Here is a 144,179-nt window from a genome sequence, read left to right on the forward strand (position 1 = left end):
CATCTGTTTCTCTTCTCCCATGATCTCCTAAACTGTCTGCATCATTTACTATCACATCCCACCATTAGGTTTCACTAATTTCCAGCTGCTTGTCCTATTGGGTTTGATAACACCCCAGGAGGGGCATAAATTGCTCCACAGTGTGATCCAATTAAATTCAGACTCTTTTGCTGGGGGTGGGGGATACTTTTGAGGCCAGTTTTGTTGGGTTTTGGTGTTTTTGGTTTTTTTTTTATTTTTTTCTGGCTTCAGGAGGACAGATCTTCCCTGATAATATCTGGTAAACTAAGTGAGGTATGGTTAGGCTACTGCTAACATTGAGTTATGAACCTTCTCTTAACTGCTTATCACCACAGTCTCTGTTGGTTTGGAGAGCACCCTTAGACTTGAAATTCCCCACATTGTTTCATATCAATTGAGCTCCTTTGGTTTGAGTTTTAGAGCTCTCTTTTCTTTTAGCCTGCCTCTCTCCCTAGCAAATCTCTGAGCCACTGCTCTGGAACTGGGGAATGGAATGACACCCTTGCTTTGTGAGCAGGGTACTGGTTAGAGGTGGTCATTTTTTGGTATTCTTGATTTGCCTCTCCCAGAATGGAACCTCTCCCCTTCCAGGAAGCTAAGCAAGGGTAATCTGTATCTCAGTACTCTCAGCTGCCATACCTGTGGTAGAGTGTCCATCCCATGTGTATGGGCTGGGTGAACGAAAGTGGTCTCTAACCTGTTAGCTACATTCACCAGGAATTTAGCTTCTGTAACTCAGACCTGGATGGGATGAGAAATGCTGGTGGCCTGCCCCTTTTAATGAGACACCACATCCCTTGACTGAGAGCTAACGGGAAAGTAAGCTCTATCTTGGCTCCATCTGCCCAACATGGAGCTTCCATCTGGCTGCATTGGATAGAATGTGGTGGGGAGGAGGAGGAGCAGGTCATGGTTCAAATGCCATAGACCCTTGCTGCTCTTATCAAGATTTAGTATATTTTCTTAAATATTCATTTGCTGCATATGGTTAGGAGAATTCCAGAGACTTTAAATGGTTGGGTTTCTTTTTATCATTTTTACCAGTTATGGTCATTTTGCTGGGGAATAGGTCTGTGAACTGCCTCACACTGTCATTTCAGAAATGGAACTCCAATAAACTTCTCTTTAAGCTTGGAGACTTAGAAGTTGCTTATTATCAAAGCAGAGGCTAGCTTAGCATGACCAAACTCATGCCTAATATTAAAGCAGATTTTTTTTTCCCTCAAAGGGGGAAAAAATACTAATGATTAGCCAAATGTACCCTTCTCTGATAAGTTCTTGTCCCTTAAAGCCAAGTAACTGTCACTGGTCACATTCCAAAATAATGCTTTTCCTGTTTTTCCTTTGTCCTTTCTGTTGCCTTAGCTGGCTGCTATAATGTGCCTATACATTCTTCATCCCTCTGACAAGAAGCCCAAATCCTTTCAATCTTTAAAACACAAAACCCAGGGGCGCCTGGGTGGCCCAGTAGGTTGAGCGACCGACTTCGGCTCAGGTCATGATCTCACAGTTTGTGAGTTCAAGCCCCGCGTTGGGATCTGTGCTGACAGCTCAGAGCCTGGAGCCTGCTTTGGATTCTGTGTCTCCCTCTCTCTCTGCCCCTCCCCAACTCATGTTCTGTCTCTCTCTGTCTCAGAAATAAACATTTAAAAAATTAAAATAAATAAAATAAAATAAAACACAAAACCCATTTAAAGATGACAATATGACCATCAATGAGGGCAGGAACGCGATCTATTTTATTCACCAGGCTCCCTGCAATCTTTAAAACACAAAACCCATTTAAAGTGGACAATAGGACCATCAATGAGAGCATGAACGCCATCTATTTTATTCACCAAGTATTCTCAGATCCTAAAACAGTACCTGGCTTGCCAGATACTTCATAGCTGGTCTTGAAACATTTTTTCAAATTTTTCAAATGAAAATATTTTTCAAATGAATGATAGTATCAGTAATCTGCTCCTTTTCCTTTGCCATACTGGCTGCCTGAGGGATGGAAGTGATGAGAGAATAGTTTGTCTTATGGTACATTTCTGAAAGTATCCTCCCAAAGAGTGGTTCAAACTGGGACCCTGACACCTATGTTAAAGGATTCTGTGTATTGATAAAATAACCCAAGAGTCTTCTCGCCAGGAGGTCTGTGCTCATTTTCTCAGGAAACCCAAGGGGTATATTCTGGCATGTGTAGCTGACACCATAGAACAGAGTGTGGTATATCAGTTATGTGAATGAAAAGCAGTGTGAGGAAGTTGACTCCAAAAGACGATGCTGTTGAAAAGAAAGCAAACGGTTCTGAAAAATCAGCCCACACCTGGTACACAGGAAGACCCAAACGCCTAGCAATACCCTGGCTGATCAGAGGATGCAGGCTTGTTCTCTTACTTTGATCTGAGAGAATCAGATCTCTTCCCAAAGCCATCAGAGCCCTGTCTTCAGATGACTGGGTCTAGAAGTCCTAGAAAATTCCTGAAATAATGGTAAAACGGTAGCATCGAACCACCACAAGAAGCCTCTTTGGAAACTCTGTTCTAAATTTCTAAGGTTTTGGCTCTGTGTCTCTCTTATGTATTAAAGTCCACCTACGTAGCGAGCCCCACACCAGCCCTGCCTACAGACCTGGCCAAGTCCCCTACTTACATACCTAACACCATCAGTTGAGCTTTGCCAGGAACTTCACCTCCTCTAGATCTCTGGCTTTCTGATCTTTCTAGCCACCTATAATTTGCCCAACATCCCCTCCCACCCCATCCTATCTTGATCTCACTCTGCTTTGCACAGAGTAATTAATCCATTGGTTAATTGGTAGGTTCAGTTAATTCATCAATCTCCTGCTTTAGTCTCTGTTGGGATTCTATGACTCTGTGTCTTTAACCTTATTGGAAAGCAGCCACATCTCAGATTTTACCCTCACTTCCTCCCAGGTCATAAAAAAAGGCAGCCCAGAAAGAAGTGGGTAAAAAACAGCTCTCAATCTTTGCCCTCTTGGTATCAGCTTTGAGACACCTGGCCAAGTACAGCCTGTGCTAAGTTTCAAAGAAAAGGCAGATAACTTTGAAGATTTTATTTCACAGGGACAAAAGATAAAAGTCTCTGTCAAGTTGTCATTAGATGCTTAATGCTGTTCGTAGTGGGGTGCTGGGGCTCCCCTCCTCCTCCGTAGACCTCTAGCAGATTAGGTTTGAGAGCCTTAATTTGGGGAAGGATTTACAGCTGTGAAAAGGCATAATATCATTTTGATTTGGATTGTACTAGGCTGGGGAGGCCAGATTACATTTGTATGAAACTGTATTAGAAGACATGACTGAAGCCACCAAAATCAAATAAAGGGAAAATTTTCCAGGGAGCCTAAAAATAGGGGCCTGCCTTTCCAACGCCCCTACACTGTTTCATTATTATCTTGATTTACACCAGGAGGATCCAAGCAGAAAAACAGAAGGTAGATGGCAAAAATGCTTACGCTTGCCCGACCTGTCCATCCATCAGCCTGTCATAAACCTAACCCAGAGATGGGTTCCCTGGATAAAGAAAAAAAAAAATTAATTAACCCTTGGAGAATGTGGAAGTTAGCAGGGGAGAACAACTTATGAATAATGTCCTGCTTTCATCTCCTGAGGTACTGTCTAATTCAGAGTCTCAGAGAAATCCATCAAATAGTCTCTGAAGTTTTACCGGGCCCCGGTCCACCCACCACCGCCATATGCCACCACGTGCATGTGTCACACAGCATCCCCCAGACAACGACTTATGCAGAGAGTGTGCCTTTCCTTCAGAACAATCTTAAAACTATGACTCTCCTCATTTGCACGGCAAACAATGAATTACATTCTGTACCGCAAAAACCCAGCTTCCTCTGTGAGGAAGCATGGAAAACTAGTAGCTGTTGCTTGGAATTGTTTGTATTACACAGTCACACAGACCTGGGCAAATCAGCAGCATCTTCTAGTAGGATTTAGAGACACATAAACTGAACACCATGGGTAGAACTTCTAAAATTGAAAGTATTGTGCCAAAGCCTCTAGATTCAACCAGAATGTGTTGATCACGGTTGGGGAGAACTGGGGGAAGCAGGGCTGTTTTTTATCATCAGAAAAGAACTGTGAACTTCCAGCAGTGGGGGGAAATCATGCTGACAGCTACAAGCATCTGCAAGGGGCTACCTAATTCTCAAACTGTTGGGTCCTCTAAGACTGGCTAGTAGCCACGGAAAATGATGCGTGACGATGACTTCTCTGATTTCTGGCAGGACTTCTGATCTCTCAAGTACCACGGAAGATTGAAAGACCATTTTTCCCCACAGGAACCACTTTCAGCGCACGTTTTATATACCTGCACATCTCCTCAGACAGGTAAAATATCACAACTGTCTTAACTCCAAAGTGAAAGTTGCACTGGGCCCATGACCAGAGGGCTCAAAGTCTTTGGTTTGGGCACACACAGATGTCTTGATTCACCTGAATAAACAGGTGTTGGTGTAGGAAGGCACCGCTTCTCCAAACGTGGGGCAAAAACACAGTTTCCTCAGGGTCAAAACGTAGTGACAATGGCACAAAATTCATGTCCTGACTTTCAGATGTGATTTACAGACAAGATTAATCAGATGAAAAATACATCCGAAGTCTCTCAGCTTGATCAAAAGAACTCCCTGGGGATAATTTCTATTTATTAATATATTAATTTATATAATTTATGTATAGCATATCTACAACAAGCTAATACATATACATGTAAAGATACCTGTTGGTATCTTTATCTTTTTCTCAACCCATGTACACACCTCAGTGTGAATAAGCCTTGTTTCTAACATTCTATGTCATCTAGGAAAAAGTTAAAAAGAAAGTTCTCTTTCTTTTAGGAGCCTGTTCATTTCCCTCACCATCTTCTCAGACAGTATAACAGAGTTTCCTTCGAGACCCCGAGAAAGCAAAGAACCACAGCTTCTATAGCCTTGGAACACTAAGCAAGTTATCAATAGCACAGAACCTTGAAATTTGACCTTGAACTCTCTCTCTTTCTGAGTAGTGGACGTCCTGTGAAATAGAAGAGAAGAAAGATGGAGTGGGTACAAAGACCTGGCCATTGTGCTGACATTCTAGTGCTCTGAGGTTTCGTTGCCTCCTCTGGAAAATGCCAAATGTAGATTAACACAAACCTAAAATGAAAATCAATCTCCAGGAATAAAATAAATAAATAAAATGGACTTTAACTCATAGGAAGAAAATGTGCTCAAAATATCCTCACAGACAACTTATTAACCTGCACTAAGATGGCAGGGTAGTAGGCATGGTGGTTAGGAACATGAGGTAGGAGTCATACCACCTGATTCCACATCCAGATCACATCATTAACTAGCTGTATACTCTGGGCAAATTACTTAACCTCCTTGAGTCTCAGTTTCTCTATCTGTATAAGAAAAATAATAAAAGATGCCATATCACAGAACTATTACATCTCATGATGAATGTAAAGCTGTTAGCATAATACCTAGCCCCACAGTTAGCACACAATCAACATTAGTTACCATTAGAAATACAATGAATAGGGGTGCCTGGGTGGCTCAGGTCATGATCTCGCAGTTCACAAGTTCGAGCCCCATGTCAGGTTGTGTGCTGACAGCTCAGAGCCTGGAGCCTGGTTCGGATCCTGTGTCTCCCTCTCTCTCTGCCCCTCCCCTGCTTGTACTCTGTCTCTCTCTCTCAAAAATAAATAAGACATTAAAAAAATACAATTAATAATCATTGTACTTAAGTATAAAGAAGTAATATTTACATACTTGCAACCCTCTTGACCTGAGAAACTATATAATCAAGGATCGAAACAGAATTATAAGAAAGACGGAATTGGGTCATGTCCTTCAGATTAATAAAAGTTGTCAGATAAAGCAATCCAAATTTAGAAAAATCTTTTGAGCTATTTTGCAGTAACTATGTCTGCCATCACTTGGGAAAGGGAGATGTACGCTCCTTGCGTTCTGGAGAGCTACTCAGAAATGCTAGCTGACCCCTGACAAACCTTCAGCTTCCCCAGGAACACAGTCATGCAGCTTTTGGGAATAAGTGAGGGGAAACCATGAGCCCACACCCGAACACGGTCCCGTCTCCATCTGCGCGATTTCACCACGAGCCACAGCACGCCTCTGAGGACACCAAGCCCAGCTGCCAGGGAAAGGTTTTTGGGCCCAGAGTGGTGCCCCAACAATTTCCGGTTCAGTGGGAAGCTGGGGAATGCTTGGTCTCCCAGCACATGATTTCCTCATATTTCATCACTTTCCAGGCTTTAAACAATTTTAACCTTCCCTCCGGGTGGACACAGAGACAGCTGTGCTCTAAGTGGAAATACCAGACTCCAAGTAGTATGAGCCGATTTCATCCCGTCCACTGGGCATCCAATTAGTATTGTGACATTGGCCGAGTCCTGACTTCTCTGAGCTTCACTTTCCTTACCTGTAAAATGGGCAAAAGCTGATGTTGGGGGTTGTGAGGAGATGTGCACGTTCCACACAAATGGGTTGGTACAGTTACTAATTTTCAAGGCTTCACTCATTTTCTGAACTGAAAAAGGTTGTCAATCTACTCTCACAGCTCTCTCTACAAACAAAACCCAAAACAGAGAAACATTTCCAAAAGCTAACAAATTTGAGAAGGAGGAGGAGGAGGAGCAGGAGGAGGAGGAGGAGGAGGAGAAAATTTGCTGCCACATAAATCCACCAGGGCAAAAGCGACAAGTGGCTTGGGCAAAGCAGTCTGTGTCCACAATTTATTCTTTAATAACTTCTACTGTAATATTTCTGGGGCACATCAAAGGACAATAACAGCCCGAAGTTGGTAATCCCTCTCACATATAAAAACTTTCATTACACAGTGTTAAAGGCATCACTCTGTCTGAGAAATGGGAATCAATAGGAGTTGGCTGCTTTTTTCCCCATCCTATCCCAGGGAAACGACACTGGCTTTTCCTTCCCAGTGAGGCCGCGCTGTGTGGCCAGAGTTTCCTCTGATGGCTGCAGATGAGCAACAAGATGAAAACATCTCTGTGATGAATGGAAAAGGGGAAAAGAATTTCAGTAGCACATGTCTCTGTGCCAGAAACCCAGAGTGGGCCATCCTAATTAGCCCTAAATGCTGCTTGTAAACATTGGCTTTGATGTATGTTTAAAAGTCATCGGGATTTGTTCTGACTTGGTCATTTTTGTGCTCTCAGTCATAACAAGATTTTAATTTAAAAAAATGGTTTTAATGGCACCCCAAGAGAAAGACAATTTGGGTAAGCTGTGGCAGAGTTTAGTAATACAACCTAAAAAAGTAGTTAGTAGGCAGCCATTAGTTTCCCCCTATTATCTGTAATGCGATTTATTGTTGGAAATTCAAAATTCTTTACAAATGTTCTTACATTCAGCCTGACTATAGGATCCATTTCCTTTAAAGCATCACTTTAGATTCTTTAAAAAGCCAGAATCACCATGTATGTTCCCTTTATTATGAATATATAAAGACTCAAGGCTACTCATAGCATGTCCCTAGTACAAGTCATCAACAAACCACCTCTTGCCAAAGCCAGGGGCCAATTTCAGGTCTCCCTTCATTTAACCACTTAGCAGCATTTGACAGTTGGCCACCCCCTCCTTCTTGAACTTTTTTTTTTTTTACACACAACCACCTCCACAGCTAATCACTCCCTCCACAGCTACCCTGCTCTATCTATCTTTATGATTTTAACAAGATTTGAAACCATCTCATTTATTTTTGTGTATGTTTGTTACCTGACTTCATCCCTTGTACCTAAGGAGGAAGTTCCTGGAACATCACAGACACTTCATAAATGTATGGTATCTGACTGACACTTAGCATTTTCTTGCGACAGATAAAAGACTAAAGTTCAGAGGAGTAAAGCAACTTGTCTAGGATTGCAGAGTAATCTGCAAAGGCAGAATTTGAGCTCAAGACCTCCTAACACAAAACCTATACTTAGGACCATAATACCATGGAAGGGCATGCCTTAGGGTAAAATACCCAAGGGGAGCCGGTTTGTAAACTTTAAGGGGACAGATTGCAAATACTTCGGGGTTTTTGTTTTGGTCATGGAATCCTGTGCAGAATCAGTTAAGATTTGTGGAATAAACAAATTTTACCTCTGCTCTGAACAACAAGATCTTTGAGGGTAAAGACCAGATGTAGGGCACCTCTTACAGCTAAAACAGTCTGCTGGCCACAATAGGTAGTTGGATTAATTCCTATGTATTGGTCTACTTACCAAGAGGAGGCAGAAGTCTGGGCAATTGTAATTCAGTCAGAAAAGAAGCAAAGGACCAGGAATGGCGAGAAGCTGAAAAATCTATGTTATTCCTTTTCCACTGAAGAGACTCTCTCCAGGTGGAGAAAGTAAGCATCTCCCTAAGTATGAGAGGAGAATAAGGGATCTCACCTTGCTGGCTTCCCGCACTCCTATCCCACTGAGACAGTCTTTTGGCCACTGCACAAAGAGCCAAAAAGTGACTCCTTCACAGTATGAGAACACTTTTAGCTGTAGGCCACGAGGAGGTTTTCCCTTGGTCTTTTATTCAGTTGTTCACGGAAGGGGACATCCTGTGACCTCATTTTCACTCTGAAGTGAAAGAGAGAGCCAAGAGGCTTCCCACTTCGGGGTTCTGTACAAACTCCCCCTTTGATGGCACTTTCGACTCCTCTGAGGCAAGGCCCAGGGGAAGAGCACTTTTCCATTTCTAGGAGGGGAGGAGTTGCTTGGGAATGAATCAGTTGCTCCCTGGGAATCCGGGCAGCACCAGGGAAAGGAAAGCAGACGGAAGGCCCAGTTTCGATCCTCTGAACCATGGCCAGCGACTCCCTTCATTAAAAGTCATTCTCATCAGGGGAAAGGCACTTAGGTAAAAAATGCAGTGGCTCAGCAATATGAATGGGACACTTGGACAGAAGACATTTCAATATGGCTGTTTTGATAGCACCACTGTGAGGCAGTCATTGTGATGGTGGCATGAAACTATTTGGAAGTTTAGTCCTCAACCTGGAGAAATGTCTAAGGGAATAATTTGGATCAATAATAATAATTTTTATTTGCCAGTTTACTTGTTTTTTGTCCTTCTCCTGGAAGACAATGACTATACCTGTCTTAACTCTCATTGCATCCCTAGTGCCCAGCGTGGTACCTTGCACATAATTACTTACTGAAACAAATAAAAGACTACTACTGGTATGAGGCCTCCTCCTCCTCCTCCCATTATTCCTACTGCCTATGCCCAATGCTTATACATGGTAGGCACATAATAATTGGTCGATAAAAAGGAACTGCCACCATCACTACTACCATTATGGCTATATCACTACTACTACTACTTCAACCCCCACTGAGTGATCCTGTTGGCCCTCCATTAAAAAACCAATTGCAAGAATTATGCCGGGGTTGTTTCAATTATCATCCCCACTCTACAGATGAGATCATAGGCACAGGGAAGTAAAGTACCCTAAGACACACATGCAATATGTGATAGAACGGGAATAATAAGAATGTTGTTATTATGAATCTTGGCCAAATAAACTGGGAGAAATGAGGAAAAGGCTGAGGGTTAAGGAGAAGGTTGTACTTAGTTCCTCTATTTTGGTCTCTTCAGTACTTTCTTTCACTGAAAGAAACCAGGGATTCTTGAAGAAATGGCAGATTGCAGATCTGACACAGGAAATGGACACGATGAATGAGGAAAGTTTGTCATAGGAAGCTATCAAAGCCTACTAGAGTCATGTCAAAAGGACTTGGAGCCAACTTTAAAGGGGTTCCTACTGACCAAGATCAATCAATTTCAACATTAAAAGAACTTTGAAGGTGGTAGAATGAAACAGATCTAATGCATAAAAATCCATGAGTTCATAATGGTATGAAAAATAATCATTGGTCACCTTTAGAAGTTGTTAGGGTACCAACTCACAATTCAGAAAATATATAAATAAAGGAAAATGGTTAAGCATCTACCCTAACTTTCCTGTATGGACCACATTTAGGAATCAAAAGTTCCATATAAAGGAACCACACTAATATGAGCATGAGGAATGACAATTAGAAAATCACCATCTGCAACTCTTAATGAAATAATGGTTCTAGGCAACCACCATAGATGGCTCCTAAAACATTAGCTTAAAGCTTGATAGGGAACTTGATATTGAAGGGATCAGACTAACAACACCTGAATCTATAAGTCAATCATAAACTAACTAAAAGTGGAATGACCAGACATTACATCAGTGTTTCCCAAACTTTGAAGCACATTAACATCACTTGGCCAGGGAAGGAGGCAGGGGCAGCTCTTAAAAATCCCAATGTTCAGGTCACATTCCATATCAATTAAACCATAATGTCTGGGATAGTAATCAAGCATCAGGTTTTTTTTCTCCCCTTTATTTAAACATTTGTTGGATGATTCCAATGTGAAGCCAAGTTTGGGAACCACTGTATTTTATGGCTCATGGTGTGATGCAGTAGGAGATACACAGTGTCCCCTATGATATGTTACTACCTAACAACCTCTAAATCTAACTAAATATCTATTACAAATATGAGGGATAAAGAAACATTCAAACAATGGCATCAGAAGGAAATAATTAGCAATCCAAAGTGTAGGAGAAAAAATGGAGAAAAAAAGGCCTATTTTTTTTTTTTTCAACAAATGGCATCTTTAAAAATGGTGGTGGAAGGTGCCTTTCTTAAATCATAGCTGGAAGGAAGAGTTATGTTTCTGGCTCTGAAGGGGCAACTTATATCAGACTAATCCTCCAGCAGAAAACAATCATAATGATGCATGGAATAAAAAATAAGACTGTTTGAAAGCATTGGAGAACCACCAAGGCAACCAGGATTTAAGCAGGAAATGAAAGCTCATTAAAGTCAGCCCTATATTTACAGCAGCTTTTTTATCCTAAGGGCATCTGTTAATTTGCATTGTGGAGATATTCACCAAGTAGAAAGCAGCAACCTATAGCTTGCAGCAGCTTCTCTGTGTTGAAGAGATAAAACTTGAAGTTAAGGGCTATAGAAGCAGCAGCTAGGACTTGAGGGGCTAAGATTTCTGAGAAAGGGGGACCACAGAGAAGTGACCTCAAAATTCCCAATTCAAATATCCCCTCCAGATATGTGTACATCCCTAAGCTACAAATGTGTGGAGTGGGAGTCGGGGTGGGGGGGTGGTGGGGCGGGGGAAAGCTGAGCAAAAATCAGTTGCTAAGAGATAAATAGCTTAGGAATAATTTTGTCAATCCAGAAATGATTGGAAGACAAACACTGGAATTTAGAACCTGCTAAGGACAAAGGACCACGGTAAACATCCCAGACACTCAGCTAAGAAACTCTGAGGACTTGAGTTGTTAGAACAAATGGGAAATAAACCAGACACAACTTCGAAAAAAAAAAAAAAATCTCATTTCTTGATTAGATCAACATGACCCGTTCATACCGCATCCACCTGACAGAAAATTAACATCTCTCTGAAAGAAGATAATAAAATCTACATGAAAGGAAATACTAACAGGAACTAGAGGGAATTATTCAGGCAGAAGAAAACATTCCCAGATGAAAGCACAGAATGTGGAATGCAGTGAAGAGTACCAGATTGGGGTAAATATGTGGGGAAGTGCTAAATAAATAAGATCGTTTAAAGTAAAAATGTCTTGGGGTGGGATTGCATTACACAGCAACAATAACACAGAAGAGGAGACAGTATAGGTGGCAAATGAATGTATTATAGGTTTCCTAAAACCAAAATAAGAACTTAAGAGACAGACTGTCAGACTGGATTAATAAAATAAAACACAAAAGACAAACTTTAAGTAAACATCAGAAAGAATGTTAAACTGTCTTTCTTTATGGATGACATGATCATGTGTGTAGAAAAGCTTAAACAACTGCAAAAAGACTAAGAGAACTAATAAATGAATTTAACAAGTCAAAGGTAATGAAGGCAACATACAAAAACCAATACTATTTCTAACATAAGCAATGAATAATTAGAAAATAAAACTAAAAGTATAATTCCATTACTATGCCACTCCAAAACATGAAATCAATGTAAGACCTTTGCACTAAAATCTACAAAACATTGTAAAAAGAAATTATAGAACTAAATAAATAGATTTAGTATATTCGAGATTGAAAGATTCAATATTGTCAAAATGGCATTTCTCTCACAATTCAATCTAAAGATTCAATGCAATTCCAATCAAAACCACATGACTTTTTGTAGAAACTGACAAACTGATTATAATTTATATGAAATGCAAATGAACTAAAACAGACAAAGGCAATTTTAATACATAAGTACAGAATTGGAGAACTCAAACTACTTGATTTTAAGACTGACTACAAAGCCACACTAAACAAAACTGTGTGTTATTAATGAAAGAAGAGATAAATTAATCAAGTAAACAGATGGATAGTCTAGAAATAGACCCACACATAAATGGTTAATCGATTTTTGACAAAGATGTCAGGGCAATTCAATGATGGAATAGAATATTTTTGATAAATACTGCTAGAACTCAATATTCAGACTGGGGGGAAGGCCAGAGGAAGGAATACTGACTCTTACCTTATACCATATACAAATATTACCTCAAAATAGATCATAGACCACACATTTAGAAGAAATCATGGGAAAAAATATTTGTATACTTGGAGTAGACTCAGATTCCTTAGAAAGGATCAAAAAACATAATAGACCAACATTTAAAACTTCTGCATTTTACAAGTCACTGCCCTGCAACAGAAGAAAATATCTGCAATATACATATGTGAGAAAGGACTTGTATCCAGAATACATAAAGAACTCCTACAACTCAATAAAAAAGGAGAAAACAAAGCCAGATATTTGAAAACACCGGACAAAAGAAATTATATCAATGGCAAATAACTACATGAAGAGGTGTTCAATATTATCAAGAATCACAAACCAAAACCACAAAGAGATAACTATACACACCCATTAGAACAATTAAAATTTAAAAGAGTGACCTTGCCAAAGGTTTGCAAGAATGTAGAGCAATTGGAATGCTCATAAAGGGATAGTGTGAATTTAAAAAAAAAAGGTACAACCACTTTAGAAAACTGTTAGTTTCTTTAAAATTTTACAAAAATCCATAATATATGACTCAGGCATTTCACTGTAAAGTTTTTATTTATCCAGAGAAATGAAAGAATGTCCACACAAATATTTGTGCACAAATATTCATTCAATAAATGAATATTGAATGAAAGCTGTTTCATGCAAATGAAAGCAGTTTCATGCAAAATAATCCAAATCTGTAAAAAACATTTAAGTAAACAGTAACAAATGAATACACAGAATGAATGAATGAATAACACAAAATATAAAATGCCCATATAATGGAATACCATTGAGTGATAAAAGGAAACAAACTACTAATACTTGCAACCACCTACATGACTTTCCAAATCATTATGGTCAATGAAACCAGACATAAAAGAGTATATATTGTATGATTCAATTATTAAACATTCTAGAAAATGAAAAATAATCTCTGATGATAGTAAACAAATCAATTGTTGCCTGAAAGCTGGGTCCAGTGGGAGGGAATAACTGCAATCTGACATGAGTAAACTTTTCATGGCAAAAGAAATGTTCCATATCTTGATGGCATGCGTACTTTCATGGGTGCATACTTCTTTTAAAATCCATTGGACTATACACACTATAAATGGGTACAGTTAATTATATACAAATTATATCTCAGTAAATTGATTTTTTAAAAAGTGGTTGAATTTCCCCAAAAGTAGCCAGACCAAAAATATGACATGTTGTATGATTGCATTTATATAATGTGAAAAAATGGGCAAGATCAATCTATGATAATAGAACAATGGCTATGTTGGAACTCAGGTGTACATGTAATGACTGGAAAATGTCTAGGTGTTAGTAACGTTCTGTATCTTTAAGTAGTAGTCACATGGGCTGTTCATTTTTAAACATTCATTGATCACTTAATGTGTGCACTTCTGGTGTTTTTTTGGTGTAATTCAAAAAAATTAAAAGTATGTGACTTCTAGGAATTAAAAAAACTTAAGAGACATAGCTACCATATTCAATGTGAAGATGTTTTATGGCTTGTGATTTGAAAATTTCAACTGAAAAAAATTTTGAGGGAATGGAGGAAAACTGAACATGGATTATTAGATATTAAAGAATCATTGTTCACTGCATGTGTGCTATAGTTTCTTTTGAATTCTTTATCTGTTAAAGAAACACAAAAATGTATTTATAGGTGAAATGATATGGTGAACAGGATTCACTATAAAATATTACAGAAAAAAATATGCATGCGTACTCGATGATGGGATGTTGATCATCATGGAAGCTGGACGACAGGCTCATGGGAGTCCATTATACTATTCTCTTGACTCTTATTTATATATATATGTAAATATATACATATGTATAATATGTGTATAATATAATACATATATGTATATTTATATATTATATTATAATATTCACATAATATATATTATATTATTCACATATATTTTATGGAATATTCATGTATATTTTGAAAAGTAAGAATCAATTATGAAAATGTTCATGTATATTTTAAAAAGTAAAGATAAATTAAAAGCAAGGGCGAGGTTCAGGGATGTCATACAGGATCAAAGAGCGTGTGAAGATGTCTACTGTGCCTGTGACCAAAATCTTCTTCTTTGTGCTCTAAAGATCAAAATATCTACAGCATCAAAATGCTCTGTTCCTGAACACACATGGCAAGAAATTTCTCAGGGGTCCAGAAACATGATAAGTAGGAATAGAATGAAATTTAAGAGAGCCCAATTAGGTCCTGAATGACAGCCAGGCAGATATATGATGACAAACAGTGCCCTTCCTCCAGGGACTGATCTATTTTGAGTCCAAAGTGAGGAAAGTGAGTGCATATTATCCAGGGGATTTTTATCCAATGTTCTTCTGGTCCTTAGTTACCTAAGCCTAAAGCCTACCCTGGTATTGGAAAGGGAAGAATATGATAGGTACCCAAAAGACAGATTATGATGGTATGAGTTGGAATCCTGACAGGAAGAGGTCACAATCATCTTTGAAGAGAATTAAATGAAAGAACTACTCTCAGAGGTGCAGGTAGTTAAGGATAAGTTAAGGATACCCAGACCCCCGGAACTAGCTGCAGCAGGATGCTTCTGCCATCCTGGGCCGAAAAAGGAAAAGGGAAAGACTATGTTACCAGAGCCTTATGAGGTAAGAGGGATGGGGACTACCACCATGAGGTAGATCCATGCTGGGATGTAGACCTCAGCACCTTCTCACCTCTCTCTCCTCCCATTCCCTCATGTCTCTCCAGGATCTCCATTGACCAAAGCAAACTAAAACAAGCAACAGTCATGGGAGTCCAGGTAATGCAGTCCATAGAGGCCAGACTTCTGGTGAGTCCTCTCACCCAGACAGAGCAGAGATAGTTGCCCAATAGACTATGGAGATGGGGTGGAGAATAACCAGCACAACCCCCCCACCCCAAAGGAGGATTTATATCACATTGGAATACTTTGGGTCTTCAAATCTGTAAATAGAACTGATGGCATTTTGGCAAAATCTCAAATTCAGTCAGACCTATGGTTTCAGAACAATGAGTGACCAAAGACTGTTTCACAATATACACACAGGGCATTGGGTTAAGGAGCTACTCCTGCTCTAAGACTTGAACTTCTAAAATTAAACAAATTCCCTTCATATTAAACATTTCTGAATTAAATGCACAGAGAAGTATAGAAAATGGATTGCATCTTCCATAGAGATTTAACCATCACTTTATGAAAGAGCAGAATTCAAAACAAAGTTACCACAAGTAGAAATGCAACTCCAAGCCCAGACAAGGAGGGGCATCATCTTGTCCTGGTCCATTAGGCCCTTGTGGACTGGCATTTCCTTTCCTTCCCATGGGCACCTCCCAGTACTCTCCAGGAGTGTGGGAGCTTGTCTTTGTTGGTGATGCCAACACTGCTCCCTCCCACCATGGGCTTTGCATCTGCTGCTTCCTCTGCCCTCAGTATGCTCTCTCCCCTTCCCCTCTTGTTAACTCCTACCTCAGCTCAACTGTCACTTCCCAAGGGAAGCTGTCCCAACTTTCCTACACATACTTCCATAGCATCTGGAACTTTCCTCCATGGAATCACTTCCACATATTTTGGTATGACTGCTTGATAGCCTGTCTACCCCACTGAAGTGTTAGTTGCACATGGCAAACACCATGTTTGCCTTATGTGCCATGACATTTCCAGGGCCTCACGTACTATTTGGAGGCACTCAGTTCTTGTTGAATAAATAAGTCCTCAGTATAAGAGAACATTTTTTCCATTCAAGGGACAGTTTGAGCTTTTCAATTGTTTTCTTTTAACATAGAACACAATTTTGTGGGGGGTTTTTCCCAGAATTAAATTACTAAGAACTCTCAATTATCTGATTGTCCCCCTCTCCTTTTTTTCTTATACCCCTTATAAGAAAATTATCTTTAATGAGGGTTTTTTAAAGCAATGTACAAATTATGCTTAGGATTCATTTATATCCAACTTGATCTCATAGTCCTAGTTTTGTACTGCCACTCTAAGACATTCCTTACAGGCACTCCAGGCAAGAAAGACTTAACCACATCCTCTGGATTCCATTTAAAGTGCAAGAAGAGACACATGCACCCCAATGTTTATAGAAGCACTATCAACAATAGCCAAAGTATGGAAAGAGTCCAAATGTCCATCGATGGATAAATGGATAAAGAAGATGTGGTATATATATACAATGGAGTATTACTCAGCAATCAAAAAGAATGAAAGCTTGCCATTTGCAACTATGTGGATGGAACAGGAGGGTATCGTGCTAAGTGAAATTAGTCAGTCAAGGAAAAACAAATATCATATGACTTCACTCATATGAGGACTTTAAGAGACAAAACATGATAAGGGAAGGGAAACAAAAATAATGTAAAAATGGGAGGGGAACAAACACATAAGAGACTCTTAAATATAGAAAACAAACACACAGTTGCTGGAGGGGATGTGGGAGGGGGATGGGCTAAATGGGTAAGGGGCATTAAGGAATCTACTCCTGAAATCATTATTGTACTATATGCTAATTTGGATGTAAATTAAAAAATAATAAAATTAAAAAAATAAAATGCAAGAAGGTAGCCACATAATTCTTTAGGGATTTTAATAAGGGTTAAAACCCAAAGGACTTCAAAAATCTCAAATGTCTAGAATGATTGGCTATATTCTTCACTGAGCTTTTATTGGAACTCAATTCCACTTTAAAAAAAAATAAAAAGTTCTTAATTTTATTGATTCTCAGGGTAAGCAACACATCCTTCTATATTCTTTTGTCTAGGTGCTTAAATACCTTTTTATGGCTAATAAAACTAGTCAAGTTTCTTTTCCTTTTTAATGTTTAATTATTTTTGAGAAAGGGAGGAGGGGCAAAGAGAGAGGTGGGGACAGAGGACACAAACTGTAAGATCACGACCTGAACTGAAATCAAGAGTTGGATGCTTAACTGACTGAGCCACACAGGTGTCCCCAGTTAGTCAAATTTCAACTTCATTTTTTTATCCAATTCAAAATCTATTTGCCATTTATGTCAGGTGCTGCTTCTATGTGTGTTCTTTCTGCGCTTTCTTTATCCTTGAAGCCTGTAAAGCTTAGCACGGTGAACCATGCTTGCAGGCACTCAAAAGGGTAGGGTGAATGGGTGCAGACGTCTGTCGAACAGTTAGTATGTTGTAGCTACTGGACAAGGAGTTTTAATAGTAACAAGAGCAATGACCAACCTCTAGTGAGGATTTTATGTGGCAGGTGCTGTGCTAATGTACCAACTATATATACATCATCTCATGATCCTCCCAATAATCTAGTGAGATGAGTTATTCTGCCCAGACACAGACAGATTAAGTAATTTTTTGAGGGTTACACAGCCAGAGCTGGGATTCATTTCCAAGCTTTTAACAGTTGCCTTCACCCTTGCCCCTCTTGATCTACCTCATTTAATCCTGACCATCCAAGAAGCAGGAAGATGGTGTTCAAAACTTTTACACATAAACCATACTATAAGTGAAATGCTATGTAGAACCTCATATCAGGTAGAAAGAAGAGAGGCTTTTCTGAGCTTATCAAGGGGTGAAGAACGAGGAATCCATCCAAGTGCCCCAAGTTCTAGTTCTAGCAATCTCTGCAGCAAAATGTGAGAAATGCTGTTATAAATTAAGAAATTGGAGTTGAAGTACCAAGAAATCTGCCCAAGTTTAATCACCAAATAAATAACAGAGCAGTAATTTAAACCTTGATTAGCTTGACTCCAGTGTAGACTTCTACACATGGACAGATGGATTTTGCCAGAACAGTTATTTCAAAAACATATTAAAACTAACCCCAAATTCTGCACTTCCAATGCAAGGAAAGATTTAGAGGTTCACACAGTAAGTATTCCAAATTACCAAGATAAAATACACCAGAAGACACTATTTATTTATTAAAGAAACACTAAAGTACATCCTAACTGTACTAAGCTAAATCCTAGATCCAGGATCACAAATGCAAAAAGGAATTTTAATAAAACTAAGTCACTTGTGTTCTTAATGTCCATGCATATGCTGTGAATATATATCCTTGTGTACAGATTTTTAAATATATCCATATTTTCTTCTGCCACAAAATCAACAATGACCACCTTACTTCTTTGGCATCATCACTCCATTATACTCATTTCATACATCAATGGTAACGGCATCCGCAATAAGTCACCCACACCAGAAAGAACAAATTCACTGGTGTGATATATTTCCCTTCTCTGTAAAAAGTCCTTACGAATTCTCATTTGAATCCTCTGATACCTTTAAGATTTAGAATCTATATTCTTTTTTTTTTTTAATGTTTATTTTTGAGTGTGGGGAGGGTCAGAGAGAGGGGAGACACAGAACCCGAGGCAGGCTCCAGGCTCTGAGCTGTCAGCACAGAGCCCAATGCAGGGCTTGAACTTAGGAACCACGAGATCATGACCTGAACCAAAGACGGATGCTTAAGCAACTGAGTCAGGCACCCCTAGAATCTATATTCTGTTTGTACTTGTGAGAATATCTACCAAATTTGGAACAATCCACCAGGACTCTTAAAGGTATGCTTCTAAAGCATGGCCCTCACCAAAACAATACTCTGTGATCAAACATGTTTGGACAATGCCATACACTATATGCCCATTTTAGTGTATACGTACACTAAAGGGTTTGAGAAGATCCCAGGGCAAGTAAGATTTGGTAAATGGACATGAATTTCCAAAACATATTTCACTAGGAACCAGTTTTATTTCAAATAATTCCTCCTGCTATCCTGGGGACCATATTTTAGGAAATGCTATACTGGAGGAAAGGTGTTCTAGAATAGATCGGTTTGGGGAGATTGAAAAAGATAAAATTGAACAGTTCTCTCTCTGACAACCCCATTGTATCCAACACTTTTCCTCATAGGTGTCTGTCCCACCCTAATGCTTTTGTTTTCTGATTACTTTAAACCTTGGAAGAAATGGAAGAAAATAGAAAATGGGAGAAATGGAAAAGGAAGAAAATAGAAAAAATGAGAAAAATAATTTTTAATAACTTACTTTATAGTCTGAAATACTGACATTTTGAAATAAATTTATTAATGTTAGTTCCAAAGGCAAATTATTTTACTGAAAAAATGATTCAGTTAGTCCAAATAGATGCCTCTATTTATTGATATATGTTAAACACTTGGGCATGTACTTAGGAGCTCTCTATATATCATTGCTATTTAGAAATGAACATACAGATACACCTTTATGCAACAAGTATGCTGAACAAGCATAATTCATAACATAAAACTTTTATTTTCTTTCCTACTGTCCCTCTAAACTTGTCTATCATTCGGTGTTAATGATCTTCCTCTGCCCTTGGATAAAAAAACTCTAGCAGGCCCATGGGTTTGGTTTTCACAGGTAATAGACAGTTCTAGAACCACTTCAAGTTATAAACAGAAATGCCACAACAATGTATTATGCAAACGTCTGTCCTCCCCTTCCCAGTCTGGCCCTGCTTCCATCTAGAAGCCTACAATAGGATGATGGCCATGGTGATTTTCTCCTTTTCCCCCCTACTGTCCCTGCCATTCCCTCACCCTACTAGCTAATGTTCCGACTCTTCCAAGGTTGAAGAAATCAAGGGACAGGTGAGCTCTTCCTTGTGCTGGTTCTGTTATAAGCTGGCTTTGCTCTCTCTGGGCCTGTAGTGGAATGGATATGTATAAGGAGTTGTCTGTGTATCTGTATGTCTGTAAGAGCTGATGGTGAGCTTTCTTGGGGAGTTTTCATAGACAATGAGAGGGTCCCTGCAGGGTCCTTCTCTCAGACAGTTCATTGGACCTCTAGACTCTTCTCTAGGTTGTTCTTTGTGAACCCCTTCCTGAGTCCCAAGGATCTAGCAATCTGCCTTGAACCTCATATGTTGTGGTTGATCCCCTGACCCTTTCAGCTACCAGATTTGACTAGATTCAAAACAACTCATTGGCTCTGTCCTCTGCAGTCTGGATCTGGTCCCTAAGAAGCACTTAACTGTCTCGTGCTCTGACAAAGACTGGAAAAGCAGGCTGATTCTCAAGCATCAGCACACCTGTCCTACCACTCACATAGCTGACCAGCCTATCTTTGCTTTCCCTTCTAGATTTCCTAGGATGAGTCAGATACTGATGTACGGGCCACTCTAAATACCTCAGACCCGACGCAGGCATCAGGCCTCTCGGTCCTCCAACTGCAAGAAACATAATTCAGAACTCTCTGTTTAGTCCTCTTGATGATGCCTTTCTGGGCTTGGGGTTACAAGACAGTACTTACCACTATTTCTCCCAGCAGCATGATGACAACTCACTGCATGACCATAGCTCTTTCCAAAGAAATTTCTTCTCTAACCCCCTGTTGACTTTTAAATATGCAAAAAACATGGAACAGACTCATGCTGAAATTCTGCAAATGTGATATTGTAGACCCAAAATAATTCTCTAATAGTCTAATCATCATGCTTACGTTGGGCTGTCAAAAAATAAAACTTCTGAGACCTATTCACAATAGAATATAAGACACTTTCAGATTCAATTCCTTACAAGAGTTTTTCATCTCTTTATGTTCAAGGATCTACAAATGCTCATTCAGCAAATGGGATAGTTGGGTCTTTGGACAGCTATCCTATAGATGCCTCAGTGAAAACTAAGACAAGAGGAGACCCATTCTAACATCCTGTGCATCCTACACATATATGTGTGTTTGTAGTTTAAATGCAGTTTCTCTAACAACTTCCACTATTTAAGAATGATATAAGAGCCTCAGGACTCCCTAAATTCAACAATAATTTCCAGCTCTCACTGATCACTGCTGATTCGGATGGATGGTCATCATTATAAAAGACTTTACAACCAACGGCTTACCTTGAGAATTTTCCAATTCATATGTTCCCAGATTAGAATAAATAAAACCTACTTGAAATATGTGGACTTAAAATAGCCTTTCAACATATTCCTCACACATTAAATTACTCTCAAATTACTAGCTATTAGTGACATTCCTGATAGTGCCCTAGATTTTTCAACTTTTCCAACAGCCCAGATGGTCAGAAAGAACTTTACCAAATTTGTATCATCATTTTTAATGGAATGATTTTAAATATTCTTTTAATAATCAGCTCAGAGTTATATTGGAAGAAAACTACTTACCAGTATTTGCAACTAAGAGAATAATTACCTGGATAAACTAGAAAATTCCTAGTGTTTGTAGTCGAAATGAAAAATAATATAGGGCCAAGGATGTAAAAATCATACATGTATATTTTTACATATTTTTTTAAATCACAAATTGGGAAACATGGTATAAATCTAGTTACTTCTGTCCACATCCATTTGAAAGAATTCCATAAATTCCCTAAGACTAAAAAAATAATTCTCTAATAGTTAAGTCAGATGTCTAATCATCATCCTTATCTTGGGCTGTCAAAAAATAAAGCATTTGAGATCTATTCACAATAAAATATAAGACACTTTCAGATTCAATTCCTTACACGATTTTTTCATCTCTTTATGTTCAAGGATCTACAATGACTAAATTAATCAGCCAAAAAGTACATCTGAAGATTCTCTAACTAAGGGAACTTTACAAAAACACGAACATAATTATATTTGGAGGGAAACTTTCTTTAACATAGAGGGAGTTGGGAAAAATGAAATCAGGAAAAAAAATATTTAGGGTTTGTTTTGATTTTGCTTTTATTTTTTAGGAAAATAATGTCACCAATGATCTTAGAAGATAGGGTATGAAGTTACTTACTCAGAGTAATTAAAGCTATAAGGGTAAAGACGGAGAGGGAAAAAAAGTAAAATAACTGATCATTTCCCTCTCTTCACCTGGCCTTAATTCAAATCAGAAAACTTTCCCCCCTGCATGACTCCATTAACGGAAAAGAAACAATAGAGGTAAATGTGTATTCTTGAAGTAACCCAGAACACGCACTATATGGCAAAAACTGCAATGTTGTCATTCAGCAATTATGATGCTCTAGTTTATTTTTTAAATAGCTTCCAATTGCATGTGATCACAAAGTGGTCCTGGATACAGCAAGAGCTCTTCATTTAATGCTATGCACATTTTCCCCCAGAGCTTCCCTGCCACCTCATGTCATTCTTCCATAACCCTATATGGTGCTCCCCAGAAATTGCCTTCAGTTATGAACACCCAGGAAAACATCCCTGTGTGGAAAGGCATAGAAAAGAGTCTACTGTCTTTACTTTCTGCAGAAAAAGGCAAGAAATATTCCTTTCAGGGTAGTCATCCAATACCTGAGTTTTGTTTTTGTTTTTTGAAAGAGAGTGCATGCAGGGGAGGGGCAGACAGAGAGGGGGTGCATGCAGGGGAGGGGCAGAGGATCTAAAGTGGCTCTGTGCTGACAGCATTGAGCCCGATGTGGGGCTCGAACTCACAAAAGATGAGACCATGACCTGAGCCCAAGTAGGCAGCTCAACCAACTGAGCCACCCAGGTGCCCCCTGAGTATTTTTTTTTAATGTTTGTTTTTGAGAGAGAGACAGACAGACTGACAGACAGAGAGGGAGCACAGAACCTGAAGCAGGCTCCAGGCTCTGCGCTGTCAACACAGAGACTGATGCAGGGCTCAAACTCATGGACCACGAGATCATGACCTGTGCTGAAGTCAGAACTCAACTGACTCAGCCACCCAGGCACCCCTACCCCCCTGAGTATTTTTAATATTCCCAGCAGGTAGTTTCATTTGTTTGTAGAGAGGATGAAAGTTCAAAGGAACACAGAGTAATAAGGGGTCTGAGGCTACAATTTTCTCCAAAGATAGCATCTCCCAAAATTAGGAAGGGCCTCAGCAATGAGAAGTCATGTTGCAAGGGGGGAGGTGAGAGTCCCAGCCAAGAAGGGGTCTGCCCAAGGCCTCCTAGAAGGAAGAGACTGGACTCCAGTTCCCGGGATCCTCAGTGGAGGACTCTTTCTACTACCCCATTTCTCCTTTGTCCTCTCCTTCTGGGCAAATGCACAAAGCCTCTGACAAATGCACAAAGCCTCACTTACAATAGCCCATTACTGAAAATAACAAGGGCTTGCCAAAAGAAGAAAAAGTTTGAGAAGCAGATTCCAATTAACTGTCTCTGATTGCTAGATAACTCGTCATTCTGATTCCAGCAATATGCGTTATTTATTTATATCCAACCCTTGTTCCCAAAATAACTTGATATATTTTGTAGAAATACATAAAATACAACTAGCTAAAAATAAATACAATGGAGAAATTATCTCAAAGGGGGAAAAAAAAGGATAGGAAAATCTAGTCTATTAAAATCGCCTATCCTAGGATCTCATGGAAAGGTCAAGGAAGTATCGATATTCCAAAAGGACCTCCTAGAGAAACTGTCATATACCATGAAAGCAACCTATATAACTGGTGGCTTAACAGCCAATATTGTAGGCAATGCAATAATAGTTTCCCATCAGAATAAGTTGGGGATTGAAATGAAATGTTAATAGGAGTTTACAGTGAGGGATGAGGCACAAAATTTCTTTTAAGGTCTTAATATGCGGGATTTGAGTTTTGAAGCAACTCATTCCTAAACCTTGCCGGATTGGGAAGGAAAAGAGAAAAAAAAAATGGGTAGGACAAGGAAAGAAGAGGTTGCAGAGTAGGGTGAGCCAGAGGGAACCACGACAGGTTGGTGTCAACCTAGGCATCATTTATTAAAGAACTGAAAATAATTCATTGCATAATTGGAGGCTCAAAGTCACACATCGCCTGGACTCAATTGCACTTTTGTTATGTTATAATGCAATATAGTGCAAATCAATTGGCTCAGAATTTAAAATTAGAGCCCAATTACCTGTGGAAGGGAATCATAAATCCAACTTGCATTTTTCTAACAGGGTTAACAACTCATGATGCCAGCTTAAACTCAGGAAAATAAATTTTCTGGGCTTAGGAACAACTGTGCACGGTATTTTATCACCCTGGTCCAGGGCACCAGGTTGAAAGACTGGGGATGTCAGGGTGTGGTGTTTGGGGGAGAATAGAAGCCTAAAGCAAAACAAACACATCGAGTGCTGAACTGTTGCTGAAAACAGCAACTGCATTGCCAGGAAATCAGAACTGGAGTACTTCTGGGTAACAGGCAGTCAAAATCTGGACACCTGTTATGTGGTGAAGTAGTAAAGGCAAAAAAAAAAAAACACTCCTAGGCTTTCTTGTTCAGAAAAAAAAAAGGTCCCTGGCACTAGAAGTGAGATGAAATGCTAAGGAAGAGGAGAAACCCAACCCCTCACTAACAGCTCGCCAAAACCAGACCTTGCTGAGTGAGGTCACACCTGCACTGAACCAGAGACTCCTTCCCTAGGCAGTTGGTTGACTTTTTTTTTCAACTGGAAACATCTGGCGGAACACTGAGGGAAGAGGGTGAGGGTATAAAACTGTGGCAAGGACAGTGTTAGTATAAACTGGTACAGACTTCGTGGAGAATACTATAATACTGCATGTACATATATATACCCATATATCATACATTTTTGACACTGAAATTCCATTTTCATAAAATTTGCTTAAGACACAATTGAACAAGGGTGCAAAGACATACATACAAGGTTCTTTGTCACAGCATTGCTTCCTACAGCCACAGTTGGAAGCAAACAAAATCCATCAAGGGGGATGATTTTAGCAAACTATATTTCACATATACGGAGTAATACTATGCTGGAATTATAGATGATGATGGAAAATTCTATGGACATGTCACATTGTAAGATAAAATAACAACAGTATTGGAGGTGTCAAATTTGTGTGTGCGTGCATTTGTGTGTATGGATGTGTACACGTGCACAGATGAAGAAGACAGTGTGAGGCAAAATGCCCCCACATATTAATCAAGGTTATCCCTGTGTGGTAAGATGATAGGTGATACTTAATTCTGAAAAGTAAAAATAGGGGCACCTCGGTGTCCCAGTCAGTTAAGCATCGGACTCTTGATTTCAGCTCAGGTCATGATCTCATGGATGTTGAGATTGAGCCCCACATTGGGCTCTATGCAGACAGTGTGGAGCTTGCTTGGGATTCTCTCTCTCTCTCTCTCTCTCTCTCTCTCTCTCTCTCTCTCTCTGCCCCTCCCCTGCTTGCGCTGTCTCTGTCTGCCTCAAAGTAAATAAATAAACTTAATAAAATAAAATTAAATAAATAATATTGTTTCTGTGGTGTTGGGTTTTGATTTTTAATCTTATAAAATAGACAGGTATTCCTTTTATAGTCTGAAAAAATACAGCAGTTTCTGCTTTGGGTCTTTTTTAAAGTCAGGAGGATAGGAAGAAGAGCAGCAAATTAGAGAAGCGGAGATCATGCAGGTTCCTGGGGACCCTCACTGCACAAAGCACCAGCACCTATCCTGAAATGGTTTGTGTTTTCACACAGAATTCCACTGACTGGTACATTTCCTCGAGGAGGGGAAACAAATTACACCAAGACAGATCATTTGTCCCTCTTACCTTGTGTTCTGTGGGTCAAAATCACTCAGTCCATATGAGGCTTCTGAGAGCAAATAACATACCTTACAGACCTAAAATATAGCAAGAAACCTCAGAAATGGCACCTTCTACACAGCACTTCCTGTTGTCTCTGTTTTCTCATCTTCCAAATGAACATGTGAAACTGTTACTTCACAAAGTCAATTTCTCTTTTTCAAGCAAATAAATTGCCAAAGAAATACGCTCTGAGAACACACGCTTCTCACTGACTCACTTCTGTACCTTGGTTTCATCTGGTCTGTGCCAGGGGCAGATAACTGCAAAGTGAGAACAAAGGACCTGGAAGGACGGTGAGATCACCCCATTCAGTGTCCTCAGTTTGTTCCTTCCCCAGGTGAACCAGCCAGGACTAAAGCGGGGAGTCTCATGCTCAGTCCACCGTTTACAACTTCCATTCATAATGCAACTGTAGCTTCCCCGTTCTAGAAAATCTTAATATTTCTTTAGCTGATGTTCACAGAAATCAGACTTTGGAGTCAGGTGCAAGATACAGAGAAAAACAGAGAGCAAAAAGCAGCAAATCTAACATAATACACCAGTTAGCTTTTCCAGATGCATCTGAGAGATACTTTCAATAAAGGAAAACACCTCAAACGCTATTTGACACAGGACACTCTTGATTCTGTCATATAAAAGGTTAAAAGTTCACGCAGGACAAAGCCAGATGGGTCATTCGGGGACATTTTTTAAAGTTTTACTTTCAGCAGCACATAATTTAAAGAGGCTTCTTTTTTGTATTTCCATTAAAACCTGACATATTCACTATAAGACATCTGGAAAATAAAATGTTAATAAGCAAAAAAGGATAACATACAATTCAACCAACAGACAACCACACTTAAAATTTCAGTACAGTTCCTTCTGGTTTCTTTTCCTTTTTGAATGCTTGAGATCTTAATACATACACCATTTCTAGGTTATCTTTTCCCCTACATTATACCTAAGCATTTTACCAAGACGTTACCAACTATTTATAAATCTCAAATACTGATTGTATTCCATGGTATGGGTGTGCCAAATTTTTATTTAAAAATGTATATTTTTATACAATGTATATTGTATGTTTTAGATAATGTATATTTTTATATAATGTATATTGTATATTTTAGATAATGTATATTATCTAGGATTTTTCTACTATACGCTAATGCTATAATGAACATTTTGACAAATGAGCCTTGACCTTAAATTCTAATTATTTTCTTCAATTTCCTAAAATGGGGAATCACTAGGTAAAATAAACATTTTAAATTACCTGAAGTTTGTACCAAATTTTGTTGTTCCTAACAAAAGCATATAAAGGTATAAAGGTATTGGTGGGGTTTTTTTCAGTAATTAAGCCATATTTTAAAAACTTTGTTAATTCTGTAGATTACATAGATACAGTTTTAATGTGAAACTCTTATCACTGAATAGTTTCATCTATTCATTGTTCCTCCTTAGGCATATCTACTCCTAAGCTCTTTGTCCATTTATCCACTGAGGAAGAACACATTCTAATTGATGGTACATTTTGATCAATGACATCCAATCGTGCTTTCTTCACTAAATAAAATAAAAATAGGGCTTCTTTCAAATTGAAGTACAGTTGACACATGTTACACTAGTTTCAGGTGCACAACACACTGATAAAAAATAGAACCTTTTTTTAGACATTTTTTAAAAATTATTTATTTTTGAGAGAGAGAGAGACAATGCTTGTGAGCCAGAGAAGGGCAGAGAGAGGGAGGGAGAGAAAGAATCTCAAACAGGCTCTGTGCTGTCAGCATAGAACCTGACACAGGGCTCAAACCCACAAACTATGAGATCATGACCTGAGCCAAAATCAAGACTTGGACGCTTAGAGCTTACTCAACCAGGTGTGCCCCAAATTAGAACTTTTAAAGTAGGTCTACAAACTCGCTGAATTGACAAATGTGGAAGAAAACATAATTCCTGGCATGATCAGTTACAGGGTGTAGAGAAAATAGCAGAACATACTGTTTTCACGAGTATATTTTGTATGGGCTCCATTTAGTTAATGAAATGTTTCTGCAACTTCCTGGGACTGCTGATTCCAAGCATCAGATTAACAAACTGTTGAAAATAAAATGAAGAGCTACAAGGCATTTCTCTAGCATGTGGCATACGAAAATCACAAACTGTCTTTTTAAAAAAGAGTGTGTCTGGTTCACATTGGTAAACTGAACAAACCCATTTACCTCCTTTCCCACTCAAAGCACTTTCTAAATGACACGAAAGGAGTACAAAGGTGTAAACCCATAACCACAGAAAGGATGAGAAGAAGCAATGAGACAATGAGTGATTTCAAGAAAATCTGTTGACACGTATCATAGCAAAGGAAACCCCAGCCTAAAGGGGGGTTTCAGCAAAGGAGAGAACAGACCTGCCCATAAAGACCCAAGTCTCAGAAACAGGAGGTACAACAGAGGGTGGGAGTGGGGTTGGTATTGGAAAGAGGGCATTGTCTATAGGTCAATATATGTAACACGGAGTGCCTTCCCTCCTGGCTCTCCATGTGGACTGGACTGAAGCCAAGCACTAGCTTCAAGGCAATTAAAAAAAAAAGTGTCAGGAGGGCCTGGGTTGCTCAGTTGGTTAAACATCCAACTCTCAATTTTGGCTCAGACCATGATATTACAGTTTGTCAGATCAAGCCCCACCTGGGGCTCCATGCTAATAGCACAGAGCCTGCTTGGATTCTCCCTCTCCCTCTCTCCCTGGCCCTCCCCCACCAAAAGAAATAAAAGTAAACTTAAAAAAAAAAGAAAGGAAAATACAAAGATCTAAAAAAAAGTTTCTGGGGAGGACTAGGACACTTATTATGGGTGTTTAAAACCTCATTCTGGCAAGTTGGGATCCCCATCCACAGGCTCTAAACTTCAACCTTTTAAACAGGCCATTTAAAAGACCCATCAGTTAAAAATTGCTCTCAAAAGGGGCACCTGGGTGGCTCAGTTGGTTAAGCGCCAGACTTTGGTTCAGGTCATGATCTCATGGTTCATGGGTTTGAGCCCCGCTTCAGGCTCTGTGCTGACAGCTCAGAGCCTGGAGCCTGCTTCGGATTCTGGTTCTCCCTCTCTCTCTCTCAGCCCCTTCTTGGCTCACACTCTGTCTCTCTCTCTCTCTCTCAAAAATAAATTAAGAAATTAAAAAAAAATAGCTCTCAAAGAGTCTTTCTATGGCCTCATTCTTTTATACACAACCCCAGATCACCAGGAATCTAATACTACAAGAAAGGGCACCACAAAAAAGATCAGGAGCAAACAAAACAAAAGAAAATATGACACTGAGGAAACAGTATAGAGAAAAGATACAACCTTTAAAGAAAACCTATTTAATATCCACAAGAACAATTTGAAGAGATTTGGTAGCTACACAAGGAAAACATTTTAATTATATTTTAAAGGAGCAATCCAATAACAAGAAAGATCTCCTGGGAATGATATGATTTCCTAAATAAAAGTTCCATACAAAGTTTGATGGCAAAGTTGGAGAAATCTCCGAGACAACTGACTACACCCACAAATAAGTGAGAAAAAAAAATGAGATGTATAGATGACCAGACCAGGAGTTCTAAGAACAGGCTAATAATATGAGTTTCAGAATGAGCAAAAAGAAACTGAAGTGGAAAAATTATCAAAGAAATTATATTAGAAAATTTCCCAGAGCCAAACAGAGACATGAACCTTCAAAGGATAGGAATCTACTCAGTACAAAGGAGATGAAGTGCCAGAAAACTGAGGTTAAAAAGAAATTCCTAATAGCCTTCTAAAGAGAAAAGAAAAACAAACCAACAAAAAGGTAGCCTATGAAAGAAGTAAGGATCAGAGTGACATCAGATTTATCAGCAGCAACGCTGGATGCTAAAAGGCAGTGGTAAAAATGATTTTGAAGTCTATGCCCAAAGTATCAATTCTGTTTGGAAGCAAAACTTAAAACAAAGTTGCAAGGACTCAGATAATTCACCTCCTATTCACCCTTCCTTGGAAAATTGCAAGCAAAATTTGAAAGTAAGTAAAAACAAAAACAAAAACAAACAAACACAGAAAACCCGTTAGATCCAGCAAACAGTGAATCCCACCCTGGAGGGCACTGGGCGAACCTCAAGCTAATTCTATACAGCACATCTACGGAGGAACACCCTGTGGAAATAAGAGCAAATGCAGCCCTACAAGGAAGGAGAACAATAGACCCTCATAGTAGAGGCACTTTACGAGCTTTGAAACCTTGAAGATGATGCAGGCGCATGCTTAGGAAAGGCAAGAGGATACCAGAAACCCCAGGGGAAACAAACACAAACAACTTTATAAGAACCACGTGAAATATACACTCCACACACTAAAAGATGGAATGATTTTGACAAAATGAGAAGGGAAGAGAATCCATTTGAACCTGACTCTGGGCACAGTCTCTTTTGAGTATCACAGGACATTTGACACTGTAACCATAGAGCACACTCAGGTCTGCAGTAAATAATTTCACAAAGTCCTAATTATGCAAATCCTTTTCATTAATTTCAACTTTGGAAAAATCACAAAGACCATGCTGGTGACAGCAAATGTAAATTAAACTTGGCAATGCAAAAATAATGGTAGAGCTGCCTGAGGATGGAGAGTGCAAGAGGAAGAATATTAAAGAAAAGGGTATGAGTGCTTGTAACTCATCTGCCCACGAGGAGGTAAGAGATCCTGCCCAGATTGATGAACCAATAAGGGGAAGTTTAAATTCGATTTAGAAGTGGCAAGAACAATGGGAGTTGAAAATAATGTCACATTATAGTGGGAGAATGTGGAAAGGTAAGTGTAAGTAAGCGAAATCCTTCTGTTTCTTAGAAGAAAATCAGTAATAATGGATAAAACAGATAAAATATCAACTCACGATAATGAGCTAAAACCAGGAATGAGTCATAGCTTTGCATTTAGTGGGTGCAACCAGAGGGGGAAAGGGTGGAGTTGGGAGCCATTACTTTTTATTATAAGTATTTCTAAATTATTTGATTTGTACTATGTGCTGGTTAATGTTTTCCATTAAAAAAAAGAAAATTATAAAAAGAGCAAGTGCATTGTGAGCCCTCTTTTACTAAAAGCAAAAAATAAACACTTTAGCCTGGATAAAATGTTGTCTTCTGAGTCTCTGGACAACTCTGGAGGAATAGTAAATTTCGTATAACTGGGTTTAGTTATAATAAGAGAGGAGCAAATGCAGTGCACGGAAATGAGATACATCATTATTCCCAACAGAACAATTAAGCTTTCATTAGGACTTAATGACAGGATGACATTCTAGGGTTTGGAAGGTAAGCACATCCCCTTCATTATCAAATCAAAGAATATCCAGTATTCAGAGGCACTTTTTTCTTTATCTGGATTTGCGTGGATTCTGCCTCCCTGCAAGCCCCTTCATGACCCGAGATAAAGATGGAAATCAAAAGTTCCCTATTGCTAACTGCATGGGCTCTCATTTCCTCAAGACTGCTGCCTCCTAGCCATTTCATATTAATATCACCCAATATGGACAGCAGGTGCACATTCAAATACCCAGCTAGGTACGTTTCCCAGGATGTAATTTTGAATGGGCCAGTTGTTGGATGTTAGTGAGACGCGAGTGATCCATGTTTGGACTCCCGTGCCCATCTGTCCTGAAGGCCTGGTGTTCATGTTATTTAGAAGAGCCTGGGTAAACTTAACTATCACACCCTGTGTTTACAGAGAAGGTTGGTTCTGAGTTCAATTACAATCCCTAGCAGTTTAAATGATAGCTGCTGTGCTATAATCTAAAATAAATTGCTTTTCTCGAGAAGCCATGTAAGCTTTTGCACTGCAACTTAGCAGACCTGCTAGTTTTATCTCATCTGAAATTCAAGCAAAGTACAAAAGCTGGGCCTCTGAACTCCTGTGTTTCCCTGGAATGGCATTCTTCAACACTGTGGGGGCTTTCTGTATACCCATAATCCCTATCCTGGAACTAGATTCCTGGGAAAGCAACACTGTATTTCCATTTTTTTTTTTTTTTTTTTAATGCAAGTGATCCCTCTGCATTTGTTTTTGTTTCCTCCATGCAAGCCTCACACTTCGCTTGGGCTCTGTTGAAAGAACTATATTACGTGGGGGCAGGATCTATTGTCCCTGTTCTCATGGCTAGGAAGCTGATCCACCACCACAGGCCAAGACAACAAGTGTACAGACATAAGCACCCTAATAAACCTGGCTACCACTGCAGTTCTGTTTAAATTCACCTCCTTCCCGCCTCTTTACTGAGAAAGGATTAAAAGGAAAGAAAGTTGGCCAGTGCTCAAAACCTGAAGTGGAAATTCTACCTTCCCGTACCCCTTACCTTCCTCTGTATTTTCCCCAGAGGTCCCATAGGTTGGAGCTCACAACTTCCTCTCAGCACAACCAGACCCAGGGCCTTAGGAGGGGCACAGCTGCCTCAGCGCTTCGCTGATGGAGATGGTTTCTGATCCATTAGATGCCTTTCCACAAAGGCAATTGAAAGGTTTCCAACGTTCACTGCGTTCTTTCAGATTTAACAAGGCAACGTAATTAACGCTGTCGTTTTTCCACCACTCAGCAAGAGAAAATTGCCCTTCCAAAAGATTTTTCACATGTACAAAAATAATCCATTAATATTTTTCCCTTTCAGATTTTTTTTTTTTGAGATTGAGAGCAATTGGTTTGGGGTGTGTTTTGGGGTGGTATGTGCTCAGCATTTCTCTGAAAGGGGAAACTTCTTTATGCCTACCAAAAAGAACAGCCAGAACAACAACAACAAAAAGCAAAATGAACACTTTAGACCAATTCAAATTCAAACTTAGAGCCACTGTGAGAGCAAGGAAGTTTGATTCCTTTGTATCATAAGCGTAGAGCCAAGCCAAGGGAGAAAATGAAACGCTCCTCTTAAATCATGTGAATCCTGCAGTCCTGTTGCATGAGTTCTGTTATAACCAGAGAGAGACAAACTGCACTGGTTCTTGACCAGGGTTCTTAGCGGGGACTAGGAAATGTCCAAGTGATGGGCATGGGGGTGGGGGGTGGCCACAGGGCAACATGTAGGGAACATGCTAAATGCTGCTCAAGGTTCTACAATGGGTTATCTCTGCACAACGAAGAATTATCTGTCCCAGGATGCCAGCAAATTCCCCCTTGGGAAACACTGACCTCAGTTGAGAGAAAGTCAATGATGCAATAAAATAAAATAAGCTCATTGCCCTGGGTCCCTCATTTTCTCATTTTGCAGAGGCTGGGCTGTTGGCAGTGACTAAAGGAATCATCTAGTAGTTTAAAGAAGGTAAGTCACTTATTTTTTTTAAGTTTATTTGTTTATATTGAGAGACAGCACGAGTCAGGGAGAGGCAGAGAGAGAGAATCCCAAGCAGGCTCTGCATTACTAATACACAGCCAGGTGTGGGCCCGAACCCATGAGCCTCGAGATCATGACCCAGGCAGCAATCAAGAGCCAGAAGTGTAACCAACTGACCTTCCCAGGTGCCCCAACGGTAAGCCACTTATTAATTCGGCAAATATGTATTAAGTTCTCCCTACATACAGTGTAATTAATGTTCTACATATATCACATCATAATCTTCCCTTTTAGGAAGCTTAAAATGCCATTTTATCCATACAGTTCTTCCTAATGCTCTCAGTTATAAGTAATCTGTAGGTAAAGAGAGAGAATAGCCTATTAGTTAGGGCTGTGGATGCTGGAGCCAAAGATTCTTGGGATCTAATCCAAATTCTGCCACTTACTAGGCTCTGACCTTAGACTTGTTGCTTATTCTCACTGTCTTGCTTTCCTCCCTGGAAAGTGGGGATAATATTGCTGCTCACCTCATAAGATTATTTTGAGAATTAAATGGACATATTAATATAGTCATTAGAGGGGTGCCTGGGTGGTTCAGTCAGTTAAGCGTCAGACTTTAGCTCAGGTCATGATCTCACGGCTGGTGAATTCAAGCCGCGCATCAGGCTCTGTGCTGACAGCTCAGAGCCTGGAGCCTGCTTCTCTGGAGCCCCCTCTGTCTCTGCCCCTCCCCCACTCATGCTCTGCCTCTTTCTCTCTCGAAAATAAATAAACATGAAAATATATATAAAGTCATTAGAACAGTGCATAGCACATGGTAAGGGCTCAAAACATATATATCTTTAGAAAGTGTTTAAAATATATAATTTCTATTGAAATCATTATTGAGATAATTACAGATTCACAGGCATTTGTAAGATATAATACAGAGAGATCCCATGTACATTTTATCCAGTTTCATCTGGTGGTAATACTTGGGAAACCATAGTATAACAGCACATGAGGATACTGACATTGACACAATATACCAATCTTACCCAGAAATCCCTAAATGCACTTTACTTGTATTCATTTCAGTGTGTGTGTGTGTGTGTGTGTGTGTGTGTACTAAGTTTTATACAATTTTATAACTTGTGTAGGGCTGTCTCTTTTACCACTACAAGGAGCCCTCATGTTGTGCTTTTATTTACCATACCCACCGTTCTCTTGTTCCCCTCACTTCCATCCTTAAATTCTGGCATTCACTCTTAATCTATCCTCCATTTCTAACATTTTGTAATTTCAAACATGTTACATAAATGGAATCAAAACGTATGTAATTTATTGGGATTGGCTTTTTTCACTCAACCTAATTCTCTGGAGTATCACCTAAATTGTTGATCATACCAATTGTTCGTTCCTTTTAATTCCTGAGTAGAATTCCATGGGTACCACAGTTTACCTAACTATGTATCTGTTAAAAACATTTGGGCTATTTCTAGATTTTGGCTGCTATGAGTAATGTTGCTATGAGTATTTATGTACAAGTTTTTATGGGAACATGAATTTTCATTTCTCTGAGATAAATGCTTAAGAGTGTAATTGCTCACTCATATGGTACTTGAATGTTTAGTTTTATAAAATAAAAGAAAAACTGCTAGACTGTTTTCCAGAGTGGCTGGGCCACTCTCTATTCTCACTAACACTATGAACCATCAGTTTCTCTGCATACTAATAATTGGTGTTGTCATTATTTTTTATTTTAGCCATGCTGATAGATGTGTGTTGATATTATGGTTTTTCGTTGCAATTCTCTGGTGGCTAATGATGTGGAGCATCTTTTTACTGTGCTTATTTACCATCTGTATGTCTTCATTGATAAACTATCTGTCCATGTTTTGTGGTGCCCATTTTCTAATTGGGTTGTTTGGGTTTTTTACTGTTATGTTTTAGGAGTTCTTGATATATTCTAGATAATAGTCCTTTGCAAAATAGGCAGTTTTCAAATATCTTCTTCAAGCCTGTAGACTGTCTTTTCATTTCCTTCACATGGGTTTTCAAAGAGAAAGTTTTAATTTTAACGAGGTCCAACCTATCAATTATTCCTTTCATGGATTTGTGCTTTTCTGGTCAAGTCTAAGAACTCCTTATCTAGCCTTAGATCCCAACCATTTTTTTCTGTGTTTATTTTTCTAAAGTTTTAAATAATTTTATATTTAAGTTTATAACCATTTTGAGTTAATTTTGGAATAAAGTATATGGTTCATTTTTTTGGCCAGTGCTAATTGGATGTCTAATTTTCCACTACCATTTGTTGAAAAGCTGGGCTTCCTTCGTCGAATGGCTTTTGTACCCTTGCCAAAAGTCATTTGATTATGTGTATGAGGGTCTACTTCTGGGTCCCTTATTCTGTTCCATTTTGTCCTCTGCCACTACCACATTGGCTTGACTAATACAGCTATACAGTTATCTTTAATATTAGGTAGAGTGAGTCTTCTCATCTTATTACTATATGTTATGATTGTTTTGGGTATTACAGGGCCTGGGCCTTTACATATAAATTTCAGAATAAGCTTACTGGAATTTGGTTAGAAATTGCATTCGACCTATGGATCATTTTGTGGACAACTGACATCTTTACTATGTTGACACTTTCAAGTCTCTTCATTTATTTAGGTCTTCTCCGATTTCTTCCACCAGCATTTTGTAACTTTAATAATACAAATCTTGTACATGTTTTGCTAAGTGTATATATATCTAAGTATTTCATTTTCTTTAGAAGCTTTGTAAATGGTACTGCATTTTAAATTTGTGTTTCTACATATAGAAATATTAGTATATGTATATGCAATTGATTTTTGTCAGTATCTTGTGCCCTTGCTGAACTCATTTATTGAGCTTGTGGATGTGGTGGATTATTCACTTTTAAAGTATTAAACCATCCTTGCATACTTGGAATAAATTCCATTTGGGATTCTTTTTACACATTGTTGGATTTGATTTGCTAATATTTTGTTGAATATTTCTGTGTCAAAGTTCACAAGAGATATTGGACTATAATAAACCTTCCTTCCTCCCTTCCTTTCTTCCTCCCTCCTTCCCTTCCTTCCTTCCTTCTTTTTTTCTTTTTTGTGGTCCTTATCTTGCTTTGGTATCAGGATAATACTAACCTCATAAAATAAGTTAGGAAGTGTTTCTGCCTTTTCTATTTTCTGTTAAAGATTGTGTAAAACTGATGTTGATTCTTTAGTATTTAGATATTTAGTAGACTTCTCCAGTGAAACCATGTAATCCTGGAGTTTGTTTTGGGGAGAATTTTAAGTACTAATTTAATTTATTTAATGGCTTACAGGGCTATCCAAGTTGTCCATTGCACCCTACCTGAGTTTAGGTAGTTTATGTTTTGTTTTGTTTTTTAATTTATGTATTTATTTTGAGAGAGAGAGAGAGACCATGCAAGCAGGGGAGGGCAGAGAGAGAGGGAAAGAGAGAAAGAGGGAAAGAGAGAAAAGGCTCCACACCATCAACACAGAGTTCATCATGGGGCTCAAATTCACAAACCATGAGATCATGACCTGAGCCGAAACCAAGTCGAGCACTTAACCGACTGAACCACCCAGGCACCCTAGTAGTATATGGTTTTTGAATACTTGATTTATTTCTTCTAAGTAGTTGAATATATGAATATGAAATTTTCATGGCATAAGCGTATTATCTTTTATTCACTGTAGGATCTGTATTCCCTATTTCTTTCCTGATACTGGTAATTTTGCTACTGTCAGCCATGCCAGTCATTTATCAATTTTATTAATTGTTTAGAATAACCTTCTTATTGGGGCACCTGGGTGGCTCAGTCAGTTGGGCGTCTGACTTCGGCCCAGGTCATGATCTCACGGTTCGTGGGTTCGAGCCCCGCATCAGGCTCTGTGCTGACAGCTTGGAGCCTGGGGCCTGCTTTGAATTCTGTGTCTCCCTCTCTCTCTGCCCCTTCCCTACTCACGCTCTGTCTCTCTCTGTCTCTCAAAAATGAATAAACATTGAAAAAAATTTTTAAAAAAAGAATAACCTTCTCATTGTTTCCTTGACTTTATCTTTTTTCTCTATCACTGATTTCCCCTTTTACCTTCATCATTTCTTCTATTTGCTTGCTTTGCTTTACAGTAAAACCTTGGATTGCAAGCACCTTGTTCTGCAAGTGTTCCACAAGAGGAGCAAACATTTCTAATACATTTTAACTTGATAAGTAAGCAATGTTTTGCAATATGAGCAGTACGTAACACCAAATGTCACATGATCACAACTGAGCCAATGGTTCTCCTCTCTCTCGCTGCAGGGTCATGGGTGATCATCTCCAATGCTCAGATGTTCAGTCTCACTGCTCAGTGTTTGGCAGAAATCAGTGATTTTTCAGAACACTGAAATGGCAGGTTCCTCCAACTGGCACTAGTGTATTTTTTGTCGCTTTAAAGAACCTATGGACAGTCCTTTGTTCCTCCATACAAGAGAAAGCTTAGGAATGTTTTACTTCGTTCTAGGTCAGGCTGCCTGCAGATATAGATCCTTTCTTGGCTACCTTATTGCCAGTTACATTAAATATAGTACATGACAAGAGTTTATTAATACTTTACTATAGTCAACATCTGTGCGAGTGTATACAATGGCCCCCATGCAGAAAAAGATTCCATTGAGCCAATCGATAGCAGTGATTCCGTTAGTGATAGTGAAAGTCATCCTATACAATAACCTTCCTCTCTCTTGTCTCCCTCACACCAGTCACGAAGGTTTTCAAAGGTAAGTGCAAGTTAATTTGTTTATCTTTCTTTATATTTTGTATTCTATTACAGTATTATAATCATTTTATATGAATATTTTTGGGTTGTCGAACGAATCATCTGAGTTTCCATTATTTCCGATGGGGAAATTCGCTTTGATATACAAGTGCTTTGGATTACGAGCATGTTTCCGGAATGAATTATGCTTGCAAAGTTTTACTATATTTTTACAAGGTTTTACTGTATTTTTCTTTCCTTTTTTACTTGCTTCAGGTAGGAACTTAGGTTATTAATCTGAAGCCTTTTGTCATTTCTAGTATAAGTATTTAATGGTACAAATTTCCTTCTCAGCACTGCTTTAGGTGCAGCCTACATGTTTTGATATTTAATGTTTTTGTTTTCATTTTCATTGACTTCTTTGCATTTTTAAATTTCCTTTAAGACTTCCTCTTTAATTTGTGGATACTATAGGAGTATGCTGTTTAACTTTCACATGTTTGGAGTTTTTCTGTTGTCTTTTTATAATTGATTGCTAGTTCGATTTTATTACAGAGAACACATTCTACATGCTTTCAATTTTTAAACTTCGTGTGTGTGTGTGTGTGTGTGGCCCAAGAAATGTCTATTTTAGTGAATGTTGAATGAGTTCTTGAAAAAAATATGTATTCTGCTATTGTTGGATGGACTGCTCTATATGTCAGTTAGGCACTACTGGCTGATCATATAGTTCAGATCATCTATATTCCTTGTGATTTTCTATATGGTAGCTGTATTTATTGTTGAGAGGTGACATTGAAGTTTCCAACTGTAATTGTCAACGTCTCTATTTCTCCTTCAACTCTATTAGTTTTTGGTTTATGTATTGTTTGGTGTGCATACATTTAAGATCATTAAGTTGTCAGGGTGGATTGATGCTTTTATCATTATATAATGTCTCCCTTTGTTTCTAAATATTTTCTTTGCTCTGAAGACTACTTTTATCAAATATTAATGTAGCCACTCTTGCTGTCTAAAAAATGAATATTTGTATAGTATATCTTTTTCTATCCTTTAATTTTTCAACTTCTCTAATCTCTGACTTTGAAGTGAGTTGCTCATAAGCAGCATATAGTTGGATTGTGTTTGTTTACCCACTTTGTCAATCTCTCTCTTTTGATAGGTGATGTTAGATGACTTAAAGTTAATATCATTATTGATATGTTAGCATTTCAGTCCACAATCTTATTACTTGTCTTCTATTTGTTTCCTCTAGTTCTCATTCTTTTCTTGCCTTCCTGTGAATTCTTTGAACATTGTTTTAAGGAATCCATCGTTATTTTAGTGGTTTTGGATGCATTTCTTTGTATAGTTTTCATAGTGGTTGCTCTAAATATTATAATCTAATAGGTAACTTATTATAGTCTACTATTATCGATATTTTATGACTTTGAGTAAAATGTTAAAACCTCACTTCCATTTAAGTCCCTTTACCTTTCCCACTTAAAAAAATGTTTATTTATTTATTTTGAGAGAGAGAAAGAGAGAGCGAGGAAGGGGCAGAGAGAGAGAATCCCGTGTAGGCTCCATGCTCAGCATGGAGCCTGATGAGGGGCTCGAATCCACAACTGCAAGGTCACAACCTGAGTTGGTATCAAGAGTCAGATGCTCAACACACTGAGCCACCCGTGCCCCATCTTTCCCACTTTTAAAGACCATCGACTTGAGGGGCGCTTGGGTGGCTCAGTCGGTTAAGCATCCGACTTCGGCTCAGGTCGTGATCTCGCGGTCCGTGAGTTCGAGCCCCGCGTCAGGCTCTGTGCTGACTGCTCAGAGCCTGGAGCCTGTTTCGAATTCTGTGTCTCCCTCTCTCTGACCTTTCCCCAATCATGCTCTGTCTCTCTCTGTCTCAAAAATAAATAAACGTTAAAAAAAAAATTAAAAAAAAAAAAGACCATCGACTTGAGTATCAGAGGGTGTTATAATTTTTGTTTTGATCAATCAAATACAATTTATAAAACTCATAAAGAAGGAATAGTTTAGTATATGTACCCATAAATCCCTTTCCATTATTCCCACTTCCTTCATCATTCTCCAATATTTCATTTATTATCTTTTCCTTTCTGCTTGAAGAACTTTTAGCCAGACTTTAAGAGTGAGTCTGCTAACAACAACTTCTTCTAGTTTTCCTTCATCCAAGAATGTTTTTATTTCCCCTTCATTCCTAGAGGACAGTTTTGTCAGATATAGAATTCACAGTTAACAGTTCTTTCAGTACTTAAACATGTTGGGGCACTTCCTTCTGGTCTTCATTGTATAAAATGGGGAATCAGCTGCCATTTGAATTGGTATTCCTCTATAGGTAATATGTTCTTTTCCTATAACTGCTTTCAAGGTTTTTGCCTCTTTGGATTCCAGTTTTGAACATTTAAAAGAAACCCATGCTTTGGATTTCTTCTAGTCTATCATGTTTGGGTTCCAGTGAGCTTCTTAGATCTATACATTTGTGTATTTCACCAAATTTGGGGAAGTTTTCAGCCATTATTTCTTCAAACACTCTTTCAGGACCCTCTTCTTCTGGACTCCAATCATATGGATGTTGGATATTTTGTTATTGCCCACAGGTCCCTGAGGTGTTGTTCACTTTTTCGATCTATTTCCTCTCTATAGTTCACATTGAGTAAATTCTATTGTTCTCTCCTTGTATTCAATAATACTATCATCTCTCATTTCCACCCTGTTAAGAATATCCAGTATTTAAAAAAAATTTTCTCCTATTGTAATTTTCAGTTCTATAATTTCCATATGCTTCTGTCTTATAATCTCTATTTATTTTCTGAGATTTCCTATTTTTTAAATTTGTATCAGAAGAATTTGTAATTGAGGTAAATTATTTACATAGCAGCTGCTTTTAAATCTTTGTCAAATGATTCTAACATCTGATTCATCTTGGTATTGGTGTCAGTTGATACTCTTTTCTCATTCAATTTGTGATTTTCTTGGTTCTTGGTATGATGGATGATTTTTAAATTATATCCTGGATATTTTGTTTATTATGCTAGATGACTCTGGATTCTAATTGAATTCTTTATTTTAGCTGGCATCACCCATAAAATTAATCATGTGGCTACTTTTATGAGCTGTAGTTCCAATGGCATTCTAATGTTCACACTGTTTGAGATGTTATTTTGGTCTGCTTTATTTATCTAATGTCACTAGGACTCCTAATGTCCCTTCATCCATCTCACTGCCTCATGGGGTGGAGGAGGTTTCACCAGACTGGGCCTTAGGTGTCTCTCAATGGGAGAGGGATATGGTGAGATCTTGTAATGGTACCACCAGCTGCCTTGGGGTCTCTGAGCAAGATAAGATAAGAGCATTTTAGGCATATGGAGACCAAGAAGCTTCCTGGTTGGCCATTTATTGTGGCCGATCCCCCTTGCTGGTTATGCCTACTTGCTATAATGTCTCTGGGCAGGTGAGAGGCATCTGAAGCCTGCAGAAAAATAGATTTTTTGGATTCGTCCATTTACTGTAGCTGGGTCTCTCCTACTGTTCTGCCTGCCAGTCTCAGTATCTTTTATTGGAAAGGAGAGTCTCAGGTTTAATGGGGAAGGAGAGCATTTCCTCTGGCCAATTATTTTTGGTGAAGCTTTGATTAATCCCCTTGCTGGTGGTGTCAAACTTGTTTGATGTTGCCAGAGAGACCCTCATTCAACCAGGGAAAGAATCAACTTCTCTGGGCTTCCTCCTGTCACTAGGTTGGGCACTGGGAAACACCTGGTCTGTGTGGCTTCTTCTTTGGGGAGGGAGGACTCTAGACACCCTACTACAGTGCTGTTCTTCTAGTCCTGGGGTCTCAAACCAGCTCACCTTCTTCTCATCACCTTTCAGAGCCCTTATTTGGTTGTCTCGTGCTTCATTTCTGGAATTCATAATTGTACCTTATCATAGGGAAAAGTGGGTCTACATCATTTTTGCCAGGCCAGAAGTCTCTGTTTATTATATTTCTAATTGTATATTTCCATTCAAACTTTTTATGGCACTTAACCCTTTCTGGCCTTATATTTATATATACATTGACAGATATGAAGATTTAAAACTTCTTGAGAATTTCTCTTTGCATACTTTACAGTGCCTTGAACATGGTAAGTTCTCCCTGAATAACTCTTATGAATGAATGTATGAGTAAATTAATGAATGCTCATGTATATTTTCTTGTGGCTGTACAATGAAGCAAGCCCTACCTGTTCAGAGAGAAGTTCTTGGCAGAATGTAAGCATGATTTATAAGCATGGCACAGGAGTAACAGTGAGAATCTTGCTCAGTGTATTTACTAAAACATGGCTCTAACATATGCCCACTTGGTCATAAACTCCCTGAGGTCACCACACTCATTTTTCTGTTACCAGCAGATCAGAAAATATGGTAATCCTGGGGCAGACCTCCCCACAATCACTTCCTATATTATTTCCCTCTAGCTAGCTTATACCCTTGCATACACTCACACACACACACACACACACACACTTCAATCATTCAATCTTCCACAGAAGGTAGGAAGTCAAAAAGGGAAATGTGTCACATTTTCTTTCTAAAAATGAAACCACCACATCTCCAATAAAAGATGAGAATGAAACACTGATGCCTAATAACACATGGTACAAAACAATATTGCCAGGAAACTCCAAGTTTTTAGAACTCGTAGAAACATCAGTAAAGATAGCATGTAAGAGATAGAGGGCCCCAGGCAAAGAATGCAATAAAATGTAAGGCCAGCCCCCTGCTGGAGCTCAGAAGTAGGAGTGATGGAACAGCAAGCAACAAGAGACCCTGGGCAACTGAACTCTCCCACAGAGCAGGAAAGGACTGGAAATGAGGGCTTTCAAATGGAAAAGGCCTGATGCCTGACCTCCGATTTAACTACTGGTATCATGCACTGTTATCAATTGGTACAAACCTTTGGTCTTTTAAGATCCCCTGGCATTCATCCCTCCTATTTGCAACACATACTTATCTCCATTTTGGTTTTTGGTTTTCCACAAGCAAGTTTTAATTTTTAATGAAGTCAAATCCACTACTCTTTTATGATCTTTTCTTTTTGCCTTTAAGTTTGTAAGATCCTCTCTCACTATAGTTGGGATACTCATTTCTATGTTGGTTTTCTAATGATTGATTTTGTATATTTATTGCTTTTAATTAAGCTGAAATTAATTTTAGGGTATGGTGCGAGAAAGACTAAAATTCTTCCAACATGAATGCATTCTTTTTTTTTTATTTTTTTAATATTTATTTATTTTTGAGAGAAAGAGAGACAGAGTGTGAGTGGGAGAGGTGCAGAGAGACAGGGAGACACAGGCTTCAGGCTCCGAGCTGTGAGTGCCGAGCCAATGTGGAGCTCAAACTCACGGACTCACAGACTGTGAGATCATGACCTGAGCAGAAGTCGGCTGCCCAACCGACTGAGCCACCCAGGCACCCTTTAAATGCATTCTTGATAAGTAAAAAGTAAGTCTTCCTAGAGTAGAAAAGTCAGCCTAGACACATGCTGCTCAGCTTTCTAAACAGGAATGGAAAGAATAGAATGGCATGGAATACTTTTCTTAAATAGCGAAAACTTCATTGTGTTTCAGTGGGGACTTAAGAAAACTTTCCTTCTGTATCTCTTAGTGTCTCTTGTCCTTTCTGTAGAGTGGGGACACAGATATCATCCATGGTATCCTCAAGGATAAGGTAATTTCTTAAGCTCATCAAGTCTTCTGAGCACATTCCATGTAGAAGATTTCCCAGTACCGATCACACTGCATAGAGAGAGCCCTCCTGGAGAATGTGACCAGTAGAAATAACACTTCACAAAACATGAAATGGTCTATCAAAGGCTTCCCTCTTTCAGGAATGGTCTCAGAAGAAAAATAAGTCTTGGTACTTAGAACGTATTAGATGTTACCTCTCAAAATTCTCTTCAAGTTTTATCTGTTTAATTTAAAAGCAAGCAATGCTTCAGTGTTGGCATTTCTGAGTTAGGGGATGTCAGGACAATAAAAGTTGGATTAAGCAGGGGGAATTTACACGCTTGTTCTATTTAATAAATGGTCTTGGGGAATTCTGAAAATAAAATAGTCTCATTATTAGTTGGCAGTTAACATAGCTGACAGCCAGGGAAGAACTATCCAACTTGTGTCATATTCCCACAGGTGGGTCCATAAAATACAATATTCTTCAGAATACACAGCTTGTCCACCTGCATTCATCCTACAAGGTATACTGACTTCTTGCTATGAATCTGGACCTGAAGGGAATTCACAATAAAAGATGTCTGTTGTCCTCACAAAAAAACAGCCAAAGTAGGTATACCCACTCAGAGTTATCAAAAACCACATGTGTAATTTCTGGATTATGCTAAACTAGATTGGGAGGGTAGAGTCCTCTCATAATGCCCTTGAATGAAGGCTGTCAAAATCTTTCTTTTAGCCATAAAATTATATCATCGGGTAAAATCTAAACAGAAGTCCAACATATAAAATAGAACAAAAGACAAAAGCATAAATTCCCTGGTCCAATGGGGAGCAGTGTTCCTAGAGCATTGCCCTCCTCTAAAACACACTCGTGCACGCACCCACTCTCGCATTCCCTGGAGCTTCACGGAGCAGTCCCAAAACCACTGTACTTGATGAATTGGTGGAGGAACAAATAGAAATGTGATAAAGCAAGCATAGTAGGATGTTAATGGCAGACTCCAGGTGTGGGTATCTAGGGAGATCATTGTAAATTTTTTTCAGTTTTTCTGTATGTTTAAGTTTTTTAGAATATAATGTTGGGGGAAATAAAACCTGTCCTTGCTTCCTATATTTTGAAGTTCTGTTATTAGTTACATAAACATTTATTTATTATTATATGTCCTTGATGAATTAAGCCCTTTATCAGTATGAAATGTCCCTCTTGTTTTTGGTAAACCTTCTTGTCATGGAAGGCTTACTTTGAAGTTTACTTTGATTAATAAAGTCACATTGACTTTCTAAAAATTAATGTTTGCATGGTATATATTTTTCATTCTTTTCATTGTCAACTCTTTGTATCTTCATATTTAAAGTTCAGGTGGTGGAGTCAGCATATAGTTAGTTCTTATGTTTTTATTCATACTGACAATCTCTGACTTTTAATTGAGGTGTTAAGTCCATTAACATTTAATGTAATGATATGATTGTGTTTTGATTTTATTATATGGCTCTTCATTTAATATGTGTGCTGTCCATTTTCTTCTATCTTGCCCTCCTTCTTCTTTCTGTTAAAATGGATATTTTTTTCACATTTCCATCTTATTGCCACTGTAGCCTTTTTAATTATACCTCTTTGTAGTGTGTATGTGTGTTTGACTTAGGTCTGACAACATGCCAGACTCTACCCAAAATTAATATAATACCATTTCACATAAAATGTAAGAATCTTTGAATAGTGTAGGTGCATTTACTACTCCTATGAGCATTGTGCTATTGCTTGTCACATGTTTTACTTCTGCATATATTATAAACCCCACAGTACAACATTATTCCCATTGCTTTAAACATGAAGTTATCCTTTAAGAAATTATAAAAAGATAAAAAACAGCATTTTTAAAAATATGTATTAATTCATATATTTGCCATTTCTAATATTCATCATTTCCTATAGATCCAAGTTTCCGTTTGGTATCACTTCCCTTTAGCCTAAAGCACTTCCTTTAGCATTCCTTGTAGTGCAGGTTGGCTAGTAATACATTTTCTTAGATTTTATTCATCTCAAAGCGTCTTCATTTCAGGTTCATTTTTGAAGTACAGTTAACCCTTGAATAACATGGGTTTGACCTGTATGGGATCACTTATATGAGGACTTTTTTTCAATAAATACAGTACACGGCTGTCAACGTATTTTCTTTTCCTTATAATTTTCTTAATAACATTTTCTTTTCTCTAGCTTACTTTATTGTAAGAACATAGCGTATAATACATGAAACATACAAAACGTGTTAATCTACTATTTATGTTATTGGTAAGGCTTCTGATCAATAGTAGGCTCTCAATAGTAATTTTGGGGGAGACAAAAGTTCTTTGTGGATTTTCAACTACACTGGGGTCAACACCCCTATCCCTTGCATTGTTCAAAAGTCAACTGTAATTCTATATTCACTGTACATAGAAATCTACGTTGACATATCTTTCCATCCTGCATTTCTTTTTGCATATCATTCCATTGTCTTCTGGATTAATAGTTTTTCTTTAGAAGAGTAAAATAATTCTTACTATTGTCTCTTGTATAGAATGTGATTCCCACCCCCCCCCCCCCCCCACCCCAGCCCTCTACAACTTTTCTCTTTACCTTTAAATTTTAGCAGTTCGGCTATGGCATGCTTGGGTGTGGCTTTCTTTGTATTTATCCTGATTTCGTTCACTAAACATCTTAAACTTATAAGTTGATGTTTTTCACCAAAGTTAGGAGACTTATGGCCATTATTTCTTAAAATATTTCTTTCTGCCACACTTTCTCCTCTTTTCTGAGACCCCAATTATACAAATATTAGACTGCTTGCTTTGGTCCCATATGTCTCTGAAGAGTTTTTTTTTTTTCTTTTTTTTCCTCTGTTCTTCAGATTGGATCATTTCTATTGATCTGTCTTAAGCTTAGTGACTCTTCCTTTAGTCTCTAATCTGCTGTAAGGCCATTATTAATTTTTCATTTCAGAAATTATCCTTTGCAGTTATAAAATATCCATTTGGTTCTTTTTTTATATTTTACACGTATTTATTTGAAAGTTCCCATCTTTTCATTCATTTTATGTCTTTCACTTTATGTCCTTTAAATCTTTAAATATATTAATCACAACTCTTTTAAAACCATATCTTCTAATTCTAATATCTAGGTTAATTCAGGATCTTTTTCTATTGATTGCTATTTTTCTATTGATTGCTATTTTCCTAGGGCAACTGCATTGTACTGTCTTCCTTAAGAGTTTTGTTCTGGCAGGCAATTATACTACTAAGAGATCATCTTTATCCTTTCATTGTGAGAGTTGGTCTATTGTGATTCTCTCCTTGGTCCTAAAACATGGCCTTCCTCTAGAGCATGGCCCTCACTCGTAAGGCTGTCCTTTCTGGGGTCTCAGTTGAATGCCCAAATACTCAATGAAGTCTCTCCTCTCTCACTATAATAGAATTCCAACATCTCCCAGCTCTAGTATCTTTGTTTGACTCTTGGTCTCATAGCATCCAACCTCTGCTAGGCCTCAAAGAGTTTTGTCCTGCTTATGCACACCAAGTCCTCACATAATGACCAAAAAGGATCCTCCATGCACACTTCTAGGTACCTTCTCCCATTCATCTCATTTTTCTTCAGTACACTACTCTGCTAATTCTAGCCACCCAAAAGCCTCAAACTACAAGCCCCACCTCCTCAGTTCACTAAGACCATCACCTAATGCTTGGTTCCACCTCCTTACTCTCTGGGCCAGCGAATGCACCTCTAGGCAGAACACCAAGGTGAATGCAAGACCTGTCTCAAGTGCTTAGCTTCCCTCAAAGATCAAAGTCCTGCACTGTTTCTTAGCCAATTTATCTAAATAGCTGCCTATACATTTTATCTAATTGTATAGTTCCTTGTGAAAAGATGTCAAGACTTATACTTGATGTCTCATTGCAGCTGGTGGCAGAAATCCTAAATTTTCTAAAATCACTGCCCTTGGAAACTAAAGCGCTGTAACATCTTTGTTCACTCATCACCAACACCTGAACTTTACAAATGATTCTATTTCTCTGACCACCTACTACTGTATACTGCACATGAATGAAGGGTGATATTGATCAAATGAATTACCCATGCTCCTTGTTTTTACTCCTGTCCTCATGTTCTTTGGTAGCCTATTGACAGCTAATGTCTGTGCCTCAGGAACAGAGGAAGCTACATGAAGAGAAAGGGGAAGCTCAATTTACTGCATAATTTTCTTTTCAAATGCTGTGAAGATCACTTAGGAAGGAAAACAGTTTTGCAGTGAGGTTTGGGGATTACAAGAAAATTTCAATTGGCCTAACTCACCAGTTTCCAGCAGCACCACCATGACTAGACCTTCAAAGAGGTAATTATGTATTTGTTGTACCTTATCCCTAAGCAGTGGTTTACACTCTTTTACGATGAACTACATCTGTCTCTGTGATAGAATATAACTTCAGATCATCAAAGAGCTTATCTAGACCAAGAGCATTTAATAACAACACTGACTTCCAAATACATCCAGTTTGTAATAAACTTCCTTTGTAACATTTGTATCTTCTACATGTTTGAATAAAGGTGAACCCCAGTTAATTGAACTCTCAAAAAGAAGTTTCTAGGGGCGCCTGGGTGGCGCAGTTGGTTAAGCGTCCGACTTCAGCCAGGTCACGATCTCGCGGTCCGTGAGTTCGAGCTCCGCATCAGGCTCTGGGCTGATGGCTCTGGGCTGATGGCTCGGAGCCTGGAGCCTGTTTCCGATTCTGTGTCTCCCTCTCTCTCTGCCCCTCCCCCGTTCATGCTCTGTCTCTCTCTGTCCCAAAAATAAATAAAAAACGTTGAAAAAAAAAAAAAAAAGAAGTCTCTAATAAGTTAAGATTAAGCAGTGTTCCTTTTTGGAAATGGGAGACGGTGTTTGTTTAGGAATGTTCAAGGATTAGTTGTTCCTTTTTCAATTTTTTATTCATTGATTTTTATCTTAAAGGCAAAACACAATCCCTGGCTAGGGCTTTAAATACAGATCAACAATCTAAACAGGCTGCAGTTAAGTACATCATTCTTCAAAGATCAGTTCAGAAAAGAAAAGGTGGCTCTGAACTTATCAGGAGCCAAATACACTTAAGAGAAGGAAATGTAAATAGCAGCTAAAAATGGGGAGCAGGAGAGGAAGATTAGATCCAGTAGATGCTCCCTTTCAACTTTGCTGAGACATTTCTAAATGGTTTATGTACCTACATGACCAAAGTGGTATAACTTTTAAGGTTCATCAGTCCTTCTCCACACTAGTACATTATCATTTCACCTCAAGTTAATTTTTTACCACATGTATTTGTCCATCACTTGGTGATACAGAACTTAAATGGTCACTTTTCAAAGCAAGGAAACAAAGGCAAACATTTCTGATAAAGAAAGCAGCAACTTTAAGAGATAAGTGGGTGGGTGGATGGCTGAATGAATGGATTTATGGGACAACCTCTAGGTTCACTCATTCATTATTTATTTAATTATTTGTACGACAGATTTTTACTGAGTGCTAACCAGACTAGGGTATAAGAGTGAACAAGTTAGAAGTAGTCTCATGATAGAGCTCACAGCCTATCTGGTACAAGTGGAGGACTCAAGATAGGCAAAAATGTCTACTGTGTCACCTGGAGAATGTAACCAAAATGAGTTATCCAACAACTTAACTGGTGGCTATCTGTAATCATATACATGTCAGGTAAGATAACACAAGGCCTACATACAACCTCTCCTGGACATGTTTTGGAGACCAAATAGGTTTTGATCATGACCATTCCCTATTAATCCTTATGTGTACCCTCCAAATGGAAGAAGAAACCAGGAAGTATCACTATTACAAATCTCCCACCAAGAACCCATTAATCCCATCCAAACAGATAAAACTATGCTTGTTTTGGCCTTTTTTTTTTTTTTTTTTCTAGTTGTTTAGAGAAGATTGAAGTCTGATACAATTTCACCATATTTCCCTTCAGGGGCACTTATCATAAAAGCTACTAATGTATACTTTTTTTTGGCATATAAAATCATATTTGCTAAATCTTTTGTCTCTTTTGCAACATACTTCTGTTTTCATCTATCAATGGCATGTTATCATAGATACCAATCTACTGGGCAAAAAAGTAAGAGAAAACAAACACTTCCTGCAGAATATATTATATTACATATAATATAAGGTATATTATATATCACCTTTCAGTGGAATGCAAAATTTCCAAGTATTAGCTCTGCTACTTTGGCCATTCAACTGACAGATTTTCTTATAAGAAGTTCTCCAAAATACCATCAAAATCTAGAGTTTAACAATCTCCATCCTTTATCTTGCCCTTTCCACTCCAAGTTATACACATGGAATCAGTTATTCATAACAAAAAACAGGGTTGGGACTAAGGGGTGCTGTAAGTAGGTTATAACCCAAAATTGCAAAAGATTTATCATTTCCAAGTGTCCCTAATTCTGCCTAAAGAGTCATTCTGGCCTGTGCATAATGGCTATCTGTAATGGAGTCAGATGGCCCCTTGTGTTTAAGAACAAGATTTACCATTTGTTTCCTTCTGTTCATCCCCCAAACTCTTTCTGTCTCAAACATACCAGTGACATAATAATTCTCACCTTGTTTCTTATCTTTAGGACTTTCGTATTTATAGGTAAGATGGAAACCGATATTTGGTCCTAAACAAGAAATGACTTGCAAACTTTCATCAGTAACATAATGATACAGCAGTAACCAGCCAATGATAATAATAATAATGGTTAGACATTAACTTATGCCAAGAACTGCGTTAGGCTTTCCTCATTTATTATCTCATTTAATTCCTACAATCCCCATCTATACTTCCTATAGCCCCTTTAAGCACTTGCATATGCAGAAATTGGCAATATAGGAACAGGCAAAATGATAAGATTCTGTTCAGTTGGGAAATACAACCACAAACCTCATTAAGACCTACTCATTTTAGGAGGCCATTGAAGCTGTTAATTATTGCTATGAAAGTTATATCTACTCACTGCACCCAATTTGAGAATCACAGCAAATAATTTTTAAAATCACAATTGTTCTATCACTCAGAGACAAACATTGATAATGTTTTGATATTTCCCAGTCTTATTTATGTGTGTGTACTCACTTTCTTCTGTTTATTGATTTTTAAATGTCAAATACAGATCATACAGCAATATAATTTTGCATCTTTTTTCACTGAAAATTATATTGTAAGTATTTTCCCATTTTTTAATTTTTTTAATGTTTATTTAATTTGAAGGAGAGAGAGACAGACTGTGAGCGGGGTAGTGACAGAGAGAGGGAGACACAGAATCTGAAGTAGGCTCCAGGCTCTGAGCTGTCAGCACAGAGCCCAACACGGGACTCAAATCCATGAGCGGTGGGATCATGACCTGAATTAAAGTCTGATGCTTAACCAACTGAGCCACCCAGGTGCCCCATATTTTACCATTAAATATGCTTTTTAAAAATATTTTCAAGTGCTACGTTATATACCATAATTTAACAATTCCCCACTTTACTGATAGATTATTTAATAGACTATTTAATTATTAAATATTGTCATACACAATTATAATAAATAATTTCTGTCTGCATGTCTATTTCCTTCTGAAAGATTTCTAGAAATGAAATGGATCAAAAAAATATAAAAGCTCCCTTTTTCTAGGGAGGCTGTCCCAGTGCACAATTTCACCACAGAAGAATTTACCATTTCCAGATCTAAGTAGTAGTATCATTATGTTTAATAACTTGACAACGAGTTGAAATGATTTTGTTTTGTATATTTTATATTTTTATATAATGATATCATATTGAATTCTTTTGCAACTTGCCTTTCAAAATTTTAACAACATAATATTGAGATTTATCTCTATTAACATATGCTATCATTTATTCTTTTTGCTTTTCAAAAATCATCTCTGGTACTAATATTTCATATTTATTCATTAGCTATTATTGGAATTTATATTTTCTTGAATTACAAAAAAAAAAATCCTGTTGTAATCATCTGGTACACATCTCTTTGGGCATAAGAATTATGGGAGCTACGCATCTTAAACTTTTCTAGCTGATGCCACACTATATTCCACAAGGGCTATTTGCCCCAAGAATGAGAATCCCTATTGTTCTACCACCTTAGCAACACATGGTATTATTAGATTTTAAAAATTTATTTTGTCAATCAAATGGATATAAAAAACTATGATGTAATCATTTTAATTTACATTTTCTGATCACTTTTGAGGTTGCTTTCATTCATTAATTAATTGGCCATTTCTGTTACTTCTTGAAATTATGTTTGTTCAAAATCCTATTCATTTCCTATCCATTTCTTTTCTTCCTGATTATTTATATTAACTCCTTATGTATTTCATGTTACTTTTCTGCTGTTAAATATTCAGTAAGTATATACATACCTCGCGGAATGTTGCCTGGATTAACATTTTTCTGGTAAAATGCCTGTTGGTTTTTAAAAATCCAAATTTCATAAAATATAAATTTTGCCAATGTTCACGTAGCAAAAATTTAGATTTATGACACCAAAACTCAATAGAGAAATTTCTACAAAATGACATACAGGAAAATTGTCAAGAAACTTTCCAAATGCATTCAGTAGAATGTCAGAATCATGTGTAGATATTTTGAAAAGGATGCTGAGTATCAACACAAGGGATACGCATTTCAGATATTGCCCATGCTAAAAGACCATGATGGCATCAGTGTGAGCCACACTCTGCCATTGGGTGCCTGAACTGCAAACACTTCCACACTGCCTTTCACATTTAGCTCTTCTTTTTGCGTCCTGTCAGAGTCCTCAAAGAGTTGGGTACATACTGCAGACAATTATGGAGAAGGAAGCAAAGTAAGTGAAGAAAGTTACTACATACAAAGCAAGTATTTCTTAACAACCACATTAATTTTTGGGTGATCAAGAATACAATTGCGTAGTATTTTAAATCCTAATATAATAGTCTATTGCTCAACTATGGACATTTTACTGTTTTACTTACATTGCAGGAAATTGGTTAGAAGGTTGGGTTAATATATAACATACTATCATTTTTGTCATTTAAAATAATGGCGTCTCCTGGAAGCCATGATTGGGTGAAACATCTGATCATCAGGAATGAATTAGTAATGACAAACAAGAGTGTCATTCTTTTTTTTCTAGCATGTTCCCTATGTGTGACTCTTAGCTTTCTTCTTTCTTTTTCTACTTTTACACATTTTCTCACTTAATTGTGGCAGCAAGCCAAAATAGGTATGACCCTATTTTACAGATGAGGGCATGAGATTCAGGGAGGTCTATGGCTGGCTGTATTAGTTTCCTGCCTGTGGCTGCTATCAAAATTAACACAAATTTGGTGCTTAAAACAATAGAAATTTATATTCTCACAGTTCAGAAGTCAAAGTACTAGTAGAGCCACACTCCCTCCAGATATTCCAGGAGACATTCCATTCCCTGTCTTTCTGAGCTTCTGGTGGTTGCTGGTATTCCTTGGCTTGAGGCCACATCACTCTAGTGCCTCCTAGGTCACATAACCTTCTTTTCTGTGTGTCTCAAAATTTCCTCTGCCCTCTCTTATAAGATAGTTATGATAGAATTTAGGGCTCCCTGGGGTAATCCAGGATGATTTCCTCATCTTGAGATTCTTAACTAAATCACATCTGCAAGGACTTTTTTGTTCCAAATAAGGTCACATTCACATGTTCCAGGAATTTGACTTGGAAACATTTGCAGGAACCACTTTTCAGCCTGACACACTGGCTCAAAGTCACACGGCAGGACATGGTGTAGACAAGTTCAGATGTAAGACTTGTAAACTCCAGAGTTCATGTTCATTCTGCTCCATGTGCTGCCTTCCATCAGACTGTGTGACCTGTCATCTCTGTCCCTCCTCACACCTCAGACTGAAGGAAAGTCTGCCCCACCATAGAGTAGGGTAAGGTCAATATTCAGCTCCCCCATCCCAGCTCCATGGACCTTTCCAAGGAAAGGCTGGAAAGGCTGAGCTGCTCATTAACACATTCCATGATGCACTCTTGGCTCCCTTCCCAACACTTGGTCAGATTCTTGAGCCTACTTCAAAACCACACTAAATCACCAAACAACCTTGCTGTCAAAATTATTACATCCTTCCCACTCATATTGGTTTCTCAAAAGTCCCCATGTTGGGAATGAAATAGACATATATAAGAAACCATGCTATGTCTCCCAAACTGTCCTTGAACAATCAATTCGAAGGTTAGTCAAGGCCAATTTGCTATTTCTCAAGAAACTGCCTGACGTGGAGTCCATAGAGAAAATGGTGATATCTCCCCCTGCCTAAAATGTGGGTCAGTAAAAATCTACAAGATTCCACTGTGCACACATACTCCCCCTGCCTTCTAGGAACCATGATTCCCATCTGCATAGATTATCTGGAATTCAATCCATCCTTTCCTTTCAGTCTACCTAGAGTTACTATTATACCATTTCACATAAGATATATGACCCTTATAATTGTATAGGCCAATTTACAAACCCCTCTCCATTCAGGTTGTCATCTGAATAACATCTACATGCATTATAAACCCCACAAGACAATGCTCTTATTTAGACATATGTTGCTATTAAATGCTATTAGATGCTATTAAATAGACATACGTTTTTTAAAAAATTAAAAGAAAAAAAGTGGGCTTTTATATTTGCCTCACTACTTAGGTCTATTGCTCTTCGTTCTCACCTGAGGATACAAGTTTTCTATTATTTCCTTTCATCCTGAAGAACTTCTTATATATATAGCATTTCTTGTGGTATAGGTTTGTCTGCTGACAATAAATACTTGCAGTTTTCTTTATCTGAAAACAACTTTATTTTGTTTCCACTCTTGAAGTACAGTTTCATTGGATATGGAATTCTGGATTGATAGTTTATTTTCCTCTCAGCACATGAAAGATATTGTCCCACTGTCTTCCCGTTTTTATCGTTTTTGAAGGCAGGTTGGCATGTTTTCAAAATGTGTTTCCCTTGTTGTACATTGTCTGTTTTTCTCTGACTGCTTTCAAGATGGTGTCTTGGATTTTCACCTGGCTCATTATGATTTGCCTCAGCATTTCGAACAGGAAAATACATCTTTTTCACTAACTTTGGGAAGTTTGGGGCCATTATTTCTTCAAAACCTTTTTATGCCCCTTCTCTATCTCCTTTCCTTCTGCGACACTAATTACCAGTATGTTAAAATTTTTGCTAATATCCCACAGGATCCTGAGACTCTGGTGGGGGTGGGGGGCGGTTAATCTTTTTCTTTTTTTTTCTTCGCTCTTCATAGAGAAAATTTACATTTTATCTATCTTCAAATTCACTTGCTGCTTGTCATCTGTCTGTTCCAAGGGTCAGTCAATGATATGGGTAGAGTTGATATTAAGAATCTGTAGTTGTCACTTTCTGGCTCCCTCCTTTCTGAGATCACCCTGCCACTTTCTAACAGCTACAGTCACACCAAATTCTGTACTCAGGTTCTTTTGGCCAGAAAGACTGTGGGTCTCCCACTGGAGTTTCACCTACCTATGCAGTACTGCCTATAGCTTGACCTCAGGATGGGAAACTTAAACCATGCCAATCCCCTCTTTCAGGTGTCACAGAGTCTACCTGCCTTTGTTCACTCTACACATACTTTAGAGAATTGTTTTATTTGTTTTGCATTTTGATCAGAGTTTATAGTTGTTTCCTGTGGGAGTTTACTTGGTTGTATGGGAAGCAGAAATCACTGTCCTTATGTGTTTAACTGTTAAGTTGTCTACATCAGTCCTGATGAGTTCAGTAATGTTTCATGAACAAAGAACTACTAGAACCATAGTGGCTTAAAAACACACACACAAAGGTTTATTTCCTGACTTATAACACACTTCCATTTCCCAGATTAATAAAGGCTCATGTCATCTGCACTTAAGGACACAAGCAGGTGACCTTCACTATCTACTTATCATCCTATAAAGGGGAGGGGCGCCTGGGTGGCTCAGTCGGTTAAGCGTCCAACTTCGGCTCAGGTCACAATCTTGCGGTATGTGTTCGAGCCCCGCGTCGGGCTCTGTGCTGACTGCTCAGAGCCTGGAGCCTGTTTCAGATTCTGTGTCTCCCTCTCTCTCTGACCCTCCCCCATTCATGCTCTGTCTCTCTCTGTCTCAAAAATAAATAAATGTTAAAAAAAAAATTTATTTAAAAAAAAAGGGGGGGGGGAAGGGAACACGGTAAATAATGCACTAGCTCTTAATGTTTGTACCCAGAGCCAACCTCTATCACTTCAGTTCACATTTCATTTGTTGACAGCAAAACAGGTGGCCTCACTTAAATTCAAGTGGGTAAGGAAGTATATCCATTCTATTTGCCCAGAAGAACTAAAATACATATGAATGAACCTGAAAGTCTACAAAGATGTCATGTCATATGGATTTTTTTCACTTTCACAAGGTCAAATCAGTCCATTTCTTTTCTCTATGTACTGTGTCTTATATAAAAATTTCTTCCTCAAGGTTAGATTCCAAGGTTATGAGATATCTCTTATATTTTTCCTCTAATGTGTTTAAATCATTGCTAAAAGCCATTTAAGTCTCTAGCATAACTGGAGGGGTGTGTGTGTGTGTGGTAATATGTATACCATGTTTAGATGGATAGTTAATTGTCCCATTCACTGAAAGCCCATCCCCTCCTCCACCAATTTAATATTCCAACCTTAACAATAAAACAATTTTATGTATACCTGGATCTGTTTTTATACTCCTCATTTCAACCAATGATGTATTTGTCTGGTATAAAACCCCACATTATAAATGTTTTAATTTTTTAGTAGGTAAATACCCCATCATGGTTCTTCCTTTAAAATAAATCTTTTCCATCCATTTTTTCAAAAACTATTCTAAAGTATTGTCTGTCCCTTTCAAAATCTACAAGATGCTCACAAGGCCTCTTAAGAAATTCTATTGGGATTTTGATTGTGATCATATAGACTTTAAACAGATTGTGTCTTCCCAGGAGGGAAAGTGGTACTTCTCATCTACTTAGGTTTTCTTTTAAGTTTGTTTGGTAGAGTTCAACATTTTTTATATAGTTACTGTGCAGCCCATTTTAGTGTCCTTGTGAATCCTACAGTTTTGCTGTCCTTATAAATGTGTAAGAACTCTATTGATACTTCACTGGAATCTTACATATAGCTACCTTACTGAATTCTATCATTTTTAATGCATTTTAGTTGAGTTTTGAACAGCCAATTATATGTTTTTAAATAGTACTGGTTTATCTGTTCTTCCCAATATTTTATATATCATATTTAATCTTATTACCTTATACCCTTAGCTGGATTCATGTTGTAAAATGGCTAGCACAATGTTGAAATAGTTACAGCAAGGGTGAACACACTCTTTTGTGGCAATAAAAGGAATATTTACAATGTTAACATTAAATAATGTACCTTCCTATCTTCCTATATAAGTCTCTGATATCTTGTAATATGCTGTGTAAGTTCATCCTATTCCTAACTTACTGAATGAGTAATGCTTGTTTGTTGTGCTATGTGATAGAAAAGGGGTCTCTATTTATTAATTCACTACTTTTTTTTTTCCTGTGGGTTGACTTTGCTTTTATCATTGAATAATGAGAGCTCTTGAGGCTATTAATTTTCTGTTAAATACGGCTTTGTCTATTTCAAAGGTGTATACATAGAGTTGTCTTTTTTTAACACTGCTTATGTTAGGTTTGATTTCTTATTTGACCCTATAGCTCTTTAAAAGAAATTCTTGTTTTTAATTGTTGACATTACAGTTTTTCAAGTTGTTGAGCTATGCATTTAAACTGTTATTAATTTCTAGCTTTATTTCACTGTAGGCAGAGCATATACCCTATAAACAGTTTATGTTTCATACTATGGTTTTCTTTAAGGTATAAGATATGATCAACGTTTTCCTAAATGCTTGATGGCTCCTTAATGTATGCTTTTTTGTTTCAGGAGGACAAAGTTTAATAAATATTTATTAAATCAGTTTTATTAGATTATTATGCTAAGTGAAATAAGTCAGGCAGAGAAAGACAGAGACCATATGTTTTCACTCATATGTGGATCCTGAGAAATTTAATAGAAGACCATGGGGGAGGGTAAGGGGGAAAAAAAAGTTACATAGAGGGAAGGAGGCAAACCATAAGAGACTCTTAAATACTGAGAACAAACTGAGGGTTGATGGGGGGTAGGGGAGAGGGGATAGTGGGTGATGGGCATTGAGGAGGGTACCTGTTGGGATGAGCACTGGATGTTGTATGGAAACCAATTTGACAATAAATTATGTTTAATACAAAAAAATACTCCATGTATTCTGTGTTTATCTGACCCATAAAAGATCAATAAAAGTGTATTAAAATCTCATACAACAATTCTATTTCTGTCAAGTTTTCCTTATGTTTGTAACAGGCTTTGTTTCATGCATTTTGAGGCTGTTACCATGTCAATGACAATTCAAGGCTGTCTTATGTTCATTGTGAAGTCTATTTGAGAGGGAATATAATCTTCTAGATCACATTTAATATTTTCACAATCTTTGACTCTATTGTGTGTAAATATTGCCAAGATTGCTTTTTTGCTTTATTTTGCTTTTGCCTAATATATCTTGTGCATCTTTTGTTGTTGTTGTTTTAAACATTTTTTTTTTTTAATGTTTGTATTTGATAGAGAGAGACAGAGTGAAAATGGGGGAGGGACAAAGAGAGAGGGAGATACAGAATCTGAAGCACGCTCCAGGCTCCAAGCTGTCAGCACAGAACCCAACATGGGGCTTGAATCCACAAACTGTGAGATCATGACCTGAGCCAAAGTCAGAGGTTCAACCAACTGAGCTACCCAGACACCCCTGTTGTTGTTTTTGTTCATTTGAGTTAGTCATAGTGAGTTTCTTTGTTTTAGGTATATCTCTTCTCAGTAACCCATGGTTACATTTTGCTTTTTAGCTGAAAAAGAGAGTCTGTATTTTAACAGGTTTATATGATTCTTTTATAATGATTCAGCTTCAGAGAATGCTTTCACATTCACATTTGTTCTTCACATCATGTAAGGTACATGGGAAATGTCATTCCTATTTTACACACAAGAAAATTTAAAGCCAAATAGGTTAAATGTATTTCCCATGGTTATTCAGGTAATATGTGGCAGTTGTAAGACTTAACCAAAGAATACTAAAACTAAAGCATGGCTTTTTACAAACATAGTATACTTTCGTTGAACTTCAATGTTCAGATGGACTAATTGGTCAAATTATCTGCCTTGTTTTTCAAGTAGGTGAGTTTACACTATGGTTGGTATAAATGATATGTTTGACTGTACCTCTGTACAGATCTTCCTTTGTCTTTACATAGTTTCTGCTTCACTGTAAATTTCCTTGCTTTGTATGCTTGGTGATTTAGACCAGGCAGCACATTCTTTTCTCTCTCTGTTGATTTGGAAGTCATACCTACTTTGATTTCTAACAGTGATAACAAGTATACCAAAAAGAATAATTTATTGAATGTGTAATTAAACTTTAAAATTTTCCAATACTTGAAATCGTTGAGTCCACCCCTACTGAAATGAATATTTATTACCATTTTATTTCCAGATTCTGTAAATATAACCTTAGGTTTTGTTGCAACTTAGTATTAATTTTTTGAATATTAAATACTTAATACTAAAGCATCATCTTATATTATGTATTTTGTCTTTCAAAAGTATAGTTTTACAATTGCATTCAGTGTTATAACTAAGTTACAATTGTTTAAGTCTCCCTTTGTGTTCAAGTAGCTACATTATTAATAATCAGTTTCTTAATAACATTTACTTCTCTGTTACAGAATTTGTAAATTCCATTTCTCTGTTTCCTGGACTAGTGCCTCGTAAATCTTAGTACATGTAAAAATCTCCTATGAACACTGTTAATATAGATTTCTGCCTTCTATCTCCAGAGATTTTGCTTCAGGAGGTTTGGAGTGGACCAGAGAATCTGTCCTTCTAACTAGTTTCCAGATAACACTGTTACTGGACTCAGTACTTCACTTTGAATAGCACTGACCTGGGCTACATCCCTAAGCCATTTCCCTGGTAAAGAAGCGTATGCTTTCTTTTCTCTTGCATATTTGAGAATCTCTTTCTGTTACTTTTCCAAATGAAAGACAACCTGAGTATATTTACCTTTTTTCTGTACACTCTCCCAAACTGTTCCAAGCAAATTTTTGTATTTTTATAAGGTAAACTGGTTTTCTTTGCCCGTGTGCTTGAAGAGTTTTTTCTTTATTCTTATAATTAAAAAAAATTGCCAGCTTGTAATAGAATGGAACCCTTTTCATTAATGTTGCCTAGAGTATGAAAAACCCTTGCAATTTGCATACTGAGGCTTTTCTGCTTTTGTTTTTGTTTTAGCTCAGAAGAGCTTTTATTAATTTTTGATTACCTCTTGTTTTCCAAATTGTTTCTGTCTCAAGAATATCTATAATTCTTAGATTTGGTCCAATGTTTAAGTTGATGATCTCTCTCTGCTATATTTTTAATCTTCTCTATTTCATTAATTTTATTGTCCTTTTCTTCATTTTGAGAATTATCAATTTTTCTTCTATAGTCTATATTTTCTTCTGTATTTTTTAATGCTGATTTCTTTCCAGCTTCTAACACAGATTTTAATTCTGTATGGCATTCTGGTTTCTTTATCATGTTTGCTTCACTAACCTATCTCTTTTTCCAAACTACACTACTTTCTTTTAGCCATCATTTATTCTCTCATTTCTCGTTTTGTTTCCTGAAGTTTCCGAGGATACCAAACTTCTAAACATCTTTTCAAGTTCCTGTGGCAAATCATCCTGAGAGGTCTGTTACTCTGAGTCTCTGAGATACTGTTCTTTTTTCTTGTCCATTATGATTTTTTAAATTTTCAATTTTATCATGAAAGAGCCAGCATTTGCCAAGAAAGAGACGATGATTGTCTTTACTTATGTGTCACTTAAGTCCCCTACAACTGGGTCCTCAGTTGGTTTCCAGAATTTCTATCCCAATTCCCAGTCTCTAGCAGCCATCTTGTAGAGTTCCTTGGGATGATATAGAATCTTTTAGCACCACTGCCTAGATCTATGTCCAATCTAAATATAAAAAACATAGGGAGCCCGGGTGCCTCAGTCAGTTAAGCATCCAACTCTTGAGTTCAGCTCAGGTCATGAGTTCACAGTTGGTGACATCGAGCCCTGTACCGGGCTCCATGCTGACAGCACAGAGCCTGCTTGGGATTCTCCCTCTCCCTCTCTCTCTGCCCCTCATCCACTCACACTGTCTGTCTCTATCTCTCTCTCTCCCTCTCTCTCTCTCTCAAAAATAAAAACAACAATCCACAGTACCCTCTCTACCTTCAGCATAGTTATACTGTTTTAATTAGGACTGATACTAACAAATATATTTCCAAAAATATTACTGTCCCCTCTAGTAGGCAGAACAATACCTTTCCCCAAAGAGGTCTACATCCTAATCCCTAGACTCTGCAAATACGTTAGGTTACATGGCAAAGGAGAATTAAGGTTGTTAATCACCTAACTTTAAAATAGAGATATTATCCACTATGACTTAGGTGACTCCAATGTAATCACAAAAGTTCTTATATAGAGAGAGAAAGGTAAAAGACTCAGCCAGAGTGATGTAATAAAAGAAAGACTCAACTAGCCATTTCTGGCTTTGAACAGGGATGAGGGCCACAGGCCAAGGAATGTGGGCAACTTATAAAAACTGAAAAAGGCAAAGAAACAAATGACCCCATAGAGACTTGAGAAAGAAATTCAGGCCAACCGACACCTTGATTTTATCTCAGTGAAATCCATTTCAGATTTTAATACTAAATTTGTCTTGTTTTGAGCCAATATGTTTGTGGTGACTTATTACAACAGTTATAGGAAGCTAATAAAATGAAATGCCAACTACTATTTGTTATCTACATCAATGCAGAGATAAAAATCTGCATTAATAATAGTAACTGCTTCAAAAAAGTACTTACAGGGGTGCCTGGCTGGCTCAGTCAGTTAAGCGGCTGACTTTGGCTCAGGTCATGATCTCACTCTTCATGAGTTCTAGCCCCACATCAGCACAGAGCCTGCTATCAGCACAGAGCTTGCTTCAGATCCTCTGTTCCTCTCTCTCTGCCCATCCTCCGCTTGCATGCTCTCTCTCTCTCTCTCTCTCTCTCTCTCTCAAAAATAAATAAACATTTAAAAAAAGGAATTATTTTTTTAATTTTTTTATGTTAATTTATTTTTGAGAGAGACAGAGCAGAGCATGAACGGGGAGGGTCAGAGAGAGAAAGAGACACAGAATCCGAAGCAGACTCCAGGCTCCTAGCTGTCAGCACAGAGCCTGATGTAGGGCTCAAACTCACGACCTGTGAGATCATGACCTGAGCCGAAGTCGGATGCTCATCCAACTGAGCCACCCAGATGCTCCCAAAAAAGGAATTATTTTTCATTTAAATAGGTTGAACCATGACCTATCTATTTTACTTTTGTGCAGCACTACTTTTCGTTGGGGAAAGAATAAAGATCACATTTTTAAATGTTTCTCTTTATCTGGATAGGAGGTAAGTAGGAGCGAGATTTCCATAGGTTTTGATTTGCCCAAGTAGGTATTTCTCTACTTATTGGTCTCTGGAAATCACCATGTTTACTCAAGATTTAACTCAAGAGGCTAAAGTCATAGGTAAATATTAGAGGGAATTGACAAAGGCATATTAAGTTTTAAGGAATCAACTATACTTTCCAAAAAGAAACACATTAGTACAGAGTTGACACAGAACTGCTTTCTGCCTTGCTAGTACTGAAGGCCACAGAGCAGCCAATTCCCTTCTCTTGAACTTGTGCTGCAAAATTTTTCTGCACAGCAGATAAAGGGCCAAAGCAACACAATTTAATGAGTAGCACACACCCATTCATTCATATGTACTAGACCTTAGGCCATCAGGCTTCTTACTGCTCCTCCTCTAAGAATCATCTTATGCTTGCATGCTGGACACAGCTGCTCTGGATACATAGGTCTTTATCTGGACCAACACTGAATAGAGAGAAGGTCCTCTATCAGTAGTCTGAAATAGAGTCTAACATTTCCCACCATTACAACCATCAAACAAGATAAAGACTTTTTATATCTGAGAGGATTAAATCAAAACACAGATAACTGACCTTGGAGATGAGCCATTAGTCTTTGTGAGATAAATAGGAATGCTTGATGGTATTGTTTAATAGAGCTGCAGAGAATACTGAGGAAATTAAGCAGGCTCGTAAGGGAAGGACCAGAAAGCAAATGTGAGAACCATAAGGGCATGGGTAGGACATAGGACACTAAGATGCTGAATTTTCTCTGAGCACGATCTTTCCCTGGTAGAGCTGACTGATGGGCTACTCAGAATATAGATATTCTCTATAGCATTAGCCAATGTGAACCCAACATGAAAGAAAATGAAAAGCATCATAATTCTTTAAAAACAAATATTTTCATTTTCATAGATACCTATGAAACAAGGGGTTAAGAGCATGAGCTCTGAAGTCAAACTGTGAAGGTTCAAATCCTGGCCTTGACCCTCACAGAAATGTGATGTGACTTCTTTATGCCTCGTTTCCTGCATCTGTAAACTGGGGACAATACTGTTACCTCACTGGCTACTCTGAAAACATCAGCTATAATGAATGTAAAGTTCAGTCCTAATCCTTTCCTAATCCTAGCACAGTCCTAATCCTTTCTAAGAGGTGAATATAATGGCTGCTCCTGCTAAAGTGAGGCTGCGAAGCATTCTGGGTAAGAACAGGGCCTCCTGAACAGGACTGTCCAGGGTCTGCCATTTAATAGCTGTATGATCTTGGGTAACTTATTGAAATTCTCTGTGTCTCAGTGTTCTCATCTATAACATTAGAATAATAATTATTATTATCTCAGTGTTACCTTGAGCATTAAGTGAGTTAATGTTTGTAAAATATTTAGAAGAGTATCTGGCACATCGGCGTTTGATAATACATTATTCAGTTCTCTCGGTTTTAAAACAGTGATCATGGGAGGCCAAGGGCTCTATGGTGATACTCTGGGGGTCTGTGTGGTGGAGTGGAGATAAGAAAGGTATGGCCCAGCCTCATTCTCTATTCAAACAGAGTAACTTTATTTTAAATATTGAGCTTCGGGGCAAGATTTTTGTTGAATAAAGGGTCCTGCTGCTTTAAAAGAAAAAACGAAGAAGAAAAGGAAGGAATGAAGGGAAGGATACAGGGAGAGGGAGAGAAAGGGAGCAGAGGAGAAAATGAAAGAAAGACACAAACCAGGGTTCTCTACCAAAGTGCCCTCATATAACATAACTAGATCAGTCCTGTTTTTACAAAACATTTCATATTTTTATATGTGCTATCTAGAGAATTTAACCAGATCATTTTTAAGGTTCCTTTGAGACAGAAAATTCTGTTTCTTAAAAAGTAAATTTTAGTAAATTCAAATTTTAAACACACAACTTCCCAACCTTCTTTAGGGTAAACAAAAATCTCAATAATTCTAATTTAACATGCAAATCATGAATATTCACTACAGTCAAATGAATAATAAATCATCCCTGACTTCAAGTGCTTGCCATGGAAAATTGCCGATTTTCTTAAACACGCAGAAATCTGTTTTTAAATTATTTTTTATTATTTTTCCTCCTGTGATGGTTACTCTTCAAAGTTGCTTGGAAAATGTGCCATCTTCAGCATGAAGGAGGTAAAGAAGAAACGATTAAAGCAAAAGATGGTGTCATTAACAAAAGGAAAGAGAGAGTCCATGGATCAGCAGGCTGGGTTCTGGGACACATTTTTTTAAATGTCACCAGATAAAATTTATGATATAAAAGGGAATGTTCCTTAGTCATTCTGAGTATTGTTATCCATATGAATAATAAATCAAAAGGCTCTGTATCCATTTATGGCTGAAATTATGACCTTGGACAGGTTACTGATGTGATTTACTCCACTGATACCAATGAAACAGAAACCCAGTGAAAATACCACTGGATTGACCTCATGTTCTAAGAAATTAGTGAGGCTTGGTAGAACAAACATTTTGAAGGGAAAGTATAGAATATCAAATATTTATGGCACCATTATATCAGTGAGCTCATTAAGATTTCTTTTAAACAACTACCCTTCAGTGATTGTTACACAGAAAACCCAAGTACATTCAAGCTTCAGAAGATTGTCTGTTTCATAATTTGATGGAAGGACATCACTCGTATTTGCCCCTAAGTTGAATAGAATTATGAATATTTTACCTTTAAAAACTCATGCAGTCATTCCCCTTACATAAAATTTAAAATATGAAAAACCGTAGTGATTAGAAGTATGTACATTGATGATAAAAATTAAGAAGAAATACGAGGAATTGATTATTGCAAAGGATAGGATAACAACTACATTTAATGTGGTCAAAGAAAGGATTGAGATCAGAGGAGGTTTGCAGGGGACTCTTGGAGCACTGGACCTGTCTTGACACGTTTTCATTTATAATTATTCATTAAACTGGACATACATGTCTTATCACTTTTATTATATTTATTATATTTCACAATTTTATTTAAAATTCTCTATTCTGAGGTGACTCTCCAGCTTATTATATAGGTCATACCTTTTTTTATTATGAAATTTATTGTCAAATTGGTTTCCATACAACACCCAGTGCTCATCCCAACAGGTGCCCTCAATACCCATCACCCATCACACATAGGTCATACTTTATACTAAAGAAGTATTATTTATCTGAAATTCTAATTTAATTGAGCATCCCATCCTTCATCCTTACCCCAATCAGAATAGCAAAATGAGATTACAAATACTTAAAAAGAAGGCAAAATAAGCCACAGATACAATGCATTCTTAGAAGTCTTGGTTATTCCTGTTTTATATCCTATTAATATGATAAATTTGTGTTTCATGGTTTATGACACCCCTGGGGTTCTTGTATACAGGCACTGTAAACAAAAGTAGGCTACATAGATGCAAATTATAATTTGCTTATAGGAAGGCAAAGAAGCTGACCTTTATAAATACAACCATGCCTAAGAAAAAAGAGCTTGAAGTCAAAATCAAATCTGAAAAAAAAATTAATTTGTTCTTTTTTTAAAGCAATGATTTTTCTTTTGTTATATGCACTTGTTTGCACAGGAAAGGAAAAGACAATCAACTAGGTAAAACGGGTGCTACATTGCTCCCTTATACACAAAGAATTACACATCTGTCTAACAATACTAACCACTCTGAAAGATAATTATGGATCAATGCTTTAAAAAATATCCTGAACTGCCTCCAGAAATGGCAAGGAGAATTCAATTAAATTATTTGTAAAAGCCAGAGTCTTTTTTTCCTATCCATCTGCTACTTGAAATGGGATGACCTTTCAAATAGTGCTTGCGGTTCTCAAAGCAAACTCTAAATAAAGAAGTGGAGTGTGGGTTTTTTTTTTCCCCTCTCCACCAGGTTCAGCATAGATAGAGCATTTGTACTGACATTCTACACCACTGAAAAGAATGCAGATTTGGCTTCTAGGAACATAAATGAGGCATTTTAGGAATATTAATCAGGTTCTGTCCCATGCCTTCAGTCATGACATTTGCCTTCTACCAGAAAGGTGTGCTGTTTCCAAGATAAGTGTTTGGGAACAAGCAACGGAACGTAATGTACTCCCTGGAGAAAAACTGGAAACCCTAAATCCAAACAAATAAGATAAAGTACACATGTTAGTGAAGAATCCCTTGTTAAGCTGCCTATGGCAGGAGAGCTAATTCAAAAAGGTCAGATATTTAAGTAACAATAGACTCAAAGCAGTCCTTCCAAAGGCCTCCCCATAGGCCTTATATTACCAACTAACAGCTGGTACTATGACACTATTAAACAGTAATGCTTTCTTCACCAAGTCTACATACACACTTTTTTCCCTGTTCTGTTGTGCCCCCCTGTCACTCTTAATTTTTAAAACATTTCCAATTTGGTCTTTTGGGTCATTTTTTTTTAATCCAAAATTTAAAAAAAACAACCAATGTATTTCTCTTGATAAAAGTACAGCAAGCACTTTTCAAAAAGTTCAAAAAGTACGGAAAAATATAAAAGATAACCTGTTACCATATCATCCACAGAAAACCACTGCAAACAGTCTGGTGTGTCTACTTCCATTCATTTTAATGCATGAATATGTCACAAAATTACGTCATGGTACATAACAACTGGAATCTAACACATTGATCAAGTGTTTTATACATAACTTTCTATGCCATCAGTGGAAATTCACACCATCATACATAAATGTTCATTATAATGTTATAATTGTGTAGGTGTGAATGTGTGTGTAAATAGCTGTAATATAACTTATAAGTGAATTTAGCTTTTTTCATTATTATATACAAAGCTGTAATGAAATAAACATCTTATTTCCTTAGCATTACTTTCTAGAATGGCTGGACAGGAAAGCATTCTGATAATGGATATTATCAAAGTTATTAAGTTAATATGGCCAAGCTGCCCTCCAGCAAGTTTAACAAGTTATGCACATACTCTGGACAATACCCTACAGTCTGTACAATATTGAGACGTATCAATTTTGGGGACAATTGTCAGTCTGAGCAAAAAACCATTATTGCTCTTATTATCTTTGCTTTAATAACTAATAAGCTGAAAGTTTTACTGGTGTTTTGTTTCACCTCCTTAGTAAATTGCCATTGAAACATTTTGCCCACTTTTTAATGTGGTAAAAGCACTGTCTTAAAACACAATACTGTAATGATTTTTTATATACTTTTTTAGTTTATTATTTTGAGAGAGAGAGAGGGAGGGGGAGAGAGAGAGAGAGAGAGAGAGAGAGCACACACACAAGTCGGAGAGAGGCAGAGAGAGATGGGGGGGTGGGGAGAGAATCCTAAGCAGGCTCTGCACTGTTAGTCTGGAACCCGATGCAGGGCTTGAACTTACAAAATGTGAGATCATGACCTGAGCTGAAGTCAGATGCTTAACCGACTGAGCCACTCAGTCACCCCTACAATACTGTAAAGATTTAGCACACATACATATGTATATGAGATCAGAAAAACATTCTACAGATAATAAATAATTATTTTAATTGTAAAAAATAGCATAATACACAAAAACACAAACATATGTATCAACACATATGTTTCTGTTTAATAAATTAAATAAACATATACACACATATAAAATAAATCAGTACTTTCCCCTTGCCCTATGGCCAATCCCATTTTCCCATTGTAATAAAAAGAAGTACTTGTTTATGCTTCCACAGTTTCTCTAGCTTTATCCAAATATATACAAACACATAATTGTATATAGAGCTATTCTTTTCTTTTTCATTTAAATGAGCTCAATACTTTCCCAATCGCTCTAGTCAAAAGATTATTCACCAGCTGCATCATGGACACAACTGGACATCACATATAGATCTACCTAATTATTTTTATTCGTTGCATATTATTCCACTCTACAATTATAAATATGGTCAACAATGTCCCTATTAATGAGCTTCTTGATTGGTTTCTCTTGCTTTGTTTTGTTTTTTCCACTAAAACAATGCAGCACATATCTTTGAATATACATTTTTATACAATAGATTAAAGATTCCCAATAGGTATGGTGTCAAAGAACAGGCATACCATTAATTTTGATAGATAATGCCAGATTTATCAGAATATGACAATGTCCTACTGTCTCATTATGATTTGATTTGTATTTCTATGATGACTGCTAATGAGGCTGAGCAGATCTCCATTGTGAATTACCAATTAATATCTTCAGCCATTGTTTGAAATATAATGTAAAACTTTATCTCATAGGCGTATAGGATTTCTTAGTTTTCTAATATTTCTATTGTTTATATCTTTAATTCATCTAAAATTTATCTTTTAAATTTTTATGGTGAGAAATAGGGGTCTATCATTCACAACTTACATATGAAAAGTCAACTTTAATCTCATTTTTTATGGAAACATACATTTCCCACTGGGGGGAGAAAACACTTTTGCTAACTATTTAGCTCATTATTATATATACTTGGATCTGCTTCTGACTTTTTTCTATTCCATTGTCAATTTTTCTCATGGCCAATAACATGCTGTTTTAAAGCAGCAACTGTATATTAAGTTTTAATGTCTAGAAAAAAGAGCAAAAATAAAAATCTTTTGCAATTGTGACTGGAATCATTGACATATGCATTATTTTAGAAAGGAATGATATTTTAGAATAGGAAATATTAGGGAGTATAGTTTGATGATTTTCTTTAATAATGAATGTGTTACTAAAGATTTTATATTTTTGGTTTACATAAATGAAATTTTTCTATTTCTTTGCAACTGGTTATTAAAGGTATAAATAAGCTTTGATTTTAATATATTTACCTTGTGGCCTTCCAGCTTACATGTTTTCTGTAACAGTCTTAACTTTTTTAGGAATATAATCATATCATCTGAAAATGAAGACAACTCTGTTTAACATTTTCCAATATTTATTTTCCCTAATTTTATTGTTTAATTCATCATGTAGAACCTGCAACACAGTGTTAAGTAACAATGTTCACAGTATTCCTCTGCATTTTTCCTGGTTTTAATAGGAATGGCTTTTATATTTCACTGATTAATGTAATGTTACGATAGGTTTTTGTGAATACATTTTATTCTGTTTAATTAACTTGCTTCAATGCCCATTTTATTTTGAAAGTTATTCAAAATTTCTTTAGCAATAAATTTTAGCAAATTCCTTTTTGGCATGTGTACTGGGTTGAAATTTATGGCCACCTGGAATCTCAGGTGACTTTATTTTGCAATGGAGTCTTGGCAGATGTACTTACTTAAGAAAAGGCAATACTGGATTAAGGTGGGCCCTGATCCAGTGGATGCTATCCCCCAAAGAAGAGAAAATAGAGGCACAAACAGACACACAGGGAGAACTCCATGTAATGACAAAGGCAGAGATTGAAGTGGTACATCTATATGTCAAGGAACACCAAGGAGTGACAGCAGCCACTTGAAATTAGGAAGGGGCAAGAAAAGATAATCCCTTACAAACTTTGAAGAGAGCATTATCCTGTTGGCACCTTGGTTTGGGACACGTAGCATCCAGAACTGCAACTGAAAAAATTTCTGTTGTCGTAAGCTACCTAGTTTGGTGATTTGTTTATAGCAGCCCTAAGAAACTAACATAGCATGTATTGATATAATCATATCATTTTTATCTTTTAATTTGCTGATGCATTGCATGGTGTGTGTGGATAAATATCCAATTTTGAACCAGTTTGTAATTTTTGAAAAAACCCTATTTCAAACATTTCATATTTTCATAAGCAGATGGATTTAAGTTGCTATTTTAAAAATTATATACTTATACATACAAAAATGAAATTGGTATAAAATATGTTTTTAGAGCTTTCAATATCAGGTTTTGATACCAAGTTAGGTTTAGATTTGTACAATTACTTGAGGCACCTTCCCTCTTTCTCTATAGTCTTGAACTGTTTAATAACCATAAGGAGTAACTGTTTTAAAGCTTAAATTTAAGTTAGCTGTAAAACCATCTGGGCCTGGGGCCTTTTTTTTTGTGGGACATCTTTAATAATCTTCCACTTTTTTCTCTGATTATTGTTATTAAAATATTTTAACTTTTCTTACGTTAATATTGATCATATATATATTCCTAAAGAATCACTATTTCTTCTAGATTTTCAAATAAATGACTACAGAATTTTTTTTTTCAAACATGTGGTAGTACCAGTATTGACTGGTAGAGTTGACCAGGAAGTTAGGAGGATACATACCCTTTTCTTCCCATACTACTACATGAGGATTCAGTCAAAAGGGAACAATCCTCAAAGAAAGAAAAGAATTATTCAGTCAAGTATATAGAAGTAGCTCTTATCACTCATAAGAACTTCTAAACAAACCCATTAAAAATGTTTTCATCTGAATCATCAGATGCATATCACAATACAATTTGGATAGTTCGTCCTCAAGTTATTCGATACTCTCCTGGAGTCTTAGCAAAGCTATGCAGAAATTTTCTTGACATTTACATTAAGCTACAATAAAGTTCCCATTTTTTGAAACACTTGACAAAATAAAAAAAAAAAGAATTATTCTTCCCTCACACCTGCACACATTTAAAAATATCTCCAACTTTTCTAAGAAACAATTTTCTCCACAACTCTCCCAGACTTCATACTCATATCCTTTTATTCATAGCAGATGGAGGAAATTAGAGTAACATATTTGCTCTAAAATCATTAGTGTTGCCTCAGCACTTCCAATCTAAAATAGCATTTCAAGGGGTTATTGTTACGTGGATCAAGAGTTTGCTCGAGGCACAAAGAGACATAAAAACCAATTTGAAACTTTTTTTTTTGCAATGAGCTTTTGCATCTTAATTTCTGCAACAATGTTCTAGTTCGATTTTAAACACAAATCAAATAGGAGGATAGAGTGCCCTGATTCACTCATGGGTCATACTTTGTTCACTGGCCAGTCCTCTGAGAAATCATGATAGCTGCTTCTGGAAAGCAATATTCTCAAAACTGACCACCAACTGCTAGGTAGTCTGGAAGACTGGCAATATATTCATTTTTACGTCTCAGATATCGGCTTGCCCCTTCGCCTCCTGAAATGCCTAAAAGGAAATGTGGTAATGAACCAGCAGATGACAGCCATTCTGTCCAAGACCTAAACAATCCCTGGCTTAAGAATGAACCAATCTTGGGGCACCTGAATGGCTCAGTTGGTTAAGTGTCCAACTCTTAATTTCGACTCTGGTCATGCATGATCTCATGGTTCGTGAGATTGAACCCTGCGCTGGGCTCAGGGCTGACCGTGCAGAGTCTGCTTTGCATTCTCTCTCTTTGCCCCTCCCCTGCTCATGCTCTCTCTCAAAATAAATAAACAAGCTTTTTATTAAAAAAAAAAAATGAACCAATCAGAAAGTGTTTGTTTAGCATATACTGTATTAAGTCCACCATAAAAAACTGTTTTTAAGTCTAAGATACTACACATCTGGAAAATGTAATCTTGTGTAGGCATAAAAGCAGTCACAGACAATGATACCAGATATCTCTACACTGCACAATTTTCAAAACACTTTCATGACATGCTTGTAGGTTATCCTCATAAATCTATAATGAATGCAGGATTAAAGAAGAATACATGAACATACTAGTCAACAGATTAAAGTGGCTTTAAAGATCATCAATAAACCTCTTTTACAGATAAGAAAATGGAGACCAAAGGGAAATGAGGACCTTCACCTTCTTGCACAGCCATCCTGTAGGGCTAATAAAGTGAATGCTGGTCACCGCAAGAGTCATGAAAAAGAGCCATAAAAATAAGACAAGAAAGAGAAACATGATCTCCCTTACAGAGAAAAGCAATTTTAAAACTCATAGTTTCCAGTAAATATGTGCAAGCCTTGAAGAACATATTCACGTAGTTGTAAAGACTATACACACTTACACACAAAAAATTCACTACATAACTATTGAAAAGAGCCTAAATATTCTACAGTTCAATTCAGAAGGTATTCATGCATTTCCTATATACACACCCTTGACTCACCTCTACTTTCGAACCCTAGCAAGACCTAGCTGATTATCTTAATATCGTGACCCCTCTATTATACAATAAAGTATTAAAATAATCTTTCCTTTAAATGAAAATATATTAGAAGTATGTATTTTTTGTGACAGCATTCTCAAAAGTATATCTCAACAATGCATAGGCCAGTGTCCTAATATCTTTTATTCAACAGACAATAGCCATTTTCCACGACTCAATCCAGGATATTTCTAAAAATCTAAATCTAGGATATTATAATTCAAGTAAGGGACTGTATTATAGAAAAGTGCAAAAGGAAAAACATTAAACGTGGAATCATTATTTTAAAAGGAAGAAGTTTACAGCAGTGGTGAAAGATCATATCAGGGTTAGAGGACAGATCTCTGTGTTAGAATCAACACTTTATTGTCAGAATGCACAATAATAGCCTCGACATTTTCAAACTGCTTTTAGTCACCTTTTAAATGTCTCAGAATAGAGAATATAAAACACAATGTCTGACGCACAATGGAAAGTTCTATGATTCTCCTGAAAAAAAGGAAGAACAAACATCTCTATTTCCATCCCGGATCTGCACAATATATGCTTGCATCCCATTTGCTCTGATTCATTTACATTTTGCTGAATTCTGTTTTTGTGCGTTTTCATCTTTCAAAAGATCTTTTAAAAATTAACAACAACAAAAAGCCCTCAAAAGACGCTTTCAGATAAAATCGTAAAGAAAATAAGTACATGAATTAGTGAAACAACATCCAAGTTTTTACAAATGTGGCAGTTACATCTTTTCTCATGTTGTCCGAGAATTAATTGCACGGCTGAAATTAGACCTCAGCACGCTCCATGCAGATAGGAGCCCAAGCTGGAAGCTAACTCTTTGAATAGTAATACTGCCTCCTGATTCTTCTCACATGGCTACATTTTTGACATTTCCTTCAATATTCTATCCAGTTGCAGTATGACTATGACAACAGATTCGGTAGGTATGACTGGCACACCCATGGTGAGTGGCAGGGAATGGCAGTAGCCAACAAGTCCCCTTAGTGGCTCCAAAAAAGCTCACAGGCTTTCTGCAAACCTTATGCATACATGCATTAAGTAAGAGATATAAAAGATGGAAACTGTATGACAATTTTAATTACCTGACAGACAATTCCATGACCTACTAGAACTTTAAAATGGCAAAGCCTCTGACACACAGGAGACAAACAAGCTTATTTTCTCTCCCTGCCTCTCAGTCTCCTTAAATGTTTATACGAGGGTTTTATACATGGATGGAGATAACCTTAATATAGTATTTATATTAATCTATCCAAGGACAAATTACAAATGGCTAAATTTGACTACAATGGAATTTTCTTGGTTATTTTTAATTGGACTCAAATCACCTCTCTGGGCTCTAGAAGTTTCTCCCAGACCCCTGGAGATGTCAGGTGTCACTAATCAGAGTTAGCCCATCTTGTAGTCAGTGCCGCCCAATGTTCTGCCCACAAAGTAGCAATTAGAGTGAAGTCTCGTCTGGAAATGTCAATTACTGCTCTTTGTCTTCCTGTTGAAAGTCTCCTTAATTTAAGAATGCTATATCATTTTTACCCCATCAAATTAGAAAATATTTAAAATAACACTCATAGCTGGCAAGAGTGTAGGGAAAGAAGCATGCCCAAAGATGCTGGTGAAAATGTAAAATGGAACAACTTTTATGGAAAATGATCTAACAACATATATTGTGACATTTTTGTCCTACTATATTTACTGATATTATTTGGGGAACATTGTTCCATATCTCTAAACAGTCTTAAAACCAGAGTTTTTAAGACCTGTATAGCATTTTGCTATGTAAATATACTATAATATACTATAGTATTTCATTGTTTCCACACGTGTCAACATTTTAGTTTTCAATTTTGGTTATTATAAACAATGCTAGAGAGAACATCTTTATAAATATATTTTTCAATTGCATTCTGTTTTTGCCTTAGGATAGATTCTTGGAAATAGAAATACAGCTGTTAGCAAGTTTACCTTCAAGTATAATTTTGTCCTAGCAACTACAGAACTGCAATTAGCAAACCTATTCCTAAACTAGAATTCCAGTTGATCGTTATTTACAGGGAGGAAAATACATGGTGATAAAAGTGACGCTGCTTATTTAGACAGCCTTGAGAATGGGTAATTCCTCCAAGGAAACCAAATCAGACAACATGTATGAATGAGTAACCATTAACTCAAAAAGGACAAATCAGGTCCTACAAAAGGACATTCATTTCAATCAAAGGCACAGACTGCCAAGTTAACTGCTGTCTGTCCTAGAGCAAAGATCCCTTTCCCAATTCCTTAGTATGTAAGATCTCTCTCTCTCTGAACACATTCTTACTATCATTGGTTTGCATTAATTTCCCTCTTTTGAAGACTAATAAACAACCCAAGTTCATAAAACTGAAAAGTCAGAATGTGGTGAAACATTTTTTTGGTGGCCAAACCTGCCCTCCCTGATGGCGTAAGGGTGGGGATGGAGGACATTGTCAGCTAGAAGCTGTTCTAAAGGAAGATATGACTGACCCTTAAATTAAAAATCCAGCTTTCAGAAGCCAGTAAATAATAACATACCACTTTTCAACCTATCGTACTGGAAAATATTTAAAATGATAACATTCATGGTTGGCAAGGAAACAGTATCCCAAAGCATATCCCTTGGAAAAATATTTTCATGATCAAATGAGTTTGGGAAAGACTGAGAACTGAAGAAAGTTCAAATTGAACATTTAATGTGCTGTTACAAACTGTGCATCTCCAAAGGGACTAGAGCAAGCAACATTTCTAAACTTATTTAACTACCAAATTCTTCTTGCTTTATGTTGCCTTTTGTTTTTGGCTGCTGGGTTTCTGTCGAGTCTCCCAGGGGACAGCATTCTTTGGAACATCTTTAGTAAAGGTTTCCCCAAGCCATCAGTTCTCAAACATTTTAGTCTCAAGATTCATTCACACTCTTAAAAATTATTAAAGGCCCCAAAGAGCTTTTGTGTATGTAGGTCCTATCTACAGATATTTACCGTATTAGAAATTAAAACAAAACTTTTTAAATTTTTTTTTCAACGTTTTTTATTTATTTTTGGGACAGAGAGAGACAGAGCATGAACGGGGGAGGGGCAGAGAGAGAGGGAGACACAGAATCGGAAACAGGCTCCAGGCTCCGAGCCATCAGCCCAGAGCCTGACGCGGGGCTCGAACTCACAGACCGCGAGATCGTGACCTGGCTGAAGTCGGACGCTTAACCGACTGCGCCACCCAGGCGCCCCAAAACAAAACTTTTTAAAAAACCCTACTAATTTATTTTAAAATAACATTAATAAACCTATTACATATACACATATATGATATATTTTCTAAAACAAACAAACGAAAGGAACTAGCGGGAAGAGTGGCATTGTTTCAGAGTATTGAAAGTCTTTTTAATGTTTGGCTTAATAGAAGACCAGTAGATTCTTATATCTGCTGCTGTATTGTGTTGTGATACACCATTTGGTTGAAGTAGGTCAAAATCCAGGGGTATTTTAATAGCCTTTTCAAAGAACTATGTATATTTTTCTTGCATGCTGCATCAAGATGTGACAAATGGGAGTGACTTCACCAAGATGGCAAAAGAGGTTATTCCTGACTTCCCTTCCCCTCATTAGAAAAACAACTAACATCTATTCAAGAATAAGATACCCCTCAAAGAATCTTAGGACCCAAGAATAAGATACCCCTCAAAGAATCTTAGGGCAGAAGCCCACCCTGCACCACAAAGACAAAGACAGAGAGTATTCGAAGAATAAAAAGAGAAGCTACCTGTTACTTGCATTGCCCTTCCCCCTAGCCAGCACAGCACCATGGCTAGAGAGGTCTCCCCTGAGCCTCCAGTTCCTCCAGAGTGAAAAGACAACACAGGGAAGACAGCCAGCTCCACGCCCTCCTCAGCACTGTGGGTACTTTGTGGGAAACTCCTACTCTGATTTCACCCTGTGGAAAGTGCAGAGGCATCTGCAGGGTTCAACCACCGGGAATCTGACTGTGACAGATAAGGGAGAGGGGTTTGCAACAGCCAGCACATGAATCTTGGCAGATAGAGTTCACGCCTGCAGTGTCCAAGCGGTAATCCCACGGGAAGCTTTCCTCATCTGCATAACCAAATTGGGTGTGCCTTCTGACCTGGGGAAACTCAGTGGGGAGCAGATCTGCCTGATTTGGATCCTCAAAAAAAGTTTTGCCAGCCCTGGAGCCCAGTTCACCTTGCAAGGTGCTGAGTCACGGCTCCACCCTCTGCTGAGAGTGCCTTTTGGCCCCATCTGACCAGAAGCGCTGGTGACAACTCCTGGAAGCTGGGTGGTTTAGCAGTGCTGGGGCCAAGAGGTGGGAAAACAGAGATCATCCCCAGAGCAAAGTCTCTACTAGGCAGGAAGGTTTCCCATACTATGCACAGACAGGGGGATTAAATTATAACTAAGATTGAGGGTAGCTCCCAGCTCCTCCAAAGTGGGGAACCTGTTTGGGAAACTGAAAGCAGTTTACTATGTCAGCCCCTCCCTCTCCCGCGCTGGCTGAAACATAGCGCCACCCACTGTGGAGACTGTGAAGAGTGTCTTCCAGTTTCATCTGACCAGAAGTTCTGGTGAAAGGACCTGAAAGCTATGGAGCTCAGTAGTACTGGCTCCGAGAGAAGAGGAGACAGAGCCCATAGTTTGCAGTACAAGCCAGCAGTTCCGTTTGGCCAGAAACTAGGGGTGCTGGTTGGTTTGAGTTAAGACAACAAAGAACTTGACTAGTTTTAGAGTTGCTTCTCCCACTGTGCCTGGGCAGGGAATATAATTCACAACCTTACAATAGAGTCTTCTGCCTGTGCAACCAGGGAACCTAACCAACCAAACAGGAAGCTGTGTAGCCCACTCAACAGCACTATCTAAGCACTTGAACAGAGAGCACAACCCATGGCTTCCCCCATCTACAGAGCAAAGCTGGTGGCCTCCTTGACCAGGGAATTCAGTATACACTCAGGCCTGACAAAAGCACTAAAATACTTAGACATAAATTTAACTAAAGAGGGGAAAGATCTTTATTCTGAAAACTTTAAGACATTAACAAAACATTCAAAGAAGGCACAAATATATGGAAAAGTATTCCATGTTCATGCACTGAAAAAATTAATATTGTTAAAATGTCAGTAGGAACAAAAGTCATCTATGGATACAATGCGATCTCTATCAAGATTTCAATGGCCTTTTTTTTAGAAGTTAAAAAAAAAAACTCTTAAAATTTATATGGAACCACAAAAGACCCCTAAAAGCCAAAATCCTGAGAAAGAAGAACAAAATAGGAGGCATCACACTTCCTGATTTCAAGCTATACTATAAAGCCATAGTCATCAAAATAATATGATACTGTCACAAAAACAAATAGACCAATGAAACAGAATCAAGAGCCCAGAAATAAACCTGAGTATACATAATCAACTAATATTTAACAAGAGAGCCAAGGATACTCAATGAAGAAAAGATAGTCTCTTCAATAAATGGTACTGGGATAATTGGGTATGTACATGTAGAATAGAACTGGACCCTTTTAGTTTACATTAAACCAAAAAGCTTCCATCCAAAAGAAGAAACAATCAACACAATGAAAAGACAACCTATAGAAAGGGAAAAATATATGTAAACCATATCCGATAAGGGACTAATACCCAAAACATATAAAGAACACATACAACTCAATAGCAAGAAGAAGGAGAAGGAGGAGAAGAACAACAACAAATTAAAAATGGACAAAGAACCTGAATAAACACTTTTTTTCTAGAGAAGATATACAAATAGCCAACAGGTACATGAAAAGATGGAAAAGATGTTTAACATCACTAGTCATTAGGAAAATGCAAGTTAAAACCACAATGAGATATTACCTACACCTGTTAGAATGGCCATCATCAAAAAGACAAGAGATAACAAATGCTGGTGGGGATGTGGAGGAAAGAGAGCCCTAGTGCAGTGTTGGTGGGATTATAAGTTGGTACAGTTACTATAGAAAACAGTATGGACAATCTTCAAAAAATTTAAAATAGAACTATCATGTGATCTAGCAATTACACTTCTGGGAATATATCCAAAGACATCAAAAACACTCATTCAAAAAGATATCTGCACCTGCATGTTCATAGCAGCATTATTTACAATAGCCAAGACATGGAAACAACCTAGATGTCTATCAGTGGATGAACAGATAAAGAAGTTATAAGATAGATAGATAGATACACACACACACGCAAATACATACACACACCACACACACATATGCAATGGAATATTATTCAGCCATTAAAAATGAAGAAATTTTATTATTTGTGACAATATAGATGGATCCTGAAGGTATTATGCTAAGAGAAATAAGTCAGACAGAAGACAAATACTGTATGATCTCACTTATTGTGGAATCTAAAAAACAAAAAGAAAAGGAAAGAGAGAGAGATCAAACTTGTAGTTAACAGAGGCAGGGGATAGGGAGAGGGGGTATTGGAGGAAAGTAGTCAAAAGGTACAAACCACCAGTAATAAGGTAAATAAATACTAGGGATATAATGTACAATATGATGATTATAACACTACTGTATGATGCACAGGAAGGGTGTTAAGAAGGTAAATCCTAAGACTTCTCATCATAAGGAGAAAATGGATGCTAGCTGAACCTGTTGTGGTAATCATTTCATAATATATGTAAATCAAATTATCATGTTGTACATCATAAACTTATACAGTCATGTATGTCAGTTATTTCTCAATAAATCTGAAAAAAATGTTGAGTGTGTTGGTGGGGGGGACCTTCCTGTGTCTGCCAATATCTTTTAAGGAAAAGTTATTTTATTCAACATCATGAATAGATGTTATCCATGCCTTTGCTAATATTTTTCTGTATAGCTAGACTAGAAAAGCCAGTAACTCAGATCCAAGTATACTAAAGAAGTAGCAAAAATTCATAGGACAGCCCAGTAAATGAATAAGAGAACAAAACCATGGAGCATTAGAGCTAAAAAACAATATATATAAGTAGAGATCCTATAATGTGGAATTGGAGGACAAACAGAGATTTTTAAAAGGAGAAGGAAATATAAGCAACACATTGAAAAAAAACTCTTGAAACACCAAGTGTGATCTAAAGACAGCATATTTTTTTTAATTTTTTTTTAACGTTTATTTATTTTTGAGACACAGAGAGACAGAGCATGAATGGGGGAGGGTCAGAGAGAGGGAGACACAGAATCTGAAACAGGCTCCAGGCTCTGAGCTGTCAGCACAGAGCCCGACGTGGGGCTCGAACTCACGGACCGTGAGATCATGACCTGAGCTGAAGTCGGCCGCTTAACCGACTGAGCCACCCAGGCGCCCCTAAAGACATCATATTAACTGGAATTATAACTAACTGAACATTGAAGAAACAGTGACTTTGTCTTTTCTTTATTTTCTGTGAATTTGAAAGATTCACTGAGATGGATAGTTGGATGATTCCAGGGATTTTAACTGATATGGCTCCTGCAGTTTTAAAAGCACACATATTGATCCCTCTGTAAGAGTGCCCATGCCAGGACCTGCCAGGGTGCCACATAATCTTGAATCTAAGAAGAAAACATCTCACAGGGTGCCTGGGTGGCTCAGTTGGTTAAACATCCAACTTGGTTTCGGCTCAGGTCATGATCTCACAGCTCGTGAGTTTGAGCCTCACACCGGGCTCTGTGCTGACAGCATGGAGCCTGCTTGGGATTCTCTCTCTCTCCCTCTCTCTGTCCCTCCCCTGCTGGAGCACTCTTTCTGTCTGTCTGTCTGTCTGTCTCTCAAAATAAATAAGTAAACAAAACAAAAAAAAGGGGAAAACATCTGTAATAAAATATCTCAACATTGTGGAGAAAACTAGAGATGTTTTTAGTTCATGATCCTTTGAAAATTCAAAATCAAAAAAAAAAAAAGAAGAATTATTCTCCTCTTCCATCCTTGTCTCATCTCTCATCAAACAGTTTGATTTTTGTTTGCTGAGAGGAAAGTAGCTACCTTAAACTAAATGTCAATGAAAATGAAAGCAGTATTTACCCCAGCATAGTGCAGTTATACTGATTGTATAATGGGTTGGGACTTTGGGGACGTGGGAATCTTGAAGACCAGAGGGTAAATTGTGGTAGGCAGAATAATGCTCCACTCCAAGATGTCTATGTCCTAATCCCTAGAAACCGTGAATAGGTTGCATGGCCTGATGATCTCTTACTAGAGGTTGGGCAAAAGAGTTTTACAACAAGAGAAATCTCATTCACTTTCTTAAGACTCTGAATTTCATTTCAAATTCCCAGGTACTTCCTTCCTCAATTCGTTCCTATTTATGATTACAATCTCCTTTTTTTTTAAGTTTATTTATTTTGAGAGAAAGAGAGAGAGCATATGCACATATGTGTGAGCAGGAGAGGGGCAGAAGGAGAGGGAGAGGGAGAGAATCCTAAGTAGGCTTTAAGCTGTCAGGGCAGAGCCTGACAGAGGTCTCAATCTCACGAACCATGAGATCATGACCTGAACCGAGATCAAGAGTCAGATGCTTAACCGACTGAGCCACCCAAGCACCCCTCATGATTACAGTCTCTTGAAGGTTTTGGTCAGCTTTAGCATGGTGTCCCCTGAAAGGAAGAGCTCTGAGGCTCTGGACTATATTCTAGATCCTTCCTGCCTGAAATGTGCCTCCTGGATCGGCAACATTAACTTACCATTGTTGGTTGGAAATGAAGAATCTCAGGCCTTAACACAAACTAACATACCAGATTCATTTGCATGCTGAAGTTTGAAAACACTGCTTTAGGCAGTATTTCCTGGGCCACAGAAATCTCATAAGATTGTCCACAGTTCCTTGACTAATGGTGTCGATGCTAACTGTAATTGTGGTGGTGGTGGACGTTGTCATTGTGATTATGATAATGATGGTTATAATGGTGGTGTATGTGATAGGGGTGGTTGTGATAGTGTGGACAGTTTTGGTGGTAATTATGTAGGGCAAATGTCTACAGTCAGAAAGTGTTTTCTCCAATATGGCAGACATCCACTGACCTTGCCTACCTTTTTAAACTTAGCACCTAGCACAATCCTTGGCCTATAGAATGAAGTTAATAAATATTTGTTAAGTGAAAAGAAGGTTAAGAAAAGGACCTATATGTACAATCGGCCACAAAATTCTGGAAACCACATCCTTCCCCTACTCCTCTAAGACAAAATTTTTTAAAAATATTCTACATAAATCCATCCAACCATCTGTCCACGCATTCACTCATCCACTCAGTCATCTATCTAGGGACTTCATTCATTCATGTACTCAATAAGCATTTATTTGAGAATTTACTGTTGTGTTAGATTCTGGGGACTTAACATCACTCCTCATACAAATCAAAACCACACCGACATACCATCTCACGCTGGTCAGAGCAGCTAAAATGAACAAACCAGCAGACTATAGGTGCTGGTGAGGATGTGGAAAAATGGGAACCCTCTTGCACTGTTGGTGGGAATGCAAACTGGTGCAGCTGCTCTGGAAAAGTGTGGACGTTCCTCAAAAAATTAAAAATAGATCTACCCTATGACCCAGCAATAGCACTGCTAGGAATTTACCCAAGGGATACAGGAGTGCTGATTCATAGGGGCACATGTACCCCAATGTTTCCAGCAGGACTTTCAACAATCGCCAAATTACGGAAAGAGCCTAAATGTCCATCAACGGACGAATGGATAAAGAAAATGCGGTTTATATATACAATGTAATACTACTTGGCAATGAGAAAGAATGAAATCTGGCCATTTGCAACAACATGGATGGAACTGGAGGGTATTTTACTAAGTGAAACAAGTCAGGCAGAGAAAGTCAGGCAGATACCATATGTTTTCACTCATATGTGGATCCTGAGAAGCTTAACAGAAGACCATGGGGAAGGGAAAGGGGGAGAAAAAAGTTACAGAGAGGGAGGAAGGCAAACTGTAAGAGACTCTTAAATACTGAGAACAAACTGAGGGTTGATGGGGAGTAAGGGGTGACGGAGAAGGGAATGTGGGTGATGGGCATTGAGGAGGGCATTTGTTGGGATGAGTACTGGGTGTTGTATGGAAACCAATTTGAAAATAAGTTATATTTAATATAAAATAAATGATGAAAAGGACACAATTCTGCCTCAAGGAACCCAAAGTCTTGGAAAGAAATACTGACAATGATAATGAAGTGTAAGATTCAGAGATATATAGGGAAGGGCAGTATAGAGTTACTGAGGAGAAGATAATCAAAACCTGGATTTAGGGGCTGGGAGTAAAAGATTTGAAGGGTAAATAGACTTTACTAAAAATAGGAGAGACAATGGCATTCTAGGGAGATGGGAAATCCTGAGTTATTTTTATGTGTTTGGATAGCTTTTGACATTCTGAGCCTTATAATGTCTATCAAGTTTGGGGTAAGAAATAAGGAATATGACAAATGGAGTTGGCCCAAGAGGAAACAATTACAATTGTTCTCTGTCTCTAGGTTTTTAAGAACTAAGAGAATTTTTCCATCTCTCTGTTCCTTCCAAAAATCTCCAGGAATGTGCTCATTGTATTTATGACAACTGAGGTCTCCCATGCCAACATGACTTCAACATGCGTTCCAAGAAATTCTTGCCCAGGAAGACAAGGATGTAACCAATAAATAAGTTCACTGTGTGTTGCAGGAATTCCTGAAAAGCAATTTATATGAGCAAATACTTTCCTCCTCTGGGTAAACAGCCCATGCATAGGGCACTAGATAGCCCACTTGCTCAAATACCTTACTGAACAAAAAACTATGTAGGTATCAAGACTCATTTCAAGACCCTCACTTCACTGTGTCCACCAACCCCAAAATATTGCATCATGAATTTAGCCCAATCCCAGTCAGAGCATCACACTGAAAGATCTGTCTTAAACCATGTAAACCCAGATCCAAAAATCCTAGAAACGTCTCCTCCATACCCAAGCTTTCTGAGACATTACTGAATAAAGGTGTTATCCCTTACTGCAGCAGGTTTAACAAACTTAGCTTTGCTTGATAAACAGGTGATTTGGTAGGACCTGGGGAGAAGTCTTGGGACAGCTAACATTTAAAGCATCTGAGAATAAAATAATAGAAAGAAAGGAAATTCTAAGCTTATCCTGTGCGTCTTTTGTACTTAGTTGGAATAGAGTTGGGAGTGGCCAAATCATTTCTTGATTTTGTAGATTAAACCTCCTTAAAGGAGGATAATATAAATAGAGATACTAATGGTTGTCACAGGAAATAAAGATGCTTGAAATATTTATAACAGAATGCCTAACAGCAAATAATTGAAAGTACGTCTTGGAAAATATGTTCACAGTGCTTCTCCAAACATCATGTAGCTTCCGCCACTATTTACTTTCCAACTTTATTTGCAAAAGAGACAAGTTAATTATTTTTCTTTTCCATTCCCTGTTTTAAGCTGTGGCTTACACAATGTAATGAATGTCTATTGTGAATATTGATGAAAAAAATCTGAGAGGTTAAAAAGGATTAATCAAACCGTGTCAAAATTTTCATTCAAAAAATTTATATTGTTAAACTTTGGGAAAAACAACCATTTCTATTTCTGGTCTGACTGAGAAACAAAGTACAATTTCCTTGGGTGCTGCTAAACATTTTTTTAAAAACTCAATAAATGTACTATCTTCAATAGTTGCAGGGTGGAATCTAAAACTGTATCAATAAACTTTTAGTGTTCTATTACATGAACAACTATGGTCTGTGTTGTACTTTGCATGGACCCTTTCCCCAAGCAAAATTTCATAGAAGTGTGCATCGCTCTGGTCGAAAATATTGGCTCACTGCATTCTGCGGATCCAAATGTTGACGCATTTGGGTGAAATGTTGACACATTTCATTATATGACATAAAAAAGAATCATATTTGTTAATACCACCATCAATTTCATCATTAAAGTCTTTTAAGTATTGGAAAGCTGTCAAGCTCATGGTGGCAGATACAAGTTTTCCAAAATTCTAATTTTTGCTGGAAAGCTTGAGTTTTATCATTGGCAACAAATACTGTCCAATGGTGTACTTAAAGTCACAGGCTCAGTTTTTGCATTTTTGAGAAAATATCGGTCAAATATTGAAGTCTTAATACCTGTATTTCATCTATCAGTTGTTCTTCCAAGTAAAAACTGGTGTTTCATATAAAAATGGTTAGTTCAGCTTACAAATGAAAGAGTCCTTCAAGTGCTTTTTGTCAAACAACAAGGATACTTTAGCACACTGTGGTACTTCTTTTATACATGCTTCCTATTTCTTTAAAAAAATGATGTATACTTGACAGTCGAAGCTTAAGTGAATTAATAATTTTTACTGTTTCATCAAGGGTATTCTTAAGTGAAATTTGCTTTTTTTTTTTTAAACCATAAGTTATGATGGAAAGAAAGAATAAGAGACCAATAGTAGAGTTTGGTGCCATTGCCTTCATTCACGCTACAGTGCTAGATTCATGCTACAGTTTTATCTACCATTGCTTTCGTACTATCAGTACAAATGTCAACACAGTTAGGAAGACAAATAACAACTTAGTTATATGATAATATAGGTATCACCTTGCAGACACCCTGAAGAAGTCTCAGGGCTCCCCAGGTGTCCATGAACCATAGTTCGAGAATTGCTATTCTAGAGTCTATTCTAGACTCAAAATCTGGGTCTGACAAAAAACAAAAAAGTTCTCAGCACCACTTTATAGCACATCCCCTGGGCATGTTAATTCATGAGTGTCAATTGGTAGATGTGCATTTGCCTGAGATGTTCACTATTCTGCCCTTAGTATTGAAAACCACTAGGTCTCCTCTAGGGACCACATTCATGTATGCAGCGGCAATGCCACTTCCATGGAGTCAAGGCTGAGGAGAACCTATTCAAGCTGCTCATATGCAAAGACTCTGTGCTTCTCTTGGCTCCAGATCAAGCAGCAGCATGAGAGGAATGCTGTGACATAGCTACAGCAGACATGTACAAGAAGATATTTGGAAACTGTAGTCTGTCTGTAGGTTGGGAGTGCCCAAGTCTGCATGGCCACATGGAGTCTCTCTGGTAAGGAAGGTATGGCTAACCTAAATTTATCAGCCTGGACTTTATCTTAATGGGTAGCCTATGGCTTCACTTAATAGATTGTCCATAGAACCTATCTATTTTGAATCATGTTTCTAGAGCAGTGATTCTCAAAATCTGATTCTTGAATCCCTTGCATCAGAATCATGCAGAGTGATTCCTGAGGGGTGCCTGGGTGGCTCAGTCAGTTAAGTGTCTGACTTTGACTCAGGTCATGATCTCATGGTTCATGAGTTCAAGCCCCACATCAGGCTCTGTGCCGACAGCTCAGAGCCTGGAGCCTGCTTTGGATTCTGTGTCTCCCTCTCTCTCTGTTCCTCCCCTGCTTGTGCTCTGTCTCTCTCTCTCTCTCTCTCAAAAATAAACACACATTAAAAAAAACTTTAAAAAAATACACATTCTTGAAATCTACCATGGACTCACTAAAGTAGCACATCTGAGGGTTGAGGCAGGGTGACTCAAAAGCAGTGCAGGTTGTATACTGCACATCTTACACAAAGGTGTACAATTGTTGGAGGTTGTGGCTTGGAATTGAATTTTTAAAAGTCTATGAGAATCTTGGGTCTAACAGAACTTGAAAGAATATTCTAGAGCAGTTCTCAAACTTTACCGTGCCTCAGAATTAAAAGTCTTAGGGCTAAAAATACAGATTTCTATATGCCATGCTAGACCTACCTAATCAGAATCTTTTAGGTAGAAGCCTGGGCATATGTATTTTCAAAGAGCTTCATAGCCAGTTCTGATGCCTATCAAAATATGAAGACAGTTTCTAGACTAAGGATGCTATAGCTGTCTTCAAGAAACCAATTCTGAGAAGGTTGTAGACAATAGACCAGTGGCTGAAGAAACTCTGATATCACTTAGATAGTCTATTCAGTACCTATAAATTCATCTTTTAAAATATCCAATACATTTTTTTAAATACAACTTTCTCTCCTCCTCTGTTATTACATTTGTTTTCATTCTTAGCAGGGTATTGAATCTCACCTAGCATGTTATTCCAAAAACGTCTTGAAATTTATTTAGCCAGAATTTTCTGGTTTCATATGAATGCTAATTATACATAGTCTATTTTTTAAAGTGTTTTTTTTTCATCTTATGCAACACCCTTAGATCCTTCAGGCAAAGGACAAACTTAATTTACTTTCAAATTACCAAATTAACTCAGATTTTTAAAACCCATTCAAGTTTCATGTTATGTACTTAACATTAAAAAAATGACTCAATGTAAATGTCGTATTTGGCAATGATCCTATTCCTGGGATCTTTCACATGAAACAGAGTGGGAAGGAAAATCCTGTGGCTGCCAAAATAGAACTAAAAACACAGAAACAAAGAAAAGAAACAAAAGCACAACTCGCCTCTTCCAGACAACACGGAAGCATGCAGATAAGTCAGTGATATTTCTTCCAACTAAATCCTGAAGTAGTTTTAGCAGTTGTAATGGCACCTGGCTTATGCAAAAGTAAAGTAAAAACTAGGCTGTTCTGTTGTTCTAGATGCCAAAACACCAAATCTTCCAGCCAAGAAAAGAACACAGGACCAAGCAAGGGATATTGATGCTTCAAAGATGGTAGTTATCTGTGAATAAGGACTAGCGTTTCATAAACTCCACCAGACAGAACGACTGTTTAATGGAATGTCAAGAGTTGGGAAGGAGAAAAGAACTGAGGGTAATTCTAAGGTCAAATTAGTTTGGAAAACCACTGAGTTATATGAGTTAAACAGTTCTTTTATTCTGGGACTTCTCAGAGCCCTTCTGTGCGGATATGCATCATCCCTTTCTAAGAAGGAGATAATGCATGTGGCATTTTCCAAAGGTTTGACATTTCTTTTCTTTCCTTTTCTTTTCTTTTTTCTTTTCCTTTTTTCATTTAGTTTCTAACTAAGCTCACAGTCTCTGGGACACATTCAGGAAATACTTAGATGGACAGATCAAGCAGTGAAGGCAAATGAATGTACAGGTATGTGCCTAAAATGTGGCAGGAAACTCTAGATGTCATGGAAATAGTTAACATGCCCATAGGTCAGCCCCACAACACCAAGTCCCTCAGCCTCTCTCCATTGGCTTCAGCTCTGGAAGAAAGATGGTGCTTATTAGTAAAGTGCCCTGGGATGAATGGGCAGGAAACACTAAATAAGAGCCAATTATTACCCTCATTACAGAGCAGATGATCTAATAAACCAACCCTATTACTTACAAAGTTCAGACCCTGAGTTGTTGTTTTTAACTGCACTTCAATTTAATCTAAGAGATCTATTCTATACTAAAAAGAACAAACAAATACTCAAGGGAATATATCCATGAACTGTAATGTGGGCTTTCTGATTGGACCCTTCTCTGCTTACACATTTTCAATGACTGCCAATTGCCTACAGATACAAATCCCAATTTCTTAGCCTGGTAGACAACCTTCCCAGGTTGTGTCTAACTGACCTTTTACACTAACAGATCCATATTTCAGATGCCATAGAGTTTCTGAGTAAGATCATTGCTTTGGAGGCAGGCAGACATGGCTAAATACACAGGCTCCACTCACCACACCTTGAGTTAAGTTATGCCACTTCTCTAAGCCCTCGATTCTCCAAGTGTGGTTTGTGAACTGGCCACGGGAGCAGCAGCAGCAGCATTTGGAGTTCATTAGGCACAATTTGCAAACCTACTGAATTAGAATCTGCATTTTAACAAGAGCCTCAGGTGATCCCCACACACATTAAAGCTTGAGATGTACTACCCTAATTCTCATCACCTCACGTGAAAGTTTGAGGTAATGATAGTAAATAATAGTAAAATTTAAGATGGAAGTCATTTTCCTCTCCTGCCCTTTGAATCCATCTTCAAACACTAAGGATTTCACCATCTAAATATCATTCAATTATGCTCACCTCTCTCCCTTCACTCCCTTCATTCTCGTTCTGTGCAGATCTAGGGCAATGGCCACCCAACTCATTACAATGCACCCACTCTTGCCTCCCTCTTACCTGTTTTCCCTACTGCAACCAGAGATATTCTAGGAAAAGCAAATGATGAGAACTCCCGTCTCATTTCAGAATAAAAGCTAAAAGCCTTTACCAAACCTACAAACTCTGCCGAGGAGGCTCTGTCCACCTCTATGTCTTATCTTGCATCATGCTCCTGTAGGCTTTCTCTGCTGCAGGAGTACCGGTTTTCTCTCAGTGCCTGGAACTGGCTATCCTCCATCTCAATACAGTACATTTGCAAAATCCATCCTCTCTGCCTGCGGTGCCTTTCCTCCCTCTTTGCCCAGCAACTCCTCCTCAGTCTTTAAATGTCAATTCAAATGTCATCAACCCTGAAAGTATTCTCTGACTCTCCTCCCCAACAACCAAGACACTCCCTGGATCATTGCCTATGCCCCAGAAGTGTTGAATAAGTGATTGTATTAATTCACAAATCTTCAGTGATATGGTTACTGTGACAATCAAACAGACTGATACCTATAAAGCATTTAACACAATGCCTGGTAGAGAGCAAGAACATAGTGCTGCACTGGTTGTTACGTATTGAATAGTAGCTCTGCTAAAAACTAGACACCAAGCAGGGCACAATGTGGCTAACAATTAGAACCACCTAGGAAACTTTTAAACCTTTTAATGGCCAGGATCTTCCCCGGACCAATTAAATCAGAATCTGTGAGGGTGGAATCCAGGCACCTGAGGGTTTTAAAGCTCCAGTGGGGATTCCAATGGGCAGCCATGGGACAGAACAACTGCTTTACCCTTCTTCTCACTGTGGCCTCCTAGCCTTTGGAGGAAGGCACGTTACAAGAAGAGTCCTCATTATTCATGGCATGAGTCCATGGCCTCACTTCTCCCATGGAAAGGGACAACAATAAGCAATAATAAGAATCCATGTAGTGGCAGTCCAGCAATTCACTTGCCTTGGGCCCCTTGACAGCAGCCAGATGGTGGGAACTCTCCATGTATCACCAAACCCAAGCTGAAACCCTTCTGGGGAAATCCAAGTTGCCTGAACTATTGCTGGGAGGAGGTGCAATACCACAGGAAGATGATTCTAGTCCTTAGGGTTAAGTGTTGATTTAATAAAACTCATCAGGATTCCATTAGAAACCTGTCATGATTGTTATGTTGAAGCAATTGCTTTATGGGAGCAATTAATTTCAACTGCTAAAAAAAAGGTTAGACCTCCTGAGTGTTCATCTAGACTACAAGAGGTAGGCTGGGAACCACTTGAACTTACCCCTGTCTCCTTCACTGTTTAAGTACTTGGCTCATCAACAGACTAGACTATCTCAGTAGTCCTCCTCTTCCCAAACACCAACTTCCTGTGTATGTAAATATATATTTAAGCACAGACATATTGCGCTGTGTTTCTCACTTGTTTTGAACTTTTCAAAATGTGATGCAAGCAATGAGGAATATCCAAGGAACCTTTATCTTTTTTAAGGCCTTAAAATGCACATGTGCACACACACACACACACACACACACACACACACACACAGTGCCAAAGCACTGTGCAACCCTCAAACAATATGAGAACCATTTAAAATTAAAACCTACCAAGTCAGAGCTGAGTCTAAGTGAACATAAAGGCCACAGAGTTGTTATAAGAGGCACAGGATTGCTCTCTGGAAATAATATCCCAGGGAGAAAAATTCTCCTATTTCTTCATGCTGGTAAATTGAAAAAAAGAAAAGAAAGAAAGAAAGAAAGAAAGAAAGAAAGAAAGAAAGAAAAGAAGAGAAAGAATAGAAGAGAAAGGAAAAGAAAATAAAAGAAGAGAAAAGAAAAAGCTTGATTCATGAATATAAATTTTTCTTGGCTTTTTAAATCATACACTGGCGTATTCATCCTCAAACTTTGCCAAATGAGAATACACAGATAATGACAACTTTACAATAAGTGGTTCCAGGATACAGGCTTTTCAAGATCCCCAAATGAAAGGCACTATAATAAAGAGTATTATTATTATTATTATTATTATTATTATTATTTCAGAACCCAGAAAAACGACAATCAATGATTAGCCATAACAATTAAACTAACAATAATGCATCTGGAATAAGCTCCATGGTAATGTGTACTTCATGCTTAATAGTTCAAATTAATTCAATCTCCTGGTGTTAGACATACCAGTTAGGAGTTGGAAAGCACCAAAATTCACATTAGCTTCCACTTCGAAAGCTATTATGAAAAGAGAAGGAAGGAAACTAGGCGATAAACAGCAGAGGTAAATAGGAAGGGCTCATAGATGATATGGTTAGGGATAACTCTCAGCTACTGGGAATTCAGCGTGAAAACATGAAGGCTGGTATTTCTATCCTCACACATTCCTACACAGTCAGTGACTGGGCAACCCATCTGAGGCAACAGATCTGGAACCCTAAAATCAAAGCCATCAGACTGAGAGGAGGGAGTGCTTTCTTTCCCCATCCATAGAGTCCTTTACAAGTAGACCCAGAATAGAAAAAGAATTTATGATTTTCAGAGCACTGATCTCAAGAAATAAGAAAGGGGAAAGTGGGTTGCAATGAGCCTAAAAGGTGGAGAGCCTGATTATCCTCCTTGTCTCACTCCATCCTATCAATGTAAAGATAACTGCTTTAGGCTCTACTGTCCACCATAAATATACTCAAAGGCAGAGTTTTCAACTTTGGCATCGTTCACATTTTGGCCCAAGTAATTCTTCGTTGTGAAGGGCTGTTCTGTGCATTGTAAGATGTTTAGCAGCATCCCTAGCTTCTACTCCACAGATGCTAGTAGCAGACCCTCCCAGTTGTAACAGCTGTAAATGTCTCTAGACATGACCAAACATCTTCTGAGGGACAAAATAATCCTGGTTAAGAATCGTTACTCTAAGGCTTGAATTCACCTGTTTTGGGCATCTAGGAAGAAAAACGAATTGAAAGTACACACCAACCTTTAGACTGTTTTCTCATTAGAGATGGCCATTCACTGCGTTGTGAGCTGTGTACAAGGCAACACCCTTCCCAGGGCACACTGATTCCTCCCGCCAGTACTTTGTGCCATATGGGTTTGCTACAGATCATATGGAAATTTAGAACCTGGCTTCCTTCTATTCATTGTGCCAGGTAGAGTTAACATAACAGACTATTCTTAGAAAGCTCTGCTTGTAAAGTTGGCCTTTGGCTGGCATCTGGGAGTTTGGGCTGGTGAACCGTCTCCTACACTGATATAAAACTCTCCTAAATGATAGGAGTACCCACTGTGCCTTCTTTGTACTAATGTAGTTTATGCTGAATGCCTGTTTATCTCCTGGGAGTCTGGAATTTGGGAATGTGCTAGGCAGATCAGCCCCCAGTAGAAACCTAATGCAGAGCCTCTAATGAGCTTCCTTGGCACATGATATCATGCAGTTCCTTGCTGGAGGAATGAAGCACATCCTGTGTGACTCCACTGGAAGAAGACTCTCAGAAGTTTGTGCCTGGTTTTCTCCATACTTCAGACCATGCACCTTCTCTTCACGCTGATTTACTTTGTACCCTGTCACTGTGGTGAACCATAATCATGAGTGTAACAACTTCTGAGTCCTACTAGTTCTTCCAGAGAATTAGGGAACCCAGAGTAGTGCTAGGGACCACGAGCACAGTCACAATATTCAACAAATATTTTATTGTGTGCCTCCATTTCTAGATGCAGGATTTCCAGCTGGGACTGTAACTAAGTCTCAGTCCTCACAGAACTTATGTTCTGTGACTAGGGAAGCACTTATACTGGGATATTTCAATCTTCTTCCACCATAAACAAGCTCTGTGGCTGTCTTTGTTGTTGTTGTTGTTAATATTTATTTATTTGTCTTGAGGGGGCGGAGCATAAGCAGGGAAGGGGCAGAGAGAGAGGAAGAGAGAATCCCAAGCAGGCTCCATGCTCAGCACAGAGCCCGATCTCATGACCATGAAATCATGACCCAGGCCCCCCTTTTTTGTCTTTATAATAGATCCTTTTTCTTAGATATAATTCACACACCATGCAATTAACCCACCTAAAGTGGACAATTCAGTGGTTTTAAGTATATTCACAAAGTTGCACAACCATGACCACTATCAATTTCAGAACATTTCGCCACCCCATAAAGAAACCTCCCACCATTAGCACTTAGTATTCATTTCCTCCCAGCCCCCCACCCTTAAGCAACCACTAAGCTATTTTCTGTCTCAATGCATTTGTTTACTCTAGAGATTTCATATCAATGGAATCAGACAATATGTAGTCTTTTGTGCCTGGGTTCTTCATTTAGCATAATGTTTTCAAGATTCCTCTACCATGTAACACATTTGTAGTACTCCATTTCCTTTTATTGTTGAATAATATCCCATTATGTGACTATACCACATTTTATTTATCTGTTCATCAGTAGATGGACACTTACATTATTTACACTTTGGAAATAACTGCTGCAAATATTTGTATACAAGTTTTTCTGTGCATATAGGCTTTCATTTCCCATGGGTAGATACCTAAGAGTAGAATGGTGAGCCATATTTATGCTAAACATTTTAAGAAATTTTCAACTGTTCTTCCAAAGCAGCTGCACCATTTTACTTCCTACTAACAGTGTATGAGAGTTCCAGTTTCTGCACATCCTCACTAACCCCTGTTAACTGTCTTTTTGATTACCTAGTCATCTGAGGTGGTTTCCCATTGTGGTTTTGACTTGCGTTTCCCCGATGGCTAATGGTGCTGAGAATCTTTTCATGGGCTCTTTCCTTTTGTGTACCTTCTTTAAGTAAATGCTATCCAGATCCTTTGCCCCTTTTTAATTGGGTTGTTTGTTCTTTTGTTATTGAGCTGTAAGAGTTCTTGACATATTTTGGAAATAAGTCTATTATCAGATATATGACTTGCAAAACCATGTTTCCATTCTGTGAGTTGCCTTTTTATTTTCTTGATGATGTCATTTGAAGCATAAGAGTTTTAAATTTTTGTGATGTCCAATTTACCTATCTTCTCTTATGTTGCTGTACTTTTGGTATCATATCCAAGAAACCATTCTCTAACCCAATGTCATGAAGATTTATGACCATGTTTTTGTCTACGAGTTTTATAGTTTTAGTTCTTCCATTTAGGTCTTTAATCCATTTTGAATTAATTTCTTTACATGGTGTGATGTAGGGGTCCAACTTCATTCTTCTATATGTGAATGTCCAGTTATCCTGTGGTATCTTTTGAATCACCACCACAGGTAGTTTCCTGTAATTTGGGAGTCTACAAGTTATTAAACCAGTACATAGAATCTAGGTATATGACCAACAGTCTTAGAACCTTTTCTTAAGCTTTTGCATTTGGTCTTTTCTTTTTTCTTCTACTTTAGGAATATACTTAATATCATGCTATTTCAGGAAGTAGCACTACTATTATTAGCTGATTAGTAATACTATTATTAACTCATATACTACTAATAATAGTACCAATGGCTATTTAGTATTTAGTATGTGTCAGGCGCTACGTTTACATTTAATATGCAGTAACTTATAAGTACTTCACATGCTTTACCTTATATGATCTTCCCACCAACACCATGAGATAAGTAGAACTCCACCTTACAGATAATGATACTGAGGGTGAGGCTCATCACCATAAAATAATTTTCCTTAGGTCACAGAGCTAGCAGGAAAAAGGATGACAAAAAGAGCAAAGAAGCAGCACTGGAAAGTGAGGGCCAAAGAATGTCTGATAATAGTGTCTAACAAATATGAGGTAAGCCTATATGCAAATACCCAAAAAGAAACAAGCCAAAATCTAGCACCAGTCAATGGCATTCCCATACTGGCCAAGAAGCTGACTACAAAGGAATGGTGTCTCCTGCCAATGCAACAAAGAGAAGTCTCATCACTCAAGATTGATATGATGGCTGAAAAGGTGCTGTCAACACTCTAAAAATTGCATCAGTGACTACGTGATTGATGAAATGAGTCAATTGGCACTGGATTAGAATTCCAGATATGAAATATATTACTTCCAATGAGAGAATTAGAAATTCATTAAGCAGTAGTTTCATTTTTAAAACTACTCTTTCCCCATTTGTCTATAGGAAAGAGATGCAAGTAAAAATATCTTTGAAAAGACTGAATCTGTAGAGCAACTTGGTCTTGGGGACAGTTATACAGATGCCTGAAACTTTTGCTTTCACTATCTCACTGTGTTCCCAGACCTAGAAGGCTGGTAGGGAAATTCTAGTCAGTTTTCAGTGGAGAAATGTGGACAAAGAAGTGAGTTGACTTTTCCAAGTCCAAGCTGTATAGCAGAAAATCCAGATTTCCTCACTACAAGTTGAATTCTCTTGCCCTATACCAACTGAGATCGTAATAATAAATACAATGGTAATAGCTGCCATTTATTGAGTCTTACATTATATAGCGCTCTAAGCACCTGAAAGAGAGAAACTCATTTATTTAATCCAAATCTTATGAGGTAGGTACTACTATTGTCCCCATTTTGTATAGAAGGGCAGGAGATGCTAGAGGTTAATTGACCTGCATAAGAAGTGGAGTGAGGCCTTGAACCCTGTGCGGTCTGTCTTCTTGTTCTTAAGAGTGTCAACAAAATTGTTTCAGAATAGAAGCAACTAGACATATAAGGGTTAAGCATGGCCAGACCAACTCCAAGTTGAGTCTTTTTTACACTAGGCAAACTGTCTTCAATACACTTATAATAACTTTATATACCAAATAACATTTTGAAGTTTATTTCCTCCCAACATGGAAGCATCACTGCATCTCCCCTGGGATCTTCAGCACTGTCTGTTGTGGAACTGGTCTGGGCTTAGCAAGTATTGCTTTATCATTCTTAAGTAAAAAAACACTGTAGAGAATGCAGAAAACAATTTCCCTTTCAGTTTCCCCACTTCTACCCATATTGAGAAAGATGGATTCTTAAAGTGCTAAAGGAAACTCACAATATAATAAAAACTCAGCACCAGAAATGTTCCAAGTCCCTCCACTCTCTCCCTAAATTTAGGAAACTACAATTTAATATAGGGCTCAGGCCTCCAGAGAATCCAGGGTATCGAACTGTTAATACATTTTTATATATTTTAACTGAGATAAACAAGAAAGAGATAGAAAAGCCAGAGCAGCTATGTCAAAGACATAATTACGATAAGACTAATCCAGCTAACAGCAATAGAGGCAGATAGTGACTCTACTGTGATGCTGTTGTAGAGTTTGTATGGTCAGAAAAATGTATCATATAAAATGTCAATGAGGCAGGAGTCCTGTCATAGGAAAGCAAAGATAACTTACTACGTGACTTCAGAAAATAAAGCTCATCCAGGATATCAAAGAACATTTATTCTATTACTAGAATATCATCCAAATGCATTTTATAATTTGAAACCTGGATCAAATCATTCAATTAATAAAATAGTAATAAAAAGGAGTATACTATGTCTGTAACCAAATAGACAGGAAAACCTCAATTTTGTTTTCCATGACAGACCTTAAACCTTGTGGCAAACTTAGAATTCTGTCTATTCTAGATTATTTTAAAATTCTCCCACCAGCTCTAAATTCATGGTGTGTCTCCAACTATGTCATATTTCTAAGTCTTGACCACAAAAGCACCCTGAGATACATATACATTGCTGCAATGCACTATTTCTCAAACATGACTGTATCTTTTACTCCAGTAACCCTGTCAAAACAAAAATAAATTTTAAAAAAGGGAAAATCACTCTGGCTACTTCACTGTTGGCAAATTCATTAACTTCCTTCTTCAAATGCTCATTAACATTTCCATTAATAATACTCTGACCCTCAATATTCAACACCCAACCTCTAAGACAGGGCACAACTAAATTCTTCAGTTTCTCATTTAAGCCTTTTCATCAAGTCTTTGCAGAAAATATATTATTAAAACAAAGGTTTCTATCCCAGATAGATAGGAATTCTCCACCTTCTCTATACACTTCTCACTCAACCCTTTCTGCTCCTTTTGGTGAATCCCAGGAGAAACACAAACTCACATGCTTATTGCACTGGGATGCAAGGCAAATATATGAGGAAATCCACTTATCAGAAAAACAGACACCAGCACACTTGAATGCATTTTAAACACACTGTCCTCCCTACCTCCCCAGCCTTTTTTTGTAATAGAGATGTCTTGAAATTTATTTTTCATTTTTCAAACTTTGCTTGGAGACATAGGTATAAAAAAATAGTCTCAATAGGGCACGCAGGATGCTAGGTGGAGACTGACATTTGACATTAGTGTCAGGAGTACTCAGGTAGTAGACAGGCAACTTCTGTCTACCGTGATGATTGGGACTCACATCTGGCTGTTTGCTGCCAACTAGGAGTTTAGGACCAATGTTGTCAAATCATCCAGTTCTATTAAGGGAAGCAAGAAAACCTGCATCTTCTGTGAAATCTCCAGATTTTCTGCTCTTTTCGAATTTATGCATGAATTCTTCTACTTTTCCAATATAATCTATTTCTCTATTCTAGCATAGCAGACATCTAGTGGGCTGGTAGATTGAGGTCTCTGAGTTATATTATCCTTCAGTCAGCAGGTTTTAGCCTTTTTCACTACTGTTCCCTCCACTCCAACCATCCATCCTTTCCACCAATCCCATTCATCACATCCTTTAAGACTTTGCTCAAGAAGGTATTTCCTCCACACAATCTTCCCCGGATCACTCTCCACTTCATTCCTCATTATCAAAGTGTTTTATTCCTTCAGGCTTTCTATTTACACTTTGAGCTCCCTTTGTGAGTCTTCCAGCTCTTTCTCCAATACCTAGACTCTAAATCTCTAAAGCTCAGGACCCTGTCTCCTATCACCTTCACACATTCTAAGGACTTAGTGGAGTGTTACACACTCTGCAGACATTAGATGCACACTTTGGTTGAATAAACATTCCATTTGCCTAATCTTGTAGAGCTAGTGGTTTTTATTCTTATACTTGGTGCACTTCTAGATCAAAATAGTAAGTCGAAGTCAAATCTCCATACTTAGGGCAATCTCGAGGATTCAAACACTTAGCTGTAAAGGCAAGGCAAAACAATTTATCTGGGCAGTGAAAGAAGAAGCCATCTGTTGATCTGAATCATCAAGGCAACTTGTCCCAATCCTGCAAACATTCAGTGTCAGAACTTACTTTCAAAATGTAAGTAGGGAGGAAAATTATAGGATACAAGTGCCATCTCTTTCATGTCCCGGGCCTGTGGCAGACATCATTAATTGATCACAGCATACTTTTCTGCTGAGTCTGAATGAAACTTCAGAAATCTCTTTAATGGCACTGTAGATGGAGTTTGTCTTAGAAATAAAATTGGTATGTGAATGGAAAATGCTATTATATGGATAAGATACACATCTTTTACAGGTCAAAAAAGAGAAAACAATATGTAACCTCTGCTGCTTCTCAACTTCTCTGTATTTTAGAAGCTGGATGACTTAGAATGGGGAAAGCTAGGTATCTAAATTTAAAGAGTTAAGTAAGAACTAAAGAGGAAAAAAATGTATCAACTTTAACGACTATGCCATATTTCCCTTACCCATTAAATTTTAATCCTGATTTACTATGTGATGAGCCTGCTTTTGTTATGCCTTGTAAAACATACTGAAATATAAAAAAGGTAAATGGCTTCACAGGGATTGCTAATTTAAATAAATAAATAAATAGCTGTATTTATATTCATATTCAAGGGGCTGCTTCATTTCTCAAACATTGAATCAAAGCCATCTGGAACAACTCAGACACAAAATTACAGCAAAAAGCCAATCACCTTCAACTACATGCAACCTTATTAGCAGTTATTAAAACAAATGAACCCTCAATACTGGAGAAAATAAATGTGGGTTGGTTGATTAATCCTTCAGTTGTAAGCCACCAAACATGACTTTTCAGAGTTATTTATTTTGAGAGAGGAAGAGAGAGAGAATCCCAAGCAAACTCTATGCCATCTGTGCAGAGCCTGATGCAGGGCTCAAACTCACAGAACCATGAGATCATGACCTGAGCCAAAACCAAAAGTAGGACACTCAACTGACTGAGTCACCCAGGTACCCAAGAGACTCTGTGTCTTTTAAGGTAAATCCAAAGGCTACATGAAGCCAGTAAATGATGAATCAAGCAAGGCCCAGGAAAAAGACTGAGTAGCACAGTAGACATCTATGAGTTTGGCTTGCTACAGCATACGTTCCTCATTACGGTGGCGTCAGTATTCTGACCTCCTCTGGGAGACCTCCTCTTTCCAACTCTCAAGCCAGATAGTAGGGATGGAGCTAACTTCACTCCCTACACTGAGAGTGGGCAAGTGACAAATCAGTGTATTTCATTTGATGAATGATTCAGGGAGCCAATCATTGATTCATCAGTCCAATGTTACTAAATCTTGAAATTTGGGATTAGAACTCTTGAGGAAGAGGAGTTAAAAATAAATCCTGCTGGAATGCCAAGCTGGTAAGATATAACTCTGAGCATCTGGTGGCCCCACCACAAAAAGAGACCCTGCCTATGCATGTCATCCACCTGGTGGAGGCAGAACTAAGAGATTAGAGAAACAGATTTCTGATGCCATCTTTGAGCAGCTAGATCCATTTATTCCTGAAGGCAAACAGTTCCTAAGTTTTCAGCTAGGTAAGCCCAAATCCCCTGAATTTCACTGAGCTGAATTTCAGCTAGAGCTGAGTTTCTGTCACTTGAAAATAAAGGAGTCATAACTAAATGCAAATAGCTTCTAGTTTATTTCATCCTTAGGTGCTGAACCTTTAAGCTTTTTCGTCACAGAGGTAAAAAACTTAAATTCCAGTAATGATAGGCTTTTACCTCATGCAGTAAAACTTGTATGATCTCATTTCTTGTCAGAGCTTTTGTTTTCTCATTTATAAAATAGGGGTTAAAAAATGGTAGCCTCACAGAGAAGATATACAAATTGCCAGTAAGCACAAGAAAAGATATTCAATAACATCAGTCAATACAGAAATGCAAATCAATTCTACAATGAGATAACCACTCCATACCCATGTGGACAAATTTGAAACCTCATTTACTGTTGATAGGAATGTTAAATGGTGCTTTGGAAAACAATATGGCTGGGTGCCTGGGTGGCTCAGTTGGTTAAGTGTCCAATTCCCACTCGGGTAATTATCTCATGGTTCCTGAGTTCAAGCCCCACACTGGGATCCATGCTAACAGCTCAGAGCCTGCTTCTGATTCTCTTCCCCCTGCCCCCCGTTCCTCCCAAACTCATTCTTGTTTTCTGTCTCTCAAAAATAATCATTTATAAATAAATAAAATATTAATTAATTAAAATTTTTCACATTTTCAAGTTTATTTATTTATTTTGTGAGAGATAGAGAGCAAGTGAGGGACGGGCAGAGAGAGAGAAGGTGACAGAGGATCTGAAGCAGGCTCTGTCCCCACGCAGAGCTGGAACTCATGAACCATGAGATCATGACCTGAGCTGAAGTCAGATGCTCAACAAACCGAGCCACCCAAGTGCCCCTAAATTTTTTTTTTTAAAAAGAAAGTAACATGGCAATTTCTCAGAAAGTTACACAGAGTTACCATATGACCCAGTAATTCTACTTCTTAGTATATATCCCAAAGGGGAAAAAAAAGTATATATATGGACACACAAAAACTTGTATACAAATGTTCATTAGTGGCATTACTCATAATAGCTGAAAAGTGGAAACAATCTAAATGTCCATCTACTGATGAACAGATAGACAAAATGAAGTATATCCATATAATGAGATATTATTCAGCAATAAAAAGTAATGGGATATTGGGGCACCTGGGTGGCTCAGTCAGTTGGGCGACTGACTTCGGTTCAGGTCATGATCTCATGGTTCATGGGTTCGAGCCCCATGTCGGGCTCTGTGCTGACAGCTCGGAGCCTGGAGCCTGCTTTGGAATCTGTGACTCCCCCTCTCTCTCTGTCCCCTTCCCAGTTCATGCTCTGTCTCTGTCTCTCAAAAAATAAAACGTTAAAAAAAATTTTAAGTAATGGGATATTGATACATGCTACAGCATGGATGAACTTTGAAAATATTGTGCTCAGCGAAAGAAGCCAGTCACAAAGACCACATATTGTCTGATTCCATTTATATGAAATGCCCAGAATAGGCAAAGCCATAGCAACAGACAGTAGATTGGTGGTTGCCACAGGCTAGAAAGAGGGGAAATGGGTAATGACAGCTAATGGGTACAGGGTTCCATTGTGGTGTGATGACAGTGTTCTGGAATTCACAACTTGGTGAATATACTAAAGCCACTGAACTATATACTTTAAGAGGGGTTAATATAGTACAGGAATTGCAGCTCAATTAAAAAAAAAATTTGGCAGAAAAAAAAATGTTAGCCTGTTGTGATTCTCACAATGGCCATTATAAGAAATCCATGATGATGATTATAAAAATGACCATTCTTGGGGAAAACTAAGAAAAAAGAATCCATGCAAATATAAAAGTCTATTGTTTTAAAAGCGTCAGTAAATGTTAAGGGAATGGGAAAATGAAATTACCAAATAGATTTTCTCAGGTCACTTGCCTTCCTTTGTATCAAGAAATGGTCAACAAATATATAGCAGGCACACATAAAAGCTATTTGGAGACCTCTTGAGGTTAACAGCGTGCAACATATTGCCAAGGCCCCAGCCTGGCCAGGAATATTATTTATGTCACCTTTTCACGGCTGTATCAGTCTCCCATTAAACATTCAGAGCCTCCTTGTTAATAAACTACATTATGAGCTGGATGCATTGTGTGGATAAACTGCATTGTCCAAAATGCTGCCCCATTATTACAGAAAATGCAGAATGTAATTAGTATTCCTCTTTGCATAAGCCACAGCTTCCAAAACTGGTGGCATATTATAAAGCCTTAATTAATAAACAAGAGTTGGGCCATGACCGGTTACACTTATCTGAATTTTACATTGTGAAGAAAGGCCACTGTTCAAATTCCGTTTACAAATATCTAAATTCTGGCTAGCCTACATGAAGACAATCTAAACAGAAAGCCTGAGAATTCTGTGTTGCTAATAGCATTGTGTTGGTACACCAACAATAGCAAGCGATTAAGTGCTGGGACATAAACCATCCTGAGAAATGTTCAGAGTGGGATGATGATAACATTGTATTTCAGCTGTATTATATGGTGCAATTCTTCTATTTGTTCATATGCATTTCCCATTTAATGGATGGAGGAGCCAGGGTGGCTTTTCATATAACCGCAAAGCCCTAAATGTGACAAAAGAACAAAAAAAAGTGAGCTGGGAAAAAAAGAGAGAGAGAGAAGTGTGGGGTGCTGCTGGGTGGGAGCAGGGATACATCATGACGGAATATAAGTACACAGTCCCTTTCTGCATTTCCAGCTGCTCATTATTGATTTTCCCCTAACCTAACCCCAAAGGAGAGACGTTTATGTAAGCCATGAGCATTGAACTAATATTTGGGACCATAATATTGAGTAGCCCAGTTTATGAGCCTCGGCTAAAGGAGCATTTGCATTAAACTGCAGTCACCTGATTAAAATCCGTCCACTCTACCATCTTGAGAATTACACAGCACCTGTTATGCTCAGCTGCAGGTTCTCTGCACACTGAGAGGGAGCACAATCACAGGTCAGCAAGGAGGCAGACCGGGAGAGGGAAGGGAGGGGGAGAGCATGCGATGTGTGTTGAGAAGCAGATCCTATTAAAGACCGCCAGTGCTCAAATCTGAAAAGAGTCCTAAGCCTACTGCAAATACAGAGCTGTGTGAACATGATAATTCTCTCAACAAAGTCCATAATAATGGCTTCTAGGGGCACTGTGAAAACAGGGTGGCTGAGAGAGTGTTACAGCTCAGTGAAGAGGGACAGGCCCAGCAATGGAGTGTGGCATACCCAGGAAGCCTGGGGAAACGGTCCTTGCCTCCGCAGCATCAGCAAGTGCCTGTGGAGCCCAAGCCCAGGGGCTTTCAGCAGCATGAACGAGCTGTCTTAGATCACTGCCTTTTCCATCAGTTCCAGGCACCAGGCACAGGCTCAAAGTCCTATCGGTCTTGGCGGGACCTGCTCACTGTGACCACAAAGATGGCATTTGAATCAGTAATAGGCTGTAAGAGGCCACCTTCATGCATGCGGAGTCCTCTCCCTGAGACACCGGTTTGGGTGCTAGATCCATGCCATCTAGCTGTATGATCTTGGACAAACAGGCTTGCTCAACTTTCCATCAGAGGGTGGAGTCAGATAATGACCACATGTGAAATGAATGTATGAGTGAATGAATGAGTGAATACAATCCCTACAGCAGAGTTTTTCAATCTCAGCACGATTAACTTTGCGGACCAGAGAATTCCTTGTGGGGGACTGTCCTATGCATTGCAGGATGTGAAGAAGAGGAAGAACTTCCCTCCCACCCATCTAGGTGCTGTGGCTTGTCTAAAAATGTAATTGATATGAGACAGATTAACAGAGAAAGAAAAAAAAAATTAATGACATATATACTGATGGGAGCCCCACAGACAGGAATCTCGAAAGGCCAGATGAATGAGGATTATATTCCCTCCAGAGCTAAGAAAAGGTATCGAGGTCTGGGGTTTCAAAGTGGGGAACACAATCATGAGAAGTGCGAAGAGGAGAGGTTTGGTGAACAAAGGTTGCCTGCCACGCGGATTAAGTCTCAGGATAATAGCTCTCTGCCATGCAGATAAGTCTCTGGCCAGAGCTCTCTTCCTGGTATGGACACCCTATCTGATGTAAATCTCCTTTACAAACATAACTTCTATTCCGTTTCCAGAGCTTCTCCTATGTCTGCAGTTTCTCAAAATAATTACATCAAAATAACCCATATGCCCAAGCAGCGTGTTTTGGCGTGGCACATTCTGTTCCCCTAAAGATGTCTGTGGCATTCCCGGTCTCCCCTGACTAGATAGGAATAGTACACAGCCCCTCTCAGTTATGACAACCAAATCAGTCTCCAGACATTGCCACAATCGCTTCCCGTCGAAAATCACCTCTAATTTTAGAGTCCGGGATTTTAGAGTGCATAACTTAATGCACCATACAACTTATATAGTGCCCTGTAATTATTAGGAAAGCATACGCTGACACCTTCAACATCACTGGAAGCCCACTTCAACAAAAATTTTATTGAGCACCTATGGTATGCCAAGTAAAAGGATAAATGGGAAGAGCTCCTCTGAGGAGCTCAGAATGTAAGTGAAAGGGGGCATTCCACAGTCAAAGAAACAAGGGGAATATTCTTCTCTAGGTCAAAGAGAAGGGGAATGTTCAGCTCACCATCTTTCTAATCAATAAGAAAATATCCTTTTATGTGAGTAGACATAGGCAAGAAGTCAGAGCATAATGCTTTGCTGTTAAAAGATTTGTGCATATATCAGAGTTGCTTTCGTTTGATGAGGTGAATTTTTGGTCATTCTGACTCCCTTTAGTTGTTGTTTACTGCTGTTGTTTCTTGGTAGGTGGGGGCCTCAGACTGAGAAAAGACCATCTTATGAGGTGGTTTAGCCTGCGCAGAAGCCCAGATAAAACAGCTCTAGCATGAGACTGCCACCGACTTGCTGTGTGACCCCTGGAAATTCATGAACCCTGCCAGTCCTCAAGTCCTTTTCTTGAAAAGGAGATAATCATTGCAAAGTGGTTAGCATGGTTCCCATCACAAAGTAAAACCGTGAAACCAAGAGCCATTATCATTGTTGTGGATGTTGTTGCCTCTCCATTTTATTAAGGATTGATTGTTCTTTTTCTTGTGGTAAAATACACAGAACATAGAATTTACCCCTTAAGCATTTCTAAGTGTACAGATCAGTGGCATTAAGTACAGTCACATTGCCATGCAACTATCACCACCTCCAGAACTATCCACCTCCAGAACTTTCTTCATCTTCTCAAACTAAAGCTCTCCTTACCTCTCCTTCCCCCATGATTGTTTTTCTAAACGAGGTCTTGTCCCCCAACACACCTTCTGAGGAAATGAGGACCATCTTCGGTCTGACAAAGACTCTCTCCCTGACTAAACTTTGGTCGGACTCCTCTAATCCCTCAACCTTGGCTTGTTTGTGGGATCTGCATAGCCCAGTTGTACCCCAAATCTTGCTAAGTTAGTTTAGAAAAAAAATCCACTCTTAATATCTAATCACTGTTGATATCTGACCAAATTCCTCATCCTCTACCCTTGGTATCTGATCACCGTGGCCTGCCTTCAGCAAGAACCCCGTTAGGTCAGCTTGGTTAAGATTTACCCTACCCTCTTAGAAATTTCCTATCCACTGACTCCCACCCTGATCCTTGACTATAAATCCCCACTTATTCACACTTCTTTAGGTATTGAACCCAGCTCTACGCTGAGCTTTCTTGTCCTCTATTACAACAGTTCCAGAATAAAATCTTTTGTTTGTTTATTTGTTTGTTTGCCTCTCTCACTATGGTCAGGCTTGGGTTTTCTCTAACAACCTATCAGTGTAACTTAAGGAAATTCAGGAAACCGAACAAACCCTAGAAACTGAATAGAAACAGTCCTTAAAATAGCCATTCAGGGTGATGTTGATGAGTTTGGTATCCATCAGCCACCTCCGAGGAGTTACATGTAAGTGATTCAAGGCATCTTGAGGCAATGAGAAGAGGATTCCAGACTTTAGCACAATGGCTCCTGACTGTGGGGCCGTCTCATTTACCATTGTACGAGGACTCAGCACACTTCAGCTAACACTGGAACATCTAATCAACATTGTTCCAGAAGGAGCTCCTTGGACATACTTATTTGGTAGCCTGGAATCAGTGAGCAAAGACTAGCTGTTGGATCTAAATTATCAAAGGCACTTGCTTTTTCACAGAAAGTGAACAAACCTCCTTGGTCAAGAATCCACCTGTTTTTGCAGAAGCACTGTCAGGGAAGAAAACTTCTCGTTTATAGCTGACTCCTCAAAATAGCTAAAGAGTTGCTAATTTCACCTCAAACATCAGCTTCAGCACCTACTGTGTTATGCCAAGTTATTTTCTATCCACTGTCATTTCTGGTCCTATTGCAATTGAGTTTAAGGTGTTGGTAGACAGGAACCCTGTCTGAGCTGTCAGCACCCTGCCTGATCATCTTCCAGCCAGTGGTCAGGCAGCAGCACACAGCTAAGGATGCCCTGAAGCAGACTGTTGAGGAAGCTGGCCAATAAGACCAGCACTCTGTGTTCCACGGTAGAAGCCAATTCTGCTGTATTGCCAGTGGGACCTCTCAAGACAGTCTCCACTTGGACTCAGCTGATAACATGTATGGTACATCTGTCACCATATGTTCAGGCATATTGACCTTGTAACAGTCCCCAGACATTTCAATCCACTGGCAGCCCTGTGACTTCTACCTGTAGATCACTTTGCCTCAATGCCCTCTCCTCTCCCCCTCTTATCCATAAATTAGAACCTAGCAAAATGTCATCTCCTTTGAGAAGTCTTTCCTGTAGCCCCCAAGCAGAAGTGGAGATGGCTGTGTTGAAAGGGAAGAAAACAACGACTGAAATCTCCACACTGAATCTGTACTTTGATTTATTTCAAAAGATGTGGTGTGATACACGGCATAATATATGGCAATATTTTCCAAGTCTTAAAATCATCCATCACCGTGAACTGGGAACTTTTGAAAAATACAGAGCCCAGGCTCTTCCCTGGCTGAGATACTGGGCACCAGCTCATGGCCCAAGAAGCTGCGTTGTTTAAAAGCTTCCCAAGATATTCTGATGCACAAATGTACTGGAAAGAAGAGCCAGGCATTACTACCGTGTGCTTGCAAGCAAGTCACTTGGCTTCTCTGAGCCTGTTTTCTCACCTCAACCCCTGAAAGTGAGAATGCCCATCTCAGAATGTTTGGGGGAAGACAGGATGAGCACAAAACCCTTAACCCATAGCTTCAGTAAGTAGAGCTATGACCATGATTACTATGGATTTCCTTAAAAAACTGCTTTCCACTTCTCAGAATCAACAGTCCAGTTTACAAAACCCTCCTCTTTCAGAGAACAAGTTACCAAAGAGTAAGAGGGAATCACAGCCAGATGATACAAAAAAAAAACCAAAAAACAAAAAACAACAATGAAAGAAACAGTGAGAAGTAGTTCATGTAGAAAACAGGTCATGAGCATGTAATCTGGTTTTTCTGAGGGCCTATATTCTTCTTTCCTACTGCCCATTTCTGCTGATTGAAACTATTCCCCAGTAGCCGAAATCATTAACATATGTAAGTCCATCCAATGGTAGCTATTGTAGAGAACTACCCCACCTTATAAAATGAGTCAGGCTTTTGTGTCTCTCATAGACCAATACTTTAACACTTCGATACCTGAAATAAAGTATTTGCACCACAAGAATAATGTGTTTTGTGTCTAGCAGGCTATGGCACAGTGTTCTGCTTTTAGAAGCCCTGGGTTAATTGTTCCCTCAACTGAAGATGAGTCACCACCATCTTGCTTTTAGTTAGGGAAGCCAAACAATGGCTCTATGTCCCTGAACTCAGAGTGCTGAGTCCTAGAAAAATGCCCAAATATAGACTGTTTCGTATCACTTACGGATATCAAACGATAGGATACCATGACAGCCACAACTAATCAAAGTCCCCTGCAGGTAATTCCCCATAAAGACACGGCAATGAGAAAGCAGGAACAGTTTCACAGCTCAGGAGAGAGGAGAGAAAAAATACTGTGCAGTAGAACGATGCCTTCCTATCATATCCCCTTTTCAGATGGCTGACCTACAGGTTAAAGATATAGACAGTACCCAGGTCTTCTCCGGAAGAGCAAACCTTTGGAGGGTTCATCCTGGCTCCACCCCCTCCTCCCCCTCTCCCCACCCCCCCAACGCCCCCACCCCACCCCCACCCCTGGCCAACACCAGCAGAACAGAGTTTGATGCAGCACTGAGCAGCAGCATTATAAATACCAGCTTCTGGAAGCAGTGCAGCCAGAAGCAGAATCCACTCACTAGCTGAGCAACTGGCTTGATCACCTCTTTTAGGCTCTGGACTTCTGTCTCTGGAACAATAAAATAAGCAGCTTCTAAGGTCATAGTGCAGATCACATTGTACGGAAACCCTTCATACATGTTCAACTAAAATGTTGATACTATTATTATTGTTGGATTTTATTATTGTTATTAATATCAAGTGAATAGCAGCAAGTATCGGTGTCCCCTGGATGTCACTTAAGAGATAATGAACTTGTATTGTGCCAGGCCCTGGGGATACAGGTGCAAGTAGCATAGACACAATCTGCACCTCTATGAAGTGCACTGTCTAGCTCAAAGGTACAAAAGTGTGTGTGTCTCTGTATGTGTTTGTGTGTGTGTTTGGCCTGCACATTGTTTACAAGCAAAACAAAACATTTAGCAAAATACTAAATTGGGCGACTTCACCCAAAAGTCCAGAGTTCTGGCTTCTTTTTGAAAACATCAGAAAAACTGGGAGGACAGGAGATGTCTCTCCACAGGCCTACCTGTTCTGCTAGAGCCCTCACACGTCCCCAAAGAGTGGCCCACTGGCTTCTCTATTAAGAGAAAACTCCCTCTGGCTACAATGATGAGGGCCCTGGGGCAGTTAGTAGCAACAAGTAAGCTGAGGACTCCGATGTGGAGGACCAAAACAGAAGCAAGGAAGGAGAAAAGACACCTGGCCCTCACTCTCTGTCACAGGGTTTATTTGTCTCTCAGCTCAGCTCACTTTGTTTGGCTGGACACAGAAAACCCTAGAGGGGAATTCTGATTTCAACTTGCTCTTTGCACAGCTAATTATTTGGGGCTCCCAGAAGGTTGGAGAGAACAATAATTTCCCCAGCAGTTGTAGTTGGACTAGCATACTTCCTTTTGTTCACCCCAGAGGTCAGAACCCATGGAAGGAGAGCTATTTGTTCTGGTCTTAAACCAAATCTGCCCAGAGACACAGACAGATGTTCTGACCTGAGACCAGGAAAGCTACTATTTCAATGCCTGGCAAAATTCTCCTCTCCTGCCTTCCCTGGCAGCCTACAGACTCAAAACATGCATTTTCCTTGTTGAACCATTTACTTCTCTCCCTTGCAAAAACTAAGTAACATTCAGAAAAGAAACACACACACACACACACACACACACACACACCCCGCATGTCCTGGAGTTGCATCCTTTCTTGCAAGTGAGATATAGCCTGTTTCCTAGGCACATAGGACAAAGACAAATGGGGGCGTTAATTGGAATGGGTCAGTGTAACAAACAAAACTCATTTGTACACAACTAACCAGTAAGTATCCACAACATCATTTTAATAGGGAATGCATGACAAGTCCCTTAAAAACAAGGAAACAGGAGAGAAAATATACATTCCATTGCTGTAAACCCAATAACAATAGAAACACCTCCCAGAGAGAATGTTCCTACGTCCTCCTAAAATCATTATCATCAATGGAGTCTCTCATTTTAAAGAGAAAGAAATGGAAGCACTTGGTTACCATAGGCTGCTTCTAGCCTTCCTTAGTCTGAGTACATGTTTACTCCTGCCTGTTTCAGTAGAGATTCATTTGGATTTTTTGTCAACTAAATAAATTCCTCAAAGACAACGTAAGGCCCATTATCTGGTTAAACGTATACTCAAGTTTATTTATTCATCCAATCACGCAATACATATTATTGAGCACTTCCTAAAAACCAGGCATCGTGCTAGGTGCTGGAGATACTAAGACAAGTCAAAACAAAGACAGGCCCTGCTCTGAAAGAATCACAGGGAAGGCAGATATTAATCAAAAGACCTGCATAAATATAACTGACCCTCTGTAAGGTGTATAAGGAGAGGTATTGAGGGCCAGAGGATCTGTAAGAAAGAGATCCTCCAGTTAGGGGGTAGAGGGGTAGAGAAAGTATATCAGAAATAAAAACTCTTGAGCTGAGATTTATAAACTGTAGGAACCAGCCCTGTAGCAAGACTGCGCAGAATGAATAGAAGGACTACCTAAATGCCAGTGTGATTGGAATGGATAGTCTAAGGGACAGAGTGATAAGAATAGAGTGTTAGTGGGGACCATGCAAGGCCTTTTAGGCCACTGCAAGGAGTAGAAACAATGGGAAGCCAGTTAGAGATGTTCAAGCAGAGAGCAGCATTGGTAGTTGATACGCTTTGAAAAAAATAGATTGGGTAGGGAGGATGCCACGTGGGTCAAGGGTAAGCCAGTTAGTTCAGCTCTCCCAGACTACAGAAGTTTTGGTGAGATGGTGATTTTGTGTTGGATGGTATAGTACCAGATGTGACAGAGTGAAGTTGACCCATTCTAACAATGTTTGCTGTGGGATCAACCCAAGGTGCCAAAGGCATCTCGATGGCACAAGACTGCTACTAACTGTAATCCCTGCTTCTGTGAAGCTGAGTAAAGACTTTTAGAAAGTCCAAACCAAACAGAACCTGAGCATGTCTATGTATTCTTGGCCCCAGCATCAGGGTACCACTATGCACTCAGAATCATCATAGCTCTCTAGTTGAATTTACAAATTCTGAGAAAGACTCCACAGGAAAACCAATTAAATAGGCAGGGAAGAAAATGCTCACCATTGAGTACTGAAAGGAAAGATGACAGATAACAAGTAGGTTTCAGTGGAAGTGGGTAAAATGTTGAATTTCCCTTCTGGTGTCATTTCCACGGCTCCCAATTTTTTAAAAAATATATATAATTTGATTAATCAGACTATGGGTCAATCAACTGTTCCAGAAGGACAGCTCCTGTGGTCATAAATCTTTGCTATTGCCTGCAGCTGACATGGTCTCAGTCCATAGGACAGTAAACAGCAAAAGACAAATGTTTCTCTTCATTTCCCCCAAAGGGAGTTAAGCAATGAGTAATAAAAGGATATAAATTATTCACAGTGCTTTCAAGAAGTTTATGATTCAAGGTTTGGGAGAAATAATGAAAGAAGGGGGTGGGGGAGAGTCATAAAATAGGATCCTGAATGAACAAATTTCTTTTTAAAATGTAAGAGTGGGGGGCACCTGGGTGGCTCTGTCAGTTAAGTGTCAGACACTTGATCTGGTCATGATCCCACGGTTCGTAAGTTCAAGCCTCACATCAGGCTCTGTGCTGAGAGGGCAGAGCCTGCTTGAGATTTTCTCTCTCCCTCTCTACCTGACCCTCCCCTTTGCACGCTCTCTCTGTCTCTCAAAAAAATAAATATTTTTTTAATATTAAAAGAAATAAAAAATAAAATGAGAATGAACTTCTGAGGTAGGCTCAACTCACCACACACAGGGCTCCAGGACTGGCAACAGAGGCCTTAATTCTTCTATAGAATGGTTCATTCATTCCTCACATGTGTTTGCCCAATCATTATTAACCTATGGTCACCTGAGGAGAGCTCAGTTTCTGTCAATCAGTTTCTCTCAACTTCTGTGGAAATGGAGAGGCGGCCAGGCTTTCTGCACTGAATGCTCTCCCTCGCTAATCCTGCAGCACTGCGCTCCTCAGCCGCTCCTGGCTCATTCCCACCCCTCCTCCACAGTCCAGATGTTACTTCCTTAGAACACCATCCTGGATTCTGCGCTCAGTCAAGTGCCCCTGCTCTGGGCTCTCCCTGGGCTTACCTCAATTACGTTTAGGTAGCATTTAATGATAATTAGATGGTGTGCAAGCTTTTTGATGGCAGGGACTGTCTTTGTCATTCTCGTCTCCCCAGCCCCTCGTTCAGCACAATCCATGTGAATCCATCAGTGCCCAATAAAGCTCTGGCGAATGAATAAAAAAACACAATACTTGATGCCCAACTTCAAGGAACTTTCAGTATAGTTAGTGAAGACACAACCTTATGAAGTATAACCCAGCACAAAGCAATATAAAACAAGCGCCTTGTGAGTACTAAAATAGGTATTCAGAGAAAGCAGATTACTTTTGTCTGGGATGACAAGAGCCACAGCAGCAATGGCAACTCCCTGAGTGTCTATGACACCAACACCATGTTACTCGTTTTCATAAACGGTCTTGCAGCACAATAGTTTTATACCCATTGACAAATAAGGAACCCAAGGTTCAGAGAGGTTAACTGATTTTTCGAGGTCACATAGCTGGCAGCCAACAAAAACAGGATTTGAATTCTGAAGACAAGATTCCATAATTCTGAGAATGGGAAGATGGGCATCCACCTGTGAGAACACAGACAAATATATAAAGGCGCTCTGGGGCAATGCCTGTCCTGGGGACTAACAGTTTTTTTAAAAAGATAAAGTTGATGCCATGTAGAGATGCTGGGCATGCCAAGGCTAGGAAGCAAGCTGTGTCTAGAGTGCAGGGGCCCTGAGCACCAGGCTGAGGAACCTGCATCAGTCTGTGGGCACCTCAGAGCCACTGGTAGCTTAACAGCAGAGGAAACATGATCAGAGGGCACCCTCTGAAAGACTAAGTCGTGGGCATAAGCCGGACTGGGAGACAAGAGGGGGATTCACAGAGAAGGAAACCAACTCAAGCCTAGTGCAACTTTCTAATTCTAAAGGCACTGATTTCTTGGAGGCGAAAGGATTGATACAAGCCAGACTGACAGAAGAAACCATCAGCCCTCGATGGATGAATTTCTGTGGGTCTGAAAGAGAAAGAAACGAAAAGTGACTTATGTGTGTTAAGCCAAGATACAGGGACACTAATGACAAAGCCAGCCAGGAGAAGGTACTGGTTTGAGAAGAAAAGTTTTAAACATGCTAACTATGGCACTACAGGGAAAATCTCTAAAAACCAGCTAGAAATGTGGGCCCAGAAAGTGAGCATGATGAGTGCAAGATATGGAACTTGGGAGCCATATGCCTCAAAGTACAAACAGAAGCCCCAGGAAAGATGGCTAGACCTTCAAGGGCTGAGGAGTGGAGGAAGAGGGTTGGAAGGTATGCAGCAAGTCTCAGTAAACACTCACATTTTGATGGCAGGAGTCTGCAGATGAACAAGTGACAGGACTAAAGAATTAAGATCTAAATGCCCAATATGAACCAGCCACAATGCCAGGAACTTTTTACACCTTATTCCATGAGACATTACTACCTTATTTGATAAAAACAGAGGTGGGGAAGTAATATGTCTTGCCGAAGGCCATACGACTAGCCAGGGACAGAGGTGGGATCGCAGCCATGTTTGTCAGACTCGGGGAGCATTTAGCTCATGCCATCCTGCCTCCCCGAACAGGGTTGTGGTAAGGAGGCCAGGGGGGAGAAATAATTTTCAGGAATGAAGGTGATGAACCCAGTCAAGGGCAATGAGGACTGAGAAGAAGCCACTAAACCTGAGGACTCATCTCTCAGAGGGAGTTGTGGCATAAGGCCTAAAATTAAGGGGACCATTCTGTGCTGCCTTGACATGTGGGGGAAACTGGAGTAACCTTGAATGGCCTAACTGCAAGTCCCTCTTCCACTCTGCTCCTGGGGATAAAGTCCCTCAGCCAAACAACTGTCCCTACGATGGGGACCAGGCATGGTTCCTGCTATCCCTAAGCAAAGGGTTTCAGTTTCCTGTCGGCACGTGGAATCATTCAAACAAGCCAAGTACATCTTCCTGCAGAAACTGGGGGTCACTCTACCTCTTGATGCTACGAAGCCTGCCTCTCACAGCCCTTGGCTGTTCACTCTGTGCCCACATACAAGCCTCCTTGTGGCCTTGGGGCGTGTAACACCCTCCTCCCCTTGGCTTCGAGTAGATGTAACTAATAAAATACTGTTGATCTCGTCTGTCAAGTGTTGGGTATCATGTGTTAGGCCGTGCCCATAACCATATGGCGGAATCTTTCCCTTTACCAATTGGGTGAATAGAGTGATTAAGACAATAGAGGACGCCTAAGTGTTCACTGTGGAAGTTACATGGGTGAAACGCTTCACTTTAATAATTACTGGCTTGACTACAAGCGAAGAAATCTGAGAAATGAATGACTACTCTTTTCTAATTTTATACAGGAGGAAACTGAGGAATAGAGATGAGACAGCTTCCCTGGGGCTTCATAGCAGGAAACTCTTCCCTCAGCCTAATGCTGTATTCTTCTCCAATATTTTCTTGACAGGCTCCTGGTGTCCAGATGCTGCATAAGAATCATGTATATCCAGAATTTATAGAAAGCTAGTGCAAGCAATAAGAAAAATGCAAAAGTCTAACAGAAAAACAGGCAAAAATATGAATAGGTAATTCTCAAAAAAGAGAGAGAGTGAGAGAAATAGAAATGGCCAATAATGGGAAAACATTCAACCTCATTATTAATGAAAGAAATTAAAACAAAAATCACAGTGAACCATTTTTCTGTATCTTTCAGGTTGATGGAGTTTTAAACTTACACTAACCCGTGTTGTTATAAAGAATTAAGTGCTCTCAGAGGTAGATGATATGAGTAGAAATTAATACCTTTCCAAAAGGCCGGGAAGCAAGTTTCATAACTCTTTAATGTTATATTTTGTATAACAATTTCATTTCTAGGATTATAGCTCAAGAAAACAACTTGTCAAGTCCAATAAAGATGTATGTATAAGGACATTTATTCTTTTTCTTAAAGTTTATTTATTTATTTATTTATTTATTTATTTATTTATTTAGAGAGCACATGGGAGGGGCAGAGAGAGAGGGAGACAGGGAGAATCTGAAGTAGGCTTCATTGCTGTAGTGCAGAGCCCGACATGGGGCTCTAACTCGTGAAACTGTGAGATCATGACCAGAGCCACACTCAATCTACTGAGCCACCCAGCCCCTCCCCCCAGGACTTTTATTCTATTGTTCTTTGTAACACTGAAAAATCAGAAACAATCTTTTTTTCTTTACTTTTTGTAACGTTTATTTATTATTGAGAGACAGAGCATGAGCATGGGAGGGGCAGAGAGAGGGGGAGACACAGAATCCAAAGTAGGCTCCAGGCTCTGAGCTGTCAGCACAGAGCCCAACGCAAGGCTCAAACTCCCAAACCACAAAACCATAACCTAAGCAGAAGTCAGACGCTTAACCGACTGAGCCACCCAGGCACCCCTGAAAAATCAGAAACAATCTTAATGTCCATCAACAGGGGACTGGCTAAATAAATGTGGGATACCCATCAAATGGAATACAATGCAACTTTTAAAATGATGATGTAGATGCATATTTAGATATCAGGTTAAAAAAACTATGTTACAAAATTACATGTGGAACAGCATACATATTACATATAAATGTGTATGTTTCTGTATTCAAGCATAGGGAGACATTCGGAAAGAAATTTACAAAATTTAAATACCTGTGAGTATTCAAATTTCAGGTGAGTCTTACTCTCTTCTTTTAGTTTATCTTAAAGACACATCAATAATCCGGGGGTTGGGGAGCTTTTTTCACTTTGGGGAAAAATGCGTTGAGTAATGACTAATTCCCTTCGAAAAAGAAAATGTATCCTTCAGGAAGAAATCACAGAAATTAGGCACCACATTTTGATTTTGTATGTATCAGACAAATGTTAAATCCTTGAAGGGAATCAGATACACACTGGATCACTCAGACTTCACGATGGGAAGTACATTAAACCGAAGCTTTTGTGCCCTTCAAGGAGGCTGTGTATAAAGAGGGAAAACCAGAAGGAACCTGGGTTCAGTAGGTGTTTCCCAGTCTTCCCTGATCCAAAAGGACACCTAGGTGGTAACCAGTGAGAGTCCACTCCCATTCTCAACAATGGCTACATTTTTGCCTTTGCCTTTGCACACTCTTCATACCCACAAGTCTGGATAAATTCCAGTCTTGGAGCTTCCACCACCTGACAGCAAATGCCACTGTTTCAAAATCCCATTTGTGCCTATTTGCTGTTAGAAAGCTTTGGGGAGGGCATGCATGACCTATAAAATACAGGTCTCAAAACTTAACTCGGAGAAATCGGTTCCTGATTTATCTCCCAATTCTGTCCCCCAGAGGAGGGCAAAAGATGTTATGACAGAGCCCACAGAGAGTTTAATTCAGAAAGACAGACACTTAATTTAGTTATTCGGAAAAATTACAAACCCTACTATGTCACTTTAGAAATGTCAGAATGGAGATTTCAGTGTATCCTGTTAGGCGTCTGTCATGCTCTCAGTAATATCACTTGTGACAGCTATAAGAGAAGCAATACACATTGGCCTTCTAGCTCTTTAAGAACACACAACTTAATCCATCTGAAAGTAGCTGTGTTGTTGACCCCGGGGTTCTTTTTATTAGAACACATTCAGACACAAACTCTGGGATAGTTCTGGAATATTATATGAGGGTGAATTACAGGCAGTCATACAACCTAGCATTGTCCTTTAAAGCGTTTTTATGAGGCAGAGCCAAAGGCTGACAAAACTCTCCTTCACCACAGAGGAAATCTAGGCTAAAAAGGAAAATAAGAAGTTTATGAACTATTAAAAAAAATAAAGCCTCAGAGTGAGGGAGTTATGGATTAAGTTCCGATCCATTAATTCTTTTATTCCCTGACTGAGCTGGCTGAAGACTTGCGGCCCTCTGGTGGGGGACAGAACCACTCCCATGCAGAAGGCACAGGAAAAGGGACAGAAATGGCTGGCAAGGGGGGGGGGCAGACCCATTCGTTTGGATGTTAATTTATACGGGAATCTGGAATTCAATAACTTCACATCCCCCAGGTTAGGGAAAGATCCATTCCCCAATTTCCTTTGGGAGTTCTATTACATTAAGCAATATTCTGTTTGGCTAGACATGCCATTCTTTTCTTGAAGGAAATTAATTTCTTGATTCTTCCAGCTAATATAATCCCAATTCAGTGCTTGAAGTTTTCTCAGGGCACTACTAGATGAAATGAAGTTCTAAGGTACCTCTTGTGGGAACTCACAAGCTATGCATGGAAATGATGGAGGAGAGGCCAGTTAAAAGAGGGCAAGGCAGGGGAAATCAGGTGTTGACCTGCCCCTCACAAGCCACAGTGGTGATTTGTTAAGAGTGCTCCATACTTTGGGGTGCCTGGATGACTTAGTCGGTTAAGCTTCCAACTCTTGACTTGGCTCAGGCCATGATCTCAAATTTCGTGAGATTGAGCCCCATGTTAGGGTCCATGCTGACAGCACAGAGCCCTGCTTGGGATTCTCTCTCTGCCCCTCTGAGCTCTCTCTGCCTCTCAAAATAAATAAGTAAACTTTAAAAAAAGGGTGTGTGTGTGCTATATTCTTAACTCTTCCCTGAATAGGGCTCTTTTATGATTTCCCTAGGAAATTTATTTGTAAGAATGGAGGGCCTTTGGGGCATCTGGGTGGTTCAATTGGTTAAGTGTTCGACTTCAGCTCAGATCATGAGCTCACAGCTCATGGGTTCAAGCCCCATGTTGGGCTCTGTGCTGACAGCTCAGAGCCTGGAGCCTGCTTCCGATTTCTGTGTCTCCCTCTCTCTCTGCCCCAACCCCGCTTGCACTCTGTCTCTCTCTGTCTCTCAGAAATGAATAAACCTAAAAAAAATTGTTTTAAAAGAATGGAGGGCCTTTGAACAGGATAAATAAAAGATGATAAGAAAAAGAAACAGTGATTTCCAGTTGTTTAAAAGGCAACCCAATGAGTCTCTACCAGCAAAAGAAAAAGGTCAGGATCAATAAAGGGGGCTTTCCTTTGGAAGGAGATCTATTTTCAATTTAACACAAATAAATCCTTATGGTGGGCCTTCTGAAGACCAAGGAAACATTCAACTATACAAGGCATCTGGCCTTGCCAGAAAAATTAAACATCTCCATTTGAAATTACCCAACAATATCAAAACAAAGCAAAACAAAACAACCCTGCACACTCTGCCCCTCTCCTCAGCCCTCTGCCTGCAGGGCAAAGGTTACTTACACTGAAGAGTAGAAACAAGTCTTCAAATGTAAAGATACTACTACTCATAGATGCAATTTTATTTTAAAAGTAGCTTTTTGGGAATGCCTACCTGGCTCAGTTGGAGGAGCTTGTGAGTGTTGATCTCAGGGTTGTGAGTTCGAGCCCCACGTTGTGTGTAGAGATTCCCAAGAAAAATAAATAAACTTTGAAAAAAAATAAGTAAAAGTAGGTTTTTGGAGACATCATCTTAAAGATGACGTTAACCGGGAAATCTCTCATATAAGGAGACCTGGGTTTGGGAATAGTGCAGGATACTGAGTATCAGTGATGACAGAACTCCTACCCTCAAAGGCATCTTAGTCAAACTCACCATCTCTTGTTCTTTTTTTTTTAATGTTTATTTATTTATTCTGAGGGAGAGACAGAGAGGGAGAGAGAGAGAGAGAGGGAGAGAGGGAGACAGGATCTTTCTAGCTGAGCATGGACCCCAACATGGGGCTCGATCTCACGACCACGAGATCATGACCTGAGCTGGAATCCAGAGTCAGATGCTTAACTGGCACCCCTCTCTTGTTCTTTTTATAGGTCCCGTTGCTTGTGTAAAGTAAGTACTGGCCCAACTACTATCATTGGCAAGATATACAATGAATGGCATTTTTCTCAGCCTTATTTTCTTTGACAAATCTAATGCTTGCTGTCATGGTAGAGCTGTTCTGAACACAGATGTTCTACACATACACACACACACACTCTGTATACACATACACCACATACAACACACACACGCACACACACACACACAGTTTTATTGATTCCATAAGCCTGACAGTCACCTATTACTACACCCTTAGTTAGGCCTAATTCCTATCTCTTACTAGCTATACCGTCTCCCCTTTTTCCTTCCTCTCAAGAAAGCATATCAGATTGCAAGGCTGCAAGGAATTAAGTATTTTAACCTTATATCTGCTTTCATTAAAAAAAAAAAAAAAGAAAGTCATCTTCATCCCTAAGCAATTTAAGTATTATTAGGGAAAAACTATGGGGGATACATCTCACAAACCATCACACCCACTGTTGGCATTCAGCATCAAAGTTAGCTTCTTGCCTGTAATGATCCCCCCACCCACATGCACGCATGCACATATGCAGACACATACACACACACACACACACACACACACACACACACACACTCCTTCACCTATATAAATCCTACCAGTATCTCAAAATCCATCTACTCTATAGATGCAAATCCTTCAACCTGCCCTCTCTGGACTCTAGCAGAGTTCACAAGTTTGAGTTTTCCAGAAGACAGGGGCATTATTTGCACGATGGAAGCCAATTTTCAGACATAAACCTTCACTCCTCAGCAGTGGAGACTGGGAAACCAGAGAATGATACCCCAGGTGGAGAAGACGCGGCCGGTCAGCCTCAGCCCACTGCTGCCACGTGGGAATGTGGCCCACTGCCACTTGATCTTCCCCGTTTTAGGAGAAGCCAAATACCTGCATTTTATTTTTTTAAGTTTATTCATTTATTTTGAGACAGAGACAGTGCGAGTAGGGGAGGTGAAGAGAGAGAGAGAATCCCAAGCAGGATCCATGCTACCAGCATAGAGCCTGATGCAGAGCTCGAACCCACAAAGCTGTGAGATCATGACCTGAGCCTGAAGCAAGAATCCACACTTAACCGACTGAGCCACCCAGGTGCCCCAAGATATCTGCATTTTATGTGATCTATCCCAATTTTAAATGTTGGCTCAATTAAGAAGGGTAAGAAAACAGCAACTATGTGACCTGTGTTAAACCCACCAAACCACTAATTTGCATCCTCTGGTCCCTACCAAACAGGTGAAGCTTAATGATAAAGGACCCACGTATAAATGGGTGTGGTGTATGTGTGTGCCTCACATCACCAGGTAGATCAGTATGCCTCAGAAAGACACACATAGGGGCGCCTGGGTGGCTCAGTTGGTTAAGCATCCGACTTCGGCTCAGGTCACGATCTCACGGTATGTGGGTTCGAGCCCCGCATCGGGCTCTGTGGTGACTGCTCAGAGCCTGGAGCCTGTTTCAGATTCTGTGTCTCCCTCTCTCTGACCCTCCCCCGTTCATGCTCTCTCTCTGTCTCAAAAATAATAAATAAATGTTAAAAAAAAAATTAAAAAAAAAAAAGAAAGACACACATAAACTTGTGTCATATATAACTCGAAAATGAGGCAGGGCTTTACCTCTCAGTCTTCAAGTTTAGCTTATTTAAAGTTTCAAATGATGGACAAGGAGGACCTTAGGTATTTATATTTAGAAAAGAAGGACATTGGTCAAAGAAGTTAAGGAACACTGAGCCTGACGGTAAAGCCCAGGAGGGCAGACGGTATATCCTTATCTATTTTATTCAGCATGTATCAAGAGTATAATCTAAATATATAGGTTTGAATAGAACTGGTTTGAATCTTTTAAGGAACCAGACTCCATACAACCATTGCATGCCTTAGAAAGTTGATTTTGCCAGATTACACATTGAGTACCAATCAATTTCCAGCCTGCCAATAAGGCATCCCATTCTTTGGTCAGATCTTAGTAAAAGATGCCCGCACCTAAATATTTTTACTTTATAATGTTAATAGTTCTAAACCCATCTAAAACAGTAAAGAAAAGTGCCTGGCACAGAAAATGCATTCAAAGCGTATTAGTTAAACTTGACTAAAAAGAAATAAGCAAAAGACAAAACTTCCAGGCATCTGGTCTCTCTGTGGAGAAGCAAGAGCGCCCTGTGGTTTGGGCTTCTTTTATCAAAGGCATACCCATGCCTTTTTGTCAGATAAACTTATTTGGTTTTCCTTGTGTAATGGGGTGAGTATTGTACAAGGTTTCAATGCCTTTTTTTCCAACTCAAATTGTCCCTCAGAGGCTCAAAGTACTAACAAAGTGCTTCGCTGCATGAAAGTGCTGTCCACATTTGTCTGGCAAATATGATGCCGACTGAAAAGCCTGATAGGTGTGTAATTTGTCACGGGCACAATCGAGCTCCAGGCTGCTTCCACCAGAGAGCGAATTCAACTTTATAAAGAGAAGCGTGGACAGGAAAGCCTTCCAGCAGAATTCCCAATAACCACAATATGGGCATGAGATCCAAAGACTAATAAAATGGACTGGGGCGAAGGTGCTGATAAAGCAGCAGCCTGAGGAGAGAAGAGGGGGGAACTGAGCCACGATTTTGGATTGAAGCACACGGGATGGCACAGAAAAGAGGAAGATCTCTGGTGTCACCTACAACTGTGTAACAGCTCTAGGGTTTAGGCTACATTGTCCTAGTTTCTACAAATGTGGAAACAGGCTCAGAAAGGTCTATAGTCTCGCCCAGCCACTTAGTGGCTTAACTGGAGTTTGGCCAGGTCTTTCTAGCTCTAAAGCTCAAGGCTAGTCAATACCTAACGCCACCTTCCAATAAATCACCTAGACAGTCAACTGCAGGTAATTAGCTATGCTGTGAAACTACAGATTAGGGAGAGGGAGGTGTTCATTTTTTAGCTTAATTTTGTTAAAGACATAATATACCAACCATAGAAAACAATCTGCTGAGCTATAGCAAATCAGTCCTGTTGTTAGTAAGTGCATTTCATTCAAACATATATTAAGCACTTACTAATACCTTTGAGATCCCCCAGATAGGAGAGAGATAGAAATTCAAATGCATTCAAGATAAGCTCAGAGCTAATCTTTTTTTGTTGTTGTTGTTTTTTGTTTGTTTGTTTGTTTTTTTGCATTATTGCATACATGGAAAGATATTTTCATTGAAAAGGATGCTTGTTTATTCAATCACCAAATATTTATGGAGAAACCACCCAGGCCAGAAGTGGCTCTGAACTCTGAGGATGACAGAGTGAATAAGACAGAGAAGCCCTGTGCCTAAAGGAAACTTGCTTTCCTTTGTTCAGAGACAGACTCAACAAAGCAAAGGAGGGAGAGAGGGAGGAGACATGTATGGTTTGTGGTAAATGCTGTAAAGCAAAAACTGGGGTGCCTGATAAAGAATTAACAAAAGGCACCCTTTATAGGGGGAGGACCTAGTGGGAGAGCCTCCCTGAGGTGAGGCTGTTTAATGAATAAAGTATAAATCATGACAAAGAGTCCACATTGGAAGGAGATGAGGGAAAGGTGTTCCAGGCAGAGCGTCCATGGAGGACAATAAGCTTCATTTATTCCAAGAAGGGTTGGACCTGCCCTGTGAGTGGCCGCAGCAAGCGAGGTACAGGTGTACCATAGATGTTGAGGGGCAGGGGGTAAGAGACACTCCCTCTTGTACACTACTAGAGTGGTCTGGATTTTATGCTAAGCTCAACAGAAAGCTGTCAAGTGATTGGGTCTCAAACAGAGGTCCAACACACACAGACTGAGGGTTTTATGTCAGCTGTTGTATGAAGAATGGGTAAGAAGAGGACCAGCAAAGAAGTGGGAGAACTGGCTGCAGTTGGGAGAAAGCACTTGGAAGCTCCGCTGGATGCCTGCCATTTGCCCTCAAAATCTACCCTCCACCCTTTCCTATCCTGTTGTCTGCCTCAGAGGCTGGCTTCTGTAGGTCACAGCCAAGGCTTCCTGTGGCTTTTGACTTCCACTTGGGTTTGGCCAACAGGAAGCTCCAGCTCAAGATTAGAGGAAGGGAGAAGAGAAACTTTGGAACGTTTATTCCCTCAGCTCCCCACTATCTGCACTTCTCCCCTTCCCCAAGGGATCACAGTCTGGTTGTATCCCTCAAATACAGACTGGTAGTTGGTCAAATGCCTTCTGCCAGGTGGTCCATCCTACAGCTCCCCACCCCCCACCCCCGCCCCAGCGTTCTAGTACCCTTCCCTCTCCAAGCACCTCTCCTCTCCTCTCCTCTCCAGGCCTTGCATGGTACCAGAAAAGACTGCTACTGGGCCTCAGGGCACTGCACTCCAGGCCTTGTGCTTTGAAAATGGTACCTATATTAAACTCTAGTCAAATTACCCAATTTGTAAATGCCATCTGTTTCCTGCTGGGTTCCTTACTGACACAGAAGAGAGAGGCAAGATTTGATTTGGAAAGTTCAGTTACTGTGGTCCTTGACTAATATTCTGCTCTGTTGATGCTCTGTATTTCTGATGTAAGGGTCACAAACCTAAAAAGTTTACCAAGAAATCATGCACTTCTTTCCTTCTTTAAGAGAAGGAACAACCATAAACTGACCAAAGAAATAAAGTGTTAAAATCATGGGTGTTAGGGTTCAGAAAACAAAATAAGAATTCATCATCACCAGTATTTCATTTCGGGCCAGTTACCAAGAGCTCTTGCTTAAATATGTAGATTTATAGTTCTCATTCAAGTTTTCATTTATTTAATCAATGTTTATTAAGGGCTACTACTTGCAAGGCATTATTTGAGGCACTTGGGGATAGGGCAAAGACCAAATCAAAATACCTACCTTTTTGGAGCTTATACTCTGGAGGAGAGGCATAGCATAAATCAACAAGATCTGACATGCTCATAAAAATTAGTTAAGGAGGACAGAGGGTGGGAGATTTCTATAAGAGAATATTACCTTTCTTAAAAGGTAATACCTGAGCACAGACCAAAAGGATGGGATGAAGTGAGCACTGACAACACTCAGGGGAAGCATAACCAGGAGAAGAAACTACGAGAGGCTGAGGCAAGAAGTGCTGGACATTTCCAAGTAACAGTGAAAGGCCAGTGTGGCTGCAGCAGACAAGGTGGGGACAGCTGGCAGCCTAGCAGTTAGAGAAACAGGTGAGACAAAGCTACCAGCCCCTTGGAGAATTTGACTGCTATTTTGAAGACAAGAAACCATTAGGATTTTTGAGCAGAGTGGTGACAGGAAGAGACTTAGTTTGGGGAGGACCCTTCTAGCTGCTGCACCTCAGATAAGGTGGCAAAGATAGAACGGCAAAAAAAACACTCAGACAGAAGTCTGGGGCAGAGATGCTAGTGGCTTGGACCAGGGTGATAGCATTTATGTTTGATGAGCGAAGATAAGTAGGCATTGGATACACACTCCAAGTGTGGAGCTGAACTGGAGATAGAGATCTGGAAAACATCAGGAAATGGCAGGAGCCTGAAAGAGACCATCTAGGGAGTGAAGAGAGGGAGAAGAGACAAATTCAAAGGATGGAACCCTGAAGCACTGTAGGCTGACAGGTCAGAAAAATAAAGGGAACCAGAAAAGGACATTGAAAAGGAGGGGCCAGTAGGGTAGCAGGAAAAACCAGGACAGTGCGGTGTCCCAAAGCCAATGGAAGAAAGCATGTCAAGAAGGAGGAAGTGATGACAGGGTGCCTGGGTGGCTCAGTCAGTTAAGCATCTGACTGTTGACTTTGGCTCGGGTCATGACCTCATGGTTTGAGGGATGGAGCCCTGTATCAGGCTCTGTGCTGACAGTGTGGAACCTGCTTGGGATTTTTTCTCTCTCTGCCCCGCCTCCTCCTCCTCTCTCTCTCTCTCTCTCCCAAAATAAAGAAATAAATTTTAAGAAGGAGAAGAAGAAGAGGAAGAGTAAGAAGAAGAAGAAGAAGGAAACGATGTTGCCAATGGATCAAGTGAGAAAAGAATTGGGGGCAAAAGGGTCTGGCCAGGAAGGGGCCTCCAGGGACCCCACAGTGCTTGGAGAAGTAGTGGAGATGATGTTCTTTGTTGTCAATGGGGAGCAGACAAACGCTTGGTAGCCAGGAGTTAAGCAGGTTTTCTTCTTTCTTTTTTATTCAATGTGGAGAGAGTAGAGCATCTGTGAATGCTGCTGGGAATTGTCTAGCAGGGAGAGGAATCCAAGGAATGCAGGAGTGAGAGGGGGTGACGTCTAGGACCCCCCTGGCGGCCGCGGGTGGGAGCGCAGCATTCGTCCTGTGGAGCAAAGCACAGGGTCTAATTGCACACAGGCTCCGGAGAGCAAGTGGGCGGTTTCCTCCTGACTGAGCTTTTCCGTAAAACAGGAAGTGTGGTCACCCATTCAGTAGAGAACCAGGGAGGAGCCACTGGAGGCCTGAGAGGAGATGAGAGTGTGAAATAGTCATCCAGGACAAGGGGGTGGAGTAGGGGCGGGTAGCAACTTGTCTTTGATGTGAATCCACAAATCCCATCAGTATTAATTTAGGGTAGAGAAAAAACTAAGACACTCGTGTGAGGAAAATACAGACGATATGGTAATCGGAAACTATAGGGAGGAGAATCCCAATCACCGAAGGTTGCATTTGGTGGTGTTCTCCCGGTTCCCATCCAGGCGAGAGGGATGTGGGGGGCGGTCCCTGTGCCTGAAAGTGCACTAAAGAGAATGTGGGGATTCCCACTTTCTGCAACACTTGTGAGCAATTCAACCAACGCAGCATTCAAATATATGGAAATGATCTTTATTTTAGGTTCTTTCTCATTTAGCCTTTTAGATTCTGAGAATGTGCAAAATAAATCTCAAACTCTGCTTTTAAAAGTTTTCTTGTAAATCATCCCTGGTTTGTAAAAGCTAAGCTCCTAAATATAACCAAAGAGGAGAAAGAAAAGAAAAAGAAAAAAAAAAAAAAAAAAAAGACTAATGACCCCTGACATTAGAATTTAAAATGCCCTGCATGCAAATTCACTTTCCCTTCACTCTTTTGTAATGCAATAAGCAGCGAGAATTAGAATTGCAAAAATACCAAAAGCACTACGTGGAAATGATACAACAAAGTAGTTTCACAGTGATACTGAGAAAGGAATATGAAATGAATACAAGATAACACGAGGGACAGAATCTGGTGTTATGTATGTATAAGCGAGTGTGTGTATGTGCACATGCATGTCTGAGAGAGAGCAAGGGAAAGAAAATTATTTATTTCTTTGCTTTATTCGCCCTGAACAAATTAAAAAAAAAAAAAAATAGACGCTGCTTTGGTCACCTTTCAACAATGTGACACATGGTCCCTATTTTAGTTACAAATGATTTTTCATTAAAAAGTTTTTGAATATTTACTTGTAAAAATAAAAGATCTTTTGAATGCCTGGTTTAAAAAAAATAACAAAATCAAGCGATTATCAAGATAGACTTTCCAATGCTCCCTGACGCTATTTGCTTCCAATTATTATTTCTCACATTCCTAAGCACCACAGAACTCTGATGCTGCAGGTGTTTCTCCCTGGGCTTCAGTTAAACACTTGAAATGTGACAATGAAAGTGAGGTAGACTGTTTGATGCCCTGTAGTGGGAACATATTAAGGAGTGCAATCAAGTCATGTGACCCATATGGCTATATCAGCTGCACAGACATAGACTAGTAACTGCTCCCGCCCCACATCCTTCTTTTCCTTTTTGTGCCACTCCCATCCACGGAATGAAAGAGAAGCTTCTCTACTTGGGCTACGAAGAAACAGAAAAGAAAATGTCTAAAAATTTCTCCTTACTTTTTTACTTGCATCAAATCTAAGGTAATTTCATATGGTTCCTGGGCTCACACATCCAAAGAAAACTCCATGATTAACGCAAAGGACAGTTCAACCAAGGTAGACACCTCCACGTGAGCATGCCGGGCAATCTGGTGTGATACGCCAAGTAAGTCATGTGGTACTGGAACTCCTGGTGTGGATGACATCATCTGTCCTGCCTCAGTATCTCTTCTCCCCTTCTTTGTTACTAACAGAACCCTGATTTTTTTTTATGACCTAAATAAAATACTCAGCTTCAGAATTCCATGCATCTAGGAGCAATCAAAAGGAACAATGAGATCAATAAAAAGTTGCTTGGTGGGACTTCCAGGAAGGTTCCTTGAAAAGATTAGACTCAGATGTCATAAACAGTCTGTGAGCTTTAGCTTTTGGGCATCTCCCTTTCCTCTTTGTTCTGCCTGTGATAGCCAGAGATGGAGCAAGTAGCCAGGTTTTAGTCATGAGGACACAAGTCTCAAGGCAAGGCAGGGCAAAGCAGAAAGATGGAGTGAGCTGGGTCTTGATGGTACTCTCAATTTGTTGATGCATCCTGGGAAAAATAAACCTTTTTTTGGTCAAACCATTTGTGATGTTTAAATTTACGTGTCAATATGAACTGGCCACAGTACCTAGATATTTGGTCAAACGTGTCTTGATGTTGCTGTGAAGGTATATTTTTTAGGTGAGATTCACCTTTAAATCAGTAGACATTGAATAAAGCACATTACCCTCCATAGGATGAGTGGGCCTCATCCAATCAGCCTTAAGAAAAAAAGTGACTTCCCCTGAGGAAGAGAGATTCTGCCAGCAGGCTACCTTTAGACACTAGCAGCAAAATCAACTATTCTCTGGGTCTCCAGCCTGCCAGCCTACCTTACAGACTTTGGACTTGCTAGTCTCCACAGTCACATTAGTCACTTTTTTTTTTTTTTAACATTTATTTATTATTATTGAGAGACAGAGCATGAGTATGGGAGGGGCAGAGAGAGGAGGAGACACAGAATCTGATACAGGATCCAGGCTCTGAGCTGTCAGCACAGAGCCCAATGTGGGGCTCGAACTCACAAACCATGAGATCATGACCTGAGCTGATGTTGGACGCTTAACTGACTGAGCCACCCAGGCGCCCCTCACATTAGTCACTTTTAAATCAATTGATCAATCTCTCCCTCTCATATATATATATATATATATATATATATATATATATATGAGATACATATAGGTGACCCTGAATGACAGGGCACTGAACTGCCACAAATAAAAAAAAATGTGTATAACTTCTGATCCCCACAAAACTTAACTATGAATAGCCTACTGTTGACCAGAAGCCTTACCGATAACATAAACAGTTGATTAACAGCTATTTTGTATGTTATGTTTATTATATAATGTATTCTTACAATAAACCAAATGAGAGAAAAGAAAATGTTATTAAGAAAATCATAAGGAAGAGGGGAGCCCGAGTGGCTCAGTCGGTTGAGCGTCTGACTTTGGCTCAGGTCATGATCCCAGGGTCCATGAGTTCAAGCCCCACAGTGGGCTCTCTGCTGTCAGGGCAGAGTCTGCTTCAGATCCTCTGTCCTGCTCTCTCTCTCTGCCCCTCCCACTCTCTTTCAAAAGTAAATAAACTTTCAAAAAAAAATCATAAGGAAGAGAAAACACAGTCCTATAGAGTATTCATCGATACTGCAAGTTTACATCATCATTGTACAAGATGAATCTCATGTCTGCCAGCCTACATCAATCTAGTCTTACATGACACAAAGCATTCTAGATGTTATACAATTACACACACTAGGCATCAAAAATGGAAACCTAATGTAAGGTCTCTGTGTGTATAAGTTCTGATAAATTTTAACTTTTCATAATAGATTTATGTATATTTTATGGTAGTAAATGACCAAATAGACTAGCATCTACTTATATTTTATGCTGTCATAACATACCCACCTTTTTTCTTATCTTTTGGCTATCTCCAGGCTACGTGGTTTGTGACTTTTTTCAAACTGCCATAAATCTCAAAAAGATTTCCAAAATGTTCATTGAAAAAAAAATGCATACAGACATGAGAGACAGAGAGAAAGAGGTCTCCCTTTATTGGTTCTGTTTCTCTGGAGGAAACAGAACCACAAGACTGTAACCAGGTGTCCCTTTACTGCAGCTAAAAGGAATCTTCTCTGACATCTGAGACCTCCCACTTCCCAAGCCAGGTAACTGTGCATGTGCCCCTGTGACTTCCGGCCTCCAGATCTGCAGAGTGAGAAAAGGGGTGATACTGACTCCTTGGGCTGGTTGGAAGAACTGCATGAGACAGTGTGTGTAGAAGTGCTGTATACGTTATGTGGCCCAATGGAAATGTCAGGAAGCACTGTCATGACAGGCTCGCTGTGACAATTCACAACCATAATTCTCCATTCATGGCTGCATTCATTTAAAATAGCAATTACCTTTAAATCTGACCATGATAAAGCCATTATGTTATAAGTCACTTATATCTCAATAAAGCTAGGGTGGAGGTAGAGTCGTTATAGAACATTTGGAAGTTCATTACAGCACAAGGAAGACAATGTTTAACTATCTTCACCCCATAGCTAATGCTACCTACTAGTACCTAGCATTTATTGAGTTCTAACTGTGTACCAGGCAGCATGTGAAGCACCATAATGCAAGATCTCTACCTTATGAAGGTAGGTACTATTTTGGTGTTTATTTTGTAGATGACAAAACTAAGGATTAGAGCAGGTAAAAAAACACACACACAAAAAAAAAACCTTATCCCAGCAGATGCTGTTAGTAAGTGGCAAAGCCAGGATTCAAACCCTGAATTCCAAGTCTGAATGATGCCAAAGCCCATGCACTTAACTGCTAAGTTCCAAGGCAAGTGATGAGTTGTGCACTTTAATAACGTCTTTGCTAATGTAACAGCACTGCAGCCCGTCTTCGGGGTGAACTTGTTTCAAGCTTCTGTGCTCCTTACTTGCTGACCTAAGTCCCTCAATCTATAGCAGAAATAACTGACTTTCCTTGAGACCTGCAGACCACTGGCCTTGAGAAACGAAAGACCAAACTTCTCTAGAAGATGAGTACTGACTACATTGGGAAACAGCCACAAATGATGCCAGCGTGTCTGTTCAGGGTCACGTCAACGTAAGACTAACCACCTGAGCACCTGCCTCTTGTGCACATAGCCCCCCTCCCTTTCCCCATGACTTTTCCTTTAAAACCTTATGTTTACCCCCAGACAGAGAAGACAGTCTTGGAGACGTTAGTCTGCCATCTTCCCAGATTGCTGGCTTCCTGAATAAAGCAACCTAGTGGTCAGCAGATGAACCAGAGTTAGAATGGGTTCTCTCTCCAGTAACACTAATACGGAAATGGACTGTGACTGGGTAACCCTTAGGTGAATAAAAACAGTACATGCATATTCCACAGCATATAAACAAACTGAGATCATAGTATTACAGGGCTGCTAGCTCTCTTGCCCAGGGTAGCATTTTAATTCGAAATGAACCAGAAGACTCTTCCATATTAACGCCTGCTAACACTCACCTTCACTTCAGATAAAGATACCCTGTCTGTCAGGCACCCTGAAGTTCATCTGGAAGGCTGGGTTTATCCATTTCAAAGTGCCCATACATCCACAGTCTCACTTCATTTTCCCGAGAGCCCCCTGGGTCAAGAAGGGCATGTACTATTAACTCCATTTTCCAGGTGAAAGAACTGACCCCTGAAGAGGTTAAGTAAGCCGCCCAAGGTCACACAGCAAACTAGTGGTACAAGCAGGATTGGAAAGCCCATCTCTCGACATCCAGCCCAGGACACTTTCCTGTCGCTTCCTCCACTCCTGAGGGGCTTAGGGTTGATACAGCATGCTATCAATTCCTCAGGGTAAAACCATCCTATCTGGGTGGGAAAGCGTATGCACATGCACGTGCACACATGTGTGTGCGTGCGCACGCACACACACACACACACACACACACACACACACACACAGGATACGCTGTAATTTCATCTGCCAAAATGGTTTTATAACGGTCCAGTTGAGGATGCAGAAAATCCAGGCTGCCTTTCAGAAACAGAGCCCAGAGGGTCAATTTGGTCATGAAACAGGATTTCTTCACTCATGAGTGGATGGGTGGGTGGGTGGAGGGTCGGACTGCATTAACAGCGGCTCAGGGGACTGTGGGATACAAGCTCATTTAATTTTCATTGCTCTTAGGCAGTGACAATGCAAACTGCAACTGGGAAACAGTTCTGCCCAAGAAAGAACATGGAGAAAAGCTGCATCTTAACTCTTCTGTGACTTTCTCCCCATTTCTAAATTGTAGGGTATTAAACAGCTCTTTGTGAAAAACAAGTTAATATTTTGACTCATTGTAGATGATATTTACAAAAAATAAAGAGCAAGGATGTGATGATTTAGGGAAAAAAAAATCCCAGGATGAGATTATGGTCATATTAGGTCTTAACCTGAAACCAAAGAAAGTACACGTGGAGGTAACATCCCACATTGTCAATGCAGCACCAAAGCCACGACTATCACACGGAAATATTTGCTTTTCATAAACTAGTCAACCAGTCAGACACCTCCCTCAGTGGCACTGGCCTCAACAAAGCAGAAGTTAACTTTTCTCCTCAAGGCCAGTTGGATGAGTAGACATAATAAGGCAAAAACAGGAACTGCAGAATTTGAAGCTCAAAGACAAAAGACTGGTATTGGGGATAGAAGTTCCTAGGAAACTGAAAGAAGGTTAATAAACATGCTATCAAAACCAGCTCCAGTGACCTCTCATCAAGTGAGAAGCAGCACTAAAAGCTCGACCGCCTGCAATGTTACCTTTAAAATCATCAGAAAAACCTCAAGTGTCTTTTTCTCTGTTACATTAGCAAGAGGAAGTTTAGGAAGTTGAGACACTGGGAGACGGGTCACCTTCTTGAAAACACATGTGCCCCAGACTCACAGATGTTCAAAATGTGGGCCATGTTTCCTTTCAAACAAGAACTAAGATTAGGGCTTAAAACACAAAGAAGGTGATTTGAGGCCCACCAAAGTGGGCTGGGAGTGATCATAGTGGGAAAAGGTGAGAGAAAAAACAAGAAAAAAAAGCCAGTCAAAGGTGCGCTCACTAAAAATCTTGGCATCCAGGTCATCCAGCCACAGTATGATGTCCCAGGGAGAAACACGATCCGGGATCCAGAGATTTTTCACATTTCTACTTAGACACACAACAAAATGTAAAAGGGAAGAGCCCATTCTTGATGTGTAGAAAACACCAAAACTTATTCTCTTCTCATTGCTGCCTTTCTCAAAATGCCTCACAAGGTTGGCAACTGGCTCATGAACACAGTCCCTTCTGGCCCTTACCCCAAACACTCTAGCATCCTAGCTGGGCAGCCTGAGTGGCTCACTCGTGCTCTCTCTTGACTCTATAATGTAGTTCAACACAACCTCTCAATTTCCTTAGTTTTCTTCCACTTCTGTTACTTTTGAGAGGACCTGGGAGTTTACCAAGGGAGCCCAAATTCTTTGTGTATGGAGGCTAGGGATGTGGTGAGGATCGTCAATACCCATGCATTAATAATTTTACTGTTAACACCTTATTACATCTTGTCCCTTTGAATTCCACTGTCTTAAACAAACTCAAAAGCTCACACTTTAACAGAAGAGCCTTTTCAAATGGTAGACCAGGAATTCAAGACTCTAAGAGGTCCAAGATACTCAAATCTGACTCCAGAAATCATGGTCTTTGTGGAACATCAAAGATAACAACAGGAACTGGGGTTGAAAAGACATCTTTTTCCCCACCTCATTTTGATCAAGCCAGTAAATGTTACTTCATGCCAGGCGGTAGGTGGTAGGAGTCCTTGTCCTTAAAGAAGTCACAATCTAATGCAGTGTTTCTCAAACTGTATTCCTCAGAGCACAAGTGTCCTTGTGAAAAGGGTTCCATGGCCCAACTACTTTAGAAAATGTGGCTTAGTCAAGCTCCTTTAGGATATTTTTCAAATCTACCCTAATTCTAAATTAAAGAAACTTTGTTTCTTTACTCCAGCATTTCTCAAACTTAATTCTGTACTGACCCATTTGCCTTGCAAAACACACACCTAGGGATGAGCTTACAAATGTTAATGTAAATGTAGAGGGATTCTACCTTTAGCTTAAACAAACAGATGAATAATTGGCGCCTTGAAGAGGAAATAAGGACAGGGAAAGCATTTTCATACAAAGCACATTGTACTTCAATCAAAAAGGCCAGTGAATTTAAATGTTGTCCAAACTGAGAGTGTCTCTGTCTGCTTGCTGCAATGAGAAAGTGAGCCATGAATAAAAATGGATTGTGTGGGGTATCCGTTTTCCTTGTGTAGGCAGTGGGAGGGGTATCCACCCTGCCAAAGAAATTGCAGTAAGATCAAATCCTTGGTATCCTTAGGGGTTACAGTGAGGAACACTTTCTGGCACCCAGCAAAGGGATGGTGAGAATCCCTTCATCAGCTCGTGCCATAGCACACGTCTGCAGTCAGCTGCAGCATCAATGGCTATTTTCTCACCAGGCCAGTTCGCTAGTATGATGTGAGAATTATTCCCAGAAGCTTAGCCTCAAGTCTGTTCTCTGGGACTCCAAATGATTCTTTGAAATGCCTCATATCCCTTAATAAATTCCTTTTCTATTACTAGCCAGAGCAGATTCTGGTGTTTGCAACTAATACTCCTGGGCATATTTTCTTCCCTCACTCTCAGTATCTGGGCAATTAACAGTTGTAGCTATTCACAACCTACCATTTCCCCTCAGGAAACTCTAATCTAGCAATACTTTTCTGTGGAATCTCCACTGCCCTCCTTTACCTTCAAGCTATACATAGTCAGTGAGACTGACCCCTAGTTCTAGAATCCCCCCTGTATTCCTTGCCAACTCAGTCTTCTTTCTTAGCCTAAGGCTAGTCTACTTATTGGATGAAATATACTTTTCTGTCGGTCAACATGGCAACATCGTTGGCTAAGTCAAAAGCGCAGCTCTTCATTTATCTTTTGAGTGGTAAATACGTCCCTGGATAGACCAGTGCTTTGAACCCAATATTTATCTCTCAACCTATCCCATTCTTCAATGATCATTTTGCTTTTTTTTTTTTTTTTTTTTTTTTTGGTTATGCTTTGCACAGCTCTTCCAAAGTGTTAAGAAATCTGTCAGAGTAATCTGAAATCGGGAGCTGAGTGGTCTGCGTATTAAAGCAGGTAAGAATGCCAGGAACTGTCCCATTTTCCAGCTTGGTGAGTGACTAGGAACTCAGGCAAATTAAAGGGGTATCCACAGCACCCCCTCAAAAGGAGGCACTCAGTGCCTTCACAGGCTTCCTGTTCAAGATCACAGAGTCAAGGCCATTGGGAAAGGTTACTTAAAAAGTACTCTAGGAAAATGTTTAAATAGTCCTCTTAGGGAAGCAAAAAGGCACATTTCTTGATGTAGTGGTTTTAAAAAAGATTTAGATCCAGCATGTGAATTCCCATAGAATCCTACTTAGCCCCCTTATCTATGTCAAAGCAAACTTAGTTTCACATCAACGGTGCTTCTCATTTATCTTAATGCTAAGGATTTATTTCTTATGCAAAATTGTTCATTTTTACCAGCTTGGAACTTAAAAAAAAAAAATCACATTCTTTTCTTGTAGAATTTTCATTAAGCCAAGGTGTCATCAAGCTGAAAATCTGCAGACACAAACTTGGCTTCCTTTCACAAGAAACTCAGAGGAGTGCCTGAGCCAGGCAACAGCGGATTATCACAGGCATTGCTGACAGATTCTTAACAGCGTTGGGAAAAGAAAAAACATAGGTTGTATATAATGATTTACAAAGATTTCTACTCTAACCTAAAGTGGAACCAGTAAGTTAGTCTAGACTGACCCATAACTGTCTGGCCAGGAAGCTGCATTCTTCAGGGGGAAAAAATGTTGTAGTTGAAACTCAGAATGGTTTTGTTCCCATGATGCGTACACCAGACCTGGATTAATAATCTGATACCTGGAAGCAGGCAGGTGATGACTGAGATAAAAATTAAACATACAGATGATGGGCTACATGGAAAGCTTGCATCTCATGTATTTATTCATTTAGGCACCATAGAGTCATAATCACAATGTCAGTGGGTAAAATCATTAAGCTGAACAAAATTATCAAATTACCTATGGAGTGTCATAGAAAAATAATGAGAGGATTTCAAGGAAAAAGAATCAGACTTCAATCAGGCATTTCAGGCAGAAAGACAGACACTAACAGTTATGATCTGCACAGCAATAGTCAAGGAAACATCGAAACAGTTGAAAACCAACAATTAACCCAAGGTTAAAATGCAGAATATCAATATTTATTAGTGTACTTTATAACTCTGTGTCCAATTAAGCTCAAAAATCTCCTTAGACTTAATCCCCCTGATCATATGGGTATCTAATACCTGTCAATGCAATTTTCTTGATTGCTAAGGAAACACTCTTTATTCATTTCATTAGTCTTTATCATCACTATATTAAATTATCCCACCTAGTGTTTTCCCCTGGCTACCATTCATGTGCCATGACAACGTTTCTGTTTTCCAAAAGTCTCAGACCTTGGATGTCAATGGCGATTTGAATCTTCTTTTTTCTCATAAATTAAACCATCCCAGCACCTTGCAAATGACCAGGCAACCACTTTACGATTCTAACTTGTAACTTGAGCTTCCTACCAAGCTCTTTAATTAAGCCACAATATCATTGCTTCTCTGGTTTACAAGATAATCATCTAATTCCCTTTTGTTAAACTATTGGGCCTTTGGCCTTACGGTTTATTCACTTGGGAACTAGATTACAGCTTCCCAGACTAAAGCTACAGTGGCATTATTGTGACTTGTTACAAGTTTAATTAACGCCAAACAATGGCAGTCCAATTTCTGGCTTAATACCACCTCCTTTCATATAGCTGCACCCTCGTTTTGCCTTGCATAACCCTCTTGATTAGTATTTTCTCCAAGTATTCTCAACTCACTCCTCCTGTAGAATCACAACATTCCTACTGGAATGTGGAAGCTCAATTTTAAGACTTTAAAATATTGGGTCTGAGTTTGCAGTCACATGTTTGGTGGACCAGCTGAAGGAAGATAAGAAAATGTTAAAATTATCTTCATTGATGACACCATAATTGTTAGGACAAAGCCCATTTTATGAAACATTTTCACATACCTTATTCAGATAGCTGGGCAGAGTGGATATTACTATGCCCTTTTTCTTGATTGCTGGTTTCCAAACTGTGTCAACGCCTACCATGCCCAAGACTTTGTTCCAACCAACATCACCTTATTTGTTTTTAACAGCATAAATAAGACCATTAGTTGAACACAGGGGATGTTGACTTTTAAATAAGGAAAGTTTGAAAACCTCTGTTACAGAAAAAGGAATCAAAAGTTCAGCATAGAAGTGAGTTTGCCAAAGTCAAACAGTGAATAATTGAAAAAACAGGGATGACAACTGGGGTTTCCTGCCTCCAAGGTCCAACATTTATTTCTGATACACTTACAGTCTCTGGTAAGGAGAATGCCCAAAAATGCATGTGTGAGTCCCTTCTCATGAGTTCTTTTTTTTTTTTTTTTTTTTTTTTTTTTTTTTTTTTTTTTTTTTTTTAATAGCCTTCTTGTTGATTGCAAGACTTAGGCTCTAGACAAGCTAGATACCTCTTACTGATTCATTAAGTCATTCCTTTACAAGTAAGCCTGCCCTGTGCCAACCACTGTACTACCTTGGAAAACCAAAAAGCACACAGAAGAACTGAATACTCTTCCTGCACCAGTCAAGCATACCAGTGGGACATCCATGAAGGAATTAAAGACCCAGAGGAAATCACTGAAAATGTAGAACAAATGACATTATCAAATCCTAAGGAAGGAAAAACTGGTGAGGAGGTTACTGCTAAGAGAGGAGGAAGAGAAAGAGAAACAAACAGAAGGAAACGATGAATTGCAGGAAATGGGGACAATCATTCTGAAGTTCTTTACCACTTTTCAACTTACAAACAAGGCAAATTGATAGCCACTTGACCTCTGCAGGGCTCAATCTTCTCATGTGCAAAGTTCATATGACATTACTTGTTCCCTCTACTCTGCAAAGTCCACTGTGAAAATACCACAAGATAAAATATTTTGATGGATTTTAAAAAAGCATAAGGTCATCTACAAATAAAGTAACAGGAAAGGGTACTGCTTGGTTGAGTGATGAAAGATGTAAGGTAGTAAAGTATTATTCTATTACTTTATCCAAAAATTGTTTTATAATATTTTAAAGTCATTATCATTTTTAAAAACTGAGAATACTCAGTATAAATCTAATTGCAAAAAAGAGCCCCAAAGTTGAAGAACCTGGTCAAAGGAAAACCTTAGTATTCTACGCAGAAGGGCTCCATCATTGGTTCCAACTCTCACACCCTGAGAAATTTAAGTTTAATCACTCAAAATGTACTGACCGAGAAATTTTTTATGGCATGTTCTATTCTAAGTTGTGGGGGAGGGGATGGTGAGCAAAACGTGCTTGGTCCCTGCCCTCATGGGACGTAATTCAACCAGTGGGGAGTAGAGGAGGGGTAGGATGATACCAATAAGCAAGGAAATAAATATGGGAACAAGAACACTTCAGTATGTATCCGTAAGACCGTAAAACAGATGACGTCAGACATAGTGATTTACAAAGGAAGCAAGAGAGAGGCGGCCTTTTAGCTCAGGTGATTAGGGAAGGCCTTTCAGGGGAAGTAGCTTGTAAGTAGAGACGAGAATAATACAATATTGAAATAATACAAAATCCTAGGCCAGAGCTGCTGGATAACCCAAGGATAAGACTGTGAGGCAGGGATCAGATGCAAACCTGACTTGCTAGAGAGATAAGGGCATTAAGAGAGTATCATTGGGGTGCCTGGGTGGCTCATTCAATTAAGTGTCTAACTTTGGCGCAGGTCATGATGTCACAGTCGTGGGTTCGAGCCCCATCTTGGGCTCTGTGCTGACAGCTTGGAGCTTGGAGCCTGCTTCAGATTCTTTGTCTCCCTCTCTCTCTCTCTGCCCCTCCCTAGCTCGCACTCTGTTTCTCTCTCTCTCAAAAAATAAACATTAAAAAAAATTTTTTGTAAACAAATAAAAAAAGAGATTATCATTGTGGTGAGAAAATTAACCCTATCTTGATGCAGAGAAGCCAATTACAAGCTTGATGCTAACCCAGACAATCTCCCCTTATTTACCAAGTTCACTTGGTTTCTGCTTTGGACACTTGAAAAAGGCTAGAAGAGGAAATTTGGACCCATCATACAAAGGGAGGCCATGGAGGCAACAGCCACATTTGTTCCTTGTGAGCCCTTCAATAGGTCATTGGAGGGTCAAGGAGTACTGACATGGCTTCCCCTATTGAACAATCCCAAGTTAGTGGGGGCTTAATATAGTCTGTAGTCCAAAGAAGTCAGAGGAGTATGGCTTTAGAAACTAAAGATGTGTTCTGTCAGTGGGAAGCCCTGAGAAGAATCAGATGGCTTCAAGATAAGGACCACTGTGCAAGGGGATACTGCTATTCCCATTCTCTGAAAGTTACCGCATGCTGCCATGTAGCTTGTTCTACAGATCTCTCCATCTACATTCCTGTAAGTCCTTCCTCCTCTCATCCCTTCAGGCCTTGGGGAGAAGACATGGGTGAGAGCCCCTACTAGTTCCAGGTTACTGCACTCTCCCCTGTGCGTGTACCAGGAAGATGGGGATCTGAACAAAGGCCAGAAATGTAGTTGGAATAGTCAGACTCTTGGGTGTTCTCCACAAAGAGATAATCATGGAAGCTGAATTCTAGATGCAGTTTCTAGGAAACACATCATCAAGAGACAAAAGCAATGGATTGATGAGTAACCTGTAGTTTACTAAGTGAGGAAGCAGGAAGAAACCTGGAAGATGGGAAGGAGAAATAATAGTTGGGAAAAAAAGAAGCAGGGACAGTGTTTTGCCCAGAAGCAAAAAGGAGAATCTTAAGAAGAAAGAGGAGGTCAGAGAGTGATGAAGAACGCTTCAAAGTGATGAATGAGATCTTTGGTGCCAAATTGAAGGTAAAGATAAGAGTGGCCTGTTGCAGTGATGGAATCTGTAGGCCAGCACAAGTCCACAAGCCCATTTCCTCTACTGCAGGCAGAGAGCATACCATTAAACCCCCATGGAGGGAAGGGCCTCCTTGACTCATTCTGCCAACATTCACTATATTCCTGATATGAGCAAAGGGCTGGAGGAGAATTTATTCACTACTGTAGCTTTGCTTGCTGCTGAATCTGAAAGCTGACCTTGGTGTGCTCTGAGTTTCATCTCAGAAAAAGCATAGCAATTGAGCAATTCCCCAGGCACAGGGGAACAGAATTTGAGAATGAGAGAAAAACAGGATTCCCTTCCTTCTTTGGGCCTCTGGGGCTTTGTTGCTGTGTCCTGTAGTTGCAAAAAGGGTAGAATGGGCACTAGGTGATTTCAATTCAATTTAAAGCAATAAGTATTTGCTGAAAATTTACATATACTTAATAAGGAGACAGGTGCTATGGGAGACAGAACCAAATGAAATTTTCCCTACCCTCCAGGAGCAAAGAGCTTCATGCTAGAAACAATACCAAGGCACAGGCAAGAAATAGAGGGAAAAAAAATCACAATGCATTTTTCATGATTAGTGAAATGTATGGGATTATCTATGGGGATAAAGACAGAAAAATTCTATGTCTTATTTTTGTTGTTGCTGTTTATGTGTATGTGTTTTCTAACATTTCTCTATTTGGCATGAATTAGTATTAAAATCGGGAAGAAAATGCAATAATTTTTCGATAGCTCCCTTCTAAAAAGAAGATGTTGATCATCAAAACTAAGACAGCTGTGGGTGAATCCCAGGTGTGTTTCTTCCTAACTTGACCTTGCCAAATTCCTTAACCACTAGGTGCCTAAATTTTCTCATCTATAAAATCTGTACATAGGTGTTATCTGGTAAGTAGCCAGAAAACAAGACCTTATCCCACAAGAAACTTATGGGAATAAAAAAATCTTCAAATGTTACAAGCTTTCTTTAGTTGGCAACTTAAAACTAAAATTTGTAAAGTTACTAAGTTACTCATAAGGATCTCAAGAAGAAATGATGCTTTGGGGAGCCTGGGTGGCTCAGTCGGTTGAGCGTCCAACTTCAGTGCATGTCATGATCTCACGGTTTGTGGGTTCAAGCCCGGCATCAGGCTCTGTGCTGACAGCTCAGAGCCTGGAGCCTGTTTTGGATTCTGTATCTCTCTCTCTCTCCCCCTCTCCTGCTCATGCTCTGCCTCTCATGTCTCTCAAAAATAAATACATGTTAAAAAATTAAAAAAAAAGAAGAAATGATGCTTAAGAATGAAGATGGCTCAGACTCTAACTCCATCCATTACCTACCAATAACTGACCTCAAATGAGTTGTCTATTTTACCTCTCTGAATCTCAGTTACTTCATCTACAAAATGGGGCTAATAATAGAAACTATCTCCTAAAGACACTGAAGAAAATGCATGTGAAATGCTCTCATGGTACCTGGCTGAGAGTAAGTGCATAATTAATGGTTGTATGCAATTGTAATTATCATCTGTAAAGGCTAGTGTTGTTTCAGACAATTCTGAGAGAAGACAGACGTGAAGAGGGGCATGTCTTTTTCATGTTTACATCACCAGTGCCTGGCACAGACCCTATCACAAAGTAAGTAGAGTGTTGATAAATGTTCATGAATAATGAACAAATATATGTGCTGATCTTGCCATTTTATCAAGGGTCACATCTGTATATTACACAACTGGCATAGACAAATGAAAAAGATACACTGTGAAGTGCTTAAATTCAATTCAATGAGCTTAAAAAGTAATTCATTTCATCGAGTTCCCTGAGTTTGCTCAGTAAGGGGTAGGAGAAGCCAGAGGCATTTTTACAGCTTGAATATACTACCTGGTTATTCAACTTCCAGTGAGAAGCGTAACCCACTGGGAAGAATCAGAGGGATTCTTTCATCTCTCAGAATCCTAGTAAATCATCTTCAAAGGAAAAGTCAGTGTAAAAAAAGAAAGCAGAGAGGAAATGAGGGAGGCGGGACAGAAACAAGACAAAAAAGAGAAGAAAAAAAAACCCCAGAAGATGGAGAGGAGAAAGGGTCTCTCCATCCTAGAGACATATTTTACTACCCCACACTGAGTGATATGCTATTTTGTCACATCTTCTTGCTACAGTTCCCAACGAAGGGATAAAGAGCAGGCAGCTTCCAAGTAATGACCCATATGGGTGAGATTTTGTTGCAGGTGTAAAGGGAATGCTTTCCTATATTGGAAAATATATATTGGCATAAGTGTCGCCAACTCTACCTAAAAGAGAAGAGCAAAGTATCAGAAAATGTGAATTCGAGAAAATCCCTAGGACAGCTTATGCATACTGTTTTCCTGAATGTTTATCCATCCTTCTGAGCACTGCTCAAATGTTACTTCATCAGAGAAGCCCTTCTTCACCACTCAGCCTGGGTTGGGCACTTTGTTACGTGCTCTAGCATCATCTGGTACCCTTCCACTAAGGGCAGGTACCACTGTTAATGAGGTAATTATTTAGGTAATTAAATGTTTAATATCTGTGTTTTCTACAGGATGCATGCCAGTTCCATGAGGGCAGTGTTCCTGTCTGCCTTTTCACTCTGAAATCACCTGAACTCGCATATGCCCCGCAATGAAACAGAGAAGCAAATACATACAGATACAGCTTATTGTCATTATTTATGGATTCTCTATTTGTAAATTTGCCCACTCACTGAATTTATCTGTAATTCTAAAATCAATGCTCATGGCACTTTTGCAGCCATTTGTGGACATGCATAGGGTGGGGAAAAATTTGTCCCCAACTGAGGTTGAACAAAATGACACTCTGCCTTCTTCTGTTTCAGAGAGAGAGAGAGAGAGAGAGAGAGAGAGAGAGAGAGAGAGAAAAGGAGAAGGGCAGAGGGAAAAGGGAAAGACAAAACTTTAGACAGACTTCACACTCAGCACAGAGCCCAATGTAGGGCTCAATCTTACAACCCTGGGATCACGTCCTGAGCTGAAATCAAGAGTCAGACATTCAACCCACTGAGCCACCCAGGTGTCCTGACCCTCTGCCTTCTTATTCCAACTCTCATGTAGTGCTTCAGGGCTACATAATGTTCCTAAGTGCAAGAAGGCAGTGATGTGCCTAATGGAGAAAATATAAGTGTTAGATAAGCTTCATTTAGACATGAGTTATAGTGCAGTTGGCCGTGTGTTCAGTATTAATGAATCAACAATAAAAATTAAATAAGGTGTCTTTAAACAAAAAAAAAACATAAAACAAAATTATGTATTGGTGAGTTAACAAAAATGTGGCCAGAGACTTGCAGGAACCCTGAATTTCCTCTAAGAGCAATGGTTCAGCATTCATTAATTCAATGTTTGTAGTAACTTTATGGAACATAAATACTGTAAAAACTGACCTTCAACTGCATGTATTTTGAACATATACATGTATAATTAGTAAGTGTGTGTGTGTGTGTGTGTGTGTGTGTGTGCATGTGTGTACATTCAGTAGCTTTCATTCATTTTGGAGTCATACAACCTGTCTTAGAAACTGAGAAAGGTATGGATACTGGAGGATGAGGGGCAGTATATGGGGAAGCATATACATATATTGGGCCTTATGCTGCACAGCTACAGGGGAGGGGTAGGGGGTATTGACATTCACATTATAGTCTAAGGGAATGTTCTCACTCCATAGAGTTGTTCACTGTGGTGACACTTCACATCAAATACACACACACACACACACACACACACACACATACACATTTGCAATTATTCTGGGCATTGATGGCTTCCTGCTAGGTACCACAGGTTAAAACCCTAATAGACAGAGACATCAATAGTAAGAGAGAGAGAGGTCAGAATAGACAAATACATATATATCCTATATGGCATATTCAATTTTACTTCAAATGGTTTACATTGGTTAAGATTTAAATTACCTGCATTTTACCCACTAATAACAATCACCAGACAATTCCAAATTTTATGTATCCCTAGAAGAAAGAAAATGTGTTATGAAGCACTTGTTTAAGCACTGGTTATGAAACACAGGTAGAAAACCAAGAGTTAAATATATATATATTGCAGAAAGAATATCGATGCTAGGGGTACCTGGGTGGCTCAGTCAGTTAATATTGATGTTAGGGGCACCTGGGTTTTGGCTCAGGTCATGATCTCACAGTTTGTGAGTTGGAGCCCCATATTGGGTTCTGCACTGCGGGCGCAGAGCCTGCTTGGGATTCTCTCACCTCTCCCCGACTGCCCCCACTCCACCTGTGTTCTCTCTTTTTCAAAATAAATAAATAAACTAAAAAAAAAGAAAGAAAATAGTATTTTTTTAAAAAAATGAAAATTGATATTAACCTTTTCATTTGCTTTCCTAAGATTCTCTGGATTCTCAGGTCTGAATGGCAGGCAGCAATATGAATTTAAGTTTTTGGACACCCAGATTCTTTGTATGTAACCATGAAGCACCTGATTCTGTGTCCCTTGAACAACAGACTATATTTCTTAGTGAAGCTTCTAATCAGATGGTTGGTTGAAGATGAAAATAGAACGAAAGAAAGAAATCCCTGTAAATGTTTCTGTGGAAATTCTGAATAATCATACTGTTAATAATTCAGTGTTGGTTGGAAACTATACAATCGTGAGTGATTTCTACGGACCAGAGTTGGCATATGTTGTACCACAGGTGGATGCGAGGTCACCAAGAAACCACTTCACAGTTTTCCCAGAAGTGTAGAGTCAAAAAGGTCACTTGTGGTAAAAGATCTTTCGGATTAGTCTTTTAAATCAATGCATGAATTAAAGACAATTTACATATAAATAGGCTAATACTCTGGCTTTGAAATTAAATGAATTTTTAAAAGATTTAAGTAACTGCAGAAAAGGTCAGTTAGGCATTAAGTATACATAATGTGATTTTTGAAAACTGCTTGTCTTGTTGGCTTATTAATATTTTGTATTCATTGTCAGTGTCATTCTAAAAATTGTGTGCATAATTAGCAACACACCAAAGTCAAAGACAGGCCCCCCAAACTAAGGAAACACATCCCACAAGTCAGTAGTTGGTAGAAGAGGTTGAGAATCTGGACATAAAAATAGTCAACATTAACCTTTGCCCACATGTTACTGCACATGAGATTCAAACATATCACAACATATTCTAAACAAGCATGACATCGTTCCAGTGAAATTCACCTTGACGTTCGGATTCACCGATAAATCACAGCTCTCCCAAAACACAAAAGCTATAGGTGGCCGACTGAGTTATCAGAGAGGAATCATGATCACTATCTGTAGTCCCAATTTGCCTCTTTGGGAGTATAAGCCTATAAACCTCTCTTCCAAGTATGATGAAGAGACAGAGCAGAATTTTTATAGTATCAAACATAACCCCTGCCATCACATCTCTCATGAACATCAGAGTACTTTAAAAAAACGTTGGACCCCAGGATGAATATGTGGAGCACAGGGCACTTTTAGGGCAGTAACTCTAGTCTGCCCAATACTCTAATGATAGATACATGACGGGATGCATTTGTTCAAACACATAGAATGTATCACACAAAGAGTGAGTCCTAACATAAACTAGGGGCTTTAGCTAATAGTAATGTATCAATATGGATTCATCAATTATAAAGTGTATGACACCAATGAAGGTGTGAATAACAGGGGAAGCTAGGTATAGAGTAAAAGAGGGTACACAGGAACTTTGTCTTTTTGTTCAATTTATCTGAAAACCTAAACCTGCCCTAGAGAAACAAAGTCTATTGTTTTTTAAATGGTGGACCAAATTAATAATATACTCAAGACACTTTCTTTAGGTAAGTGGTTTTCAAGCTGTCCTCTGAGGAGCCCTCTCCATCCTAGGAGATGATTCACTGAGCAGCTGGCCTGGGGATATCTGAGGAAATGGAGCAGGAGAGAAGAGTGGGCAAGGAGAAGGAAGCCGCTCAAGCTGAGTCCAAACCCCCACCCCCATTTCAGAGAGAGCAACTCCCCTTTCATCTGTTGTACATATTGTTTTCCACAATGGAGTCCATTAAAGTGTAGGTTCGTCAGCTAAAAAAAAAAAAAAAAAAAAAAAAGCATGAAAACCGCTGATACAAACCCAACAAAATACCTGGCTAATAATGCCATCCACTAATGCTCTGAGTAACTGAATAAATACACATTGCACACAAACTTCCCACCTGACCATTATTACAGCCTATGACTGAGCTAAGCAGAAACTCAGTGAATAATACCTTGGAGGGAGTCCAAATGATC

At 39.0% G+C, this 144,179-nt stretch overlaps 1 long non-coding RNA gene across 2 annotated transcripts; it reads left to right on the plus strand.

The window, feature by feature from the left end:
* Positions 1 to 11,269: 11,269 nt before the first annotated feature.
* LOC125929538 (uncharacterized) lies at positions 11,270 to 72,582 on the plus strand. Of its 2 annotated transcripts, none has more exons than XR_007459899.1 (4): positions 11,270 to 11,634; positions 15,375 to 15,456; positions 33,382 to 33,432; positions 72,195 to 72,582. It is a non-coding gene; the product is annotated as an uncharacterized LOC125929538 (long non-coding RNA). The 2 variants fall into 2 exon arrangements; XR_007459900.1 differs by having other exon boundaries at positions 11,272 to 11,634; positions 15,375 to 15,426.
* Positions 72,583 to 144,179: the final 71,597 nt, after the last annotated feature.

The sequence above is a fragment of the Panthera uncia genome, chromosome A2, assembly GCF_023721935.1.
Source record: "Panthera uncia isolate 11264 chromosome A2, Puncia_PCG_1.0, whole genome shotgun sequence".
Lineage (NCBI taxonomy): Eukaryota > Metazoa > Chordata > Mammalia > Carnivora > Felidae > Panthera > Panthera uncia.